At 45.3% G+C, this 143327-nt stretch overlaps 5 protein-coding genes across 7 annotated transcripts in view; 2 read left to right on the top strand and 3 right to left on the bottom strand.

Moving 5' to 3' along the window:
- FIBCD1 (fibrinogen C domain containing 1) overlaps positions 1–7315 on the top strand; it is a 67395-nt gene extending 60080 nt beyond the window's left edge. Inside the window, exon 7 of the mRNA XM_072984872.2 lies at positions 1–7315. This exon is cut by the window's left edge and continues 1270 nt beyond it. The gene's annotated coding sequence lies outside the window, so the exon portion shown is untranslated.
- Positions 7316–9822: 2507 nt separating this feature from the next.
- Positions 9823–14129, top strand: QRFP (pyroglutamylated RFamide peptide). The gene has a single exon (XM_078382746.1). It carries the CDS (start codon positions 12692–12694, stop codon positions 13127–13129), a length of 438 nt encoding a protein of 145 aa, XP_078238872.1. The 5' UTR covers positions 9823–12691; the 3' UTR covers positions 13130–14129.
- A 9729-nt stretch (positions 14130–23858) lies between these two features.
- On the bottom strand, positions 23859–113446 carry ABL1 (ABL proto-oncogene 1, non-receptor tyrosine kinase). 2 transcript variants are annotated; one of them, XM_072984870.2, is made up of 11 exons: positions 110013–113446; positions 57650–57823; positions 55650–55945; positions 53459–53731; positions 42359–42443; positions 41803–41980; positions 35945–36129; positions 32038–32190; positions 31282–31371; positions 29641–29805; positions 23859–27714 (listed from the first exon to the last, which is right to left on the bottom strand). In XM_072984870.2, the coding sequence occupies exons 1-11, from the start codon at positions 110146–110148 to the stop codon at positions 26021–26023; spliced, it is 3429 nt and encodes a 1142-aa protein (XP_072840971.2). In that variant the 5' UTR covers positions 110149–113446; the 3' UTR covers positions 23859–26020. The 2 variants fall into 2 exon arrangements, with proteins under 2 accessions (XP_072840971.2, XP_072840972.2); XM_072984871.2 differs by lacking the exon at positions 110013–113446 and adding an exon at positions 70166–71946.
- A 3390-nt stretch (positions 113447–116836) lies between these two features.
- On the bottom strand, positions 116837–124229 carry EXOSC2 (exosome component 2). The gene is made up of 9 exons (XM_020794960.3): positions 124047–124229; positions 122992–123093; positions 122416–122461; positions 121908–121997; positions 121339–121404; positions 120711–120779; positions 118999–119175; positions 118341–118469; positions 116837–117524 (listed from the first exon to the last, which is right to left on the bottom strand). Exons 1-9 carry the CDS (start codon positions 124193–124195, stop codon positions 117444–117446), a joined length of 909 nt encoding a protein of 302 aa, XP_020650619.2. The 5' UTR covers positions 124196–124229; the 3' UTR covers positions 116837–117443.
- A 1583-nt stretch (positions 124230–125812) lies between these two features.
- PRDM12 (PR/SET domain 12) lies at positions 125813–139421 on the bottom strand. 2 transcript variants are annotated; one of them, XM_078382744.1, is made up of 6 exons: positions 139098–139421; positions 133178–133368; positions 131260–131415; positions 129737–129848; positions 128973–129035; positions 125813–128091 (listed from the first exon to the last, which is right to left on the bottom strand). In XM_078382744.1, the coding sequence occupies exons 1-6, from the start codon at positions 139393–139395 to the stop codon at positions 127709–127711; spliced, it is 1203 nt and encodes a 400-aa protein (XP_078238870.1). In that variant the 5' UTR covers positions 139396–139421; the 3' UTR covers positions 125813–127708. The 2 variants fall into 2 exon arrangements, with proteins under 2 accessions (XP_078238870.1, XP_078238871.1); XM_078382745.1 differs by lacking the exon at positions 128973–129035.
- Positions 139422–143327: the final 3906 nt, after the last annotated feature.

Below are 143327 nucleotides of genomic sequence, written 5' to 3'. Positions count from 1 at the left end.
GTAAAATCCCAAACCTACTTCCCTTTCAAACAAAATCCCCCTACTATCTCACATTTCCACAGCTAGTTCAGCCATGATGAAAATCCACCTCTGCTCCAGCGGTTGACTCCTGTAATGCCAAATAGTCTCCACTGGGCAACTAGAATTTTCGACCATTAGGGCTTTGCCTTCTTGCTTTGATGTAAGTGGCCTCCGCTGGATTGATATACATGGCTTGTGTGCCCTGTTTTAATGGATCAGGACTTTCTGCCCGATGCAGGTTCACACACACAGCTTACACAAGAAATGGAGAAAGCGAACAGCATGTACCCATGGCAAGCTAAACATGGATTCCTGCTGTGTGGAAGAGCACATGCCTTACACACTTAATCTCACAGTCACTAGCAGGCATGGGGATTCAAGTCCCTAAAAACAGGGACTTGGGAGCAAAGACTCGAGACTCGGACCCAAAAGATTTGCCAGCATCCCTGGCTGTTACTAGCAGAACAAGAGAAAATGCTTTTCTCCCACAATTTTTTTGAAAAAAAAAAACAGTTGTCCATATAAGTAGATCAGATTTGGCCAGATGCAGTGGAGTCCGCCTTATTAGACAAAATGGGTTGTTGCCATCCTTCACAGCGGTGGCAGCTGACTCCCATTCCAGGGGAACTGGGGATCCATTCTAAGCCTTGTCCGTATGTTACAGGAGCCATCCACAGTGCTGAAGCCTCTCCCTCCAATATTCTGGATCCCTCACATAAAAGTACAGAGTAAAATCTGAACTGGATTCTCAGAAGCCCTGAAATGGGAGTGAACTCCACACCTGTGGCTAAAGAGGGCGGTGGCGGTGGAGGTCCCATTTTGCTCCCTAGTGATACAACCAGAAATAATAATGGAAAAAGCTCTCCTGAAGCAATGAAAGAGACTGTTTTTTTCCCCCCAATACAGACAGATGTTTTCAAAGTAGCAGCTATGCTGGTCTATTTCAGCAGGTAATAGCTGAAATAAACCAATGTGGGAGGAAAAAAGACAAGTGTAGGAATCCCATAAAGACTAACAACTTTATTACAGTGTCAGCTTTCATGGATTTTGCTGATGTGTCTAAGCAAATTGATTATAATCTACAGCAACTCATGCGGAAATAAAGCTGTTAGTCTTTAAGGGGCCACAATATTTGTGCATTTACTATTTTTTTGTTTTCATTGTGCATCTTAAATGCTAAACATCAAGAAGGGCAGTGCTGTCTTACCGCATAGGGCAATCCAAAAAAAACCAAAACCAGAGTCAATTGGCTTCATTCATGATGGACTCTGGCTTTCCTTTCCAAACCAAGTTGAGTCCTTTTAAAGGAGAAAGGCGGGACAGAAATATTTTAAATAAATAAATATCTATGGGTCATCCTGCCTGATCCATTCCAACAGGCAACCTCCAGAAGTTTGAGGACCACATAACTGGACGCCAGAGGACCACGCTGATCCTGCCTTTTGGGCACTCCCAACTTTTTTTTAAAAGAGTTATCCCAGCTTTTAAAAGGTCCCTCGTGCCTCCTGGTGGCCAAAGTGTTTGTTTTTTTAAAAAATTATCAACCTAGAGTTGAGGTGCCTAGGATCCGGACAAGTTGGAAGCATGGCAATATGGCTTCTCACACCCTCCAGAGAGCACAAGGGGAATCGTTGAAGTCAAAACAGGAAGACATTTGGGGGGATGTGGAGGGATCTGGAGACCCATTGGGGACCCCAGAAGGCCATAGGTAGCTGACCGACCACACCTGATGCAACCTTGTGCCTCAGTCTAATCATAGGCAGCTTTGTCTGTCATAAATGTGAACAAACTGTGCCTCTGGGAAATTTGGCACATCCGAAGCAGTTCTAAGCTGCTAACTCTGGTTAGTATCTTCTTCCTGAAGCCCCAGATTCAGTCACGATGGAGCTCTGAAGAGATTTACCAGGGGCACTGGAAGTTAACACATCCACTTTCTTTTTCCTGCACAGAAGATGCATTGGCTGTCAAGCCAACTCACTGCTCTGGAATTTGTGTTTTCCTCTTTGCCATTTCCAGCTGTGTTGAGACCACACTGCCTTCTGAGAACACACTGCACTTGGGACTTTTCCCTAGCCAATCCCCCCCCCCCAAGGAATACTAGGGTTGCCACAACATTTGGGGGAATGACCTTAAACACCGTGAAGACTCTGCAATGTTCCAGAAAGTGCCCCTGCTTCTAGGAGGCCGCTTTGTGACGAGGCACAGATGGCTTCTCCAACCTTCGCCAAGGAATAATGGAAGATTTCAGACCCATGAGATGGAGCACCCGCCTGTGGCCAGTTTGGGTGATTTCACCACGATTGCAAAGTCGTCGGAGCAAGAGAAAGCTCACAACTCTTAGGAGCCAACCGAGAGGGGCTGATTTTTAGTATTTTCCAGGCAAACAAAGAATAAAGGCACCGAGGCTACCATTTTGTTAATCTGGTTAGAGAAAGAGTGGCGTCTTTTAGCTGCGACCTTCTCCGAAGGCTCTCTTCTTCCAAGGATGTCTATCCGTTTGCCATGAAGTCATTTCCAGCACAAAGGAGCCGGGCACCTTAAAAAAAAACCTCTTTGAGCCGCTTCGTTCTCCGACTCGCACGAAGGCCTCGCAGAAGCAATCAGACGGGACTTCTTATTTCGGGGCCACCGTGATCACTTCAAGAATTGTCCCTTCTTGTTTGTGCAGATGCTGCGGCACGCAGGCCTGAAAGGGTGGCAGAGCAGAGAGCAGCTTTGAGGATCTGCCTTCTCGCGCTCGCTCTCTCAGGACCCACTTGGGCTGCTGCAGGCGGAGAACAGGGTTGCCAAAGAGACTTTCAGCAAATGCCGCTCCCCGCCTCCAATCTGTGGTGCTCAAAGTGACTGCAGGTTCTCCTGTCTCTCTGCCAGAGAGCCAGTTAGCAGACCAAGCTGTTCTCCGTCAAGCCCAGATGTTCAGAAATGGGAGGTTTGCCCAGGATGGATGCGACCAAGTTCCTCCTGATGCTTAGGGGGAAAATCTGGCTTTGATTTGGTGGGGAAAATTTTGGCACGTAAATGCCAGGGGGAATTGCAGAGGGGGGGGGAGTCATATAGTTGCTACAAGCCTAATTATTTTTTATTTATAACATTTCATGTGCCCATGCATACAAAAGACGAATGGGGTGGCCGTGTCTTGAGGAGAGAGGGATTCAAGTTGTTTGCAGCGAAGAACTGTCCATAACACTTGCAAGTTTCAAACAGTTCTCCTTGCTAACGGTTTAAAAGTATATCTTTGACAGGCAACAGAGAATTAGTAATCCTATCACAATAGCGGTGACTGGGGTCTTACTGGATGACAAAGATTCAGATGGTTAGATCATTAGATCGATAATGGCAGAGGAAAGTATTGTCTTTGTTTAAGCCTACAGAGTGTGTCCTGAACTTCCTGATATATTCCTACTCAGCCGCTGCCTTTTGGAATCTGACCCTGAATCTTTTTTTTTTTTCAAGTACTGCGACTCTCGAGTGCTCAAGCTCACCAACCAAACAAGCGTCAGCACCAGTCTACCCATGTTCACCCTTGTGTCACACTAGGGATGGATGCTTGGATAGTCTATCCTTTCCCCCACCAATTGAAGAACATTGGCCAAAAATTCATTTTTTGCCTCCACGGAGAGTTCAAGCTTGATCTAGGACCCACTTGTTCGTCTTTCTAGCAGTCCAGGATATCTGCAAAGGTCTCCTCCAGCACCACATTTCAAACATATTTTTTCCCCTGTCAGTGTGCTTAACTGCCCAGCTTTCACACTCATACATGGTGACTGGAAATACAAGAGTATACAAGAGGCATTTGTGGGTGAACCCCAAATCACATGACTATGTGACACCACGCAGCTCTATTTACTCCTTAACTAGCAGCAATTCATTTCCAGGATTCACGTTGCCATCTGTACACCAGTGGGCATAAATAATGAGACTTTGGACCTACAGCTTGATACTGGATAGCTCAGTAGTTTAAGCCTACAGAGCCAGAGGTTGGGAGCTCAATTCTCCCACGGTGCTTCCTTGACAGGGGCTGGACTTTATGATCTATGGGATCCCTTCCAGCTCTACAGTTCTAAGATTATGATTATTATATTATTATTTCATGAAAGGTTATCTGGCAAAATCCCTGGAACTGTTCTTCCCACACCAAAAACATGCTGTCACATAAATATGCTGTTTCCCCTTCTACTAAGTCTGCTTGAAAAATGTCTTGATATTTTGAACTGAACTTAAAATACTTTATTTTAATCTTTATGCGTGCATCCTCTTTAGCACCTTTTCCTCCTGAAGTGATGAGATACGGAGGAGGTCACATGGGATGATGGAGTTGAAAGAAAATAATTATGTTTCCATGTTGTACTTCAGACAGACACTGGACTGGCCCTACTCTTCCCTTGCCATGACGGAGGGTTCAGCTGCTGGTCGGGAGGAAGAGAAGGGACCACTTTTTCCTCAGACGGCAAAAAGTCTTAAAAGGCATTGGAGGGCCGTCATGGCACAAGGTATTCCTCTCCTCCCATCAGAAGAAAAGAAACGCACCTAGCCAGGAAGGCGACGTATTTGGAAACAAAAGAAAGAGGAAAGAAAATAAAGGTGGTGGTTTATCTTCATTTCCCAGCTGGGGAACACAGAGGATTGGATCGAAGCATTCCTCAAATCCCAACCTTCTTTCATCTCCTTTAATTAACCAATTTGACTCAACACTCGCGCTCAAAACAGTGCAATCATCGGAAGGCAGAAGACGTCCACCTTCTGTCTTGGAAATCCAGGTTTTTCTTATTGTACAGGTGCCGCTGCTGAAGGATCTCAGCTTTTCTGATCCCGAACTGGTGCCAGATCTTGCAGCACATGCTTTTCCCCCAAAGAGAGATGGTTGATGGAGACTAAAACTCCCAAGAATAATTAGAATATTAGTGTTTCGTTATGTTATATATCCTATTATGCAGTGTTTGCCTTTGTGATGGAAAAAGAACTCAGGGCAAGTCTATTTAGCTGGGACAACAGAAGTGTCTTATAGCAGTTGAGAAGGTTATATGGTTGTTTCTACATTTTCTTTCTTTACTCTCTTTTTTTGCTCTTTGAGTAGCTTCCTTTCTCTCTTTCCATGAATCTCAGATTCCTTTGGTAGGTACCTAACAAAAGCAGAAGACAATGTGGTGCTGGAGGAGACTCTTGAGAGTCCCCTGGAGAACAAACCTATCTGTTCCGAAGGAAATCAACCCTGAGTGCTCACTGGAAGGACAGATCCTGAAGCTGAGGCTCCAATCCTTTGGCCATCTCATGAGAAGAGAAGACTCCCTGGAAAAAAAAACCCTGATGTTGGGAAAGTGTGAAGGCAAGAGGAGAAGGGAACGACAGAGGACGAGATGGCTGGACAGGGTCATCGAAGCGACCAACATGAGTTTGACCCAACTCCAAGAGGCAGTGGAAGACAGGAGAGCCTGGCGTGCTCTGGGTCCATGGGGTCACGAAGAATCGGACACGACTTAATGACTAAACAACAACTGATTCCTTTCTTCCTCCATCAGGTCAAACAAACAGGAAGGAAGACAATGAGATGGTTAACCACGAAACTTTGGTTTCCTCACTTCATCCTGGAAGGCTTAACTTAATGTGGCTAAAGAATAGTTCCCCACAGGTTGCTGGATTCCAGCTCCTAGCAGCCCCACCTATCGTGGTCAGCATCCGGCGTTAATGGGAACTGTACTCCAACAGCATCAGGAGGAATTAATTCCATGAAATGGGGGAACAAGCAAGTCCAGGCATGCAGGGTGTGGAAAGAAGCACCTCCAAGACAGCTTGTGCTCTTTCCTGACGAAAACTTGTCTGGTACAATACAGAGATATGCAAGATGTGGCAGAAGTTTCTTTGAAAAGAGTAGGAGAGATGCAGAACAAAAGCGACCCATTTAAGATGGCGCAGAAGAGAACATGCAAGGTGGTTGCATAATGGAACGCATCAGAAAGATTTTCCAGTCCAGGGAAACTTGATGATGTTAAAGCTCCAGTGAAATCAAAGGGAGCTATTACTTGAAATTAACGAAAGTTCTGTCTCTTGTAATGGGACTTAAGAGCAGCTAATTTTCTCTCCAATCAGACCTTTTGGTAATTTCCTCCCTTTAGTGATTTTCAAGGCAAGGTTCGGCAGAGTCCTGCGAGCCGTGCTTTAAGTCAGGGAGAAGCAGCCATGACGTTTCCGACGGGACTGGAAGGCTACTTGCATTTTTCCAGAGAAAATAGTTTGGGGATCAAAATAAGACAGAGCGTGTTTGGTCTGGTCATGAATCGTGCCCCCCTGAGGAGTTTCAGATGAGCAATTCTGTGTTGTTGTTTTCACAGAGGGACTTGGGGGAGTCAGAGGAGGTTGACTACAGCATTCAAGAATGGGAGAGGATTTTCTGAGAGACACAACCTGTGCAGTGCCTACATGAGAGAGAGACCACCAGTCCCATAGCCCCTTTCAGCTCCCATGCACCTTAACCTCTCTGAGCCACTTCCTTTTTATTCATGGCCAATAAGGGAGGTTGATAAGGAGGCTCTCCAACACCTTCACCTGTGAGTAATTGAAAACATCTGAGGAAATGAGTTCCTATCTCCCATTCTGGTCAGAGGGGAGGTTTCTGGTGAATTTTGGGGGGGGGGGGGTTTACAGTGCAAAAAGAAAATAATTCCGTGTCTAGTGTAGAGAGAACGAATGACAGTACTCACTATCGGCTGAGGTGGCTGCTTCTTAGACAGACCGTTCTGGATTTTCTAAGGATAGAAAGAACCAGATGTTCTCTCTTGAGTGACAAAGGCGTCCAGGATGCCTTGACATATGAACAGACAGCCTGTTAAATTGGCTCCCCCCCCTTTAAGAAGCTAAGAGGTGCTCAACATGGATGTTTTTCATTAGATGGTGTTCCAAACGGATTCATCAAGAGAGGTCACCCTGACCTTTCTGGAAACCCCGTCATTTTCCTTTCTGGTACTAAGAGACAAGTAATGAACCCCAGAATGGGTGTGAGTGTGGGCAGTACTTCATTCTGCATTTCACTGATCTGACTGTTGCAAGAGGAATACAGAAAGGGGGGATGAGAGAATAATCTCTATTCTATTTAACACTGGTCAGTAAACAGCACTCGGAAGGTCACCAAGGAGCTAGATTCGGACCCTGACCATTCGTGTCTGAACGACGACGCAGGTTGCGTGGGGGGGGTGGGGTCTGCTAGTCCAGTGACGTAGATCTAGCGTGTGATTGGTGTCCAATGCTGTAATTGTGGACTTACTCAAAAACTCCTTAATAAAAAGGAACTCATTATTACCTACCCTGTTGGTTTTGTATCCCATTCTTCATCCCCTTTAGAAGCTCAAATCAGTCATCATCAAGATATACATGAGTTACTCCACTTTGTCCTAGACTCCACTTTTCCACCAATGGGGGGGGGGATGATGATGACATTCCTAATCCTTCAGAGAGGCAACCTTATCATCCTCTCCCCTGAGGGCCCCGGAGTTTCCTGCTGCAGTGGTCTGCTCTAGCATGGCCTCGAGCCCAGGAAACTTTAGATCTTCCTCTGAAGAGAAACCCTCCAGGAAAGAAATTTCCTTCTCTCTCTTTCCTACACTCAGGCTAAGTTTCCATTATAGGTTGCCTTCCTAATGGCTTCTACTTTATTCCCCTTTGCCGTCTCTCCTGACACCAACTTAAAGAGGGCATAACAAGACATTCTTGTAGCTACCTTGAGTTTTTCTTCTTCTTTCCCCATTCCAAACATCGTCAAAGAATTAAACTCCAGTGAAACACCGAGGGGGGGGGGCTAATCAAGCCCGTTCCTCTGTCCTGTTGTGGAAATTCAGACAATTGAGATCCGTATTTTCTTCCTCCTCCACCCCAACCCTGGCAACCACAGTGACTTCCTAGCCCCTGGAATGCACGGCGGGAAGCTCATTGTCCTGGAGGGAAAGGTGAGAGTTAATGAGGGGTCTTATTTAATGATGGGGGGTACACAAGAGCCCTTGCCAGCATCCACACTCAGCCAAACGAACGGAGGAGCCAAACCGTAAGTACTCAATCATTTAAGCTTTACTTCGACTGAGTAATATGGGCGGTTTATCCATTTTTCATCTATCCAATACATTCTCCTCCTGAATGTTCCATCTTGGAAGAGAACCCCACCTGGTTTTGAAATATCTGCATTCAGAATTAATTTCATCTAAGCCACCTTTAACCTGTCATTCAGTAGCTTCAGATCTGCCCCTTCTAGTTTCACCTGTATTCAGACTGGTGTGTGTGTGTGTGTGTGTGTGTGTGTGTGTTTTTAAGCAAAGTGGTCTGCTTATACATCTCTCTATATATTTTAGACAAAACATGAGTCCTTACCATCTCAAACAGGAAGAAATCTGCCAGTCTGGGTATGTTCTTCCAATACGAACTGCAAGAATATTCTCCCCCGTTTGCGCCCTCCGAATCAACAGTCACAGTTGTTTTCGGTACCAGAGAATCGTGTCAAAGCTGCCTGAAATGTAGGTGTTAAAATTGAGGCATTGCCCAGAAGAAAGAAGTGACCACCCTAATCTAGCATGGACGTGGTTGATGCCAGGGCTTGAGACATTACTGTTTTAGATGACAACTCCTGGGCAGATCTGGACAGGGACTCTGGATGTTGTTGTTCAAAAGAACCAACATTGTCAAACTCAGGTTGATACGCACCCGTTCAAATCTCCATTTTTGTTCCAAACCTCCATTTCAAAGGCAAATTGGTTACTGTGGGTTTCTCTCATAGTCCTGTTTTTTTTTTCCTTTAAAGCACAAGGTTTCCCGCACTCCCTTTCTGAAGACGACAAAATGTGCAAATGTTGGTACCAAACGGTGGTAGATTTTTTTAAAAAATAAATACAACACATTAAAAAGAAAGCCTGATTCCTCAGCCCCCAGAATAACGGCTGGATGGCTGAATGGTTTAGAGGTCGAGAGTTTGATTCCCCTCTGGGTCTCCTTGACAGGGGCCAGACTTGATGACCTACAGGGTCCCTTCCAGCTCTGCAGTTCGATGATGATGATGATGATGATGAAATGCCTCTAGGGTTGAACCCACAAAAGTAGTTTGGGATTTCCGCCTTCTTCAGCCAATGGTAAAATTGTGGAAAAACCTCCACTGACCCGCCTTTGACCATACACGGAGCAGGATAACAATAGCACATTAAGAGCTGTTCAGGAGACAACGTCCTTGTTTTAAATGTTAATTTCAATAATGGAACTACCCTGCTGATGTGTCCCTGGGCACCATTCCTAACACTGGACAGATCCTCCATTTCACCTAGCATTGAAAATGCAAATTAATCCATCAAGCAGCAGCTGCTTCTTTCCCTCCCTCTCCTATGCCACATGTCCAGCATTTATTACGCTGATGCTATTTAAACATTTTTTGCCATCTCACTTTACCTGAGGTTTGCTCCATCCCCAAGAAATGGTTGGAAGGCTTATACATTTCACCCAACGCTTTTGATTTTGATTTTCTTTCTAAATGTGATTTCATAATTACACAAAGAGAACTGAATTGCTGAAGAGTTCAGTGGTTTAGGTGTCCGGCTGAGGAGCCAGAGTTTGGGAGTTCGATCCCCCCGCCCCCCAGGTCTCCTTGACAGGGGCTGGACTCCATGATCTTACAGGGCCCCTTTCAGCTCTACAATTCTAAGAGGATGATGATGAAGAAGAAGGAAACAAAAAAAAAAGAGGAAAAGAACGAGAAGAGTCCATGCCTAACCTGTTATTGTCACAAGGAGGCTGGCTACTTCAATGTCATCAGGAAGGTTTATCCACTCTGGTTTTGAGTCCGAAATTTAAACAAACTATCCCTGGTACTAAACTTACTTTGGGGTTTATTCCGAACATTAGAGGAGTCATCTAAACTAAAGTGCTGAACCTAGTTGGGGGCTAGGGATCAGTATCTTGGACAGCTCCTGTAAAGTTCAAACCAAAACCCAAAGGGGATTGATCCTCCCTGTAAAAACCTTCATCTAAATTAATATAAACTAATCATATATTCCTTCCTGCCCAATACCGACTCTCAGCCAGCAGATTTGCAATATTTCTTTTGCACAGTAAATGTTTGTCTTTACTATTCTCAGAGGAAAAAATCTTTCTCTCTCTCTTTTTGCAAGAGAGAAAGGCCATGCAAAAATCACACCCGTGCTGCCGATTAAATTCCAGGCCTCACGAATAAAGTATAAAAGTACACATCGGTCTGCAAGCATGTTTTCAAAATACTTTGTATCTCTACCTAGCTTTTATAAACCTTAGGAAACACCCAGCCAGACAAAGATGAGGTTCTACACTCTGGTTAGTTCAGACTAAAAGCCGGAGTCAAATCACTGCCCCTGTGCCATCAAAGGCAACAGAGGTAGAGCAGATTATCTGTGGGCGCCTCTCACTATTGGTGGAACTAAATTAACCGACTCACACTCACCCTTGATGGGAGTGAAACTTGCAACAAGAAGTCTGACCGGCGATCGGAGACGGCTGCACAGAACAAGGAGCAAAGTGAGAAAGCAAAGCGTGGCAAGCTGCAAAAGAGCACAGATTTAAAAGGCTTTCAGTGGGACCCCCGTATCTGCAGGAGTCCGTTCCAAGCCCCCTCCCTGCCGATGTTGAAAAACGCGGATTATAGCAAACACTATACACAGTGTGGTCTCTGGCTCTCTCTGGTGGGCAATTCTGGTAACTTCACCTTGAGAAATATTTATTTCCGGGAAGTTTTCTTTTAATACAGTATTTTCAGACTGCAGGTAAGTGAATCAGAGGATACTGATCCCATGAATATGGAGGCCCTTGGTAGTTGCAACAGATCTGCATGAGACTGGTGGGGAGTCCAGCCATCAGCCAGCCAGACTGCTGATCAATATATATTGCGATGCCCCGTTCCGGAAAAACGTTAAGAGGGCAGAAAGCAAGTTCAGGCCTTAGGAGGGCCACTGACACATCAACAAAAACACAGGCAAGAGGACACCGGTTTCCATAAAATTATATGGCTTGTTACTCAACAAAATAAATAGCTACCCCACAATAACATTCATTGTAATTACTAAACTGTGGGTGGCCGTCCTTCCCAGTCCTATTTAATGAAGCTGGGAATTGAACTTGTGACTTTTTACCTGCAAAACGCTCTGCCAGTGAGTGATTAATACACCTTGCCCAAGGCAACTGATATACAAAATCTGAGAGCGAGATGGAGCAATAAAACCCAGGACTCCGTATCTATTTCTTGCAGCTTGGAAACATTTTCCTTTGCCTGATGAGAGAAGCTGGGGGCACACATTACCCACCTGCTACACCTCGAATCTTTGATTAAAAATTGGCAGGAGCGCAGTTAAAATGGCCCGCGGGCCTGATCCGGAAGGGGAACCTAGCTGCATGTCATTGGAGTAAAGCAAGGCACCCCCCATGCCTTTGACAGCACGGGGAGCCTCCCCTCCCCACCAGCCTCCTAAAACGGAGGGGAGGTTCAGGAAAACAAATTAATCATCATGGAGAGCGAGCTAGTGAGAAAGGGCTTCATTTGGCAAGCCAGGTAAAGAGCGGTCCATTCCTGGCACAAATGGATGGCGCTATTCCATGGTTCGAAGATTTCCATGTGTGTGTGTGTGTGTGTGTGTGTTGTTTTTTGGCGGGAGGGTGAGGGTCTCCTTTTTGAGTCAAGCCCCTCATCTAATACACAGGATTTTTCAAATCGGCAATATCTTTTGCTCTCCTGCTGTAAAATTAATTCCCCTCTTTCGAACGGCAAAATTTGATCACCTCTTAAAATTCCGTTTATTTTCATCTCCCGGGATGACAGAGAGTGTAAGTGACATATTTATGGATCGCCGGGCGAAGCTTTCCTGCTGGCGATGCTCCACTGGGTAGCTTTTAAAAATATAAGCAACCTGTTAATAAATTACAATCATAATAAAGAGCATCACGGAAGAAGGTAAGCCGCCTGTGGCCCATGAAAAGCTTACCAACTACAGTTTCCATCACCTTTCGGAGCCCGCCCTGCTGACTAGGGGCTGATAGGTACTGCAGTCCAAGAAAAGTTACTTTCTCCTGTGCTGCACAAGAGGAACGTGTCCCGCTTTCATAGCAAAACCCAGTATTTTCCAGATTTCCTGATGTCCGGATCCTTTCGGTTTGCTATCCAGCTGCTCCTCGCCGTAGATGACAGCCATCTTCGCGATCCCAGATCTTGTTCCTCGTGGTTTGTTACTGGTTAGACCAGACTCCGACAGGGCAGTCCATGTCAAAGAGGTCTGCCTTCTCTCAACCCTTCGAATGGAGAATTCTGCCTCCCAGAGGAACAGGGTGGCTCAGGCGTTTAAGGCATCCGGCTGTGGACCCAGAGGTTGGGAGTCCGATTCCCCCCACAGGGCCTCCTTGGCTGGGGATGGACTGGATGATCTATAGGGTCCCTTCCAGCTCTGCAGCTCTAAGAGGATGATGCGAAAACATCCAAATTAGGGTTCAGTAATTTAGCTGGCTGGATTAGCTCAGTAGTGGTTTAGGCATCCGGCTGTGGACCCAGAGGTTGGGAGTTCGATTCCCCCCACAGGGCCTCCTTGACTGGGGGATGGACCAGATTATCTTATAGGGTCCCTTTTTCCAGTTCTGCAGTGCTAAGGTTATTATTATCATTATAAAATAACTTTTATTTCTTTTCTCCCTCTAGATGAAGGTTTCCTGCCCCTTCTCCTGTGTCCTCTTGCTGAGCTTTGGGGTCTGCTTCCCTCCGGAGCATGGAAAAGAGCTAAGCTCTCCCGGAGGAAAGTCTGGAGTGGCCCAAGAGCAGCCCAGCCTGTTCCAGGCTAGCGAGACGCCCAAGGGATGGCGTCGCCTGCAAGACCTTTGCTCGCTCTTTCCCGTTGCCAAAAGGCCACCCAGCCTCGGGAAGGAGAAGGCGGCCCTCCGATCCCATTTCAGGAGGCAGCAAGGGGGGCAGGACCCTAAGAGCGAGGCCATCAACTACCTGCCGGAGGAGGAAGAGGAGGGGGAGAAGCGAGCGGGGTCCCTGGGCAGCCTGGCGGAAGAGCTGAACGGCTACAACAGGAAGAAGGGTGGCTTCAGCTTTCGGTTTGGAAGGAGGAAGAAAACAGATGTTTGCTCCTGAAGACCTCTCTGGACCGATGGGAGGAACTGAGGTCCTTGGTTTGAATTGTATTCTGGGCCACATCCCCAGGAAATCCAGTCGTCCCACCTTGATTTCTTCCTCCACCTTCGGTGTTTCCAGCTGGCCTCTTCTCTCTGTCTTTCTCTTTCTCTCTTCTTTGAATCCATCCCCATTCCCCAAATGGCCCAGTCTCTCCATCACTAAAAAGGGCCAAATGTGTGCTGCTCTCTGGGCAGTTTACAATTTCATTATGCAGGCTACCCCTATAATGCTTTCCCTCGGCAGAAATCGCTTGAGTGCCTCATGACACAAAATCAGTGGGTTCTATATATATACACACACACACACACACACACACACACACACACACACACACACATATTTTCTGAGCACAGCGGGACCCCCGTCTCTGCAAGAGATTGGTTCCAAGCCCTCCGCAGATACTGAAAACCGCAGATAACAGCAAACACTATAAATTACATGGTAAAAGGGGGGATCCAGAAAAAATATATTTTTCACCATGTAAGAACTGGCTCCCTCTAGTGGCCCATTCTGTGAAATAAATAATGAAAAAATATATTTCTAAGTGTTTTTTTCCTAATATTTTCACACTGCGGATAAGTTAAACTGCATATACCAATTCCACAGATATAGGGGTCCTATTGTATGGAGAACCTCAGTATTCTGGGGATGCAGGGGTCCTCAATGCAAAAAAAATTCACACACTTTTCCTATTGTGCAAAGTTTTTTGCAAGAGCCCACCCACTACTTTGTACGCTTTCCCTAAAGATGTTTTCTGTGCCAATTGAAAAAAAAAAATTGCATTTTTGCAGCCCCCCCTCTTTTCTTTTTTTTTGAGATTGCAAGATTCTGAAAAGGGTAGATTTTGGTACATAATGGTTTTCTGGTTCAGGCCCAATAATGAGTTCATAAGAAAACACTGGATCTAACAAAATTTCTCCCACATATTTCTGTGAAAAATGAAAAATGTGACCTTAAAGCACCGGTTCTTTGTGTTTTCATTTCCACCTTGATGTCCATGAATGAAAGCAGAAGCATTATGTAGGGAGCAGGGACATTATTCTTCTGTATGTCCTACAGAGAGCAGCCTTCTCCTTGAAAGGGTGTCTCATCCATATGTGGTTTCCTAAGAAAAAAAGATCAGGGGCCTTGAACTTGACCAGCCGCAATTAACACAGAGCTGCAGGTCCCGATCTCACCTGGTCTCTCTGGGCAAAACTTTGTTTTGTTTCCCAATTATAACCATAAACTCTGTTACAAGACAGAACCAAGGCAAGCCGCAAAGGAGTTGAATGGAAGGACAGGTAGAGAGCTCGCCCAATTGCGGTTTCCCCCCTTTTTCTTTTCAAGATCTACTTACAGACTTCTAGTCTTAGGCTCCCTTCCTTCATGCTCAAGCTTCCTCCCTGCTTTGTCTCGTTCCTCCATTTTGATTGGAAAGAAGCAGACCTGTAGACGTGGAAGCCAGCTCTAGGGATTTTTGTAAACAGGAGTCCCGTCCTCACGCATGAAGCTGAATTTTCTGAGCTAACGGCAAATGACATCCTATCCTAACATCTCACCATTTCCTCCTTATTACCAAGCCTCCAGACTGGAGTGTTTCCACTCTATCATTAAAAGCCCTGCTCAAGATTATAGTACCCTATTGGGCATACACACCAAAGAGGCCTATTTGCCCTCTTCGGCAGGAAAAGCTGGTTGAAACGGGCACTCGCCCATCTGCTCCCTGGGCGTTCCAAGCCCTTAAAAGCAAGGCTGGGGTGGGGAGTGGTCAGCCCAGGATTCCCATAGTTCGTGGGAACCATTCTGAGTAACTCCTCTGCCATCATGATGGGGATGGGGAAGAGTGGGCGAAGGCCATCCTCCTCCTCCTCCTCCCTCGGGAGCAGAAGGCGGGCAGGCAGAACCATCCTCAAAGCGTCGCCCATCACAACGAGACCTGGCAGCTCGCAGACTCTGGAAAGTTGTGGGTCCTTCTGGATCCCTCCTGGATGCCATCCCCCATGTTCCGACGGAACACTCCAAAGGACCGGAGAAGGGAGCGAGATCAGAGAGGCAGGCTTTCCGGAACGAAGGATGCTGACTTTTATTAAGTAAAATGAATTTTGAAGTCAATTTAAAATTTCAAAACCTTGGAGCTGCCATCGTCCTCTTTCCCTGCCCCCCACCAAGTAACTTGCCAAAGATATGGGTGCTTCAGATTTCCAGATGGTGGAAAGAAGGTCATCCTCGGTACAACTTAAGAGCAAGGATAGATCTTTCCACATGTCACTGGGTTTCAAGTCCCAGTCTGTCTCACCTTACAGAAACATCTGGACAGTGGCACTTTGCCCACCCCTTGCCTTACATCAGTGTCAACCAAAATATGCAGTTTGCACGTCTCTCTCTCCCCCCCTCCCCAGCTTAAAAAGAAGCAAACCTTCCGCCTGCGGGCAGAATCCAGCCTTCAAACGGCCTGAAATCTGGCTACAGAGGGTCTAGAAAAGTTGGGTTTTTTCCCCCTGTTGGAACTGAAGGAATTCTAAAAGATGTCAGGGAATGAACTGTATCAAGGAACAAAAGTCTAAGCAAAGAAATTGCCTAGAACAAGACAGCGGCAGTCTGTGAACGAAGATCTAAGCAGAATAGTCTGAGACACTTTAGCTTCTCTCAAAAACCTTGTTAGGGAGAGTTTTCTCTCTCTTACACACACACACATATGCAAACCAACGCACGCATCCTTGCTCAAACACAGCTGACTGAGCCACAGATCTCGCAAACTCAGCAGCTCCCGTAGATTGCAAGACGGGCTCTGGGATCTAATTAAGGAGAGAGGGCCTTTTATTAAATGTTATTAAATTTCTCACAAGCACTAAAGCGACTGACAATTTTGCCGTGCATCCCGCACCCATTGTGCCGTGCTGTCGGGTTGCATCTCCTTTTCAAACACAAAAGGGGATTCAAGGCTAGCCTTCATATCCTTTCAGGTTTAAGGAAACCCACTGCAACGGTTTGATGTGTGGAAGGAAGGAGTTGATGATGGATAAGAGGAAGGAAGGAAGGAGCTGACGATGGATAAGAGGAAGGAAGTCCATGTGCACATTGTGTGTGTAAGGGTTCCGATTGGTTCAGTGCTACAACTCCCAGAATCCCTCTGCCATCATCTAGGGGATTTGGGAAAGTTTAATTAAAAGCTGGCTGGATAGCTCAATGGTTTAGATTGTGGAGCCAGAGGTTGGGAGTTTGATTCCCCCACTGGGCCTCCAAGGGAGAAGAGCCAGCCTGGGTAGCCTTGGGCAAGCTGTACAGTCCCAAGGATGCCCCCCAGAGGAAAAAAAATGGTCAACCACTTCTGAGTCTTCTCTTCCTAGGAAACCCTGGAAAATGTTGGCATAAGTCAGAGTTGATGGTGGAACGCTGTTATTATTATTATTATTTAAAAGAAAGTATGTCTGATTATGCTGACATGTGACGTGTCTGTGTTTAGGTATGCAAATCTCTCCAATAAAACTGAAGCTGTCATAGTTTGGGAACATCATGAGAAGACAAGAGTAGCTGGAAAAGGCAATATTGCTAAGAAAACTTGGAAGGCAGCAGGAAAAGAGGACGGCCAAATACGAGAGGCATTCGTTCCCTGAAGGAAGCCTTGAGTTTGAAAGAGTTGAGCAGGGCTGTCGATGAGAGGGCATATTCATTCATAAGTCGGAAGCCACTCGACAGCACATGCCATCACCCCCATCTCTCCTTGTCACTATCTCCAAATTGTAACTTGCAGCAAAACCTTCACCTTTCTCGAGAGGGCACCGCTTCTCTGGTGGAGATTCAGGTTGTTTCAGATCTGAAGCCCGGAAACAAATTCAAGGCTTTGGACCACTCCGCCTACTATGCAACCCAACTGTAACGCTTTTCAAAATGGTGCAAAACCTGCCGGTTGCACATCACGCTTCTGCCAGGTTCGGATGCCTTCCCTGAGCCAGTCTTGAAGGATTCAGACACCCTACAACATTCCTAGAAGGACATACTGTATATATATTCCCCCAAAGACCCAGCCGTAGAATTGCACAGCACCTACACAGATTTGAATTTATATACTGTACTTCCCATTGACTTTGGAGGCCCGAGCTTTAACTGCCTGACTTCACGTGGTTCCATAAAACAAAGATAATTAATAAAATTATGGTGTTTCCTCTCGCGGGGCTGTCCTCCCTATGGGTTTGCTGATTGCGCCAAATCAAGACCTTGTGCTGCAAGATGAGAGGCGATCCACTTACATCTCTTTATGTCTTTTTAAAGCTCTCCTTTTTCATTACTGCCGGTCTTGTCATCGTGTCATTACTGTATTCTGCGGGCAGACAGCAAGACAGACAGATATTAAGGTGTCTAAAGCAAAGCATCAACGTCTTTAAAAGAATTTGGTTTAAACCCTGCATGTCTCAGACATGTTGTCTTCCCCCTCAGCATTTAAATTTATGCAACCTCCCTGGTTCGTCTCTCTCACTCCCACTTGTTATCCTGGCAGTAGTCTTTTCAAGAACTGCACGTACAGAATCAGTGGGCTGTGGGATGCATATGGATCAACAGGGTCTTATCCTGTATCCGTATCAGAGCCCAGTAGTGTCAGAGTACGTACTCCCCCAGGTTGGCATCCGCAACTGTTTGGCACTGCCCAGCCCTTACACCTACCCTGCCACCGCCTTTGATAAGAACGTTTCTATTGGACTCGTCCGACTTCTGGCGGAACTCAATAGGCTTTGCAGGCGTAATTCACAAAACCTGCCAAACCTATTTGACCGGAGGGCCGAATGGAACAAAATAAGCGTTCCCTTCTCTTAGGTTCAGGGCTGGATCTATATGAAAGGTAAACAAGCTCCAGCTTCTGTCATTTGTGGTCTATATCCCTCATTTTATAAAAATAATAATAATGCTGTTTAAAACTTCACGTAGCTTAAGGCCTCAGCATACCTGGGACAAATGAAATCTCTCTTTCATTGACATTCTCAAATACTTCCACTTGGCTCTGGTGTTATATTATTCTGCAGTTAAAAGAAGATCAGAGCGTCAACCTCGAAATTCTATTCTCTATTTTTTTTTTAAAAAAAAAATCTTTACGGTACTTACTGTTATCAATTGAAGTTAAGTGTATCTGGGGAATGCCATCAGACACCTCTCTAGAGAGATCAAAACTGCTTTGATAATAGAACTGGGGAGGATTTGGGGGGGGGAATGATGGCTAGAATACTAATAAAAAGAGTTTTTTTTTAAATTAACAAAGCGAGAGTCAGAGAAAGACAGATAAAACCATCCTAGTCACTGCAAACAGGCCATACCACATACTACAATAGTATGCATAAAAAACGTCAAGTAAAAGATGTTAGAGGAGAATTCTGTCAGTTTCAACAGTAGGGTTTTTTTTTCACTGCAAAAATCTATCTGTTGCAAGGAAAAAAAACTGTGCCTTGCCAGGAGAATTCACACTTTTTCAAGGTTTATGGAGCATTCTGAAGAACAAGGTGTGTGCAGTCTAAAGTGCAAATGGCTAAAATATGTATAAGTGTGCAGAACTATATTTACTCCATGGGAGAAAATGACTGGAAATGTGGAAATAAATGTGTATGACAGGTAGAACATGTATGTAACTGTGCACACTAAGAAAATGTAATAAATATGTGCAAATCTGAAATGCAGGAATTAAAAACAAGCGCACAGCCTACTGGGAAATAAGGGCAGAAAGCAGACATGGGTGCAACCTAGGAAAACGCAGATACCCAGATTACGTTCAGCCAGGGGGGAAATGCACCCCACGATCCCCCTCATTTAATAGATTTCAACCCACACCCACCCATTCGGACAACAGCTCTTCTGAAAAAAAAAAAAACAAATGGAACTTAACATTTTGATGGCTTGCACAATTTTGGAAAAATGATGTGCGGGGCACAGAGGTGTTTGAGGGAAGAGAACAATGGGGCAGACCTGGCTGCCGATGAACGTTCTCCGTCTGCCCCATCATCCCCCTCCGAGAGGCAAGCAAGCCTCAAACCACCCTTCATGACAGCTGGGAATGAGGGGCAGCATTTTCGGTTTGGTGGTGTTAAAAAGATGTGATGCCTAGGCTGAATCTCCGTCTCATCGTGCCAGTTCAAGACAGGCCATGGGTTTAAGACTCCAGTCCTGGATGGTAAGAGAAGCCGCTCTGGGTTTGAGTCCCAATCTTGAAGGAGCCGCCCCAGGCGCTGAACCTGTTCCAGGGGACAGAGTTTTAGTATTTTGGACAGATCCTGCCCAAGCCTGAACTAAAACCCTAAGCAGAGCCACCAGCCTGCAAAATCAGACTCGGCAGGTTATCAGAGTCACCCAAAGGCCTTCGTCCTCTTGATAACTTCCAGGAGGGTGAAAGAAAGAAAGAAAACATGTTTTCTCTGCCTGCTTTTTTTGCAAAGCAGACCCGCTTCCAAGAAGGGGCCCTTGGGCCAAAGGCAGGTGGATTCCCAGAACGCCGAGGCCAGGCCATTGGGATCTTGTTCAAATCTGCTCTTCACTTCTGGTTGCGTTCCATTCCGCCGAAGGCCTCCATTTTGGAGAACATCTCTGTACTTGGTTTGATTACAAGGCGAAGCTGCCGAGAGCCTTTATTGACGTTACTATGGAAACAGATCTCTCCTTTCATCCCACCGCCCTGCCCTTAAGTGTTCAAATCCTTAATAAATATTCACCCTGCCAATTTTCCATCGAGCGGCCGTGAATGGACAATGTTTGCAAACTGCAAGGGGATTGAAGCTGGGCCCACTAATTGGAGGACTTGGAAAGCGATGCTGATTTCTCTTAACTAAGAGAGAGAGAGAAATCACAAAGCAAACTGGTTCCGATCATTCTTCTCAGTGCCGTAATACCCAATTAGGAGGACCTGGGAGTGGGGATTCTCCGAAATAGATGCAAAAACCTCCAGATTAGTTTGGATCCATGATTTCCCAACCAGTAAACAGATTTTGATGGCTGCCACAGTTACTGTTCCTAAGTTTCCTAAAATTCAGGTCCTGAGTTAGGTATCTAAGAGGCACACCAAGCAAGCCACTGAGAACACAAGTTGTTGTTATTTGGAAGCCTGCTCAATGAACTCACAGTTATTGCAAAATTATTGCCCTTTTTGGGAAGCTTTCCCCATTTTTTCACTTCCTTTATAATACAAGAAGAACCTTGCTGAGTAAGTCCGGAGAGGTCTCTGGTCTAATGTGTTCTGTTCACGCAGTCGCCCAACCACTTGCTGACGGAGAGCCGCCCGTTGGGAATGTCACGGTTGCCGCACCAACCAGCAGGTAAAGCCATACTGCGTCTAATACTAGAGATGACACTCGGGCAACGCGAACAAGTGGCCACTATCAGCCCTGGTTCCTTTTCTAAAACTGCTGAGCTGGGCAACTGTCATGACCTCTTGAGGCAAGTGAATTCCAGGGGTTAGCCAAGAGACACGTTTTCAGTCTGGGATTCCGCAACAGACCACAATGTCTCCTCGCTCAAAATGCTGCAAGGTGTTCCGGATGCCATAAGCAGGAGGGCCGTCCTCAATTCATTTCAGGGTCACTTCTGGTAGAAGTAGGGTGCTTCGCTTCTTTTTTTAAAATCTCACATGACGTTCCTTGGATACTTCTTGTTCTCTCCGCACTCAAATGCGATGCCTATCATTCTCCTTCACTTTTCTTTCTTCCCATCCCTTCCTTGGCCATGTGATCTTCCTCCCTTGCCCTCTGAGGCACCTGTTTTATCCTATCTTTTTTTTTAAAAAAAGCCGCATGGTGGTATAGCGCTAATCAGACAATAAGCTTTTGGCTGGGCTACTCTCAGGGCTGATATCACTGCATACAGAAAGCACTAGAGCGCTAAATCCCACTCTGACCAGTGCAAAATGGTTCGAATTTTTTAGAAACTTGGTTTTGAGACTGATGGAAAGATGTGCGAACTCAAGAAAAGAAACCAATTGAGAAAAATGTTGGGAATGTCGAGAAAATGTCTGTGAAGGTAAGTAAGTGCATAACTCAGTCCTGAAGGTGAAAAAAAATGTTGTCTGGAAGAGCCCTATGTAGATGTGTTTGCATGCTACTCTTGTTTGCATTTATAGCTAATGGCATTTTGGACATATAAAACCCACACAAAAACACACATCTGTGAGACTCATAGATGCATTTCTGAGGGTAATGTATATAGTGTGCTTTGTTCTCAGGACAAGCTGGGAGACTACAAAATGAGCAATTTCAGTGGGAATCCCAAACCTACACAAAACTCCCTTCTGCTCTCCTGCCCACACATATTAAATGACCGTGTGTGTGTTTCCAATGTGGAAACTTAATTTTTTAAAAAAATTTAACCTATATTTCATAGGACTTCATAATTTTAAATTGTGCAACTCTGCGATACAGGTTAAGAAAGAATGTTTTCCAGCAAAGAGCTGCAGGTATTTCCTCTCTCAAGCTGCATCTAAAGGGCAGGCTGGCATTAAAGACTGGCCTGACCAGTAAACATCACCATTTCACCCATCACGCAGCTAAACAAAAAACATCTACGTACTTCTCTTGCCCGTCCTCGGGCTCCTGCATGTTCAGGATCAACTACTCTGAAAATTGGAGCAATCAAACTGTGAAAAGCAGTGATCTGTTAAATCAATTCCCACTATATTAAGCTAGGTTTAGTCTTCCACCCAGCCGCCCTGGGCTGGATCTCCACCATGCCCTTACTGCCATTGGGGCCCATTCGATTAGCTATGCGGACTTGTGTCCTGATGAAAGATGTAACGAACACTCACGATGTTCCGCGCTCTCCTGAGACATCGTTGGAAAAATGGGAAACTGCTCTGAGATTTTGTTTCCTGTCCTACAAAAGAGTGAAAAGGCTTAGCACATTTTTTTTTCAACTAGGAAAAAAGGCTTGCAAGAACCCCACCCCGCTTCCTGTTCAAAACATCTTGCATTTTTGCATTAAACCTTCTGTGTTGTGTGTGAGAACTCAAGGTTCCTGTGCCAAAATGCAGAAATGGCACAGAAAGCTTTTGAAATTTCAGCCAAGAAAAAACAACTTTTGTCGTTTTTCACTGTCGCCCGCAAGGACAAAACAAAGATCCCTGACTCAGTCCAGCCAAAGGGAGAAAAAAATCCCAGACCGCTCAGCGTTCCATGCAAGGCTAAGGACTGCACTGCACATGGAAATCTCAAACCATCTCACAGAGAAACAGATGCTGCTCAGAAAAATCCCCACCTTGCCTGCCTGCCAGAGGAAACAAAAGCAAGGCTTGCTGTCAGCTGTTTACAAGCCTTTTATTCCTGAGACTGAACGCTTAAATCATTTCCAGCACGTGAGCTCTCAAAAGGGGCAACGGCACCAAGCAGGCGGCTACGTTCTCTTGATTTAGCAGGGCAGACAGGAGGGAACCCTCAAAGACAGAACTTTTTTTTTCAGAAAGGCAGACGTAGAACATAATAACCTGAGGATGGTAATGCTGGAAAGGAGCCTATAAGATCTTTGAAACCATCAAGGAGGGCCAGTGGGGAACTGAACCCCCAACCTCTGGCTCTGTAGCCAGAGACCTACACCCACGGAGCTCTCCATGACTTAACCATGACATAAACCTCCACATCCTAGCTGTGGGATGGCCAGTCTCCTTCCTCTAATTAAGGAAACAAGCAATTTAATGGTGCTTGTTCACTGGGTGTGCTCCGAGCTTATTACAATCTGTCTCAGGGTAGGAACGTAGGAAGGTACCTTATTCCGATTCCAGCAGTGGTCTGTGTAAGCCACTATCACCTGATTGACACAAGATTTCATAAAGGGCATCTTATTAATTAGAAATGCCGAGGCGTGTGGTCTGCCACTGAGCTACACCAACTGCCCTTAAACTTATTTTGTTGCCTAACTTAGGGCATCAAAGGAGGTCATTCCCCCAAACCAGCTGGCTTTTGGGCCCTTTTTGGGGGCTGCACTCTTGGAAAGGAATGGGCTCACCTTGACCTGTCCCTCCCCCCAGCAGCACCCCCCTCAAAGCAAGATGTTTCAAATACTGGTTTGCGTGGCATTGCCGGCTTCCATTCTTTCGACATGGAATCCTAGAGTCATGGAGCTGGAAGGGGGCCTCTGAGGCCATCCAGTCCAACCCCCTGGCTCAAGGCAGGAATTCAGATCCAAGCAGATCGGGACAGACAGTGGTCTGATTTTCCCTTGAAGGCCCTCCAGCACTGGGGCACTCACCACCTCCTGTGTTCGTGGGTGCCGTTGTCGTACTGCTCTATCAGTTGAGAAGTCCCCCCCCCCCCCGCTATTCAGCCTCAATCTGGCTTCCTGTCGCTGGAGCCCATCGTCACCTGTCCTGCCCTCTGGGATGGAGCTTAAACAGCTACAGAAAAGCAACAGGGAACACTGGATGCTGCCATCCGTGTAGCAAGAAACCTAGGGGAGAACGAATGCGCTAACGAGGTCTATAAATTAGCTTTCCAAAGAACGAAGAGAAAGCAAATGTTATAATCCTTCATGTATTGTACTGTGGTCGTCTGTTTACTCCACTGTGCCGTTTCATCCCTTCTTGGCTCTGAATTCCAGATAAAAGCCGCCTCTGTGTTGTCCCTGCCTCTGGATTTGCTCCCAGTTTGGCTGCAAATCCACACATCCATCGCCATGTATACAGCTGCTGGATTCAATACTGATAATATATCGAGGTGTCTACATTGGAGAGAACATGTATTTGACAGAAATGTTCTTTTTTTTTTCCTGGGACATCAATTTATTTAAAAAACACTAAAGAGGAGAAATCTGGAATTATTTAGACAAACCAAATGAACACACAAAAGTCTGAGAGAGAGAGAGAGAGATTAAAAAGTCAAGCAGAAAGAGACAGGGGGAAGGGCGCAATTGGCCCGATCCAATAAATCACAAAGAAGGGACAGAAGACCTGCAGATATTACAAAAGTGAAAGGAGAGGCACAGCTATTTACACACCGGAAAACAAAACAAAAGGTCTACAAAAGCCATGTGTAATACTGAAATATAAATGTATACTATAGTGGCAACAATATGATGATCCACAAAATATCGGTACCCTCTGAAAACAGTACAGTCCGACGGGAGAAGGGGCTGTTTTGCTTTTTGGTGCAAAACGGGCATGTTTTCAAAAGGCAGCCTACGGTCATGCTTTTATTTGCATGTTTAACTTCTCCTAGGAGAAGTTACTGGCAGTTTGGCACAGGTGTGTGTGTGTGTGTGTGTGTGAGAGAGAGAGAGAGAGAGGGCAGGGGGAGGTAACAGGTTAGGAAGGTCATATCTGAGTTTGTCTAAGGGAGAAGTTTAATTAAAAGTGGTTAGTGGTGAAGACACACAGAAAGGATCGCCGCAATGCTCAGGTGGGAAGAGGAAGCTGATCACTCTTTAATTTTTCATGCCTGATTAGCTAGGGCAAAGGAAAGTGAACCGCACAAGTAATAAGAGACTGTAGTGTTAAGTCATTCAGGAGCTTGGTCCACTACTGCCTCGTGAACAATTCTGTTAGAAATTATTGGATAGAGGGTCAGGCCTTTTGGGGTAGTGGTTGACCCGCTAGAGAAACCGGGCAATTATTTAGTGGCCGTGACCTCCAGAGGTTGCAGGAGATCAGACCCGATCTACCCCTGCCAGTCCAGCCAAAGGGCTGGGCTGAGAGGACCGTCAGTCAGTCAACATCAGGGGGGCCACCTCCCCCCCCACACACAATCTCTTTGCTAAATGAACCGCTGCTTCTCTTTACAAGCAGCGGCTCTGAGGTTTTAATCTAAAAAAGCTGGCCGTCTTCTTTCTGAGCAGCATATTAATCCTCTCCACCTCCATAAATTTTGGGAAATCTTGACATTAATAGACAGAGTGGTTGTCTTCTTCAAGCCAAAGGAATTTATGAGGAGAGGAGGTTTTGAGCGGGGGGGGGGGGGAAGGCGAGAATAATTCTGCACCCCTTTCTAGCCATCGAAGGTATGATCGTCAAAGCTCACCAACCTCTGGCCCACTTCCAAATTTAGGACTCCGATCCTGGGGAGAGAAAAACCGAGGTTAACAGGGAGCGCATGCAACATCTGTAGAGGGGAAGGAGAACCCGTCTGGCCGACAGGAGCAGACAAAAGGAAGGAAGCCCAGGGAGTTCCCTCCCCACAGAAGTGGCCGAAACGGCTGCACCAGCTTCTCCTGGTAAAGCTCACTCCGAAAGTGACAAAACATTAATAAGATGAGAAATGAGGCAGGTTCAAGTGTTGTGAGATCACGTTTCCTCAAGGAAAGAAGCCGAAGCCCTCCACGGATTCAGAAGGTTTTGAGGATGTGCGAGGCAGGGCAGGGGAACACAGAGAAAAGGAAGATGGAGAAGGAGGAGGAGGAGGAGGCCAAACCTCTCAAGGCTTCACAAACCTCGGTGGCCTAGAGTGGAACAGCTGGGAATGTACGCACCCAACACACACACATGGGGCAACCCTGGAAAGAAGCAGCCATCTGTGGATTCTCTAAGGCCCCTGAAAGGGCAGCTCAGTGTGAAACAGGTGGAGATCTGAAAGATTGCAACGTTCCTGGTTTCCCATTTAACTGAATGGGAGACTCACTCAACGCGGCTCCTGTTTATTTCAACGGGATCTGCAATGGCACAAGGTCCCAGCAGGACACACGGCTTCGAGAAGTCACTTTTTTCGGGAATGACACCCCCCCCCCCAGATGACACAGCCAAGGTACCGGCAACTGGAACTTTTCCAAATTGTGGCAAGCCGAACCCAAGACAGGGGGGTGCGTGTTTGCTTCCGTGCCTCGGGCACTGAAATGTCTCCAGCTGACCTCGAATCCCGCATCCGTGACGAACCCTGCGGCCACAAGGCCCACCGTCTGCTGGTTCCAGACCTCGGGCGGCTTCTGCTACCTCTGGACGATGTCGCTGATCTCTTTCACAGAACTGAGCAGCTTGCTAAAGTCTTGAGTGGCGGCAGGGCCGCCGGCGGCCGTGGCCGGGCAAATCTGGAGTTCTCGGAGGTTGTTCTCCAGTTTGTTGATGGCCTCCCGGAAGGCAAATTTGTTCCGCATCTGTTGGATGGAGTCCACGTAGCTGACGCAGAAGGTGTAGAGATTCTTGCCGGCTTCCAGGACGGCGCTGTGGCTGGCCATTTGCTCCGAGTTCTTGCTGATGGCCGTCCGCAGGGCCTCGGAACTCTCCAGGACCGTCCCCTTGGTGACCGTGCCGCTGGCGATCTTCTCGGGGGGCTGGCGGGTCTTCCGGAGGGAGACGCGGGTGGAAATGAGGGGGATGAAGGCCGTGGAGACCGGCTGGTCCACATTTGGGGCGGACGAGGCGGCAGGGGCAGAAAAGGGGGAGGCAGGAGACGAGGACAGCAGTTTTGCAGAGGGTAGGGGCTTTGGCGCAGAAGAGACGGTTGGCTTTTTTCCTCCATCTATTAAGAGGACGGGCTTGGGGGTCTCGGCGCTGGCCAAGTCTGTAGCCTGAGCCGGCTGCTTTCCCTTTCCTGTGGACCCCTCGGGCCCATCATGGACGGGAGCAGCGCCCCCTTTGCTGTTTTTACTGACAGAAGAGGTCAAGGCCAGTGGAGGTGGGGGGGCTGGCTTCAGCTTGGAGAGTTTGCCTTTCTCCTTCTCTGACGTTTGCTTGTTCTTCCTCAGGCGTGGCTCTTCGCCCGAAGCCTTCCCGCCTCCCGTGAACATGCCAACGCCAGCTTTGGTGGGCGGTCCCTGTTCTGCGGCCACCCCACCTCCTAAGGCACTGGGTTTCACAGATTCCTCTTTGTGGCAGAGGCCGACAGCAGGAGAGATGAAGGGCTGTCTCCGGCCGAGTCTTGGCGTCAGGGTGGGCGGGCTGGAGCCTGGGCTAGATTCGGCGTCCTTGAACGCCTCCTCGGGTGTCTCGTCGCTCTTCTTGAGCAGACGCGGTGGCGGAGTCACCGTCCCCCTGACGACCGGGTCGGCCTTGGCCTCGTTGGCCCGCTTCCTGGGCAGAGCGGGCTTTTCGCTTCTGTGTCCGCCAAAGGTGGAGGAATCGAACTGGCGCCCCGTGGACTGGAGGTTCCGAGGGAGGGTCACCGATTTCCACTCCGTGTCCTTGGCCCCGTGAGGCATACAAGAGGCCGAGCACGACCGCAGGAAGCGCTTACTGGAGGAGCTGGAATTGCCTTCTTCTTCACTGGCTTCCATCCGGCTACTGACTGGAGGGCCAGTTTTCTTCCAGATGTGGGGGGACAGGATGCCCGAGTTCCCTGCCACTGTCCCGTTGGCTACACCCGTCTCGTTGCTGGGATTCTGGAGCCTGGCCCGGTCTTCGCAGTCCGCAGGGTGTGTGATCGTGACGCCAGCGACGCCCCCTTTTGTTTCCTCCTCGGAGCCCCCTCCCTTGCGCTCGGAATGACTGTCCACTTCCCGGAAGGAGCTGCTGCGTTTGGGTGGGGTGGGGGCCATTTTCTTCTTCTTCTTGATCAGGGCACTGAAAAGATTCGGCTTTTTGTCTTTCAGGAGCAGGCGATCGTCTTCGTTCAAGCCGCTGTCGGTGGCTACCCTTTCCTTCCTCGGCAGCAAGGGAGAAACAGCTGGCTCGTGCTCGGTGGACTCTGCAGACGGGGGGGGGGGGGGGGAGAGAGAGAGAGAGAGAGGGGGGGGACCATTTGACTGTGATTTGCTTAAACAAGAAACCAATTTGCTCACCTCAGAATCCCCATACCTGGAGATTGATTTTAAATGCGGCTCACATCACTTACACCGCTCACGCATGCTGGAATAATAAGATTTTCGTATTTATTTAGCTCCTTTTTTCAAGTGCTCACAGTGCTTCACATAAATTATGTCAGTAACCCTTATTAAGGTGTGCCAGTTTTATTATCTCCCACGCCGCAGATTTTGGTGGAGGGAAGAAGCCAAGGCTACCTGAGAGCCGAGAACAGCTTATCTTAGGGCACTGGGTGACCTGACACGCTCCGTTCGGTGCAACTGACAAAGAAATGGATTTAAAGCAGGAAATCAATCGGCGGAGGTCTATCGACGGCAGTGAGTCAGACGGTTAAGCCTCCACGTCCACAGGCAGTCTACTCTGAACTGCAGGGGCCAGGAACCAAGAGGCAGGGAAGGGCTCTTCCCATCATCTCACGCTCTTGAGGCATCTGGTCGGCCAGACCAAGCCCAACGCCTCGAGGCCCAGAAGCCGTTCCTCCAATCGCTGGGCTGGCCAGGATTTCTGGGAGTTGCGGTCCAAGAATCTCTAGGGACCCAAGGCTGAGGAATCACTGCTCTAAACTATGCTTCCTTCAGGCTGGTTACATCAATACTGAATATCTGACGGGGAACAGATCTGTACAGTTTGGGGACCGGAGTGGGTAGATTCGGCATGCCAAGAAGTTCTCTAATAATGAGCAAATGAAATTGCCAAATTATAAATCTGTAAGGGGTCCCAAGGGGTGTGCACAGCCCCTGACAAAGCAGGAAATCCCCAGCCCAAGCACCCCGAGGCACAGTCTGTGTTTAAACATCTCCAACCGACGAGAACCGGACACCTTCTAGGGTAAGTCCATTCCACTGCTTTCACTTTGACCTGACACCTGTACAGGAACAAGAGTTGTTTGGCTCGGTGACAGGAATTTTCCTGGCCTAAAGACCAGCACTGGGCCCCAAAAGCTGATGTTGCAGCCACGGAAACCTTCTGTTGCTTCCCCACCAACGTGCATCTCCAAACCCCCCTAAAATTTGTCTGCGGGGCCGCGGAGACGTGCTCTCTGCTTCGAGCCACTGATTGAAAGACTGTTTAATTTCATGGCAGATTTTTGTAAATAACCTCGCCGTGCTCCTTGTTGAAATTATATTTGGAACCTGCCAGAAGGGATACTATTTGGCGTTCACGGAACAGACTCCCGACGGGAAGGACGGGCGGCAGTGGGAAGAAGCGGGGAGGGGAAGGAGTCTGGTACCGAATCGCGCTCCGGAGGGAGAGGAACTGCTGGAAAGCTCAGGGGTTTTGCCCTCTGGCTACGGAGCCAGAGGTTGGGAGTTTGATTCCCCCCCCACTGGGCTTCCATGACGGGAGCTAGACTTGATGATCAATCGGGTCCCTTCAAAGCTCTGCCGTTCTAAGATTAGATTAGACAGAGGAGTTGGGCGGAATCCCTCTCCGCCTGATCCTGCACAAAGGAAAGTCGCTTTGATCCAACGCCCTGCAAGGGGCAAAGGAAAATCTGCCTGTCATGCAAGAGTGAGGAAGAGAGAGACTGGATACTGCACCTCCTTCTGGCTGGCTTTCCTGGGGATGCCCCTCCATCACCACCTGCAAGTGGCTGCCCACCCCAGATCCAGAGATACACACCACGGTAAAGACGGCACAAGGGCCACTTGTGAATTCCTGTAACGCCAGGGCTAGGACACAAGAGCCCTTTTTAAAAAAATTCATCCCACCTCTTTCCTGCCTGCCTGCCTTCCGCAATGCCATTAATAAAACAACGAGTGTCACAAGATACCGAGCAATCCCTTTGATTTGGTTTCGCGGGACATACCACATTCCCCTGGGCCTTTCCCGGCCGCCGTCTCCAAACTCTCGTGGACGTCTTTGCATTCAGCTGCTCTCCTGGATGTTCTTGTTTTCGTGGGGAGTTCCGGAGCCTGCAGAAAGGTGTTCACGACGCTCCGCATCCCTTTTTTCCCCAGTTCTTTTTCCACCTCTGGGAAGGAGAAGATGAAAAGCCAACTCTCAGCAGACTCTAAATCTCCCTGTGCACCATGACTCTCTCCCCCCCCCTTGCAAAAGGATGCGTGTCAGGCTCGCCGCGCAAAGAGGAAGGCGGGGTTGATCCAAAAGATGCGAACAACCTATCTAAAGCTTTTGACGTTTAGAAGTCCCCTCAATTAAGATGGCCACTATCATGGTTTTGTGAAATCTATACCAACCAACCAACCAACCAACCAACCAACCAACCAACCAACCAACCAACCAACCAACCAACCAACCAACAAAAAGCACACACTCTCACATATCCAAAAGTCTAAGGGAGACCAAGAAAAACTATCTCACCCTCTTGCAGGCAAGGCGAAAAATCTTACACCTGAGCATGAAATAAATGGGAATTTACAGCCCTAAAAGGTTCGGCGCTGTGAAGTGAGGGGGTCAATTTCTCTAAGGGCCACATTCCCTTAGGAGCTATTTGGATGGGGCCAAGGCTAGCAGTGGCACAAAACCAATTAAAGGTACCTTCCATCCCGCCTGGCTTTCAGTTCAAGAGCACTAGTCCCAAACAGAAATGTGTATCCTTAGATGACCGCTGCATCCTTCAGCAGCTTTTTTTGAAAAAAATAATAATGTAAGAGCCAAAAGAGAGACCGGGCAGGTGCCGTTCTGTTCCCGGTGTGCTCTGGTGGTTAATTCTGGGATGGTACTAATTTAGAATTAATATTAGCGCTAAACAAAAATATTGTTCAGAGGCAGAATACATGCTTGGCATGCAGAAAGCCTTGGATTCAATCCTGTAAAAAAAAAAAAACCTAAGGAACCTTATTTTGGAATCTTACAGCGCGCTACTCAATGTTGACAAGACAGACTTGGTGTCTCTGTAAGGTACGGCTTATTACCTACCCTTTCTGTGCTTCTACCCCAGTCCTGATATTCAAGCTCCCCACCTCCAAAAACGAATAAGGAAGCTGTGACGCCCATATCTCTCGTTCCCCTCCTTCTCCATCGCCCCTAACTATTTTTTTAATTAAGTCTGTCCACCACTCCAGTTATTTGAGAACTGCCTGCTCTGATTGACAGCAGCTCTTTGCAATCTGGTGTAGATCTCTGAGTTCATAAGTGAGGATAGCCATAACCAAATCTGGGTCCCTTCTGTATTCAAAGCAGTTGTCCTCCCCCCCCTTTCACCCCATGCAATCAAGCCCGAAGTGCAAGCGCAGGGCAGGAATTCATCTCAGAGGTCTCCTTCCAACGGTTACTGGGCGATGTCACTCACTGATCTCAAGATTTCAGGTTCACAGTCTTCGCCCTGGTTTATCTAAGAAAACCCCTGCCTCGACTTGCAGAAAGGAGGAGGAGGCGGTGGCGGCGAAGAGATGCGTGGGGGTTATGCAGATGGAGCCATCATGCAGAAAACAAAGCACTTATCTTGCCTCCCACAGAGGAAAGAATTATCCGTGATGGCACCTACCGTCAGAGATGCTGGATTCTTGGAACATCGTTTCAAACGCTTGGTGGATTTCAGCGAAGGAAGGCCTATCGGAAGGGCTCCACTGCCAGCCTGGAAGGAGAGCGATAGGTGAGTGCTTCAAAGCTCAGTCTTAAATGCACACATAAAGGCACAGGGTTTTTTTTTTTTTTTTTGCAGGCTGTTTCCACTCCTTGAGCAGAGACCACAGGGAGGTTATTGCACCTGGCCAGGTGGAAAGCTGAGGTTTTTCAGGAGGCCATAGCCCAATTCCTCAGAACAGTGGGAGAAGCTGGAATTCTCGCTCTGACTGAACTGGGAATCAACTGGGCGAGGGTTACTAAGGGACACCTGACTCAGGAACAACCTACACAAATAGACTAAAGAATGACTGAAACCATGATATGTTCAACAGTGCTTTCTTTTCAGCTCGGAACCATAACTGTGATGTGTTTGCACTTTCAACTACCAGCTTGCCGTGAGGATTACTAAGGGCAGCAGGCTAGGCTTCTCACTGGCTCTAGGCCAGCAGACTAACGTAACAGAGCTAATTTGGCCACAAAGTGTGAGGAAATCAATCCATTCTCGATCATACATCTTTCCTTTTCCCACTGTTTTTTGCCAAGGAAGGCACATTTCAGCTTCACGCTTTGAGTAGCTTATATCTGAGATACAAGCGGCATTTTAGCCATGGAAGGAAGGAAGGAAGGAAGGAAGGAAGGAAGGAAGGAAGGAAGGAAGGAAGGAAGGAATCCTTACAGGCTCTCATGAGCTCGTAAACTTTCTCTGGGCAGCCTTCCGGGCGTTCCATGCGATAGTCCTTCTCCAGGAGTTCGTAGACTTGTGAAAGGTCGATCCCAGGGTAAGGGGACATGCCGTACGTTGCGATTTCCCAAAGGAGGACACCGAAGGCTGCAGGGGAAAAGCGACAGCTGACAACTTTTCAAAACCCACAACTTCCAAACGGCGTGGAGGAACTGCAGCTGACAGAGGCTCTCCGGGCAGAGATGTATCAAAACTCAAACCCGGAGGCCCCGGTTAAGCGACCCACTAAGAAAAGACATAGGGAACGGCTGTAGCTCAGCTGCTGAGCACCTGTTCTGAACACAAAAGGCCACAGATTTAAACCCAGACAAAAGATGGAAAGAACCCGGCTTTAAAACTTTTGAGAACTCCCGATGAATAGAGTAAATCATGCTAATAACCATCAGGAATTCTCAACCCTTTCCAAAAGGAGTCTAAGCAGGACACACTGTCTTTACTAAAGTTCCTAAGTGTTCTCTCTCCCTTACGCCCCGTTCTTTCCCACAAGCGTGGTGCGTCATCTCCTACCAATCCACCCGCTCTATCTGGCATAGATTGGGCATCTACAATCTGCAGCCACATGAGTCACTCTGGACGTTCAAGCCCCTTTCCTGTGGTGTTTTACTGTGCATATAAGGGCAATCATGTAAGCATTTTTCACAGTTGGCAGGCCGGGTGGTGCGCGACTGGCCGCATGATAGATTTTGTGACAAGGGCACAACACGGCGCGTGATGGACAGCCCATGAAATAGTGCACACTGCTGGTACGATCGCCCTTTCCACTCCATGACTCTCACAGCAAACTGGCCTCTGCATTTCTCCTACGCTCCCATCCTCCCTGTTCTGTCAACTTACTACAGAGAATAAACACTTACTTTATTATTCAGATTTCGACTATTTATTTAGAAAGCCTGTAAACACATAAATGCCTTTAAAAAGGGTGTGTGTGTGATTTTTATTTCTCAAATTCGTCCATCTCCTTCCAAACAATTTGAATTCCAAAAGCTGGCGAGAGAGCGAGGAGAGTGTGCTCCTGCAATCTGAAGTTTAGGAAGGCGCAAACTTAGTATTTCCCTGGAGCCGTAACACATGAGCTAAGTTGCCTCCGACACTTCTTCCCTTTGGGCAGCTCCCAGGATGGCTGAAGAGAGCAACACGCCTCTTCATCAATCCAGACATGTCTCCTGAGACATGACAGGGGGAGAATTAGCCTAATTTTCAATTTACTAGCTTGTCTCCACCTTGCATGCCTCGGGTTCCTTCAAGTCCTGTTAAAGGCACAATTAAGAGACGTCACGCCAGATTAATTGAAACCTCATCGGGTGGGCTACAGCGTCCCTGTCAATGAGAGCTGCTTCATCCCTCTCCTCCCACGATGCACAGACTCACCCAAGCCTTCTGGCCTTCTCTTCCACTTCAGCTCTGCCCCCTCAAAGGGCACGCTTTCATGGGGATTGGGATCAGGGGGGGCTCCTTTACTCTCCCCAAACAGATCTCAGACCCACAACAGGGAAAACAACCAACTCACAGGTAGTCAGACAAGATCCGATGCATGTAGACAAAATGAACCACGCCCTTAAGACAGAGGCGGGAGGGACGGGCTCTACAGCCTTCTCCCCCACTCCGTAAGGCCAGCCTTCCCCAACCTGGTACACCCCCACGTGCTGAACTGTCACCCCCAGGCAACAGTTAGACGTGATGGGTCTGCAGCCAAAACAACTGGTGATGCATCTACGGCTTCATCTTCCTCTGTTTCTCTTTCTACTCATCCTTTCTCTCTCTTTTCTTTTCCTATTCTATGTCCTCCTCTGTCTCTCACCCAATGAAAACAGAAATAACAGACTTGATACCAAATGGTAGCGATACATGTCGATCAGAGACCAGTGACCTTTTCTAACCCCCTCCAGGTTCTCCAGATTCTGTGGATGAACGGTGACCTCCAGATTCCAATTTGGAAGACTCAGCACCTTGGTCAGGAGCAACTGTCTGCCACAAATCTTTAAGCCGTTTCCCTTTACACAAGTGTAAATTGGCCATAGGGTTTTTGAATCCTAAATATATTAACCATGCAATAAAAGAATGTTTTCTGGGGGAAAGCGTGCTCTTCTATCCTGGCGAGACCCAAGGTCTTGAGTAGGCAAGCAAGTGAGAGAGACACCATACACAGCGTGTGACATATTAGAGTTCATTTGCCCCATAAGTACAGGGAGGAGGAAAAGTATGTGGCACAATCAAGTCACAGCAGACATTGACTGCCCCATCCTTAGAGCTGCCTGGAGTAGGAGCTGCTTCACAGCAGGGTGGGATAGAAACATAACTAACTAACTAACTGACTAACTAACCAGCCAACCAACCAGCCAACCAACCAGTCAACCAACCAACCAACCAGCCAACCAACCAACCAGCCAGCCAACCAACCAACCAAACAGATAGATAGATAAATAGGGAGGTAGAGGAGTTACACAGCTGCAATTCTGGGTGGCAACCCCACTACCACCACCTCTTGCTCTGGGTTGGGCAAATTACAGCCTTTGGATGGACACTGGACTACAACTCCAAGGGAAAGGGTGAGGAATGCTGGAGCACGGATCCAGCAACTTTGGGAGGAGAGCCATCACCCATCTCTGTAGGAGCTCCAGCCTGAAAAGGTATCAGAAGTTGGCCAAGTCAGAGGAGGAAGAAGAGAGGGAGGAAACCCCAAGAAACCTCCTCAGAATCCAGTGAAGAAACTAAATTAATATGAGATTACGCCCCACCCCCACCCCCCACGAGGGTTAGCCTTTTGCTATCAGTTCAGCAACCTGTATGTAATTACTTCAGTCACCCGGTGCATTCTCCCTTAACGTGAAGAGAAGGCCGCTGCTGTCGCGCGTAAGCGGGAGACATCACATCCTATTACATGAGAAATCACCACCGGCCATTTCAGGCTAGCCATTTTTCCAGAACAGTCCTTTGTTAGAACTCTGTCCTCGGGCAGCCAAAAGGAGGAAATGTGTCCTTGGAGAGGGGAAAAATTAAAAAGAAAAAAGGGAAAGGAAAGAAATAATAATAGAGGAAAGCCCACATGCTCTGTTGCAGCGCCACGATCCATCCACCTGGGAAGGGCCTGCTTTTGTATGGTTATGATGGAATCTAAGCCCCCAAGGAGCAAGGTACCAGACACACGCTGCTTGGCTGGCTTCCTTAATCCCCCACTGGGATCAGAAGACGCACATGCCCGACCCATGTATGCCCTGTTTGTTACCGTTTTGAGAAGGAGGGGGACGACTAGACGGAAAAAGGAGGTTGGTCTTTCTAAAACTACAAATAACGCAGGCTAAATGGTGAGAGGAAAATCTGTTGCTTCAGAGTTCTTGGCAAAACCACCTTCTAAATGTAATTAGGAAATCTATGCACATCTGCATAAGGTGCGCACAGGTTCACCATACGACTGGACCCAGGCAGAGAGCACACTGGCTTCGCCTGCAGAGAGGCTTCGAGTTCAATCCTTGCTTAAACCATTAGGGCAGAAGGCAGGGTGAACGAATGACTGGCTGGCTGCCTCAGTCCTGGCTGAGCTGGTTTGATCTGCTCCCCAAAGACTCAGCCGCCCACTGGGCCATCTGGTCTAATACTGTCTCCTCAAACTGGGCAGTGGATCTGCTCTTAAGCAGGGTCTAATTAAGATCAGATTTAAACTGGAAATCTCAATAGCTGAATCTAGGACTTTTTATATGCGAAGTGCAAGCTCTACCATTGAACCTTTCTGTCTCCTCCTTGCAAGGCAGAACTTCAGCATACAGTTTTTAATTCCCCCCCCCCCCCCGTTCCACATTCTAAGTCATCTTTATCCAACCATTTTAAGGAAGCGCCGTGCTCTTACCCCAGACATCCGATTTGATGGAGAACTTGTTGTACGCAAGGCTTTCTGGTGCTGTCCATTTGATGGGGAACTTGGCTCCAGCATGGGCTGTGTAGGTATCGCCCGTCATCAGCCTGCTCAGTCCGAAGTCGGCCACCTTGACCAGATGGTTCTCCCCGACAAGGCAGTTTCGGGCAGCAAGATCCCTGGGAAGTGGACAGAGAAGCGACGGAGGCTGTGAAGTATCTCAGAAGACAAAACAAGACATCTGGCCCACATGAATTAAAGTGCTCTCTGTTATCTCGTTTTGTTAATAAGGGACGGTTTCACCACCTTTTCCACTGTGACACCATGTGTCAACCTCCACATACAGAACGAACGATCATTCGGACCTCAAAATAAGTTTCAACCTGAATATAGATGACTGCACACGGGCTGCTTTTCATCAGTCACTTTACACCCTTGGGTACCATTTTCTGAGGACACAAAGTAGCCATAGAATCATAGGATGATGGTGTTGGAAAGGGCCTCTAAGGTCACCATGTCCAATCCCCTGCTCAAGGCTGGAATGCAAATTAAAGGATATCTGCCAGGTAGTTGCCTAAATTTCTCTCGAAGGCCTCCAGCATTGGAGCGCTCGCCACCTCCCAAGCACATAGGTTCCGTTTGTCGTACTGCTCTAACAGTTGAGAAGTTTTTCCTGATATTCAGCCTAAACCTGGCTTCCTGTTGCTTGAGTCCATGATGATGTGTGTCCTTCACCCTGGGATGATGGAGAAGAGATCTGGCCCTTCCTCTGCAAGATCATATTGAGTGATGTGTGAACGTAGGCTCTGTATTTTGTCCATAAGCAAGGCTACCGACTCCACACAACACATCTTAAGAGAGAGAATACTGACCACGCAAGCCGCCAGGCTGACAACAGGCAGGTCAAGGCAAAGAATATGTGCAGAGAGCCAAGGAAACTGTTCGCAGAGGAATGCCCAACAAACATCCCAAGGAAGATTTGTATTTGTTTCCTAACTCATTGCAATTCTATCCCACCTTTTCTACAAATGGGCTCAAGTTAGCGTATACGTCTCCCCTCTTGAGACTGAGAGGGTGGGACTGGCCCAAGATCACGGAGAGAAATTGATATTTAAATGAGGGTTTTGAACCCGTGTCTCCCGAGTTCTAGCCCAACACTTTTAAGCACTACAGCAGGCTGACTCTCTTTACACACACACACACACACACACACAAATACTGAGGGCACAACTAGAAGGGTGTCTTTCAAATAGTGATCAGGGAAGCCTGTGTTTCCTTTCTCATTTTCTTAATGAGAAAAATCAGTCACCGCAGGCCGTTTGCCTATCCGTTTGGATTTATACCCTGCCCATCAAATTACATTATCAGGGTGGCTCACAATAAAATATTAAAACCATAATAAAATAGCTGGCAGGCTATTAAGACAAGAGTACCAAACAGCAAAGCAGCCTAAAAATAAAATACTCAAAAAGAAAATGTGTAAAACAGGCAAAGGAAACATCAAGTTAGGGGATTATTATTAGATGTTTGTGATGTACCATGGTGGATCGATATTAGTGTGAAACTCTTGTGAGACTCTCAGAGGATAGTGGCAGGCCGCCACTGAAGTGGCCCTGCTCCTTGTGAATCATTTCTAGAATCTCACACGCGAGGGCTCATCCACCTCTGCAAGACACCCTTTGAGGCAGCGAGGATCCTGATTTCGGCTGCACTCTTTCTTTCGGGGCAAGAGCAAAGAAAGGACGTGCCAAATGAGCCAGGATCCGTATACATGTTTATTTACTTGTGCATTTCTGTGACAGAAGGGTACCCGGGCAGCTTTATTGATAGCTGCCTTGACAGACTGTGACGAACCAGTTCGTGCCCATCTCTAATCACCATCTCTGCCAAGAAAGACAACTCACCACCATCTTAGAAACAGTGAGCATGGAAGGGACCCTGTGGATCATCCGGTCCAGCCCCTGTCAAGGAGGCCCAGTGGGGGAATCGAACTCCCAACCTCTGGCTCCACAGGCAGAGGCCTAAGCCATTAAGCTACTCCATTCACGGTTTGCATGAGTGACTTGTGAAGTTCATATGCTCAAGAAAAACAAGGCAGCATCAATGGGAATAAAAGGGGGTTGGGGAGAGATTGAACAACACGGACTGTGAGCCATACTATATAGATTATGAGCGAAGAAACGAAATACCGCTGACCTAAATTCATACCCAATGTTGCTTCTTTCCTTTCTTTAAATTAGATTACTATATTAATGGATATTCATGTGTATATTGTTACCACAATTTTTGTTTTTTAAAGAACAGACCATTTAGGACTGAATAGCTTGAATAGGGAACAGCACCAGACAGAAATAGATATTGAACCGTGCTTATGAATGGAGATCACACTAGTTTGATAAAGGCCCTCTCTGGCCATGATAAACCACCTTGAGGAGCTGGGTGCAGGGGAAGCAGCAGCGACAACACTGACTAATGGCCCAGGACCCATAACGTCCAGGGGAGCGGAGAGGAAAGAAATGTTTCCACACTCTGTCATGCTAAATTGGAAATTGATCCGAGGGCCATGCTCTCCTGGCATGGGAGCCGGAGATATGAATCTCCTTCTCCTCGACTCTTGATCTTTCAAAAGTCACTTGTGGAACTAGCTGCAGACTCCTTGTTCAGTAAGAGCGAGGCCCACCAAAGGGCACAACCATCCGTCATACGGCGTTCTGGCATGTCCCTTGTTCTCGACAGCAAATGGTATTATAATGCGCACATAAAGAATAGCCTCTTGTCGTTAGGTGCCAATCCCCCTCACCCGCCCCCCCGGACAACTCGATTCATCCAACGAGGTCACTGCGGTGCATCAGGAGGGAAAAACTGAGAAGGATGGCAAAAAAACTCCAAAGGGACCGGGAAGAGGGCTGTGGAGGTGGACAGTTTGTAAAAAAAGAAAAGAAGGAGGGCGCAGAGGGAAACAAGGCAGCAAGGAAGACTCATCCTGCCTGCTTTTACTCTCAAGGGTCATTGGCGGTGAAGCTGACAGCAAATGCCCAAGAGCACAGAAGGAAGGGGTGAGCTTCCACCTGCTTTTCCGCCATGCTGCAGGGTGGCACAGAGTAAACCCGGCCAGCTGGGAGACCTCGGCTCGCCGCGCCGGGGCCGGCAAAGGTGACTGGATGGGCTTTTGAGGCAGCGTAGGAAATGTTAATGCTGTGGGGTGGATGTTTAGCATTTCAAGAGGTGATCGTTATGTGCGCCGCGCAGTAAAGACTGGGACAGCCTTGGCGCTCCCGCTAATTGAGTAGAAAAGGTCAGAACGATACAACAGCGAACATCTGGACGTATTGCATGACTCACAGTGTTCCTGTGTGTCTACCCCACCCGCGTAGACACACAGAGCAAGTGTAACGACACATTCTTGGGTGATGATGGAAACCCCTCCTAGCGCCCCCTAAGAGAGGCAAGTTGAGCACATGTGGCAGAATGAAGTATTGCCCCACAGGGTGTAAGTCTGCAGGCACCCTTTTGCAAGAGAGCCTGGGTACTCCGTTTTCTGACCCCAGAAGGATGGAAGGCTGAGTCAACCTTGAGCCAGCTCCTGAGATTGAACAGAGATCACGAGCAGAGTTTCGGCTGCAGGACTGCAGCTTAAGCACTGCGCCACGAGGCTTCTCATCTCTGTGTTTTGATAATGCATTATAAGTCTCCCATTTTCTAGGCATTGATCCTCCACCCACAATGTCAGTTCTTTGGGTCCTTGGTACACCTCGGTCACTTTGTGACAGGCTCTTCACCCTTTAGCTCAAAGGAAATGTACAAAATGTCCAGATCTTTCCATTAATGACCATGTCTCCGAACTCACGCCTACCAAATTTCAGCCTTCTAAGAGGCAAAAGGAAGTATCATAACCATTTTGACACCCTTCGCGTCAGTAAGCGAGCCCGAGTTTCCTTATGGGTATGAGACACAGATAGACGATCTAAGGAAAGTTGATCAAATCTCCCAACGAGACCTTCTAATACAATTGCCCAGAAGCTATTTCCACAGACAAAGAATGCAAAGCACTAACCATAATTGCGGCGCACTTAAAGGTCAAAATCCTCCAGACAGCAACACTTGCGAAAAAGGCCTAATAGAGAAGAAGGAGAAGAGCAGAAGCCAGACAATAGCAGGAGAAAGAATCGCTAAAGTACCAGATGACAAGGACGGAAGGCATACTGAAAAGATGCTGGGAGTGGGGGTTGAGGGGGGGGAGGGAGAAAGGGAGGCAAAAAGATTTTTCTGAGAAATCTGGAAAGTGTAAAGCAGTGCCGACGACTACGACAGTTTTGGGGGGAGGGGAGAAAGGTGTCATTATGGGCGATTTGTCAGCTCTGTGGGAAGAGGAGGGATGAGCAGATCTATTTCACAAAGAGCGCTGGTGATTAGGAAGGAAGGTTTCATCACGAGCCTTATTGTAAAATCACAGAGGAATGATAAATGTTGGCTCATCTCACCTCGGCTTGGAGAAAGAAATTGCAGGTATGAGGGAGGAGAGCACCTCCGTAGTTACCGATGTGAGGTGGGTGGGAAATGCAGCTTGGCCTCCCCTGCCCATGTTCGCATCCTTCTGTGTCAGGTACAGTTAAGCCTGCCCCTGGGGGATGGTGGCTTTGATCCTGGTCTCAGTTCCTTGCCACTGACTTAAAACATTCAAGCCAGAACGCTCACGCCTACGAGCCCAGAGTCTACTTTGCCCCACATTAGAGTGCTCTGAAATATAACTCTATGGCACGTTATTGGCGTTGCTCTGTTTTCCTTGTCACCATGAGGACAGGACACAGGAGGGAGGAGGAATCTGTGGCCTTCCCCGTGTTGCTGGGCCACAGATTCCAGAGTTTCTTGACCGCTGGTGCAGCTGGGGTCTGATGGGAGTTCGAAGGCCAGTTGTTGCAGAGGGCGGGGGAAAGTGCAGAAAAGATGGCTAGGATGACCAGGTCGCTGGAGCTGTTCTCTTAAAAAGCTGAAATAAGAGAGATTTGAGCGGAAAGGAAGGTGACAAAGATGACTGCGGATAAGGGAGGAAATGACAGATGTTTACATAATGATTCATGAGGTGGACAGAGAAGAGTTACCCGATCTCGTTTGGTGCTGGCCAACAAAACCGGCAGAAGGCGAAGGACAGACAAAAGGAAGGGTTTGTGACACACAGCATTCACTGCTATAAGATACAATGATCACCGCAAGCTTAAATGGACCTAAACGTGGGCTGGCGAACCCATGGAGGGCAACGCTATCAATAGCCACTAGTCACAACTACCCCTGAGGCAGTATGCTGTCCTGAATACCAAGGGCTGTGAACGCAAACGGAAAGCATATTCTTGTCGTCTGTGCGCCCCCTGCCTGTGGGTGTCCTTTTCAGGCAGATATCTCGCAGATAGCACTGGGTGGGAAGCTTGGCTGGAGTGAGGCTGAGCTAAACCTGAAAATCTTATCATTTAGGTCTTTCCTCCTTTATATCACACTGCAGTGTTTGTCAGGTAGGAGAAAACGTGCCAGCCCTCTGTACAATCTGCTTTGATTTGGACTCCTGCCTTGAGCACAGGGTCAGGCTCAATGGCCTTAAAAGGCCCCTTCCAACTCCACTCATTTTATGATTCTAAAATGGAGAATTATGGCATTTGTGGTCCAGAAAAAAAAATCTGAAGATCCCATCCGTATTAGACGCCTCACGTTCCTTCGCCTGGAGCAAGTATACATTCCGAGAAGGTTCAACAAACATTGACATCAGGCTGCCACAACACTCTTGCCCAATGATGATGTGGAACTTGGAGGAAAAGGTTTGGGAAAGAGCACGTTGAGAGGAATGGCTTGTTTTCCTCCTTTACCTGTGGATGAAATTCTTCTTCTCCAGGTACTCCATGGCAGAGGAGATCTGGGTCGCCATGTACAGAAGGACGACGGCATTGACCTCCTGCCGGTTGCAGTCCCGCAGGTAGTCCAAGAGGTTTCCATACGTCATGAACTCAGTGATGATATAAAATGGAGGCTCCCGTGTACAGACACCTGCGGAATCATTAAAACAAATACATAGCGATGTTCAGCCGACATGTGGCTTACGGGACTCTCGTTAGCTTTCGCTCCTGACCTTACAGGAGTGATGCAGAGAGAGAGAGAGAGAGAGAGAGAGAGAGAGAGAAAGAAAGAGACAAAAAGTTTCCCCAAGAAACTGGTTAGAGATATCTTAAGCTCCAGGCCTTTCATATTCTAAATGTACGTAAGAAGAGTTCATTAAAAGCCCTGTTCTACTTTTCAGAAACCGTGGGCTCCTGCCAAAGAATGGAAAAGTCTCAGTATGGTAAGCAGCTTATCTGCTTCTTAACATCCGTATCGTCAGGCGGGGCATTAGTTCAAGTCGCCCGGCTTGGTATTTCTGTCACTTACCCAGTAATTGCACCAAGTTCGGATGCTTGATCTCCTTCATTACTGCTGCCTCTTTCAAAAATTCCTCCACCTCCATCGTGTCCTCCTGCAAGGGGAGAGAAGAGCGGGGGGGGGGGATGGGTTGAGTCAGACAGGATGATCCCCGTTTCAACAGATGGAGTGGGATGATGGCAAACCTATAAAGGTATTGAGAGACCATAGCCTCTGACTGCAACCCCAGGACCACTATAATGGCCCCCAGGACCACTATATCTTATTGATACCCATTTTGGGAACAGTCAAGACAGGGAAGTGCAAGTGTGATTTGAAAAGAAATCCACATGTGAAAGGCAGCAGGCTTTTGGTTTATCTCTTGTGTATTCCCTCATTTACTTATTTCTATGGCCGTTTACATGATTAAAGAATGCATAGTAAAATTTTGCACGAAGTTGAATCAAAGAAATCTTGCACACAGCTGCCTAAAGACAACCGTTCAGAAGCCGTGACGTATGTTCCTTGCATTCAGATGTTCCACGCACGTGTCAAAGCAGGCACTGCTGATTAGATGAGGTATGTGCATGACGGGTGTGTGTGTGTGTGACTCTTTCAAGAAGGGATCTTTCCCACATGGTTCCCCAAAGCCCTGATGTACATTATTTTTTAATCTCTTGCTCAAGAGCATCTTAGTAGCTGAAAAACCAACAAGCTGTTGAGTTAACTCACTAAACTGACTACACCTTGCTGCTCTTACTTCTTATTGAGGTTTGTGTGTGTGTCAAGTTTTCAGTCTGGAGCAGACCCAAAATGAAAAACGATTATCCTGACGCCATCCTTACTTCCCCTAGTACGTACGTTATCGTTCTTCTTTTTCACATTTTCATTTGGAGAAAGGCCAATTTGAAGGATTCAATTTTCCCACTTCAGAATCAGGTAAATTCGCATTCAAATGCAGCCTGAGCCAATCTCTCCTTCATCTCTAAAGCTCCAGATCTTTAGTGGTACAACTCACATCATCAACCATCAGCACAGAGTCCAAAGCATCTGGACAGCATGAGGCGGGGGAAAGCTGATGGCCTCACTTTCCGTCTATGAGAGAGATTGGTATTCCCAAACTGCTTCCATTCTATGGTGCTTCCAAACAGAAACCACCTAACCCTCTCAATCAAAGGTTCTCTGTGCAGCTATTCTATTTTACTAGGCTTATCACATCTCTATAGTGAGAAAAAAAAGATGGAAGCAGCTGTGGGAAAACACACGAGGGTGAAAAGTAGAAGACGACAATGTCTGTATCCTTAAAAAAAACACCTCTACAAATGAGGCACACTATTGCACAAGAAAAACGTCAGTCTCAATAAGAGAAGGAAATGCTCTGGATAAGAGAAACTGGGGAAGAAGAAAAAAGCTCTTCAACTAGGCATAATGGTTGGAATATTGGGCAGGGATGTGAGAGAACAAGGATCAAATCTCCTCCGAGCAATACAATTCCCCAGGTGGCCTTAACCAGCTATTCTTGGTCAGCCTGTCCTGCTCTCTTGTTCTGTTGTGAAGACAGAGAGGGAGAGAACCACAGGTAGCTAACTAATAAACAGAATGGCCAAAATCTTTACTGCTGGTAGAGAAATCCCTGATGGACAAGCCTATATATACACAGAGGGAACGGTCCACTGAATATTAAACACTACAGATGAGAAGAAGGGGAGGGGGGAAAAGCAAAGAAAGGCTCTGGCTTTAAGTTGTGGTTTTACCCACTTGAAGCATTTGGCTGGTCCCGACGGGAAACCACACGGCGTCTGGTACAATTCAGCAAGGGCAGGTGGTATATTTCATATTCAGAAGCTGTAATCATATTGTTATCATACACCCCAGCCACCACTTCTGCGTATAACAGGGTGCCGGGGAATGTGCACTGCCCTTAAATCAGCGATTCAAAATGGCAGTGGGTGTCTATCAAGGGCTGAAGGGTGGTTTTCTATAATTTGGGGGGGGGGGGAAGTACTCAGTATTGTAGTTTTTAATTTAGGAAATGGGGAACAAACTCCTCCAAAATAATTACACTGATGGCTTTCCTAGCGCCTTTAATATCATGCAGGTTAAATTATTGGGAAGGACACATACAATTTTTATTATATATCAAAAAAAAGAGAAGGTAGCATGCGTTGAGAAAGATCTGAGAAGTAGTGCTTTAGACGATGCGCCCTCAGTCTCACGCCAGCGTTATCGATAGTCAAGCACCATGGGAGTTGTACACTAATGACACCTGCAGGGTTCCTGGTTCTCTGCCACCTACAATCAAGAGATGCCTGCATATTTATTTCTCCTGAAGGACTATCTTCGGTCATCCACGAGGACTGTGTGTTCCTTGAAGGAACTGCAAAACCTACTTGTTAGACAGAAATTCTTATCCCATGATGAAAGAAAAGCCTCGGTTCATATCAGGACAATGTCTGCTCCCTTTCAGCTCTCTTTTGCCCCACGTAGGCTGGCAGCCAACTCATTAGTTCAATATAGGAAACTAAAGGCTGTTATATATGAAGGCTGACAAACCATAGTATGGGATCAGCTGCCAATCCAAACCCCCCTAACAATAGAGTTCACCTTCTGCTTTTCAAGACCTCCACGTTGATGGAAATAGAAATGGTGAAAGAAGGAAAGGAAAGGAAGGCTCTTAATAATCACAGAATCATAGAATAACGGAGTTGGAAGAGGCCTATAAGGCCATTGAGTCCAACCCCCTGCTCAGTGCAAGGATCCAAATCAAAACAGATCTGACAGATGTTTTGCTGACTTGCCTTAAGCTCGAATGGTAGCCAAAAATCCATATTATGGCTAGTGTAAACCACGGTTTGTTGTGATGTCTGCATTACATTACATGGAAGAGGTACTAAGAGTTATTTCGAATGGGGAAAACTCTGTACCTGTTGGCCATGGTTGATCATGAATCAGCATAAAGGAGATCAGAGTTTATCATTATTCATGTCTTGATAGCTCTGCCAAAAGCTATGCTCTTTGGAAATACCTTAACTGGAAATCCTTTAAATCCTTTTAGAAAGTCTGCTTGATATTCACAGTGGAAGCTATTCTTCCCCGCTTCATCTTTCAACATACTGTTGCATTAATTGAAAGTTTCCCATCAGGAGGCCTTCTTCGTAGAAACGGCTTCCCATTGAAACAGCCAAAGACCTGAACGCCACCCTCCCAAAATTAAAAAGAATCTCCTGGTTTTAGGAAAAGAAGACAAGAGGAGACAAAACAACAACAACAACAACAACAACAACAACAACAACAACAACAACAACAACAACAACAACAACAACAACAACAACAACAACAACAACGCGTTGAGGGGGAAAGCACTGACTACATCGCTACAAGATTTTCATCTCCTGGATGATGGGACAGAATTGAACCAAGCAGATCCTGCTCCTTTTACACCACCTTCTCTCTCCATACGGAAGATTCCCAAGTTCCACTTTGGAAAACAGTGAAAACTACATACTGACACAGGCAAACAGAACCTAGAAAAATTTTAAAAAGAAGGAAGGCAAAAACATTGCGACACTGTAAAGCCTAACTTCTCTATTTTAATGCGAGCTTTCGTGAACTGATGGACAGGTCTCAGGAGGTGGACTTGTCCGCGAAAACTCACGTTAAAAATACAAACGGTTAGTCATTAAGGTGCCATAATGTTTTTGTCTCCTTTATTTTTTTTTTAATTTTCCTTTTGTTCTTGCCTAACATGGCTACCTCTTCTATTATGGCTAATACTGACCGAGGCTTGCTCACAAACACAGCTCTGTTGGAACCAACCAAATCTGCACCTCATTCGGGATCCTGCTTTCCACAGGGGCAAAACAAGATGCCTCGTACACCCCCCCCAAAAACCCCATTAAGGTCAACATAATCTATAACTGAGGGTTATCTAGTATCTAAGTGCTCAGCAGCCTAATACCTCTGGAAATATTGGGCCTTACAGGATCAACAAGATGTCAAAGAACTTCACCACAGATTTCTTCCCCCTTAGGAATTTTCATGTAATATGATCTGGTGATGAGAAACTTCTTGCATTAGAAACATATTGCTTCTCTGTTTTCACAGCCTCTCCCCTTATTCTCCTCTCCAGTTAAGGCTGCATTCGGGCGGTCATTAGCTGAAAGCCAACCTTGCCTGGCCTGGCTCTGGAAGGAGGAAAGCACAGTTCCTGCTCAGCAGGGCGTAGGGTCCAAGATAAACACAAGCTGGGTGGCCAGAAGGTCATTTACAAAGCAGGCTGGGGAAAGGCCAGAGACTTTATAGAAATGCTGGGTTGTTGTTGTTGTTGTTTTTGCACCTAGTCTGCTTTCTGGGAACAAAACCGGCAAGGGGTTGACGCAGACCAAGACAGAAGGAATGAACTGTTGTAAAAGAGACTGGGAAAATACGCTTAAAGGCTGTGTGATAAGGAAAGCAACCCCAGGATTTCAGGCGCTGAAAAAGGTGAAACTCTCTCCATTAGCCCCCAGTATTCTGGAGTCTCACTCTACAAACACAACCACAGTGAACAGAGGCCACGCAAGGATGCCGGCTATGTGTGTGTTTGTTCATTTAAGCACTTTGCAAATCAAAAGAGCCTTCACAAAAGAGTTGACAGCGCAGGTAGTCTTCTTCACGAGGGTGAGCCACCGTGGGGCAGCGGGCCGGCCCCGAGGACCCTTGGCTGTCACCCCCAGACCTCGCTGGCATTTTGTTTTGTGGCTCCACACACTGCGCCTGCCTTCCTCCATCAGCCCCACCCTGCTTGGTATTTGCTTCCAATTAGTTTGACTGGCAGCCCGTGCACCAGCTTCGGGGGGGGGGGAGCCTCTACAACCACCGCTCTCTCTCTCCTGCCAACGGCCAGTGGGCTAATAAAAATACCCCCCCAACACTCCCTCTGATCTCTAAACAGCACAACCAGACGGGTCAAAAAAATGTGCCCCCGCTTATAATTACACAGCCGAGGAAGTCAGAAAGCAACAGCTGCAAAATCTCACTCGCTCTGGAGCAAGCTTTCCCTCCTCGAGGGTGACTTCTCTGCAAACCAGGAGGAGACTCCACGGTTCGAAGGCTGGAGCCAGCTTTGGTAAGTTCAGGTTCAAGGCCACATTAAGTCCCAAAAACAAAACGGATGACCATGGGCCAGTCATCCCGTCTCTGGGTGATCTGCCTCACAGGGTTGTTGGAAGGATCAGCATCCTTCGCCACCCGGACTGCGATGCATGGGTAGGATGGGCAGGCAGCCCCTCTTGGAAGGAGACGTTCTGTCATCTAGGGCAGAGGTCCCAAACCATTTAGAGTCGGGATGCAGCCGCTGTACACAAGAATTTATTTACAATATTTTTTTTTACAATTTTTTTTAGCCGCACCATTACCAGAATTCTCTCTTGTCACCAAAATAGCTTCCCATGTTCCTCAGCGGAACCTGGGTATCATTGAGAGGGAGGGTTTTAGGACCGAAAGGGATTCTCTCCTTTCCACTAACCTATTGTTAAAGTTATTTTTCCTACCTGTGGCTTGCTCACTCCTCCATCCTTTTTTATTTTTAATTTTTGCTTCACTTCCTTTTGTTTGCTAGTCTTTCTCCGGTCCTGATCTCTGACTATGAGGCCAGCATTGAAAAGTCTGTCTACCACATAGTTCAGATTTACCTCTCCTTGTTTTTTTATCCTTCTGACTGTAACTATAGACAGGAATTGTAAGTAAATATATCTTCTTTTCTCCTTTAAATGCTTCCAGAGTGATTTTAATATACAAAGTGCTAGTCTGCGGGGTTTTAGGGTAGTGATGAGACTGTGCTGATCTCTACACATTTCTTAATCTGCTAACTAAGAGGGAATAACCAAAAACAACTTTCCCAACAGAATTAAGACTTCACGGTTGCTGCATTGGGTCCTTCCACTGGAAACATCTTCCAGAATCTCTGTCTTAGCTCTCTGATGCCCGCTTACCACTTCTTCCCCCGGGGAGAGCAGAGGATTCAGAAGACAACAGGGGATGCTGACAGTAACAATAATTTGTTTGTGAATCTACTGGGCATGAAAAGATTTTCAAACTGACTGGTCTTTGACTTCCCGTAATACCCAAGGCTGGAAAGAGGTCCAGCCCGTGTCAGTCACAGGGCATGGCTTCCAAAAGCTGCCCAAAAGGACATCTCAATTCTGAACCCTCGAGGGGCAGGCAGGTACTTCCAGCTGCTGGATTCAATCACATCAGTCTTTTTGGCTGGAAAAAAAAGCCTAGCTGGACTACTGTATCACAGGGAGTGGGGAGGAGATGACGCTCTTGCGGAGAAGGGAGTGGGTGTGAACGGAGAAGCAAGGAAGACCACTTGGGACAAGGGCTTCGTTTCATGCAGGCAACGGAAACCTCTCAAAATGAAAGTGATTTCTGGACAAAATCAGAAGAGGCTGGCAACAGCTTTATGTGCCACTGGCAGCGAAGTCCCCTTTGCTGTTAGCTGGACAGCAATGCAGGCCGCCTCCAGCAACCGTCCCTCATAGAACGCACAGGCTGCTTTATCTTCTGACAGCAACTGACGGTGCTTCTAATTGTGCTTTAGTGGAGTTACAGTGGAAGAGACTGCGGATTATTGTGACTGAAGATCACGGGAAAAGCCCTGGTGGATCAGACCACAGGCCGGCCGAGTCCAGCATTTCCACCCAGAACGGCTTACCAGCTCTCCCAGTGGGGAACCTACAAGCAGGATCTTAACAATGTGCATAGCCTGCCAAATGAAATGAAACTACCCAGAAGAGTGCATTAAATTTATTTCTTTATTTAATTATTTAATTTATATGCCACCCACACTACCCAGAGGTCTCTGGGCGGCATATAAGTTAAATAAATAAGTAATTGGGTGGGGGTGCATGGCGTATATACAACTTCAACATGAGAGCACCGTTTCCTCTGAGTTCTCTTGCATGTCAGGGACCTACTGGGGCCAATATTGCAGGAAATTTATATCCGCCCTGCATGGCAGCCATTCACACCATTCATGAATTTGCCTCATCTCTTCCAAAGAGGTACCGAGGGGCAGGCCTTGTATTTCCTTTGACCACTACTAAATTTATCCTATTAAGAGTATGCAAAAGTAATTACGCCAGTAAAGTATTTTGTGCAGAGGTAATGATGATGAAGGGTTTTTGCACCAAATGGCCGAGCACCCATATTGTCACAAAGAGTGAGCAAAAGCCAGAAGTGCCATGGCTGTCAGTGGCTATGGGCCATGAGTAATAAAGAAGGGCAGGGCAGCGGGAGGGCTGGAATGGATGAAGGCATCTTCCACAGTTTCATGCCCCCTTTAGACTTTGGTGGGCAGGCTCTGCTGTCTTTTCCCAAACATCACTAGAATTTGGGAGGCAAACTGCTTAATTGGTCCAGGAGGAGCAAAACATTCTTTTAAATCATCAGGTCCTTCTTCGCACTACAACCAACCTGGTGACTTTGGGGGCAGCACCGGCCATTCTCCACCCGACAGGGATCATGGCATCAGCATATGGCCCCTGAACCACCACACAACTCCTAGCATGGGCCTAGAGGAAGTAAGAGCAGAACCGAAGTAATAGGCCTGGGATGGTGTAAAAGGAGAGTGGGAAGATCGAAGGTCGCCCTGTGGGTGAAGGAGAAAGAAATAAGGAGCAGGTGGGAGAGTTTGAGGTGGGAGCGAGGAAGGGATCTGGGAGGAAAGGAAGAGGGATCTGAAAGGAAATTCACACAACCAAGGACTTGCAGAGAGGAGAACGGCTGGAGTCTGCAAAGCTGATTTAAAGATTCTAGCCACCGGTTATGGGTCCCAATTAATTGCAGACAAATGAAAAATATGTGGAATGCAAGTTCGGTAGCTGGACAATTTTACAAAAGTAGACATTTTTAAAAGGGCAGCTGGTAAAGTGGCGATAAACGGAGGATTTTCCCTGGCCGTACTGAATGGGTTTCCCACGCTGCAGTGTTGGGCTCTTCAGATATTATAACAAGACCCAACGTGTTCTTGGTTTCTCTTTCTCCTTCAGCAAATGCACAGCACTAATTGAAGTCTTACTTAACAGCCTCAACAGAGCTAAAAGCTACAGAAGCCCCAAACGGGGTAGTCTGGCCCTCATTTTCCTCTCTGTTGAAACTACTTTGGTCCAGGCGGCTGGGAGCTGCTTCCAGCTATGTTGAAACAGGATAATAAATAGGTTGACATAAAAATAATTCATCAATAGCGAAAGCTGTAGGAACTACTGAGGCAGGTTTTTCCGCCCTGCCTCACTGGGGGGAAAAGGGAGGATCCGAAGCTTGGAGACATTCAAAGGGCTTTGAAAAGTACCTCCCTCTCTCGTCAAAGACAAATTACAGTTCTGAAAAGTCCCCTGCTAAGAAACCACTAAGGGCTTGTCTCCCTCTGCTGGCGTTTAAATATAGATGCGAGGGAATTTAAAACACAATACACCCCTCGACTTTCCCCACACCTTTGAAGAGAAAGCCATAATCCCGCCGTCAGAAGGATAGATGAACGGATTTAAGAGAAAGGTGGATTAGAAGGCTGCTTTCAAGTGTGCTTTATAGGCATGCATAATTCCAGACTCGTTCCTTTTTTGGGAGTTTCTTGAATTGTTCGGGATTTACTCTCCCCCTCCCTCTCCGCCGAGGGAAGGAGGGGGGGAGAGCATGCAAGAGAGCTTCTTGGCATTATTTTAGTCCTCGCTTCCAGTCATCCTTCATTAAGTATTTATCCGGCGTTTTGGAATCAGCGGTGGAGCGTGTCAAAGTACCTGCTTTCGACGCGCAAAAAGCATGGAGATTTTACGATAGAATGGCTCCTGCACCGTCTAAGAGGATGCGGCGCCTGGGAAGAGAGGCTCTGGAAGGAGGAAGGGCCCTCGCGAAGCCCTTGTGCCCTCCCCACCACCCAAATTTTTCTGATTCCCTCCTCTCTAAACTACTCACCCCTAACTTACTGAAAAGGCTGGCTTTGCTTGGTAAGGACTGGTCTTTCCCTGACACATTTACTCTAAGATAGGTTGCCCCACTGTCTTTCAAAGAGAGAAGGAGCCCAAGGGAGCGAAGGGCAGGCATGGCGTCTGTAGTTGTCTTGTGCCATCATGTCACTTCTGTCTTGGGGCAACCCTAATAGGGCAGGAAGGCGTGGGAAATCTTCAAGGGGTGCTCTATCACTGCCCTGCTCCTTAGCGCCCATAGTCAAACAAGTCAGCTCCTGGACCCTAGTCTGACTGTTTACGACAACATGTAACCTAGCGCCTCTCAGCATAAAATCTAGGTAGGGGGAAGTAAAAGAGAAAACACCGATTGGCAAAATATCCACCTACATCAAGGGCATGTGCATTTGCGTGTGTTCTTATGGGGTCCCAAATGGGAGAGGCTTTTTTTTAAAAAAAAATGTTTACGGGGGGCAGAAATTCCTCGCCTCCATATGCCCCCTGAGATGTTGTCAAGAGTGCAGGCTGGAGATCGCCCCGATGGATTCCGATGGGGCTGATACCAGTGGAAGGAGATGCTGTTCCTGGGGCTGAGCCATCCAGCATTACGGACAGGCGGCAGAATTTGCTTCTGCTGCAAAAACTCTTTGCCACAAAGTCTCTCTGGCACGCTACAGCCGGATGACGAGGCTGGGCTAGTGCTGCCTGACTTAGGTCAGCCCTTTCCAGGATTACCTGTACCTGTTCATGTCTCAATTTTTAAGAGCACCGGGTAGGCAAAAATAACTAGAAGAAGCCTTTCATTCAGGCTAAAGAACAAGCCACCTGCCTTGCACATTCAAGCCCCGAGATAATCAATTAAAAAAAAAAAAAAACCAAGCCTTTGGGCGAGTTCCCTGTTTGCAGGGGAGGCAAATTCTCAGGATCAGCTAACACTAGGTGTCACTCTCTCCATATGTGAAAAAAAGGAAGAAGTCGGTTTTCAAAACATTGGCTTTCCTTTGCTCCTCAGGGTGAAATTAAGGGTGAAAACAGGAATAGAGGAAGAAGCCCCACTATCCTAGTGGCATCTGCACGGTAATTTAAAAAGTCATCTTGGAAGCCACAAAACATTCACAGGGTGTGTGTGTGTGTGTGTGTGTGTGTGTGTGTGTGTGTGTGTGTGTGTGTGTGTGTGTGTGTGTGTGTGTGTGTGTGTGTGTGTGTGTGTGTGTGTGTGTGTGTGTGTGTGTGTGTGTGTGTGTGTGAGAGAGAGAGAGAGAGAGAGAGAGAGAGAGAGAGAGAGAGAGAGAGCGTACAATAATGATACAGAATGATGTTTGTGAACAGAAGTAACAAATACAAAAGTACAGCAAACGTAATATGGCAACTTTGTTCTTTTTCACCCGCCCAAGGAAACATTTTTGGTGGTTGAGTAAGACATTCTGTGCTGCATGTTTCTTAAAACGCTTGACATCTGTTATTGCTTCACATCGTTACAATTCCTCACCAAGTCGGTTCGGCTGATGGTGTCATCTAAGGTTGCAAATGAACATTTGAAAATCTCCTTGCAAATTGCAGGAAGATTTTTCATTCTTGTCTCAGAACAAAATGACTTCAACTTTTTTTTTTGCAGGAAAACATATTTTACATGAAAACGCCTTGTATTTTGCATGCAATACAGTAGAAGGATGGTGGGGGTTTTTTTGCACCAAATGTAAGTTTTTGTTCAGACGCTCCTGAAAGCTAACCTGAGTAATCTTTAATAATGTGAAGTCTGTTCCCTTATAATGCATGTCACCACTTCAGCGCTGCTGTTAGGGTTATTTTACAACTGGGGCTAGGACTGAGGCCTACATCCAGCATTACATACTGGTGGGACCACTGGGATTACTGGCTCCGTCCCTTCCTGGGGCAGTCCTCGGAATGACCCAAGAAACAGTTCCAGTGGCTTTGGGGTGTTCAGTGAATGGGCTGCCCCGGAGGAGGAGGAGGTCCTGCCTGTTTTCCATTCTGGACGGTGATGCGGCACGAGCAGACATCTGGCAATCACGGACACAGCTGACCAGCCACGGACACAGCTGACCAGCTCCAGCGAGCCATCCTCAGACACGCATGCAAAGCAAACAGAGACCTTTAATTCGATGTTTAAACGCTCTCGGAGAGAGGCAAGAAGTGTAGGAACAAAAGACAGGATTCCAGCACCTACCTTCAGCGTTTTCACGGCCACGGTGAGGTTATACTTCTTCCAGACGCCTTCGTACACCTCCCCGTACTGTCCCCCTCCCAGCTTGTGTTTCATTGTGATGTCCGTCCGCTCGATCTCCCATTTGTCATAGTTTGGAGACACACCGTAGATGGTGGGCTTGTTCCTCTTTGGAGCCGGGTAGTGGAGAGTGGTGATCAAGCCGTCCGCGACGGTGGAGTGGTGGTGGACCAGCTCCGCTAAAGTGTTGAAGCGGCTCTCCGAAGAGACGTACAGCTGGGGAGGCAACCACAAAGAGACAGCGGATCACTAAAACTCCCAACGACTGCTAAAAGCTCTCTTAAACCAGGTGGAGGTTTGGGACCCTTCTCGCCCACTCTGCTTGGGGGCTATCATCCTAAGAACAACAAAATGAAGTCACAGTCGGCTGGGGCCTGTAAAGATTTCAACAGCTCATAAACCTCGAGGTTTTTATCAAGGCTTTTTCTTGCTCACCCTCTTTCGCTGGCTAGGGGAAAAAAACAGGCATCAGAAACTTGATTATTTCTCTACTGAGCCTGCTATGGCTGCGGCCTTCTGGAATCTTCAGCAGAGAGCCTCCCCTCTTCACCTGCTACTCCACCTTTCCAGCTGCAGGTATCCGGGACTGAACCCAGGGTCTTCTGCAGGTGAAACCTCTGCTCCGACGCTCAGGTTACTTGCTCTCCATATGGGGCCCAGACATGATTCTTATTGAAGCATGTCATATTTAAGTTAAAAAGCCCATGTAAATCTGCATGGTCTCCACGGTCCGCCCACCGGCAGAGAAACAAAAAAAGGGCAAGAAGGGGAGGGAGGGGTGGAAATGCCTGAGAATCTCACTTCATGAGCTGTTGAACCTTGGCGGCTCTGAATCAATGGCAAGTGACATCCTCAGCCATCCATCCTTACATCTGTCCGCCTGTTTTTCCATGGGGATCTCCCTGCAGAGGGAGGGCTTTTCTGTTGGATGACTCAGGAGGAGGGCTACGCTACATCCCCCTGTGCATTCTGCGGACACGGCAGCTTCTGCAAGGACCCTCTTGAGTCACCGACTGTTGTAGGTGGTGAGCTGCTTTCGCCCCCCCCCCTTGCCACAATCTTGGGACAAATCACCCCCTCTTCCAGTTGGGTCATGATGAGCGACCACGGGCAAGAAACACTTTCCCCAGCTGCCGGGCTACACATTTCAACCAACCCTCTGTTTCCACGCCATTTTGATATGTCTCAGAAGGAGCCAATCCTCTGCGCCCCTGCCCACCCCAGCCACCAAAGCCAGTTGTCCCAATTCTAAGTCTTTGCAGACATAAAATTCCACAGCAAAAATACGGCAGTCTAGAAAAGCAGAAGGGAAGAGCCGAGCTTCTGCCGGGCCCTCCATCCCCACCCCTAAGCATGGAAATAGTTATATGGTATATTTTTTATCATTCTTATTTAATCCAAGAAGTAGGTCTGCAGAGAATCTTATCTCCCTCTGCTTCCTTCACCGTACTCGTTTATTATTACTATTATGTTAATTTTTGAAAAAAATTGGTTCTGATCATAGGCCACAGGCTGTTTGCTTTAACAAATTCTCCTTGTCGGTATCTATTCTTGACAACGCTGATTAAAACAACTCTGGGGAGAGCAAAGTTATTAACCTGCTTAACACAGATCCAAGCTGATTACTGCAGTGCGCCTTGACTGTCCCCTTAGCACAAATGCTGAGGTGGGAAATGCAACAGGGCCCCTTGTGGCAGAACTGTAACAGGCTGTTCATGGCCAGACTGCCCTGCGTTGGTGGAAGACAATTTCACAGAACCGTAGAACTATGGAGTTAGAAGGGGCCTACAAAGCCATCAAGTCCACATCAAAGCAGATCTGACAGAGGGTTGTCCAATTTTTTTTCTTGAAGGCCTCCAGCATAGGAGCACCCACCATCTCCTGAGAAGACGAGGTCCATTGTTATACTCCTCTAAGAGTGAAGAAGCTTTTCCTGATAGTCAACCAAAATTTGTCTTCCTTGAGTCCATTATGATGTGCCCTGCATTTTGGGATGATCGAGAACAGATCCTGCCTGTTCCCTTTAAAGTATCTGAAGCAATCCTATCTCCCCTCCATCTTTTTTCCCCTCAAGGCTAAGCTTGCCCAGTTAGTGAGAAAGTAAAGGTTCAGGTTACACATGGAAAGAACTCACCTTCCCATCCGATGCAGTGTTTATCCTGTAGTGGTAAACCCTTCCCTCGTATCTCAACGATATGGACCTCTGTCCTGGACTGCTCTCACTCTCGCGCACCAGAAAGCTGCCATTGATGCCACTGCTGAGCAGGTACTCGGCAGCATTCCGTGACACCGGCCCATGGTACCATGAATGCTTCTCCAAGCTGTTAACAGGGGTGATGTAGTTGCTCGGGACCCAGCCCTGCCCATTCTTGGTTTGGGCTTCGCACCATTCTCCATTATGGTTGTATCCCAAGACACGAAGCTTTTCACCTTTGTATTAAAAAAACCAACAACACACAACCCCAATCAATCCATCAGTCAATCAACCCACAATATCATTCAGTGTTTATTTTGACATATATAGGTACAAGCTGCAGGCAACAATGCAACTAGGGGGAATCAACAGCATTGACGACAACAACAACAACAACAACAAAAAGACTTAGAAGAATAGAAACAGCTTAATTTGAGAATTAGAAATGTTAATACAATGCTACAAATCACAAGCTTATTATTCTCCTGTCCATTCCTTTGCTCAATCACATTGGGAAGTTTGCGCAGGACCGGCATGGATACGGATAACCTCTTGCTTGCAGGAGTGTACACTGAAGGGGGTCCTAATTGAAGGGGCCCCACTCAAGGAATGGGTTTCAGCAGCGCAGATCAAAATGGCTTGTCTGAGCTTTCCATCTGCCCGTCACACATTTGGACACACCCAGCTGGCATACTCAGTTAATTAATTTAATTAATATCATTTATTGTCATTGTAAGTATATACATAGTATACACATTCAATGAAATTCACACAGACACCCGGAGACCAGACCCACATGCACACACATTAAAAAAAAATTCCCCAAACACTCCCCACCCACTAAAAATCCCCCACTAAAAACACAAACATCTGCACTGCAGGCTAAGTAACACTGTCCAACTGTTCACTACTGATGGTCTTTAATTTAATTATTAAGTGCAATTATAGCTCTGGGATAAAAACTACTCAGAAAACGTGTGGCCCGAGTTTTAATTGTTCTGTATCTTCTGCCAGACGGCAACAGTTCAAAGAAGTTGTGAACAGGATGGGAAAAGTCTCTAAGGATGTTGTGTGACTTTCTCAGACAGCGGGATGTGAAGATGTCACCCAGGGTTGATAGTGGGAGCCTGATGATACTCTGGGCAATTTTAATATTTCTCTGTGCAGCTTTTTTGTCCGCTACAGAGCTGTTCCCAAACCATACGAGAATGCCATAGGTTAGGACACTCTCAATGGTGCTACGATAGTAGGACAGAAGTAAATGCTGAGATAAATTTAACTTCCTGAGCATTCTCGGGAAATACAGCCTCTTCTGAGCATACTAGAGTCAGCCAGAAATTTGCAAAAACTGCTTATGTTATTTCCTTCGTGCACACACTATTTTTACATAGAATTCTGTTCAGTAATATTTAACCGTTACAGTCCACAACAATCTTTTGCAGACAGGAAAGTTTATGTCCCACTAAATTGGACCAGTTTTTCATGGTCCCATAACTGTCTTTTGCTGCAGCGACCAAATATGTTTACTCCTCTGGGAAACTAGCTGTCTGTGCCAACAAAAAGGAGTGAAGCAAAGTTCACCTGGAGTTCAGTTCTCTGAGAAGCTGCAGGCTTTCCAGTCCATGCACAAGGGAACAAGAGTAGATAGCCAATCAAAGAATAATGGAAGGGGCTTTTAAGGCCATCGAGTCCAATCTCTTGCTCAATGTGGGACTCAAAATCATGACAAACAATTGCCTAGCTTTTCTCTTGAGATCTCTTTTGAAATTTCTGGGTATGACAGTAAATGCAATACGATTTTTAGAATGAACAAAGAATGGGTAAATTTTCAGGGTGGTTCCTACTCCTGATTCCAGAGCTTCTGCCCTTCTATCTTGGTTCTCCCACAAGCTTCTCAAGACAGATGCCTAAACAGATTTAGACTTGTAGAGACTTCTTACCTTTGGTTATGCTGAGGGTGTTGTCGCCGCTCGCTACAAAATCGTAGAGGGCCACAAAAAGATTGGGGTCATTTTCACTGGGACCAGAAAGGAGATTCTCCTTGGAGTTCCACCGGGTAGCTTCGCTCAGCCCCTGGGGCTCAAATTCGGAGACTACCGGCCTCTGAAGCGCTTCTGTAAAAGAAAGTGAAAGGGAAGGGAGAGGAAAGAAAGGGTCGTTCTTAGACAGCATCGTTTAGGTCTTTCCCAGCCTTCCCATTTCTAACTCATCATGACTTTTGCACGATGCTTTACAAGATGCTTTGGCTGGAGACACGGCACTTATAAAATACACAAACAACCCCACACCAAATGATGTTTAAAATGGAGGGAGGGACCAAAAACCAAGTCCATTCAGGTGCCTATGCAACATCTGATCAGGAAACTCGTCTGTCTCATTTACAACACAATGGTTGTATAACATCAAACTCTCATGTGCTAAAAGTAAACTCAGGCCTCGCCAGACTCAAAAAACAAAGAATATCAGGGAAGCTTCATGATTGGCCTTTCCAATCCTGTCAAAGACATAAAAGAAGGCCACCACCCCCTTTTGCTTTGCACCCTCAGTCCAACATTTTAGATATCATTAGTGCTTTTATTTGACTGATGGGTTGGATTTCAATCCCACCTCTCTCCCCTCAAAACCCAGGGCAACTCAAGGCAACTCCGGGTAACGCTGAATAAAAAAAATTATGTCTAAAACACAAAACACAAATATGAAAGTGGAATTAAATGAAAGGCATGGTTTGAAATAAAGAAAAAACACACCTGCCAGGAAAACACAACACCTAACTGCTAAGAAGCTCCTTCATCACCGGCCACTCTGTTGTCAAAAGTGTTCTTGAGTATAAAGAGGATGAAAGAGAAATAAAATTACAGTGAAGAGTAAAAACCAACTATCACTCAAGGGGCTGGCACAACTCCATGCAACTCTTAAAACAAATTACGTATTCCCCACTACCATTCAAACATGGCAACAAAATCTGTTTGTTTGTTTGTTTGTTTGTTTGTTTGAGTTCTGCTACATTTCTAGTTCTTCTTTCCTCTAATAAACTCAAATGGCATATACAGGTCCTCTCCCCCTCTCATGTTATCTCCCACAAACAACCCTTTGAGGTTGGTCTTATGGAAGCTGCACACTTACCTGCATTTAATTTTTAAATGAAAACAGTTTATCTTTAACAGTTTTTTTTTAAAAAAATTAAAATAACTTCCCTTGTCAGAGTGAATGTGAATTTTTTTAAGTGTTGCTTCTGCAGGGCCTGCAGTATTTGTACATTACAATTTATATATTGTTACTTCACATAGTCAACAGACGTCCACGTAGTTTGAGTTTTGTAAGGCTCGAGGGATGATACCCAGTAAATGAAACAGGAGCTGTAGGTCAGACTGGGACAGAATGAACGGCCTAACACCACCCAAAGAGTGTCATGGCTTAGTAAGACTTGAAACTGCAATTTCGATTGTCTGTCACATGAAACACTATGCTACTCCTTCTACCGCAAGATGGACTCTCCCTTGACTTAAGCTGAGGTTGGACTATTATCCAGATCTGGAACAGGAAGCTGGTCCGCTCTGCTCTGCCAGTCTTCAGTGTAACCGTCCCTACATTAGCAATAATCAGAAGAAGAAGAGGAATGGAAGGAAATCTGTTAAGCTTTTAAACAGATTTTTTTTTTAAAAGCATATGTGAGGGAGAGAGGAGGAATAAAGATTGGGCGTGCGGAGGGAAAACCATGAAGACCTCAGATCATTATATGCAATAGATACAACATAACAGCTTGAACTTTAATCCAGTTGGGGCATCCATAGGCACATTTTGCTGAGGCACATTTTTAAGAGTTTGTTCTAGCAAAATGTTTTGGCTATAACAAGGAATTCTTGGGATAAGAACAAAAATAAATGTTAGCATACACTGCCCTCTCTTCCTCTTCTTAATACTGTATACAGGCAGGCAGGCTGACACACACACATGCATACACTATTACTGCAAAAGCCATTAACAAAATACACAGTCTCTTGAATTTGCCTTTAATTCCAAAAGAATGAGTTGCTCAAGTCTACAGAATATTACAGGATGTATCACTCTAAGGGATGAGGGAATTAACTGAACTTAAAGCTGTATTCACCTCCAAATTTATAGCACAGGGGACGCAGCTGCAGCCATTAAAGATTTTGCAAAATTTCATTTCGTTTTAAATTCTGGAGTCCTTTCTTGAGGACTACAGGCAGAGGCAGACTGTAATACATTGGACAGGGCACTGGGAATAAAATGGCAGATACAATAAGAGTAAAGTTTTATGAAAGTAACATGGATCAGGCAGTAATAGACCTCTAAGTTTCTGAGATCCTGAAGAACTCCAGTCAGAAAAAAATAAACTGGACTAGCCAAACAGAAAATCTACCGTCACGGCCAAAAATATTGGCATTCTTGCAATTCTATAAGAGGGAGTAAAATGGCATCTTATATTCCTATAATGAGAACTGTTGAAGCATCTGGTATTTCGTAGCTTCACAGGGAAAAGATTGCTAAAGATCTAGCCAGCTTCTAAATACAAGAGGTCAATTTCCTCACGTCCAGTTTGTGGGCTTTCTCCCAGGCATCAGGTCGGCCACTGTGGAAACCAGGGCATCGGACCGGAGAGGCCCTTGGCTCAATCCAGCAGGGTTTTTCTGCCTCCTGATAAAGTCCAATAGGACTGTACACGGTGTGGACGCTGAGGACCCCTTCTTCTATAAAGTCGTCCAAAATTGCACATGTTCTTCAAAGGCTCCCAAGACACTTATATGAAGGCACATTCTAGTTATTGAACTGCAAGTGGGAATCATTCTTCTTCCCTTATTTTGCCTCATCCTTCCAAGGTTTGTTTTGCCTCTAAAAATAAACATGGCAGCCCAGCCAAAACAATTCGGCTTTTAAACATATGTACCATGCACTTCAGTCTATTTCCCTCTGCTTCCTTTTCTTCCCCCCCCTCCTCACAGATTACCCGTTTTTGTCACCCCTGCTGTGCTTTAATGGCAACAATGATAGAAGAAACAGAAAAGCCACTGGGAGAAAATTAAGCTGATTAATCACTTTGCTGCAAAGAATGCTTTGATCTTTGCAAGCCCATTAAAGCTAACCTATCCAACAAGAGGCGCCATATGGACTGGACACCATCCAAAAAAAGAGAAGTCCCTGTTACATCATCAGCTGGGTAAACACCTGAAATAAACAGACAGCAAACAGCTGGAGGTTGTGGTAGAGCTGCATCCGTTTAAGAGCCTGCTGCTATGATTTAAAAAACCCAACTCTTCCTCCTTCCTTTGGTCCACCCGCAAAGCATAGGTTGTACTGTAAACTGTACGCAGTGGGATGTCCTGTAACCTTGGTCAGCAAGGAAAAAAAATGTCTCCCGCTAGAAACTGATTCAACAGGAAGACTGGAAATCATAGGCTCTCTCCCTTCCAATTACATGGAAACCAAGGACAAAGGGGGGATGGCTCGTGTCATTTCCTGAACCAAGGTCCTGGAGAGATGCCAGACCATAAACTGTGAGAGCTCTTCTCTCACTCCTAGCCTGTGCTGGGAGTCAAATGTGTCAACCCTCTGTGTGGTTCTCCAAGCATACTAAGCTACTTGCTCCCTTTCCCAGCTAGAATTTCCATAGCAAGCTTTAGAGTACCGAAATTTGAAAACTTGCAAACTCTATCACCACCCAGAATGCATCGACCTCACCAGATTCAGGAAGCTAAGCAGGGTCTGCCTGGTTCTTACTCAGATGGAAGCCCACCAGAGAACACCAGGAATCTTCAGGTAGACGGCCCTGCTTGAAACTCTGGTATTCGACTCCCAGCAGAATTCACAACACTACGCTAGACACCGACAGTCTGGTCGCAAGACAGAAATTCTCTTGCTTAGCATAATAAGTCATATCCAGAATAATCCCTCTGTTTCAATAGGGATTTGGCAAATCAACCCCTCCGTAAATTCCACCGATTCAATGGACTTACTCTAGTTGCGACTTAACTTTGCTAAGGAACAGGATTCCAGCCATTATATGGCAATTTCTAAAGAAGTACCTGTGTTCATTTTTCTCAGCCTGTTGGCAAAAATTAAAGGGGGAAAATGGGGGCGGGGGAGAGAAGGCAGGAAAATATTGGGGTATGTTAAAGATGAACAGATGTATTTTGGTATGAGTTTTTGTGGACTAAAATCTACTTTTTCAGACACCCATAACGAATTTCAACAGGACCTTCATTTTGGGTTTTTGTCACTGTTTTTCCTCTGTGGAAAGATAAACGTTCTTTGGGTTTATCTTTTATACAGTATTTGCATATTTCCAAGGTGCAGTATCAGAACTGGCCACTAGAGAGAACCAGAGAGCACATGTATATATATTTTTTCTGGCCTGCTGGTACAGACAAACAGTGCAATAACACTGCACACGCTACAAGCTAACGAGAGCCATTATAATTATAATGAGAGCAATGACAAATGTTAAGAGCAATCTTGCTGTCTAGATGCAAAAACCTCCAAGTTTGGATGTGATTTTCCACATGTATCCAGAGAGTTTCATTACTGTTCTTGAGCTCAGAGTTGAAGCCTTATCTATAACAGTCCTAGTTCACTGTCCTTGCAAAGATCGTTCTTCACTTCCATCGTGCAATTTCTCTCTGAAACTTGGAAAACAGCCTCCCTTTCTCTCTCTCTCTCTCTTTCAAACTTCACTTTTTGCCTTGATTTCCTTCCCCCAGAAGAAGCATCTGTTGCAAATGGAGAGCCAAATTCTTTAGATCACTATACGACCATCTTATTTTGTGGGAGACATATATGCACATTCCTTAAGGCTGGGATTACATTTCACTATCCTGGCGACTCTATAGCTCTGGATCAGAACCAATGCAGGCAGGTTACAGCAACATAAACCCACGACAATTCCCTTCGGCTTCCATCTGTTTAGAGCCAAAGGCTTATTCATTTGACAAAGAATATGAGCTATGATTACCATACTCTAGCCTCCCTTTTCATCTGTTCTGTTCTCTTCCAGGTAGTGTTAGCAATACGAGAAACAAAGAATCACTTCTCCACTTCCTTGCTAAGAAATATTTGAGATGCTTTCATCTGTGGCAGACTCATCTTCGGGACAGATACACACACACACACACACTAAATTGGTCCACATTCTGTGGGGTGAGTGCAGTTTTCCATGGTGGGCTCTTGTTTCAGCATACTGATCTCCTTCTTTGACATTTCTGTAAGGCGACTTCCTATCAAAAAGGCTTGAAGCATGCTGGATAAGAGACTAACCCACAAATCCCAAATTCCCATAGTTCCTTCTGGGAAAACCTCATTTTAATCATGGCTGTCTAGTTGGAACAAAGCAACAATATTGTGATATCTTGTGCATGTTCTGAGCTGTCTGAAATTATATACCCCTACTAAACAGGAGTGTTTCTTGACTACTCAGTTAAAGCAGTTTAATGCCATTTTAACTGTAACAGAGTCATCCTGGGATCTAAAGTATTTTTTTGGGGGGGGGGGAGAAATAAAACTCTGTTAGAGAACTCTGGTGTGATCCCTTGAAATAGTGATGTGCCATCATGTCATAACTAATTCATAGCGACCCTAATAGGGGTTTCAAGGTAAGTGAGATATTAAAGGAGTGTTTTTACCAGTTCCATTCCCATACTGAGTTCCATGGCCATGTGGGGATCCAAACCTTAAGTCTCCAGAGTTATAATCCATCACTCTTGCCACTTCATCGACAATTTTATGTTCCTCACTTAACTGCAGGTGCTAGGATTCTGTAGGATTCTGCCATGGCAGTTAATGCACAATCGAACAGAACCATAGATTAATTGAGCTGGAAGGGGCCTATAAGGCCATAGGGTCCAACCCCCTTACTCAGTGCAGGAATAGGTGTATATATGTAGTGTAGATATAACTGAATGGTAACAAAGGAATTACTTACCTTTTCGTAATAAATCCAGTGTACTACATACAAATAACTACCAGAGGTAATTTTTTAAAAATGTGCTCTCTCCATATTAAGATACTAAAATACTAATAAACCTGTCTTCATAGTCACCTCCAAAAACCACAAGCACAAGAACATTTGCGAAGGCCATGAAAGCCTTGGGAACACAAGGACATTCATTTCTTTTCTTTAAAAAATACACAAAAAGGTGGCTGAACGTAAGGACTTCCACCCCAGACTAAACTTTCCTCAATAATATAATGACAACACTGGGAACCGGTAATTTCTAACTTTCAAGCTGTCCCAAAGCTTAGGCTGTCCCTCCAGCCAAAAAGACAACATCTATTCTCTGTTGGCAAGAACAAACGCCACGTCCCGTGGACTTCCAGACAATACAGTCACTTCCTCGCGAAGCTCTATCTTTGTAAAAGGGAGCAGATTTCCTTCTGCATCTCGGCTATTTCCTTGGCTGCCTCTTAAAGGCTTCCTTACACACAACCTGTGATGGGTTTGCACCAGCAGCAGTTGAGGATTGGGTGTCCTGAATGTGCAACCACAAATTTAGTTCCAGATGCATCTCAACCTGAGCAGAATTTAACAATCCTATCTACCAACATGAATTTGACCCAACTCCAGGAGGCAGGGGAAGACAGGAGGCCCTGGCGTGCCCTGGTCCATGGGGTCACAAAGAGTCGGACACGACTTGACTAAACAACAACAACAATCATACTGAGATGGGGGGGGGGGAAGTGCTTCGGTTTTCACCACAAACCAACAGAATCTGGGTTTTTTTAAAAAAAAATAGAAAAAAGAAAGCTGCACAAAGAGCAGCTCTTTCCAAGAACAAGAGCAAAGAGCAATTGGTTGCTTCTTGCAACTGGCTGGGCTGGGGTTACTGTAACAAGATACTTTACCATACAAGTATGTCTGCAAAATCTAAGGGCTGGGAGTTAAAGAAACTGCTGCTCCAGTTACTTCACAAACAAAGCGCTTCCACCAGCATCCACAGAATAGGTTTGATACCTTATTCACTAGAATAAGGAAGGTGAGCTGGGAGTTTAAACTTTTCATAAAGGAAAAAAAAGAAGTTTGTAAAAACATAGATGAACACAGACACAGATATATATATAAAAGAAAGATCATTTTATACTCTCTTTGGGACATATGGATGCAGTTCATTTTCAAGACCACATCTGCAGTGAGGCCGGATTGAGACCCCCCCCTCCATCTGTTCTGTCCCTTTTCATGGTGGAATAAGTGGCCAAGGGGATAGCCAAAGGTGGGGGCAGCATCGGGGTGGGGGGGGAATGGGCTGCAGCTGCCAAACATTTGGTCCTTCCTGCCTCTTAAGATAATATTTACCAGGTGGAATCAAGTGGGAAGAAAAAGGCAGAATGTGCCTTGTGGAAGCCACAAATGAAGAGCTCAACTTAAGGCTACAATGAAGACCAAACAGATCAGCATTGCTCAAACTAGCTTTTAATCAGGCAATTAAAAAAAAAAAAAAACACCTACAAAACACATTGAATTAATACAACATCCAAAGATGTGAATATACAATATATAGATTTTCCTCGATCCTGGGTGCACAATTCAGAAATTCTGCCTTTACGCATTCTGGGTTAAAATAAAGAACAAAACAGAAAAGACCTAGCAAATGACAGGAAAAGCTGTAACTTTGAATCTGCAGATATTTTTTTAACTTAAACGCATCAGCTAAGACCATAAAAACGAGAAGAGATCCCTCCTGGATCAGACCAAAAGCTCATCTCGTCTAGCCCTGTTTCCCTAATGACCGACTATTTTTATGGGAAGCCCACAAGCAGAACGCAGGCGTAAACTTCCACATGGTCCCTAGCAACTGATATACAGAAGCAGGCTGACTCTGGTGCCAAAAGGAACATATAGCCATCAAGTCCCCATTGGTAGCCTCATCTTGTATGGATTTGATCAGTCACTTTCCAAAGCCACCCAAAATTGAAGAAAAACATATCCTGTGGCAGTGAATCCCATAGTTCAACTATGCCCTGTATGAAGAATTATTTCTTCTTTGTTTTTCTGTCTTGTATCTCACAGCACTCAACTTTAGTGAATGATGCCAGCTGATTCTAGTACTAAGATGGATACTCTTTCTGTCTGTCCATCTTCTCCATCCTGAGCATAATTTTATACACCCCTGTCGAGTACCAACTCATGTCTCCACACACCTTTTTCAGAGCATAAAAAGCCCCATACGCTGTAATCCTTGCTCATACAGGAGTTGCTTCAGCCTGCTTACTATTCTGGCTGTCTTTTTCAGCATCTGTTCCAGTTCTACAACACACTTTTTCAGGCATGATAATCAGAACTCAATTCAACATTCAAAATCTGACTGCATGAACACATCATTTTATTTTCAACTTTCTTTTCAAATTATGCCCAAGATAGAATTTAACCTCCCCAGCCCTGTACCACCAGAACTGGAGACTGCAAGAAGAAAGAATAAGAGAGATTTAATAAATAATCAAACATCTAGAGATGTTGCACAACAGAAAAGTTCATGGATACCTATCATGTACGTAGATAGCAAGGAAACTGCTGTATTATGATAACTGGGAAAGTTTTTAAAAAACACCTATTAGAATAAACAGTTCCACCAGGGAAATGCCAAGGGAACAAGTTTCTGTTTTGAGGAAGCAAACAATGATCTTAATTTAATTTAATTTATCTAATCTAACCTAATTTAAGAACTTTTATGTCACCACTTTTATAGGTAAGTGCTGGTTTAACAAGTCCCATTGATTCAGTGTGGCTACTCAAACTGGGATTATGAATTGGATTTAAAATAGTAAAATGACATCAGAAGGTGGGTACAAGTTGCACTTTACATTAAGAAGATCAGAACTGTCCAAAGCTCTACCTGGTTTCACAACCTGCCTTTTCAAAATTACTGAACAGTTGCATGAAGTATAAGCACAAAGGCAGCTATACCCCAAGAACTAGGATTCAGAGGTATCCTGTCTCTGGTAACAGAGGCTGAATTCACAGCTGCTGAAATGAGAAGGTAAACTGGCCTAGCACAACATTTGCAGGTAAGCAAAGTCAGGGTGGCATCCGAGTGAGAATGCTGGACTGGGATTCAATTCCTCTCCAGCATGAAGCTCTTTTAGTGACCTGCGGCCAGCCATGGTCTCTCAACCTGACTTACCTCAGAGAGGCACTGGGGAGAAAGACAGCCATGTATGCCATCTTGAGCTCACTAGAAAGAAAGGTAGGACAGAATGAAAACTGATGAGTAAATTAGCTGGTATCAAACATTTCTCCTCAGGTTAATTTTGATTATTTTTTTTAAACTGAAACTGACAGTGGGAACTAAAGAGAGGTAAGTCTGTCAAGATCCATTTTGCGTATTTATCTATTGTTCCCTTACAGGAAGTTTTGAATCCACTCGCCATGCTGCCATTTCCAGATGGCAATTTGGATCTCAGTCTCAACAGTTAGGCATAAACTAACAAAAGCCAAACTGTAACTGCAGAACTGAAAGCCAAGTAACACTTTGCTAAAAATGCCATCAACAGAGTGATCCCCCCCGAGCATGTAGTCTCACAGTTCCATATTAGACTGAAAAGTCTTATTAAGCACTAGAGATAGAAATAATCACTTATTTCATTCTCACAGAATGCAAAATAATAAACGTTTGCCTCCTGCTGGGTGCCATTATGAGATATTTGTGAATTTTTTGACATTTTGGGAAGTTTTTTTTAAAGAGGTATTTTGCATTGAATTTTGTGTTTTGTGCTACATACAACTTTTTAAATGCAAGTTATTTTCCTGCAGAAACATGGCTTTTTTTTTGCTGATGCTCTGCTGATAGAAAAAATGTGAACTTTTTAATTCTAACGTAGGAGCAAAAACATGCAGCAGTTAACAATTTTTCTGATGGGGTGTCTCAATGAGCCGAGGCAGCCTTTTTCATCATGGATGAGAAGACCACAAGGATTTGTCACCTCGTTATTATGCAGTTTTGCAAACTGTATCAGAGGCCTTAAAACTAAATGCAGGCCTAAACATGTTCTGATTCATATTTAAGTTGGAGAACCCTGAATTGATGAATCTCCACAGGAATGTAAATTAAAGAAATTCTGCACTATTTCCTACTTACGAACACAGGAAGCTCGCCTGCCTTCTATCATGTTACAGTCATGGCTGGCCCATCTTGTTCAGTACTATCTACAAGGGCTTCCACTAATCTGGTGCCCTGGCCAGCATAGCCTCTGACCACTGGCAGCCACATCGTTGTTATGGTCCAACAAAATCATTGATAAAATACCAAGTTGGGGAAGGCTCATCCACTGCTAGTTGCTCTGCAGGGATCCAGACACACGCTGCTGCTACCTCTATCTGGAGATGGTGCAGGATGAACCGTGGACCTTTCCCATGCAAATCTACTGACAGATAGCTCTTCCCAAAGCTTTTCAGCTGCTACTTAAGGTGGTTTATGTCAAGTGGTGACTATTCCATTAGAGCGAATGAGACCATGCTCTCTCTGTCATACGCACGGCCTGCCTCACTTGCCGTTCACACCACTTCTGCCTACGGAAGACAATGTCTTCTCACATTCATACATCACAGAATCATAGGGTTGGAAGGGACCAATAAGGCCATCAACTCCCTGCTCAGTGCAGGAATCCAAATCAAAGCAGATCTGACAGATAGTGGTCCAGTTTTCTCCAGTGTTGGAGCGCTCACCACCTCCTGAGATCATTTGTTCCATTGTTATACTGCTCTAACAATTAAGAGGTTTTTCCTGATATTCAGCCAAAATCTGACTTTCTGTAGCTTGAGCCCATTATAACATGTCCTGTACTCTTGAGATGATGGAGAACAGATCCTGACCCTCAGGGTGACTAGCTGGGTACTATCGTATCTCCCCTCAGTCTTCTTTCCTCAAGGCTAAACATGCCCAGCTCTTTCAGTAGAGAAAAAGGAAATGTCACAAAACCTAGGAACCAGATCTGAATTCCTCAGGTGCCTGGGATTCTTTTCCACTCTGCAAAGTGCCTGAAACTTTTACAAAAGTTCCATTAAGTGCAATTCTGGCAGGCAGGATTCTGAAATCCATTTTTTCCTGGTAATGAGTAGAGTCGTTATCTAGTCTCAGTCAAATGCAATGAGGTTCAACAGTGTGAAGAAATTGCCTAATACTGGAAATCCAACTCTTTAAAGTGCAATTGGACAATGTGATAGAAACTGCAAAGAAAGAAGCCATTGCTTTTGCTTTGTTACAAATGCAACAGAAAGCTGCTGGAGCCTCCAATATATCAACAAAAGGGCCGTTTCTCAACTCAGAAATATTTACAAGCAAACCACATCTTAAAGATACTTATTAGAAACTTCAGCATCCACTGTTTAAAACTTTTGTTTCTCATGAAGAATTCCTTGGCCAGTCGTCAGCATTCTAGCAACAGATGGTGCTGACTGGTTCAAGAAAACCACGTGGCCACATTTCCGCTTTCTAAACAGACGAATGAAAGTAGCCTCCAAGCACGCGTGATGTTTGCAGATGAATGGCATCCAAAATTCTTGGCCAGCCCATCGTCCAAAGCCCCAGAAACAGAAAGCCAAAGTCTGCCTGAAAAGATTGAACAATGTCCGAAAAGAAAAGACATCCCAAATGGGGAACCATATATAATGCTGTTCACTGTGGACATGGAGATATGGGACAATATGATTAAGTGACTTAGTCAAGTCCAAATGGAAATCTGTGGCAGGTTTAAAACTGAATTTTGACCCCTAGCATCCCAAACAAAGTCCATAATTAATATTACCTATCCCTCCCTCTCCTGACTTTATGTTCTCTCAGACAGACCAATCATCATCAAACACAAAAACATACCAAAAGATTTGCAAACTATGTGTAGATAAACATCTAAAGGGAACACTCAAAGGCATATATGTGCTGGAAAGGAAAGTAATCACCAAATACACACACACACATACATACACCCTATTTAGGCTACTTTTTAGATCTATTAAGGCAGTTTGCTCGTCTCCAGCAAGCCTTAGTCTATGCTGGTCTAGGCATAAAAAGAAGACCAACTGACACAAACATGGTTTTCTTTAACAGACTGTCAGTAAGCTCTGCATTTCAGCCATAAATGGAAGAGAGACAGGCACACATTCATGTTAATAAAAATCACCTGGCTTGGCAGACGCAGGGAAACTGACCTAGAGTGTGAGCTTCCTTCTTCCCGCCCTGTCCCAAACGACACAGGCAAAGGCTAGCTTTGGAGAAAGGCTGTCAAAAAAGGCTCACAAATCACCCGCCACCGCACCCCGTGTGCAGCTGCTCCTCTCTGAAGCACAATTTGCCAGAGGCCCTAACCAAAGGGATTCCAGACAGACAGAAATCCAGCTGTGGATGCTCCAAGACAAGAGAAAGGCCAGCCATCCCCAGTTCCACAGAGAAAGTGAGACAGACAGACAGACCCACGCACCCACCCACCAAGCAACCACAGTTCTGTACAGTACTTACCTTCCAAATAGCAACTGGAGGAGGAAGAGAGTCCTTTTTTCGACTTGCAACCGACTAACTTCAGGCAAATCTCCAACATTTTCATTGGTTAGAGCAAGGGCTTTGGTTTCGTTCACTTTCTCCCACCTTCCTTTTCTCTGGAAAACTTCAGACGCGCCCACAAAATGCACACACACTCACTCACACACACACAGAGTTCTGCTGGTACAAAAAGCTTATGAATCCCAAGCTCCCTAAAACCATTAACTCCGGAAGTCAGAGAAGCGGTTCATCCATTTTTGACGTGCTCCATTGTTCTTCTAACCCCCATCAGCACTAAAAAAAAAAATTTAAAAATGAAATAACTTATAGCTCTCCTTCTCTTGGTTTACATTCTTCAGCCTTTTCTGGGTAGGACAGGGAGGAGAGAATGAGAAAAAAGGAAAAGAAGAAGAAAAAAAGGGGGGGGAAGCTGGGATAAGTTAGTTCAAGCCAGATCTCCTAAAATTGGCCATTCCGCCGCCCCCCCCAGCTCACTCTGTGCGAGCTGAAGCTGCTTACGTTGAACCGCCAACAAAGGGCCCCCTTCAGGCTTTGCCTGACTGACTTTGTGACATCAGGAAAGCAGGAACGCCCACCGCCCACTTAACTCCTCACGGCTCTGCTTTCCAAGGGTGGCGGATCAATCACCGGGCTCTGCCAGAGGAATGGCCATCTGCCCGCCCATCTTTAGAAATTCTTGTATGGGGGAATCTTGGGATCTTCTGGTACAGAAGCCGCAGCAGAAAGTTTTCCAGAGTTTTGTGAAACAAGGAACTCGGAGCAATATTAATGCTAAGAACATACTGTATCTGCAGGCTGGTGGATTTATCTGACCATTTCAGAAAACGCAAGCTACTAAAGCTCGTTTCTCCTAAGCAGGCATCCTCCAGATGTTTGGATTACAACCTCCATCATCCTCTGATACAACAGATTAGGGGAACAAATATCAGGTTTCAAAAGGGGGTCCCATACAGAAAAACAGAGTCTGTACTTCTCTTGCTTTCATCATTACTCTGATTTATTTTCTGTCATAATTTATCAGAATAAAGCACAAGAGGAGAGAAAGAGAGAGGGGGGGGACTAATAGGAAATATCTTGTCTGTTCTAATGGATGTCGAGCACAAAGAAGAAAGTGTTGAAACAAATGTTTGTCAGAAGTCTACTTCAGGGAGAGGAATTCATCAAAAGCCAAGTAACAAGCAAGTTATGCAACCATACGAAAGAGGCTATATTATGACAACTGCACAATACAGGTGCTCCTAAACCTTTCATACCTCATATGCCATTTCCACAGCAAACATATTGAAACTACTTTCCAGAAATCAAACTCACATGCTTGCACCTGACAGCCATCTAAATAAGAAGCTTCAGGCATGTACTGGAAAGCACACAAACTGTGCAAAACAGCACCAATCGCCAAAGGTTCTTGAAGATAGCAAACATAAACATATACCCTGCTCAAAGCCATAGCCTATGAAGTTGACTTGTATTACTGGTGTCGTTAATCATTCTCCTCTTTAGTGAAAGTGGCACTTCTAAGGTCCCAGGTAAAGAGGAGACTTTTCTTATACCTGCCACCTGTATTTCCCTTGGTCAGAGATGGTAAACTTTTGACTCTAAAAACCAAAAGACAACCTTGTTATTCTGCTGTGATAAAACAATGAATCTTGTAGCGCCTTAAAGAGTAAAAATTTAATGTAGGATGACCTTTTCTGGGCTTAGAGTCTACTTCACTGAAGACAAAAAGTGTTACCCAGAATTTCAGACATATATTCAGTACATATACGTTAGGAATAGAACTATAGACATTAAGATCAGGAAAAAATGATATACAGACATTAAGGTCAGAAGCAAATTATATGTAGAAAATACTGGCCAGCATCTGGTGGCGCAGTGGTTAAAACGCTGTACTGCAGCTAAAACTGTGCTCACGACCTGGGGTTCAAATCCCAGGTAGCCGGCTCAAGGTTGACTCAGCCTTCCATCCTTCCGAGGTCGGTAAAATGAGTACCCAGCTCGCTGGGGGGGGCAATGTGTAGCCTGTATAATTTTAAAAATTGTAAACCGCCCGGAGAGTGCTTGTAGCGCTATGGGGCGGTATATAAGTCCAATAAATAAATAAATAAAGGGCCCAATATTTATTAATTTTCAATGTGCCACAAGACTATTGCTTTTGCAGGATCTGAGGGGACTAATAGTTTGATGGTAGAGGACATGTATTTTGTGAAAAGAACTCAGATTTGTTTCCTGGCCTTTCTGGGTTTCCTTTGGTTTTTCAAACAGCTTTTTCTTCTTCTCCTGTTGGGAGGTCAGATGTTGTGGTGCAGTCCTACGTGAAGCCTGCAAGTGTTGAGAGTCAGGAAAACGCAGGGGAAAATCCACTAGCAAGTTAAGTCATCATCCAAAATCGCAGCTGAGGAATCTTTCCAGTGAAGGTGCCCATTGGGTAAGGCATGACAAATGTCATCATGGCCACTTTGACTTTAGACGTGGCAGTTCTGAACAAGGACACTGCGTAGCACCCAAAACGGCCTCTTGTGTTCTCCAGCCAATACATTTCTCTGTTTCTTGGAATTTTTCTTCCCATTTACTTTACTCTGAAAGAGCAGCTGCAGCCATCTTTACTCCCCCCCCACCTTTATGTCGTCAAACTATCCTAGCGTTCTACACTGTATGTGTTTTATCCATTCTTGCCATTTATTCATTCACCTAAGTCTTTGTTGGTCATCCTCTTGATGCACAAAATTATTTGTATCCTATGATAAATCCACTTTTCACATGTTTCTTTTAATAAAAAAAAGAAGCCCTGATTAAAATATATGATTTCATGCAATGCAGTAGAACTCAGAATACACCACACTGCACAATGCAAACGCTCAGTCCCAGAAGAGCCAGCCTGCATGGCCATGGGCAAATTCCAGTCTCAAGATGTCCCCAGAAGGGAATGGTAAACCACTTCTGAGTATGTTCTGCCTAGAAAACCCTAAAAAGGATCACCACAAGTCAGAATTTACTGTACTTTTCGCTCCATAAGACGCACCTTTCCATAAGACGCACCAATTTTTTAGGAGAAGAAAACAGGAAAATATAACCTGTTTTCTTTGCTCCATTAGACGCACAGACTTTCCACCCCCCTGTTTTGTGGGGGGAAAGTGCGTCTTATGGTGCGAAAAATACGGTACTTGGCAACACACAATTAATATTAGGCATAGAAGGCTAATCAAAAGTCAGAGCAGGGGAAGAGATCAATAGCAAGAAAACTGAGCATTATGTAACACAGAGCTCTGTTTCAATTTTTGTCTGCCCAGATGGGAAACAGTTCTGGGAAACCGCAGCATGGTCACATTGCAGGGAGTTTCACAATCGCGTACCCTGAAAGTGAGCAATTCTGACCTCCTCTGCTTTCCATAGCATGAGGTTTTCCAGAATTGCAGCTGCAGGAATGCAAAATTCCAGAAGGATTCCAGAGGAGTTACTAAATGGGATTACTAAGACAGCCCCCGTTAAGGCTCAAGGGAGTTGGAAAAACAAAGTTAACATGCTCAGTGCCAAAAGAAGAATAAATAAGTAGTAGTTGCTTGAATGACATTCTTTTTTTTAATCCCCATTATCTCCCCGCCTTTTGAGACATGAATAAGTCAGACCAATACTAAAAGCAACCACTTAGGTTCCATGGCTTCAAAATCAAACTGCAAATAGTTTGTTTCAATTCTTTGATTCCTAAAAAGCACCTGCATTTCCATCTGGGTTCTTGAATTGTGGTGCTGGAGGAGGCTCTTGAGAGTCCCCCGGAATGCAAGGAGAACAAACCTATCCATTCTGAAGGAAATAAACCCTGAGTGCTCACTGGAAGGACAGATCCTGAAGCTGAGGCTCCAAGACTTTGGCCATCTCATGAGAAGACTCCCTGGAAAAGACCCTGATGTTGGGAAAATGTGAAGGCAAGAGGAGAAGGGGACGACCGAGGACGAGATGGTTGGACAGTGTCACCAAAGCTACGAATAAAGCTTGACCAAACTCCGGGAGGCAGTGGAAGACAGGAGAGGCTCACTGCCAGAAACAGGGCCACCAGAGGACAGATGAGCCACAGCAAGCAAGAAAGCAACCACAGAGAGGAGCAGTCATGATTTGCATCAGCAGGGAGAGAACCAGCACCAAATAACATTGTAGATCATTGTTGACAACCATTCACAAGAGTGGAAAGCGAATGGAAATCCACCCAGATGGTACCTGCCCTACTGAATTTCCACCTGAACCTGGTGCTTACATTTTTCTTCTCTATCTCTCTCCTTTTCTACATATATTTCCTGAAGAAAACAATTCATGCATGGGGTGTAGTGGACATCCTCATGGCCGTGCTCTCCGGATGTTCGATTACGATATCCACCACTCCTAACCAGCCAGGTCATCACTGCAGACTGCTTCAGGATGACACATAGCACTTTGTTGTTCCTAATTTACAAGGGAAAACAAGATGTGTTTCTAAAACACTTGTATCTGGGACCATACACATATATTTGGGATCCACCCACCTCAGGCAGATCTCAGAATAACAATGCTGTTAGAGAACTAGATAAATCTTGGCTTTAGGAAAAGTAGAGCCATGCTAAATGTTAAGGTGCTATAGAGAATACCATTTGTTGTCAAAATAAAGCAGTGACCCCTTGTATGAAAACAGGGGTATCACAAGCACACACCCCAACACAAGTGTCCCACTTTTTATCTCAAATTAGCTAGGGAAAGTGGAACTCTGTTTGCCTCTGAGCGCACAACAGCACTGTAAGAGCAAAACCCAGTACTAGGGAGAAGGAAACAGTTAATAACCAAGTCTTTCTTTGAGCAGAGGACCAGGCTTGATAGATCAAATTGCATCTGAGGATGGGGTGGAAGGAGAGAGTGGAGGCTGAAGTGGAAAGGGGGTAGATAAATATGCGGAACTGTTGCACAAACCATCAGGGATGTGGGTTGAAAAAGGAGGCGCCAATATTCCTGCAAAGTTATCTCCAGGGCAGTTGAAAGAAAGCCTGTGCGCGCACAGGCAAATACTGCCAAGCTATCTGGAACTTTGCAAATGCATTTCCACTAAAGGGCACACCATAAAATATGTACTGCTTTGCCTGTTGCGCCTGGCTCCCAAACAGTGGTTGCAAAATTATTAGGAAATCAAGTGCTTGAATGTCTTCTCCTTCCCAATCCCACATTTAATGACAAACTGCTAGTCCCAAAAGGTTACTCAAACAAACATTCAGCTGGGGAAACAGATCCAGCAGAGCGCTTTTTGCTCAAATGACTAGCTCAGTCCTACACGTATGCATGCACAGTGCAAAGCCAAACATTTGGATAAACCAACAAAACACACAACAAGACACACTAATCACCCATCTACAGAAAAAGACAAAAGCCCATCTCACAGCCATAAATACTCCACTCCCAAGCCAACTACACCAGAGCACAGAGTGCTGTCCTCTGAAGATGCCGGCCACAGAGACTGGAGAAACGTTAGGAAGAACAATCTTCAGAACACGGCCAAAGAGCCTGAAAAACCCACAACAACCATTAGATCCCGGCCGTGAAAGCCTTCATGAATACAACAAAACAAAGATACAACTTAACCCAATAAAAAGAAAGACCATGAGCATACAATCGACATGTTGGACTTGCGTGACCCAGGGAAATCTCAGCAGTTATCGAGGGAGCCTTCTTTCAAATTTTATTAACACATCCAAGCTAAGATTATGGGTCTGCTGAACCTGAAACAAAATCTGGAATCTGGAATGCACACCTTGAGACCTAGCCTCAGGAAAAAAAATTCCCCTATTTGGAATAAAGCCTTCTGGAAGTGCTTCATTCAGTCTTGTTAAATTTGTCTACACATGACATCTTGAAGGAACAGTTGCACATGTAAATGTCGATGACAATCCACACTTGAGAGACATGCTTGTAAGTATTTGAGAAAACTATTGAAGAATCAAGTATTCAGTGCATTTATTTCAAAACTCTCTATGCTTGTGAGATTTATTTGGGACTATTGATAAAAGAGTACAAGACTTGTTTTCCCCCTTAACATATCCCTCTCTTTAACAAAGGTTCCCAACCGTGGGTCCCCAGATGTTCTTCCACTAAAATTCCCAGAAGCCTTCACCACTAACTGTGTTGGCCATGATTTCTGGGAGTTGTGGTCCAAGAACGTCTGAGGACTAGAGAGGTCCCTAATCTCCTTATGATTCGGTATCTTTAAATCAAACTTGGACTGAACAGACCTTCAAAGAAATGATCCATGGAGTCCCTTCCAGCTCTGCAGTTTTAAGATTATTATTTTACGGTCTGAAGCACTCAGGGTGGCACACAAGGTCCCCACGAATTTGTAGACGTTGACCTCAGCCTCCAAACCACAGGCAGGCTTTTGCAAGGTACTCCTGGGCTTGGTTTATCCCACTGTAAAACGGGGATAATTGTTTTGGCAAGCCTGTTGTAAAGGACCCAGAGATAAAGTGTGTGAAACACGTTTAATGCTTCAATTGCATTATTTCACATTGCATGTGAAATGATATGGTTATTTATTTGAAGCATTCGCCAGTCTGCCCTGAGGGATGATTTAGAAGCATTGTGCACCACGCCTTAGTTCTTTAAAAACAATTTTGTTTCCTCTGCCAACAGGCAGCTCCGCAGTCCCTTGTTTCCCTATTTACATTCTGAGTATTTTCCAGAACAACAACAACAAAAAACCTATTCCAGTTCTAGAACTTTAGAAATTCTGAATGTTTCTGATTTGAGGATTCCTTCCGGGACTGCAAAGTAGAAGCAGGCCTAGCCTTTCCTGGGGATGGGGGTGGGGCCGAGAGTAGGGATTGCTTTGCTGTTCAAGCGGCAGTAAAGAGGGAGAAAGAACAGCAGCTCCTCAGCTAAGGACAAAGAAAAGCAGAAAAAGAAGCATAACTTCCCCACCAAGGCAGACTCAGAGTTCACAAAGTTGATGAACAGCTGCCTGCCACAGGGAAGAATAATTCAGAGATGTCTTTTTTTTTTTGGGGGGGGGGGGGAGAGAAGGAACCAAAAGGAAAAAAAATGGAAATCAATTCCACATGTTTTAAGCCCTCAAATGCAAAGCACTAGCTAAGGAAATAGGGATTTTCATTATTTTTCCTGAACAATGGAAACCTTTTTCCCCACCTACCTGTGTTTCCCCGAAAATAAGACAGGATCTTATATTAATTTTTGCTACCAAAGCAAAAACAAAACAAAACAAAAACATTAGGGCTTATTTTCAGGGGACGTTTTATTTTTTTCCCATGTACAACAATTTACATTTATTCAAATATAGTCATGTCATCTTCATCTGGCTGTTGCACAAAGGTAGAGGGCAGGGTTTCACTTAACTGGGGCTTATTTTGGGGGGGGGGTAGGGTTTATATTACGATCATCCTGAAAAATCATACTAGGGCTTATTTACTTTAGGTCTTATTTTTGGGAAAACAGGGTAGTAGCATTCTCTTCTGATTTACTTGTACCCCAAAACATAAGCTTCATGCTGCAAACAGTGAAAGACAATGATAAATGGAGGTGAAACAAAAGAGGGCAATGCCCTAATTCAACTCTCGTCAGGCATGACTACTGTTCTCCTGAGTCCTTCCGCAAGCAGGTGAAGACCTTTCTCCTCAGAAAAGCTTTCCCTGAATGACCGGCTATCAGAGTGGGCGGATGGTTGGGTTTAAATGGAAGGACAGATCCTGAAGCTGAGGCTCCAGTCCTTTGGCCATCTCATGAGAAGAGAAGACTCCCCAGAAAAGACCATGATGTTGGGAAAGAGTGAAGGCAAGAGGAGAAGCGGACGACGGAGGACAAGATGGTTGGACAGTGTTACTGAAGCAACCAACATGACTTTGACCCAACTCCGGGAAGCAGTGGAAGACAGGAGGGCTTGGCGTCCTTTGGTCCCTGGGGTCACCCGGAGCAATAGGGGACAGGACTAAACAACAACAACTGCTTTGAATGTGTATTGGTGCTGCTTTTTTTGTATGGTATTGTAAAGACACACTGAGTGTCTATAACATGCCATGCTAGTGGTAAAATCTGCTGTCCTAAACTGATTCTACATATTTGCTAACTCAATCTAGGACACTGCTTTACATAATTTTGACACTTCTTTCACACATTCTACTGCTGCGTGAAGAAGTCCCGGACTCCAAAGCTCATCAGTTTTAATACGTTAAAGGCGACCTTTTGGGTTTGTTTACTTTGAAAGAGGTTTTTTCTTTCCTTTTCCACATCCCTAGTTTCCTGTATCTCTTTCCCTTATTTCAGGAAAGGCTCTTTTGTATCCGAATAAGGACTATGTTTCCAATCATCCCAGAGTGCAGGACAGGTAATAATGGGCTCAAACTACAGGAAGCCAGATTTAGGCTGAATATCAGGAAAAACTTCTTAAATGTTAGAGCAGTACGACAATGGAACCCATGGCCTCAGGAGGTGGTGAGTGCCCCAACACTGGAGAAAATTGGACAACCATCTGTCCGATCTGCTTTGATTTGGAATCCAGCCTTGAGCAGGGGATTGGATTCAATGGCCTTCGAGGCCCCTTCCCACTCCATTATTCCATTATTATATGTTCAACTCATAGCAACCACAGAATAAGGAGTGGTAGAAAATAACAGGCATTTCACTCCCAGGTTTTACCTCTTCTCCTTCAGCCAATGCAGTTGCTGGCCACTAGAAAAGCCTCCTATTTTCAAAGGCCACACATGAGGAAATCCAGTGTTATTAAAGATCAGCTGCTCTTCTGCTAAGCCCCAAGCCAAGATTTCCTGCAACTGTTGTTTCTGCTCAGATCCTTTATTTGAAAGACTCTGAACCTGGAAGCCAGCCAAGGAGAATATTTCATGTGTGAAATACCCTAACCCCAGAACTTCTTGGAGGAGATTTATGAAGGGTGTTGGGTGATTCCACTTCAAAAACATTCCTTCTCCTCCCTGCCCCAAAAGAGGGCGGGAAAGGGGGGGAAGTAAGGCACAAGAGCACAGACTCCACAGCATGTGACACTCAAAGGGCTTTTGGGGGGGGGGAATCGGGGTTTTGCTAAGTGGAAAAATGACAAATACATTTTTAAGATACGAAGTCAAAAATGACTTCAAGCCACAGATAATATTCTACTTGTGTGCACAACTCAATGAAATCAGCAAGGGAAGCAATTCACAGAATTAAGTGTCCGCTCATTTAAAAGGTGGTAAGGTGGCTTGTGTATTATAAGGCAGCCTCATAAGAAGGTCATGACAGAATTTACCGCTATGCCCATGAATTTCAAACATTACCATGCAATACAAGGCAACAGCTCCACCAGTTGATCAGTATTTATTTTCTATTGGTTAATACTGGTTAAGACTCACCTGGGCATACAGGTAGGGGATTAACACTATAATAAAGAGAGAGAGACTGAGAGAACACTACAGTACACACATGTCATTCTCACTGTGTGCAGGTCAGAGCTCATGGGTTTTGGGGAATGTGATACTCCATGCCACTGAGCTTCAAATTACATTAAGAGGGAAGCATATCTTTGTGTTTAATGTATGTGTGTTTTAAGGTAAGTAGCATGTACAACAGTGAAGCTTTCCTCCCAATGGAAACAACACCTTCAAAACAAAGAGTTTTGTCACATCTGCAGCAGGAGAGAAAAGGGTTAGACTCCCCTCTCACTAGTTCCTCTGAACTTGATAATCACAGAATAAACTGAGTTGGAAGGATGGCCTCTAAGGCCACCCTATTCAAAGCAAGTCCAAATCAAAGCAGATCGGACACAGAGTTGTCCAATTTTCCCTTGAAGGCCTCCAGCATTGAAGTGCTTCACCACCTCCCAAGGTTCCCTGACCTACTATTTGACCATTCTGATATAACTGGCAATTGTGGATCACACTTCAAGCATCTGATGAATGGGCCCTAATCTACAAAAAACAAAAACTTGTGGCCACTTACTCTAGACCTTTCTCATCTTGAAGGTAAGAGAATGGTAAGCACAGTTATAAACATGCTACAGCTTCCATAAATCCTTTTCCAATACAAATTCCATGTGGAATTCTTTCAGAATCTCATCTCCTATTACTTCTTTATAAGCAGCAAAAACCCGTAAAAAGTGATGGTGGTATGTATGGCCCGTTTCAAAACTGCTTCCATTAACACGGTTTTGTTTAAAGAGAACACATTAAGTGAAACCAGCTGTACCGAAGAGGCTGGTGCTACTCAGTACTGGACATATCAGAATAACACTTTGGCAACAAAAGGGGTTCTATTTTACTGTTTACTATTAAAAAGTGAGGGGAGCATGAGGGCAGGCCAACAAAGAGATCAACATTCATACTAAACGTGTTCTAAATTCTGCGAATGTCTGCAAAATGGTAAAAATATCACCAGGTTTTCAAAGAGTTTAACTGCTACTGAAAACAGTTAAAAAGGCATTTCTTTCATCATCATCCCAGCACAGTTTGAGGAGGAGGAAGACGAGGAGGAGGAGGAGGAAAATGAAGCTTTGCCAAAAGCTTGTTGTCTGTGGTAAATGGATAGGCTCACAATGCCAGAAGATCAGATGATCCAAATCACATGAGACTCCCACTTTCACAAGAGCTGCTGGCAAGAAGTGGGGGGAGGCTTGCTAATTAAAAATAGACAGTCACAAATACAGAGGGAGAACAGATTCGAAACGTCGGCTATGAAACCAACCAACAGTGTGCTGAGGCCAAAGGCGGCAACAATGGAAAGAAGCAGACGAAGAGCAGAAACAAATATAAAGCCCAAAGACCTTCAGAAACCTCAGAACTTTGAAAACATCATCATCATCTTAAGAGTCACAGAGCTGGAAGAGTCCCTATGGATCATGAAGCCCAGCTCCTGTCAAGGAGGCACAGTGGGGAATCAAACTATTCAGCAGTTCTCTAATATGGTGATAGTATCTCAAAATCACTTCATATTACAGTACTTTAAAGTGGGGAGAAATCATCTCACTGGGCAACAATATGTGCCAAGAACTTGCTTATTAATAGGATGTCCAACGGCGGATTCATGTGCTTCACGTTGCATGACACAGAGTCAACCATGCCCAAATTAAGAGCAAAAACACTTCCATGTGGCTCACACAGACTTAGACAGGCGAGCACTGTGGTTGAAAAGCAAGGGACATATTCATCACTTGGAAAACCTAATGTAAGATGATGGCAGGAGTGAAAGCTGTGATTCATTTGTTTTTCCCCCCTCCAGAATCACTTGAAATACACACACACACACACACACACACACACACACACACAAATTAGCCACAATTCTTTCGTTCGCGATCTTAAAACTAGCTGTATTTTAATACATCTGGGTGTCAAATTTAACAGACTCAAACTGCATACTGATGTTGTAAGAAAACCAACTTGCTTTGTAGCCACAAGCTCTTCACAGACTGATATACAGTAGGAGAAAATAATTGGGTAAAGTTTTCTAAAGATCAGACTACAATCGTTTTTTTTTGTTTGTTTGTATATATCCCACTTTTCTCCCCTGCAGGACACCGGGAGGCTCAACTATGTGCAAATCTATGTACTTAAAGCAAAGACTGGCTTTTTTTAAAAAAAATCCCAGCAAATAACATCTTAAGCCATTTTGAGAGCAGCGAGCTGGCTGGCAGGCAGGGAGCGAGGTGATTAACGGTTTCCTAATGCAGCATGTCCCACCCCCATCATCAATCCTACACCACACTTTCCAAAGCACATTTGCCTTCAAGAAGCATGCCTTAGAAACTCCACTGTGGAGAAATGATGCTAGCAGCAGACATGGTTTGGAGAAAGAAAAGAGAGGGCAAGGAGCCATATGCATTTGGTGCCAAAGGTGTTCCTAAGCTATATGAGCTTCTAAAGTACCTATGTGATGTTTTGTTTGGAGAATTTAAGGCCTGAAGCTTTGAACAAGATCTATTCCCCCTGCTGCCCATAAAGGCATAATCTATCAAACTAGGCCTTTAATTATAAGCAAGACAACAATGTGGTAGGATCGAACTTCTTCTCTGAGGCATTAAAACCTTTCCTGTTGGACATGAGAGTCTGCCTATAAAAAAAGGAGGGTGGACCTGTTCATAGTGAAGAAAACAAGCAACGTTGTCTGAATAAAGAATTTCAAGATCACCTGCTCAGGTGGGGTAAACTTCAACACAAGCATCAGTTTCCATATAGGGAAAATTCACATGTACGTCACAGCCTGCTCATGGCCTTTCCTTTTAGCTGTCTCTTCTGGATAGACAACCAATTACAAGGTAAACACAGGATGTTCTACATTCCTGCTGATCCATTAGTATTTGCTGGCCTCTAGTATCCACTACAAAAAACAACAACACCCAAAACCAATTGCAATACTTTTCAAATTTGTTTCTAAGAATTAATAGCATTATATCTGCACTGATCTCATTTCCTCTCCCCACGCTATCCTTCATCATTTTCTATCTTTGTCCTACTGATTGCAAATAAAGTTGGCAGATATACCAAAACAACCAGGGTTGGTGTTACAGCAGATTTTCTGCATTAGCCAAAGTTGGACTAGATGACCTTTGAGGAAGTCATCAACTCTTTGATTCTATACACCGTTTAACCTTTATTTTTCTAAGCTCCAATACAGCAGATACCCTACTTACCATTCTTCAAAGAAACTCGTCTTGCAGTGCCTTTAGGAGTAAGAAATACATTTTAGGCACATCACATTAGTAAAATGAAAACAGAAGCGCCAAGCATCCCCCAAACATGAAAAGCATCTCTTGACCCCAAAACAAAACCACACACAAAAGCAGCTTTTGTTTCAGCATCAAGCACATTCACCTGTACATGGACAAATTGACACAGGTAGGGACTACACCGTTCTCTCAAACGGAAACACTCTTGTTAAAGCCATTAGCAAGTTTTAACAGCCCAAGTAGAGGGCAAGGTCTTGTTACTGCATGCACGCTCACTACCCTGTGCGTAAAATCTATTATGCAAGATCATTTGAGGCTAAGTGAAACAGTGATGAGTCAAGCTAATAAATCATGGTTTCACACAAAGGCCTTTAGTTGCCTGAAGTAAAAATTAAAGGCTACATAAACTGCACTGTTGCCACAGGCAGGCCACCCAAGTATAAACAGCCACCTTCTGGGAAGGTCAAAAGCAGTCATATGACCTCCTGGATTGCAAGGCTTGGGAATGGGGTGTTGCAAAAGAAGTCATGAAGGAAAGATGCAAGGGCTTACGGAAAACATCTGAGCCACTTGAAAATAACGGCCAATGTGCTATTAAGATGAAGCCTTTGCTACAGCTGCTTTTCCAGTTTCTTTTTTCTGTGTTATTGCTGGTTGCCATGGTGGCCACTTGAATCATCTGTACAAATTGCACACACATGTCTTGGGCCACGTTATTTCCACTCACTCCGTCCGGAGATCGGTTTTTGTTAACCTGGCAACTGCTCGGGCCAAATGACGTCGCTATTGCTCCGGGAGAATGTGGAGAAGGGTTTTCCGCAGATATTAAAACAGATTGGGGGAAGGGAACCAGCCATGCCAGATTTGAAAAGGCATTATGGTGTATATATAGTTTGACTGCAGCAGCACCCTCCAGAAACTTTGGAAATAATACAAAAACAAAAAGACCTGAAAACTGAGTCATCAAAAGTTCTGGAGGATACCATTCAAAGAGATGCAGAAAAGAAATGGAAATTAAAGCATTCACTTTTGAGATGAAGAGGTATGTACTGCTGTGCTCCCAAAGAGACAAACCACACTGCCTTAGAACTTGAATTTTTTATTGGAGATGGGGGACGAGAACGCCAAGAATCCCTCAACCAAGATGCTGAGTGAGAAGAAGCTAGCATGCTCAGTCCCCTCAGAAGCAAGGGAAACTAAAGCAGGGGCAGGGGGGAGGGAATAAGCTTGTTAAAGACCTCCCAAGGAATGAGGGAATGGTGACAATGTGGCTTAAACTAGTACCTACGTCTCCAGGCATTTCAACAGTAAAAGATTTGAAGTTCAGCCCTTGGTATTTCCCAGTTTTAAAAATGAGCAGGTAGCAGGTGATGAGAAAGGTCTTTATTTGGCCAAGGCCCAGAGACTAGGGTCAACCGGAGTAATCAACCAGAGGAAGACGGTTTGGGAGCATTCCACATTTCCTTTGCTGATGAGGCCTTGTTTCGGTGTTGGAAATGGCAAACTAAACCTGAGTTTCACACTTAAAAACCCAATTATCACCCAACTCCAATCTGGCAATCCTGGATATTATGGTAAGTTCCGACACCAAGCTGTGCCAAGTGCAGTCTCTGAATGGCATATGGCACCCCCAAGGATACTTTCATAGCCCCAGGCCTCCCTGAACCACCCCTACCCCCCAAATTTTCACTAGCACAAAAAAAGTGCCTTTGTGAGTTACAATGCACTTTTCAAAACAGGGTGTCTCCTTTTCCTGCTCCATTTAGTACTACGAAAAGGTCATTTTTTTCTTCCAATCAAAGGTGGACTTCTGCTCACCTCCAGGCTCAGATTTTCAGGAGCGGAGCAGGGCTGTTGAGGACAGGACATTTTGGAGAGTGCTCATTCAAAGGATCACCGTGAGTCAGAGGCAACTTGAGGGCACATAACAAAAACACGCTGCCCCTGACGAATTCCAGAGATATAAATTGGCCTCCAGATCTGTCAAAAGCTCCCCAGTCCTGCTCTAATGAGCAATGCACCAGCGTTACAAATAAAGCAACAAATTACTTTTAAAAACCCAGTATCATTGCCAATAACTATCTGACATTTTGCACAATGGGTGTGACAGGACAACTTTTTTAAAAAGTAGCATTCCAAAATTTGGGATAAACCCACAAAGAGAATGTTCTCTTTCTTCTTCCCACACAAGGAGAGATTTTTCTCATGCAATCCTCCACCTGTACTGTGTAGTGACACTAATATACCATAGAATATGTGGCTTTTTTTAACCTCAGGAAAGAAGCTAAACCTTCTGAGCTTGCAATGCTAAAAGGAGCCTCATTGTGCAAAAGTTACACTGCAGTACTGCAGCCAAAACTCTGCTCGCGAATCAGGTTCAATCCCAGGTAGCTGGCTCTAGGTTCACTCCGCCGTCCATCCTTCCGAGGTCAGTAAATTGAATACCCGGATTGCTGGGGCGAGGAGGCAATGTGTAGCCTGCATAATTAAATTGTAAGCTGCCCAAAGAGAGCTTTAAGCATTATAGGGTGGTATATAAGCAGTGTTTTTGGCTTTTAAATCCCGAGTACTGTATTTAAGACCAGATTTGCCACTTAAGTGAAACAATCCTGGTTTATACATAACATGAATTCAAGTAAACAGAAAATCATGCATTTATTGTTTGCCACTTCTTAAAATACTGTAACTTGTTCATCCTGTTAAGGGAGGTAACTTTGTAGCAACTTCTTTGTTAAACAAGGAATTGTTAAAATGTTTCAAAGAGCACCACCAAGTGGTGCAAACAAGAATGGGAATGTTGGGTCTGAAACCAGCAGTTCCTTGGAAGGTTTGGGGGAATTTCATATCCATTGATCAACAGACAAAATGCAAAGAATGTAAGTCATATGGGACCAGAACGGATGGATGACGAAACGGAAAGAGAAGGAGATGGGGTTACACAATTCACAAGGTAACAGCCGTTTTTGCCTGCTCCAGACTTTCCCAATCTGACACTCACCAAGTACAGTATACTGGGGAAATAACATGTGCTGGTTGAGATTATGGGAGTTGTCGTCTTGCACATTGTTGGTGACGGCCACTCCCCCAGGGAGTTTCCATAACAACAGTTATCTGCTTAATTGTTTGGATCACACAATATGAAGCAGGACTATGCTGACAGCCTTGGACAGTAGTGTATTATTTTGATTGACTGTGTTTAACCTTGTGGAGGCAACTACGCTTGCAACATTTTTGGTCATTCCTATTTTCCATTCCACTGGGATGACCTGTGCTTCCAAAACAATGAAACCGAAGACAACTTAACATGAAAATCCATAAGTCAAAACACCTTGAAATTAATTCAGTAAATCAAGTTTCCAATACATTTACTCAATCAATCAGGTCTCAGATTGACTGAAACTGATTTCCAAGGGACAATATTCCACTGCATTCTTCTTACACTTGTGCAATGCTCTGCTATTCAAGCAGATGGACAGTAACACAGCTATATAAGGAGGTATTAAGTACCTCTGTATGCAAGTAGCTCTGTTCTCGTTAGCAGGACCTTCCTACGATCTTTCTAGGGTAGCTGATAGTGTCTCTTTCCATATATAAACACTCTTGCCTCTTAGTATTCTTCACAGGGTAACTGCATGCTCTTTGCATGCCTGCTTTGGTAAACAGCTCTCTGTCTTGGTGGTGGTGGATAAGTTGAAGTGATCCCCTGTTACTGGAACAAAGCAACGTTTATAATTTAAGATCAGCCAAGCAAACGGGCAGAAAAGAAAAACCACGGAGTAAAAATAATCAAACAGAACTTCTAAAATCCAGTGGGTAATCTCCTATTGCTATTTCCAAATAAAAGCAGATCTGCTAAATCAAGCGCTGAATTGTTAGTCAACATTTATGTAATCCTACTGAATCAAACAGGGCACATATGCCATGCTTAATAATTAAAAGGAGAAATGGTCAGATGTGTTCAGTAACCTTCTTGGATGTCCTCCCTGCTCAAACCGTTTTTGGTTGTGACTAGTGAGAACCATTCAGTGACCACCTTCACAGGTGTGCTTGGTGAGGACACAAGAGAGGGCCTTCTCGGTGGCTGCTCCCAGAGACTCTGGAACTCCCTCCCACAGGAGGCCAGACTGGCCTGATCTTGGCTGTCCTTCCACAAGCAGGCAAAGACCTTTTTCATCAAGCAATCTTTCCCTGAATGATGGGCTGCCTGAGTGAGGATTTTCATAGAAAAGCGAAGTTGGAAGGAGCCTACAAAGGCCATCAAGTTCAACCCTCTGCTCAACGCAGAAATACAATCAAAGCATAATTGCCAGGTGATTATCCAAGTTTTTCTTGACTGCCTTCAGTGTTGGAGCACTCACCAACTCCTGAGGTCACTGGTTCCACTGTCGTACTGCTCTAACAGTTAGGAAGTTTTTTTTAAAAAAATGGATTGTTCTGCTTTATTGCTTTGAATGTATTCTGGTGTCGCTTATGTCTTTTCGATATGATAATTGATTATTATTATTTATTTGTTTGCTCACTATTATTAGCTTTCATATTTAATAACGTCAGCCACCCTGGGTCCTTTTTATGGAGAAAGGCAGGGTAAAAATACTTTGAATAAACAAATAAACTTTATGCATGCTCAGAAGTGTTACTCTTTGAGAGAAGTTCAAAGTCTAGCCTCACCACTGATTCTTAGAGAAAGCAGCATGCGTTTCATTGATCAGACTGTAACAGACAACCAAGAGTTATATTTTCTCTCTCTCTTAACCCTGCTTAGAAAAGACTTCTGGCTTTCAAGGACTTCCCTGCTGTTTTACGCCTTGTTCCAGCTGGGCTGAGTAAAATGTACAAAGAAGTCCAGAGACTTGCCAAAGGCCACAAGGCACTGCTAGTCTACTGTTAACTTGCACAAGGCATGGAATGACTGCTGTGAGCACGGGACTGGAGCACCTGATTTCTTCTTCAAAGGAAAATTCCCATCTCTGCACTACACTAGCAACGGGGAAAGGTGGGAGCTTTCCTTTGTTTTAGACTACTGGCTGATATATTCTGGGAGACACAGTCTTCAGAAAGGAGTCTTTCTCATCTCTTCTTCACAAAAGTCCAAGTAACAGCAAACAGAGGCACCGTCTTTTTTTTTTAAACAGAAAGATGCTTTGCCAAGCTGTGTATTACACATGTGAGAGGGAAGTAGTTGTAGAATAAAGAAACAGAAGTGCTAAAATACAAGATGGAACAGTCTACTGCCTCCAGATGTAGTCCAAGACGTTCAATAAACATATCTCTGGCAGAAATGGTCTCTTTTTCGTTTGCAACCTAATTTTTCTTTCTGCTAGGACTGTGGACCCATGTAGTTCACTGTAGCTGCCTGAGTTACTCTTATCTTAAAGTTATGAATAAGTAGGAGCAAAAGAGCGATGGAAATAGTGTAACAGAAGTGCTGCCTCCCATGATGAACACACTCAACTAACTATAATCACTAGCCACAGGTATCTTACAAGAATATGTAATCATTTTCATCAACAAGAATAAAACCAAATTCCTATAACATCTCTAAAATGCACAAAATATATGAGCTTTGCGGTTGTCTATAATCCTTCATCAGACTAGATGGCAAAAACTGAGGATGTAGCCAACTGTTGTAGGCCATGGAAAGCTGCAATAAAATTATATCTCAAGTTGTACAGGGAGACTTGGATATATCTCAAGAAAGCTATGCAAGTATCACATGACCTCTGGCATAGCCCACCCGGAAGAAAAAGATAAGATGGAGATTTCCCTTCTCTATAAACAAAAGGAAAACAGCAACTTGAACATCTGTTGCTGGCCTCAGGCAAAACATAGAAGGCCCTTTTGGAGGCAAAAAAGCCACAAGGCGGGATACTAAACTGGAGTTGCAGAACCATGCAAAAGAGTAAATTAAACTCAGATTTTTTAAAACCTGGTTTTAAATTTCACAACCTGCTTGACCAAATGTGTCAACAGAGAACAAGGTCGCCTTGCCTGCAGCATTTTTTAGGAAAGCCTCTGTTGTGGCTTTTAGGGTCTGGCTTTGGCCAGCTGTGCTAGAGATTGAATTCAAGCACCACACTTCACTGGCAGTAGGTGCTTCTTTCCCCACCAACCACTCACCCCATACACTACGACAGGCACAAAAGTAGTGGATGCATCTAACAAAGATGGCTTGAAATCTTAAATGTACAACCCCTCTCGCAGTACCCGAGGAGCTTGTACATTTGAAGGGGGCCACAGTTTGGAAATAATTCTTCACAAACCAGATCATGAGGTCCATTCTGCAACTTGTAAAATCATGATTCGGACCGCATTTCTTTCATATTGCGTCGATGGCTGTGGCCAAAAATAAAAAATAAAAAAAGGCTGAGAGTGGCTGGTTCAGAAATTTACTTAGAATGCCTTTCCAGGTACCCTGCTTCAGAAAGCAATCAGCAGTCCCCCAACCAACAAACAAAAACGTGCTTGTTCGCTTGCTCTCCCTTCCACAATGAACGCTCCATAGCTCTCAAGCATGAACAAGCCACGCATGAACTGGCTGCAAATGAACAGGCCAGAGGAGGAGGAGGGAAGGCAGAGCAAAGTTACGTCTCGAATTAGCCCGTGGTATGCAGAGGGTCACACTTCTGAGTGGGTATCATCACATGCCGCAAGTTCTGCCACTGGCTTTTTGAATTTCCTGGATGGATACTGCTCTGAAACCCTGGGAAACTCTATGTAGGCAATGACCTGTGCCCACTTTGCCTTCATTCTGCTTGGCACCCACTCGCTGCATTCAAAAACCCTCTACTGGGCTGCCAGCTTTCTCCTTCCAAGGAATATTCTGCAGCTGGCAAAATCCAATGTGACTGGCATCGAATGTAGGTATACTCTGTGATACTGATCTCCAGCCCGGTCCACCCCTTCGGCAACATTCCACCATCTGTGCAGAGCTCAGAAAAAATGGCATAACCACCCCCCCCAAACACCACCTGCCAGCAGGGCCCTGTCAAACACCATCAGATGTTGCTTCTCCTTAACAACCATATCATCATTTTTTGCAGGGGCTGAAGAGAGAGAGACCCTCAAATGACTTCCTTAACTTTTTGCAAGAAAGTAGATCTGCCATTTCCTACATGCACAAACGCACAATGCTGGCTTGTGTGAGAGTAAAACAGACAGCTGGAAACCTAACAGGAAAAAAGACACCTGGCTTCTGGGAAAAGCCCACTGGAGAATCAGCCTCAACGAAAACAGTATTGTTTAAAAACAACAGGCATCGATGAAAGCAAAGCTTTGTTATTGACAGTGTCATACTGAAGGTGGTGTTCAGCTGCTCGATTAAATGTCCCTTGGTATTTGTTAAATACTAATCAAATACAATGATGAAGAAAACCCAATTACTGTATGTATTTTGCTGGCATTGTGTATTTTAGGAAATGATATGCTCTTATGTTTACATGTTATTTTAAAACATTCTATTGTAAACCATGTAGCTCGAAATGTAGCATATATAAATAAATAAATTAAACAGTTAAAATGACCAGGTGCCACAATTTTCTTTCCTTCCCACATATATTCTTTTATATTTAAGACATCCAAGTTGCTGGAAAAAAACACTTGAAAGGATAAGGTTGGTCTGTGTCATTTGGGTACATTAGACATCTAAAGTCACTCTAAAGTCTAACTTCATTTATGTCTGCTACAGAGAAGGGGAAAATTCTACAGAAGCATCTCTCAGACAACTGAGCAAGTTAGTTTTGAATACATTACATTTGTGTTCAAGAGCAAAACAATTTTCATATATTAAGTACTTTAACATAGCACACAATGTTAAAAAGGCTACACACAAAAGCTGAAGTTAGAGGAAACAGTGCATGCTGGAGAAAAGTGGTAAAGTGAATGATAATAATAATTTAAAAAGTATTCCCCAGTGCAGAGGCTTTCAGCCCCAAACTTGATTTTCATTATCTTTCATCTGTCAAAAAAACAAATTAAAATATCAATCAAACACAGTGACCCGGGTAGAAACTTTAAAACTGCAAATCTCACTCAATCGCACCAATTATTGTGTCATTGTTCTCAGGTCGGTGAGCACCTCAAATGAAGCCAGAAATTACTGCAGCAGTGAAAACAAAATTTCGTCACCAACAAAAATCTAATCTTTGAGAGGAAGAGCGATTTTTTTGAATTGAGATGCATGGAACCCTAAGACAGGAAGCAGCGGAAGGAAATTGAGGCTGTCAGTATGAAACACTAGCCATAAAAACTATCGTTGAAAAGCTCTGGGGTTCTCTTTGTACTTGTGTTTTGTTTTTCCAAATCCATAAAAAGTAATGGCTAGAAGAAAACAGAGCAGAAGAAAGATTTTCCTTGAAGATACACTGCAGAGTTTGAACTTTGCTCATCAGAGGAACACTGGATTCTTAAGAAATCCAGCTTATGTTGATCCATTTAGAAATCCATTTGAGTATGACCACTGGAAGTGCCAGTGTCCAAAGGAATTTCCCAGTTACATTTGCTATTCAACCCACAGAAGATTTACCCAAACTGTGGATTTCAAACTACAATTCCGTTACAGAGCCCTTCCAGATCCATTATTGTGTGATTCTATCATATTATTATTATATTATATTATTTCCCCTGTGCAATGCTTTCTGGGAGCAGACCAGGTGGTTGTTCCAGGCTTATAAGAACGATGGACTCCTTTTCCTGCAAGAAAAAAAAAATGAATAAACAAACTCAAAGACCCTACTATTTTAACCTCCAGTCCTTAAAGATTACATCTGAAACTTCTTATTTTTCTAAAGCCCAGAAAATATTTTACACTCAAGCCAAACTTTTAGAAATGTGCTCATCAGTCACCTTTGGCAAAGGAGAATCATCTACATCTGTTCAGCTGATAAATGAACCAACACAAACCACCGAACCAGCAGTTCATGCCAATTTATAGTGGGAACAGCCGCATCCAGTGAATTTGGCCAATGCAGTTGAGGAATAATTTCATTTCTATTTATTTCTGCCTGATCCATATAATCTTAGAACTGCAGAGCTGGAAGGGACCCTACGGATCCTAAACTCCATTCTCTGTCAAAGAAACACAGGGGGAAATTTAACTCACAATCTCTGGCTCTGCAGCTAGAGACCTAAACCACTGAGCAGATTCCAAAACAGAAAAAAACTTGCATGTTTTAAAGAACAGAGATGTGAGAGAAGGTGAAATTGGAAAAAAAAACCTCTTTGGTTCTTAGTTTCTAAGAGGGATGGGTGATGGAATTATTGCTACCTCTGAGTAGGCACCTCCTGGAGCAGGCGGGAACTGGGATGAATTGCTGACCCAGCAGTTCATGTCCATGTCTAGCCCATTTGAAGTTCCAAACCAGAGTGGAGCCTTACTGGGAACAGGTTAGAATCACAAAATTGTAGAGCTGGAAGGGAACTCCAGGGACATCAATTCCCTGCCACTGCAGGAAATCCACAGCTAAAGCATCCTTGCCAGATAGATAGATCAAAGATTGGGAATCTATCGGTGAAGGAGAGTCCACCGCCTTCTACTGCTGAACAGCTCCCATTGCTAGCGCGTTCTTCCAAATTCCTAATCAAATCAATTTTTCTGGGCACAACTCTACCACATACTGTTCAGTTGGGTCTTGGGTCCCTGAACACCTCCCGTGAAAGTTCTCCGTTACAAGAACCTTCCAAATAAAGAGAATCATGGGCATTAAATTAACTATTAGTCAACCAAACCATGTACCATGGAGGTTAATGATTGTAAAGATTCTACTCTACTGTAGTTTTCTTCCTATTCAACTGCTCTTAACCAATTCATTTCCTCCATTTAGCTGTTTCCTCTGTGTTTTGCTTTTTCCAATTTTAAGCCTAAGTATGCTCAAAGGCTCTTAAGCCTAAGTGTTTGTTCATGACTGACAAGACACACTTCCCTAGTTAGCTGCAAATCCATGAAATAAATACCCCAGCAGAAGCACTGTTTATTCTGCACCTGTTTCCCAGTCTATGAGGAAATCTTACCTCAAAAGAAGTTAGCTAACTAAATCAAAAAGGCAAGGTGACCACTGAATAGTCTTCATCAGCCCTATTACCATCTAGCTTATTTTCTTGGATGAGAGAGGAATCTCACTAACGCCTCCTCTTGCTGCTATTCCCACAAGACTAAGCAATTTTCATCATAGTGACAGTCTCAGTTATGAGCCAAAGGACCAGGTCCTGAACGTGCTTCCGGAAATCGAAGCCCACAGCATGGATAAAACATGTCTTCAGAGGGAGACTGGCAAATCCTGGTCTGGGCTTTGGTTCATGAATGTGTTTTGACAACAGTCAATGCCTGTCTTCAAGGACTGTCAATCTAGCTCTTTTCATAAGTATTAAATCCATGTAAATCAGTCATTTTTTAAAAAAAGAAGAAGCAAATTAGTTGTGCATAATTCCATGAAGTTATTTCATTTGTTTTTGCTCCTGTTCATTTATTCCAATCTGCTGCACCTTCCTGCAGCAAGGTTATTAGCTCTCTGCTAACGGCTGCCAGCACTAGTTTAATTCTTCTTAATGAATGTATGAGTGCTCGGCGGAAGCTATTATGTAGGGCTTAATAAAGGGCGGGAATGAATTTCCTAAAATTTATTGCTACAGGCTGCTGCTTGAAGATAAAATAAATGGTAATTGCCTGGAACAGGAAGGAAGATGATAAAATATCCCTAAACGGGAGGTACCCCAAACACCAGTCATCAGGAACCTAACTCTCATAGCCCAAAGGGGAAAGATTTAAGATGGCTTTTTCTCCCATTGTTTTTTCCTCTGGGATGGAAAAGCTGTAATTTATCCTCTGGATCTTTGGTCTAGATGGGCGGGGTAGACGTCTAATAAATAAATAAATAAATATCTCAGCTGAAGTGGGGATTATTTTGGTCTACATAAAAGGGGATGGTGGACTCTTCTTCACTGGACACCAGATGGTCACCTATCAGGAACGCTTTAGCTATAGATTTCACGCTTTTGGCAGGGAGCTGAATTGGTAACCCCCAGGTTGCCTTCTATCTCAACAATTCTATGAAAAAGGTCTGTACAACTTCAGGTTGGAGGCAGGGGATTGCATGATTGAATGCTTCGTGTGTACCCACAAACGATTCTTACAGAAAAGACTACCACGCTACAGGAAAGACGTAAGCTTTCCCTCTAAAATCTTCTATATAAGGGACCATTTAACCATGTGATCCTTCCACTGGGATCAGAAATCATTTTGTGACTTAATTTGCTTTTGTGTCAGACTAATATCTTATAATGCATAACGGAGAGCTCTAAAACAAGATAAAAAGGCTGAAACAAAATCCTGTGGCATCTTATCAACACTGATCAAGCACATGGGTTTTAAATTATGGAACAAGTCTTGCTGAAAATTAATCAGTATGGTATCTGTAAAAGTAAGCTCTGCCTCACAAAGCATTCAGAGTTCACTGGAAGTGTTAGCAAAGCATGTCAGCAAAGGTGATTTATTAAATATATGCCAAGAACTTCAAATTTGTTTTGACAAAAACACATCACCAAAGACAGATAAACAGGCCTAGACAGCATGAGATAGGGGAAAAAATCCTCCTATAAACTGGAATCAGCTAAGAAAGAGGAAACAGAAAGCAGGAATAAGGACAGTTCTCACAGTAGAGGAATGTGACAAGCAAGGTTCCTTCTGCTTCTTCTGTGAGCAGCGTATGTAATAACGGGCTTAAGCTACAGGAACACTGAGTTAGGCTAAATATCGGACAAAACTTCTTAACTCTTACAGCAGTCCAACAATGGAACCCATGCTGTTTTCATCCACTTTTGCTTAGTGTGGCATACATTCAGTGCTGGACCTGTAGCAGGAAGTTAATAATAGTTCCATTTAGTCTATTAGGACCCTCATGGCACAGTGGTGAAACTGCAGTAAAAACTCTGCTCATGACCAGCTTGACGTTAACTCAACCCTTCATCTTTCCGAGGTCGATAAACTGAGTAACCTAGTTTATGGGGGCGGTGGAAAAACAAAATGGAAATCAAAGTCATCTGGAATAGTGTCATAGAAATCTAAACGAAAAGCGCAGGTTTTTAAAACGAGGCTTTTTTTACAGCAAAGCACAAAATTTATTTCTTTATTTTGCAGCTCATCTTATTTGCTCTTTGAACTTTACTGAGAAAATACAATCCAGCCATACAGATGAGTCAGAGATACAAGTTTGGTCAATATCTCAGAGCCAAAAAAGGACAACTTCAGCACTGATTGCAAGTACTTTACCATTTCCTTCTTGCACACTAAGTAGGAAGATGTACTTCACTTGCCCGTGCACGTTCAGAAAGAAGTCAGCCTACGGGGAGTTATAGTATATAGACAGAATAAGGCAGCCCACCCCAAACTGATGCCCTCCAAATGTGGTAGATTACGACTCCCATTGCTTCTAGCCGCTTCAATACATCTGGAAGCTACCTAGTACGAGAAGGCTGGAATAAAGGAGGTGTGACTTCTAAAGAAGCTGTTTTCCAGAGGGTCTCACCCTTGGCCTTTCTAGTTCTGCACTGCTTCTAGTACTCTGATCAACAGAGGCTCTCCATAGTTTCAGACAATGTTAAGTTTATTCTCTTTCCAGCTCTGTCTAGAGAGTCTTCAGAGGTTAAGCTAGAACTTTGGACAGATGATACATGTGTCCTATGACTGGGGTGGGATGTAAAAATCACTGATCTTCTAAAAATCAAATTGATTTAAATCACATTTTAAATTTACAAACTGTTCTTTAATTTAAATCAAGATATAAATCAATTTTACTTATATCACATCTACCTTGTTCACCCCTAATCTGAAAATACATTTTTACCAAAATCATCATGATGGACTTTGGCAATAACTTAAAAACTATATAGACAGTAGCCAATTTCCTTTTGTGACTACACACTACCATTCTTAAATCCATCAGGAAGTCAACAAGGCTGAGAAAAAGTAGTCATAAGTGAGGGGAAAAAAATTCACTACTTCTATCGAGGAAAAGTCTACCTCAGCATGTGCCTATTTCACTTAATCATATCAGTAAAATTCTTTGTAACTCTTCTGTGTTTCTGTACCCATTCTGTCCATGTTTTGTTCCCTACCATAAAGAGAGAGAGAGAGAGAAAGGAAAAAAAAATCAGTGCCCTCTAATTATTAATGGCAGGACCCCTTCAGCTTGAAGGATCTCATCACCCCCTTTCTCTCTGCAACTGTGTTCCCCTCCCGCTCATCTGCCCCCCTACATACCAGTACTTTAAAACATACAATACAACAAAATTAAGTGGTACTTGATTAACAGCAGAGAACTCTAATCACATAATGCACTTTAAATGGAAAGAACATTAAGTGTAACTTAAGAAGATCAACTATTGATAGAAGATTTGAATGGGCAGCACTGGTTTTAAAACTGGAGATGGTTTACTTAAAGCACTTTCCTTCAATCGCATCTCTGCAGAGGCATCACTAACATTGCTTCAACTGCAAGGGTGGGTAACGTGTCACTGTTCAGATTCCCTGAACTGAAGTGCCCAACATTCATTAGAGCTGAATAAAGGTGTGTCTACACTTCACAGTGATAGCAGTTTGATTCTGCTTCAACAGCCCTCGCTCCATCCTATGGAATCCTATGATTAGAAGTTTTGCAAGGAATTTACAGTTCTCTGCTGGAGAACTTAAGTGTCTACCATTGAACAGCAGCAGACTTCTATTACCCCTCTCACAGCAAATCCCCCCCACACACACACAGAGTAATGAACAGGTAAGAGCGAGGCAACCATGGTAAAAGCTAACCACGGATCCATCATAACTGAGAACTTGGAATTACTGTTTTGAAGTGCATTTGCAAACCACAGCTATGGGGGAATCTTGTTAACATTGACCATATTAAAACAGCAAACTTCCAAACGCGCATGCATGCATGCGTGGATGGATGGATGGATCGATGGATGGATGGATGGATGGATGGATGGATGGATGGATTAGGTTCTTCACTGTCACCTCTAAAATATTTGCATATGCATCCAGAGGACTACCAGTTCTCCTTGGCCAAATTGATTCTGGAGCGTTTATTCCAGATATGGCTTTCCTTGCTGCCACTGTAACATTAAAAGCTATGTGGGCAGCAACAGGAAGGGTGGTAGTCAGAAAGGAAGACTAAGGCAGCTTGCATAAATATGCTGTAAAAAGCCCTTTCAGAGTGATGATCACCCAACACAAGCTCTGCTTCTTTTTGCACAACTTTTTTTTAAATTGAAGTGAAGTATTTAAAGAAGGACATTTTTAGGGGTGTGTGTGAATGTAGACCTGCAACTTAAGAGTCGTAAAAAATGGATCATATTAATAATTTAGATTTTAAAATGCTTGCTTGACTGGCTTTGCTCCTTAGCAACATCTTGCCCAGTAAAGGTTGTTTTTTGCCTAGGGGGAACATTTTGTAGCTCCGCTTTTAGAAACAGCTTAGATACCAGGTTTGACTAATAAACGCCTTAAAGTACCAAGGACACTGGCAGGAGTCATCTTGCTGATTTGGGGAGTGGGGGGAGAGAGACTTCTTATTGGCACTTTAGCAGATTAATTATAAGCACCAGCTCTCCTGGACAGTTCCACCTCTAATGAGCGCAGGAACCACCATGCCCCTAGCCACCAGCAGCTAATACCAGCAAGTAAGTGGAAGAAAAGGTTAGAAGCCAACAGGAGAAGAGGCCACAGTGATGAAGCATACTGTATATTTTGCATGCAGAAAGTTAAAGGTTCAATATCTGGCATCTCTTAGTAGAGTTAGGAAGAATCTTGCTTGGAAAACTCAAGAACTCTTGCCAGTCAGGGTTGACAACAGATAGTATTTGTAAACTATGACTGGCAATAGCTTCCTAGTATTTTCAACAGGGTTCTCTAACCCTAGGTGGTGATACAGGATTTGAACTTGAAACTTTCTACATGTAAGGTATAAACTCTTAATAACCACTGAGTTATTCCTCTATAAAGGTTTTCCTTTTGGATTTACAAATGTGGGAAGGATTCTCTCCTTCAAGGTCAGAAACTCAACTACTAAGTATGCCTGCAATTCACATCATGAACTCATCACATCATGAACTCCGCTGGTGGTCAACCCATCGCAGCTCCAACCCTCAAGCACAATGGCTGAAGTTCTTTTGACTGCCCCTTTGGTCTCATCCCGAATCAAAGTTCCTTTCAGCCACAAACCATCATGCTCAGTCTTGCTTTTCTTTGAGTAACAAAAAAAGAAAGGAAGGAAGAAAGAAAAAGGGTGCCCAAAATACAGCATACCGCAGTTTGACTCAGAGGCAGGGCAGAACAGTGACACATACGGATAGCAAAGTGATTCAAAAAAATCAACAAGCAGCTTGAAAGATGCGTCATTCCACGACCTACAGATCGTCCAAGTTGCTAAGGTCAATTAAAAGTACTACCAAGCTCTCTTAGCTGAAGTCCATCTACAGGCACACGTTCTCCTACTCTTAAATGCAATCAGGCCTGAGGAACCATTGTTATTTCAAAGTTGTCATCCTGAGATTTTTTTTCTTAAAAAAAATACATCTCCACAGAAAGTGAATTCCAGGACCTTTCTTTCAGTCATCCTCTCTTGACTGAGTGGGAAAGGAGAGACATACAATGGGATGCGAAATGACCTACAATATAAAGTAGTACTTAAATGGCACTTTCCACAGATTACATACATTCTCTCCATAACCTTTACAACAGGCATGGCAAAAGGAGGGGGGGCAGGGCCACACGCAGCACACCAATGCTGTTTTTGCAATCTCTAGATAATAACCTCTGTGTCAGAAAAAGGAATGGGGGCGGGGAGTCATTTTCCACTCCTGGAAGCTTTTTGGAGTGGTGGTTTTGCAATAAAACAGGAGCAGAAGCTTCCAACCTTGTGACTGAACCCCAAACCCTCTAAAATAAAACCAGTTGTGGTCTTCTAGCAATGTTTGGTTTTGATTTTTCATACTTTTTCCTCATTTTCAGGGCGGCACTGGTTTAGACAGAGAAAACTGGCCTCAGGACTTCCAAAGCCGCTCACTCCTACCTTACCACAGATCTCTATGATGGGGGACAGACCGCAGCTGTGATATCTTAGATCTGAAAAATCAATTTTAAAACATTCCAGTCCCCTAAGGATGATGAAAGTGGTCTTGAGGCTACATGCAACCTGTGGACAGCATGCTGTCCCCATTCCACCCTGAGTTAAAAAATCACATAGTAGATAATGGGAAAGAGAGCAACAGAGAGTAATATGAAACAGAAATAGTCTTCTCTGGAGCAAGGGAGCTTCCCTGCCCAACAGAATACAGTCAGGTTCATTTTTCATCCCTTTATTCTTCCATACAACTATAAGCTGACCATGACATTCCAAAATAAGTACCAAAAGGGAGTGAAATGTACTAAAACTGTTAAAACTATAAGAATTTGTTCTTGTATTTAACTTGGTTATAAAACGAGGGAACAGGTTAATTATTTTCTTAAACTGACCTGAAATTTGTTAATGGTAATGCCTTCCTGTTCTAATAACAGGTTGGGTTTATTTTTTTTTTAAAAAACTGACCATTATTTGACAAGATTTGAACTAATCTTTTCTGCTCATCAAATCTTACACATTACATTCATGTTTATATTGCATTCAAATTCATTTTATTATTCCCTGCCTTTCTCCAAATAAAGTGACACAAAGTTGCTTACAAAATATTGGAAAGACAGAATTTCTCCTTTTTTTAACCCTGGCTCCCTAACACACAATAATTTTGCTAGTGTTTTAAGTGTGCTAAAATGAGCCTAATTGTGACAAGGCTTAAAGAGGCTGGGTATCATATATTTATATGACAGCCAAAACAATATGTTCCCTTTTAAGACAGTAAAGAGGAAAAAAAAGAATGGGACAGAATTCTTTGCAACAAATGCCAGGATTTTTTTACGATGTTGGGGGTTGATGCTGTTTTAACTTGAGAAAGTTGTACTATAATTGATGCACTGGGAGAAAGGATGTTACCTGCCAGCCTAAGAGGCAGAAGTTCAATCACTAAAAGCAGGTAGTGTCAAAAGAGATATCCATCACCAGGAAAACATTTCAGAAACTGAAAAAGAGCTTAAAGACAGGAGATTGCCTATTTTGGGGGCTAGAGAAAACTTTTTTTTTTTAAATGCCCAAATCTTTTCTGTTTCTATTTTACACTGCACGCTGGACTTTTACTCTCTGCTGCAATAAATTATTGTCATTTTTATGACATTTATTGTCTATACTATCACACTCTATATACATCCCAGTGGTAAGGCTCAAGAGCAGCTAATAATCATCATAATAAATAAATGCATGGAACTGTGTAGTTTCATGTGAAGAAAGAATAGTAGCAGTTCAGACCCAGAGGCAAGGAGGGGAACAGAAGGCCCCACTTACTCTGGGTTGCTGTTGTTTTTTAAGTCAGGGCATCAGCAGTTGTCACCTTAACCAGTGGGTTGCCACTGGCTAAGCCGCACCACCGCTACCCTGTACGTGTGCAAAGCATGAATTCCCCCCACACACACACACTCCCAAGTGTTGAGTTTACTTTTTTTCCCAGAGCATCTTCCCCTCCCTCTCCTGATGCAGCATGATCTTCCAATGAAATATTCTAGCCCGAAAAAGGATAGAAAAAGGGCAGAGCGTAGCCCACGTCCTTCATATAAAGAGCCACTGAAGACATCTAGTGGCTAAGAAACATACCTGCAGATATTCAGGTTGGCTGGTTTGTTTTCCTTTTAAAAAATAGGTAAACAAAACTATCAACAAAACAAACAAAAGGAACATCTGCAGCTGCCTGTACTATGCTGTGTCCTCAGTGACAGGTTGTAGCTGTTTCAAGAGAAGCTAATGAAATCAGGAACTGCACATTACTGGCTCATTAAGCACGTCGCTGTCAGCACAGATGGCTTCTGGAAAGCGCGCCACTTTCGCCAGCGTAAAGGGGAAATTCTTCCTGGAAACTTGAACTGCCTCCAAAAATGAAGCCATTGTCCTCTCCTCCTTGCCTGTTAATCTCAAATATTTCACAAGGTAGGGGAAAAAGCAGCAATGGTTTCAGGGACAATGAACTGCCAAGCCTCGCACAAAAGCTAGCAACGTTACAACACTCTCAGTCACTCCTTTGAATGGCACAGACTGAAAGGTGGTTGTATTCAGTTTTAAAAAATTGACAAGCCAAAAGTCTTTGCTATTAGTGTCTCAGACATGATGTTTCAAACTCCATATAGAATCCCCTTGAAAATGTTTCTTCCTTTCATCAGGCTGAAGCAGCTTCCTGCAGTCTCCACAAAACAAACAAGAAGATACTGTAACATTGCTGAATATACATTTTACTGCTACCACGGACAATAAATTACAGGCAGCCATTATGAAAACCCTGCACTTCACCCACACTACTTTTGCATTTCACAGCAAGTATATATATAGAATGCAGCGGTCAGACTCCTTACTGGAGTGAGAAAACACCAACATATTTCTCCTGTTCTGGCCAAGCTGCACTGGCTGCCCATCCGTTTCCGCATTGAATTCAAAGTTCTAATGCTTACCTATAAACAGTTTAGGACCTCGATACTTGGCGGAGCGCCTGCTCCCACCAAGATCTACTCATATCACCTGCACGAATCAGGAGGTGAGGCTGAGGAGCCTGACGCCAAGGGAGGCCCAGAGGGTAAAAACTCAAAGCCGGGCCTTTTCGGCGGTGGCTCCTCGCCTTTGGAACAACCTTCCTCCGGAGATTCGCGAGGCCCCTGCGCTGGGTACTTTCAAATGTCAGCTGAAAACATGGATGTACATCCAGGCCTTCCCTCCTGTCAACTACTGGTTTCTTTTGCTTTGCTATTTATTATTTATTTATTCCTGCACTATTTGTTATTGTTGTATCCTAATGTTTTTACGTTTTGAATTGTTTTGATATTCTGTAAGCCGCCCAGAGTGGTGGAATATACCAGATGGGCAGGATATAAATCGAACAAATAAATAAATCGTACACACCACCAACGGTTGAGAATTACCAGAGCAGATGATCAGCAGGTAAGTTCAAAGTCCATTCATGCAGCACAGTGACCAGCTTTAGTGCAGAACTTCACAACTGCCCAGTGTGAACAAGAGTGGGGCATTGTTGATACCCAACTCTTCTCGATAGTGTACACTCCTGGAGTGGCTGGCATGGGGTAAGAGGCAGGCAAGCTTGTTTTCTCTTATTTATCTTCTCACTGAAGAACCCCAGATAAACTTCCAACAAACCCTAAGCATTCCAGGAATGCATTTTGAAAAGCACTGCATGAAAACCGTTGCTGAATAACATGATTTATGCCATCAAATATTTAAAGGTGAGGAAGTACTCACACTTCAGCTTATGATCTTCCTAGCTTTCACAAGGGTTTCCCACCACCGAGGAATGTGCATATGATGACGGCCTGCATACTGAGCCTCAGCTGATGGGAGGGCTGGGAAGGGACGTGTAGGAGGTCATGAGGGGGAAGAGCAGAAGCAGGAGAGAGGGGACTCTGCCACAAGCTGGCTGGACAGATGTGGCACAGGATTTTTGACCATCATTTCCACACTAACTTTGCCAAATGAACCCCTGAGCAAAACCAGCTGCTGGATAATGCCAACTGGCCAGAATCCCACTCTCTTACATGAAGGGCAACCGCACAGGTGTTTCGCCCCCTTTTGATGCATTTTTTCCCTTCACATCTGGCAGAGAGATCAGATGGAGAAGCCAGGCACTCAGCTAGTCATGCAAAGAATAATCATTGAGAAGACGGAAAATGCTGCCCCATTACTCATGCAACGTGGAGATTTCTCAACCGGATTTTGGTCATTATAATAAAACGAAATATCTCACCCTGCAATGGTTCTCATCATCATCATAATCATCATCATCTAAAGCGTATTAGGCCCTGTGAATTTTCTCAGGTCACACCTTCCATTCACATACTATACAGCCTCTTCCTGCCCCCCTGTGGTCAAATCACAAATGATTCCTGTTACAAAGAATTGTAGATACGAAATGCAATGGCCCACAAGCAGGTTCTTTTCGCACAAGCCACACAACAACAGCCACCTCCCCATTAATTCTTAAACTGCTTGGTCAGGGTTCAAACTCTGGCTTGGCTTATAAACTAGCCCTAATTTGTAGCTGCCACGGACTTCTTCATCCTTTATGTCAATATGCAAGTTTCCCACACGGTGCTGAGCTAAAAGCCCAATGCTAGTAGGGAAACTCTGGGTCCCCAGATGTCCTTAGACTCTCAGAAATCCTGGCCTGCCAGTTAATTGAGTACCCAGCTAGTGAGGGGTGGGAGCATTATTAGCCTGCATAATTAAATTATAAACCACCCAGAAAGTGATTTAAGCACTATGGGATGGTATATGAGTAGGGCACTTTGTGACCTCCATTATGTCATCTAACCATTGGAAAATAACTTGCAGTCAACCCTGCTATAAGCAGTCCAAAATGTGATCTCCCTCTGATCACACCCAGTAGTCTGATTATGACCCCAGTCACCTATCCACAACTCCCTAGAGTTGAGGACGGAGCTGAATACGCACGCCGGGGATAAAGGATGGCCCCATGTTGTGCTTTCACAAGGGGCATCTCCCAATTCTGTACTCTGGGTGCACTTATATCTATTTTCACACTCACATGTTGTCTTTCACTTATGATTTTAAGAACGGCAACAGCTGCAAGACAACCTCCAGCTCTTTTGTTTTCGTGTTACTAATGAATTCCGCCTCCATCCACTTTGTGCCACATACTTGTACAAGCCTCTTAGGAGGAGTTGTTCATTCCTTTCAGTAAAGATAGCCATGGATCCACAGACTATGGGGCAGGGACCTTGAATTCTGTCTTCAGCTACAACAAACATATGAGCTCAGCACTTCCTAGAAGAAGCAGGGGAGGGGAGAAAAAAATGAAAACAAAACAACTCGTTGTTGCCCACATCCTGTTCTGGTCAGAAACTGAGCTGAATTTCTCAGGTGACAGTTAAGATGTCTAGGAGTTACTTACCTACTTAAACATCTAGGTGTTCATTTGGTTATTTTTAGGATTGACAATGCATTATAAGTTTTTCCCCTTAAAAAAAAAAGCAGATGCCTCTCCCCCTCCCAGTGGCTCTTAGGGTGGGCAGAATGTAGGCATGAAACTGCAGAAAGATATTCCTAGCTAAATCCAGTCTTACCCTCCCACAGGGTAAAATGATAACATTAAGATCTTCCACTTCTGCTAGACGTTTAATGTTTAACTGGTTGTTGTGTGGTATATAAATCAGACAAATAAACCAGCAAAACTTTACTAATTCAACCCAAATGGAGACACAGAATTCATACTTGTTTCCTTAAGCACAAACTCCAATTCCAGCACTGGTACATTTCTTGAATCCGGGCACAAAATCAAAATGACAAGGGTATATTTTCTCTTCTCCTACCAGCTCTGCCCCAAGCGTGAGAAGCTATGATATAAAGACACGAAGATTTAGACAAATCTCCCATGGGGCAGCCCTGTCCTTCTCTCTTTAGGCTCACCTCTGGCTCCCTGGCAATGATGCCTGACAGACAGATCAACTCTTCAGCAACTTCAGTCTCCAGCTTCCCCTTACTGTCTTAAGTATCTACAGGTACTGCCCTGAGTTTTATGATGGAGGAAAGGTGGCCAACAAATATACTTACTAAATATATAATGACCCCTGGGAACTGCAGAGGATTCAGAGAACGTGTCAAGCTAAAATGTGGAGCACAGAGAGAAAAATCCACTTCCCATATCCTTTTGATACTAGAGTAATGGTTCTCACATGCCTCACCAGTGACAGAAACAGGCTGCCAGGGGTGTGCGGTTTTTCATAACCATTACCAAAAATTCTATCATAGCAAGGAGACATATTCCAAGTAGTAGGTAGCACAACAATTTGTATTGCTTATGTTTTACCGTTACAATAAAATTCACTGCAGTAAAATGTATAATATTTTTATTTTGAACAAATGGAATTGTTTATTTCCATCTCTTTGTGCCTGCTTGCAATGATACTGCTACCATTTTTAATGTCGTTAAATTATACCATAAATGAGAAGTACAATAATGGGATGTCTGTAAACCTAAAAATGTCCCTTTCAGGGAAAAAAAAGTGTATCTTTTGTTTCTGTAATGATGGGACCCCATTTCTTTGATAAAGTGGGTGGTGGGGAATGAGATACCAAATGTTGAGAGCTTTTGTGACTGGATAGGTCAGTGGTTCAGATACCTGGCTGCACAGCCAGTGATTGTCAGGTCAATTGCTCATTGTGTCTCCTGTGAGTAGAGCCAGCCTGGGTGCCCTTGGGCAAGCTACACAGTTCCAGAGCTCCCCACACACACACCCAGAAACATGGGCAAGAGAGCAACAGACCAGGTATTTGGGGGGCGGGGAAAATGAACAGCAGTATGACCATGTATGGTTCAATTCATAGCTGGCGAAACAAATCATGTCTTGCCATAATATGCAAACGTGCCCACTGTTTCAAATGCAACTCTGTTTTTTTAATTATAGGGAGCTGAGAGATAGAAGAAACAAGCAACAAAGCTCAAACTTGTATTTGCAAAAAAAAAAAAAAAGGAAGACAATAACCGATATGTTGTCTGAGAGGGAAAACACTCTCTCCAAGAATTCATAAATACAGTCTGCCCATTCTCAAGTTCTAATAACTGTTCTCAGGATAAGATTCCAAAGGTCAAACTTTCTCTGTACATTTCTGTTTACAGCATAAACCACCACGAAACAAGGTAGGATGGGAAGCGGCTACCCAATTTTAGCTGTCAAGCTGCATTTGAAACAATTAAAAGGCAGATTGTTTTCCCTGTGTGGCTGAGAGGGAATGAACTGTTGATATTCCATAAGCAGATGCATTAGACTTCTCTTTCAAGTTGTATTCTCTCTTTTCTTTTCAGTTCAGGCATGCAGAGATGCTGGAACCATATGGAGCGAAGACACAACAGAAGCTCCTTTCTACCGTAAACATATTGGACTTTCCTGATCTAATGCTATCACACAGCATAAAAAATATTTTAAAACTGTGTATACTAGTTAGATGATCATGACCACATCTTTGATCAAGCTGTTGAAGCCTGCTGGCTCCAATTTTTCCACTCCAAAGCATTCTAAAACCCAATCCATTTCGATCTCTTCTAAGACAGGAGGCATGCTGTCTACAGTTCAGCTTCATCTGGAAGGCTGTGCATTCCTTACCCTCAAATTTGTAATACCCCATCCTCTTAAGGAGACCCACATGCAGTGGGAGGTTTTGCACTCTGTACAGATCTCTCAAATGCTACTTGCTTAGATTAGTTCCAAAGGTATGTCTTTTCAGCCTGTGATGAATCTGCACACACAGGGAGCTGATGCACATAGTCGCACTCGTCTCAGAAACAAAACAATTTTGTTTACGCCATGAGCATCTATCTCCAGGATAACTACTGCTGTTACAAAACTATCATGCTTTGTAAGGTAATATGATTTGCTGTGTGAGTAATAAAGTTGTTTTCAGCAGCTAAAGATTCTGAGTGAGGCAATCATGAGCCAGATCTGACTCAGCGCCAAACGAGTCATTCTTGTTAAATGCAGGCATTTTTAACTCTTCCCTCCACGACTGATCTTGAAGAAAACATCTCCTCTGAAGGAGCACTACAAGAAAATCCGCTCCCTCCCATGACAGTAAACCAAACACCAAATGCTCCCCCCACCAGAAAAAAGACAGCTTCAAAAAAGCGATTTTCCTCAAAGCCACAGAAGGGGAGGAAAGGATTAAATTCTCTATTCATTCCTTCTTCATCTTTAATCTCACTAATTATCACTGTATCTATCATTGCTGTTGTTTAGTCATTAAGTCCTGTCCGACTCTTTGTGACCCCATGGACCAGAGCAGGCCAGGCCCTCCTGTCTTCCACTGCCTCCCGGAGTTTGGTCAAAGTCATGTTGGTAGCTTTGATGAAACTGTCCAGCCATCTCATCCTCTGTCATCCCCTTTTCCTCTTGCCTTCACATTTCCCCAACATCAGGGTCTTTTCCAGGGAGTCTTCTCATACAGTACATATACAGTGATAATTACAGAGGTGAAAATATAGTGAATATATGTATATTTGCTGCTAAATTCCATTGTTTTTCATACTGCCATGTGGTGTGGCATATAGGACAGGATTCCTCACCCCAGTGACCTCTAGATGTTCTGGACTACAACGCTGGCTGGGTATTATGGGAGCTGTCATACTAGCTACTTTCATGACCATCACACAGAAAATGGATCAAGCAAGTTTGCTGATGTTTTACAGTGTATGTGCAAGTTTAAGGATATTTTGACTACACATTAAAAGGAACCTCCCTACCTTATGGTAAAAGCAACTAAACAGCAGCATGGACTACCTCAGAATGGTAGGAGATTCTCTTTTACTGAAGGTTTCTAAACACAAGTTGGATGGCCATCTATAAAAGATGCTTTAGTAGAGCTGAACTACATGAGTCCTCCAACTTTACAACCTTAACAATTTTCTGATCCAAGAAATCTGGAGGGCACCTTGCTATAGAAGGTTATGGCTGAAGGAAAGGTACTTTTATTCTAGTTGTACCTGCTCTAGCAATTCAACAAGCCCAGGCTCAAGAAAGTGCTTCCAGTACTGCACATTTCAGACTGTTCTGTTTCAGCTGGCTTTCTTGGATTCTGCTTCTAAAATATAACTTGGATGCTGCTGTGTTTTATTCTTTCAACATCATGATTTTACGAGCTTGTTCAGATTAATTTCAAAGGAATATCTTTTCAAATTATTGTTTAGTGTGTCTATGTTATTATTTGCTAACCATCTCGGATTGTTATATAAAGTACATTATTGTATAAAGGAGATAAACCCTAGAAACAAGATTGCTGCCCAAAGATGGCAAACATTTGCGAATTAAATCCATTAATTTGTCAGGCTGCTACATCCAAGCTCTTCTGTCTTAGCCCTGCACTCTCAGCTGCCGTATGAGCACCCTTATCTACCTCTGCAGGGCTGTTGTAAGGAATGTGTGCAAGCACGTTGTGAGAATATATCAGAGACATCCTGAACACCAATGACCATCAAATAAATGCTAAATGTTCTTATTACCATTCAGTAACAGCTGGAGGACACTAAGGGAGAAAAACTCCTGAAAAATAACAGAATTACAAATGAACATGCAGCAAAGAAAAAGTTAATATCTCCCTCTTCAATGGCAAACCACGCCAAAATTGCAGGCTGCAAGTAAAATGAGGGTGGGGACAAAGCCTCCCACTGCCTTCAACAGGGGGTCATATTTAAGTCAAGGTCAGTCATCAAGACCTTAAGGACCACATCTGGTCTATTTGCTCCCAATTTCCCCACTCCAGATCTTTTTAAAATCACTATCAAGATACCCATTTGGTAAGATTCCAGAGGCCAAGGGGGCATCTTAAGTTACAGGCACTTATCCATAATAAACAAACTCAAAAGTGATTCTAGGAATCAGACCCATGTTTCAGAAATATGAATCTTTGTGGTTCTTATTTCAAGAGGCTAAAAATCCTGATCCATTTAAAAATAATATGTACATTCAAGTTTTATAGTTACTGTCACCATTGGCCCCCAGGAACACGAGAACATTGGCAGGGTGAGATTCCCGCAGGAGAGAAAGTTCTCAGCAAGGGCTGAGTTGGGCAGAAATACTAGAGGCAAAGCGCAAGGTCACTGCCGGGAAATGAGTGAGGAGGGTGTACTGGGCAGGCAAACAGGAAAGATGATCCAGGCTGAGAGTTAAAGAAAAGCCAAAGTCAAAAGTTTAATCCACTGGGAGACCGCAAGGCGAAGGTTTCGTTGGAGGAAAGGCGCAACTGAACTGTGCCGAACAAGGGCAGAAAAAAACCCCAAAAGAACTAGCAAGATGAGGAAAACGCTGTATGTATAAGTCAAGTGTGCCAATAAGTTGACCCAGAAGTAAATCTGGCTAGTCTGTACCATGACAAGAAAATGCCAGACTTTAAAATAAGGCTTTATATCAGAAGGAACGGAGCTGTCATGTGAAGCCGTATGGCAAGAGCAGAGCAACATAAGCTGAAGCACCTCTGTAAGATAGCGTGAACCCCTCAATTCATATACGTTCCTAATTCTGATTCACCACAATTGCTTCCCAGCTTCAACCATCAGGCATGGCCATAAAAGATCGTCATGGCTGTAGGTTTAATGTGTATAGTCACCAAGTCCACTTACCAGATGTCTCCCAGGAAGGCAAAGGACCAAGATACAGAGAAGTACAGAAACAGCTCTGTAGCTTTCTTTCCCTGCAGTTAAGCCTGGGAAAAGCCTCCCACTGGCTGCGGCTGAAGGATAAACCGCAACGTTCTAACACAATTGTTCCAGTACAACAACATTTGTGGCCTTCTATATGCTATTGGACTGTCACTCCTAGCTCATGCAGCTAATGCGAAGGAATATCTAGAAGGCCAGAGTTGGGTAGGAAGGGATCTGATGAAGTCTGGTTCCCACTACAAGCAACAGAGAGACAGCCAGGAAGGAAGCACAATGGAAATGAAATGAAAAGAGTACTGATATCCTAAGGATAGACAGTTTTATTTCAGAGTGAACTTTTGAAGATCATCCTTCCTTTTGCAAACACAAGCGTTCCCGGTCTCTGAGGAATCAGATTACAGTATCATCCATGGAAGTGCACACTAAAATAAACAAACTTAGGTCTTTAAAGCAGCACAACTGTTTTGTTTGTATCACTGGCTGACGTGCTGTAAAACAGACAAACACAACTTACCTCTTTGAAAAAACGGCAACAACAACGGGGTGCACCCTTTTCAGCCAATTTGGAACAGAGGCCTTCATCCAGGAATATATGGAACATCATTTCAACAGAACTTCCACAAGAACTAAAACCTCAAATGTTACTTAAATTGAAATAATGTAGTCCACTTCTGGTCTCTATATTTTTTAAAAGCCACACCAATTTATACAAACGTCTGGTTATCTGAGTTCAAACTGTCTCGCACTTCAGGGCATGAGACCTTTTGCAGTTTCTAGCACTTTAAAGTTTAAAAAGCTAAGCGACTGCTCATTGTGTGGGAAAAGACATAAAATTAAGAGACTTCCTACCATGTTCCAAGAAGACATTGCAGGGGGCTCCCCCATGCCTCGAGGTTTCCTTCTTTCCTGCTCCTTTGATAAAGGGCAGGGCAGGCAGACTCGGTCTTCGTTGGTCTCCAAGCACTTTTCCAGGCTGCTGACCCATAAAGTATGGAAAGGCAGGCTTTTCCCACGTGAGAAAAGGCCGACCTTCCAGATTGGCACCGCGATCCACGAGAGGTGTACAGCCGAGTTCTGTGCTTCCAGATGCCAGCTCCCTTGAAGGCACACGGTTCAAATCCAGAGGCGCAGGGCTTTTTCCGCAAGAAAGTTCATTTGGCAGCACACTTCGTTAGAAGTCCCTCTTAGCAGCTGCAGAGACCCCACCCCACCCCCCAAATATATATATTTTTAAAGTTTAAAATGTTTTTGCCCCTGATCTTCCAAGGGCTGAACAAGGACCACTTAGCAAGAGGGAACTAGTTACACCTAGAAACCATTCACGTAAAAGTTACTAAGAGGCCATGACAGGCCGTCTCCTTCCTACAAACCAAGATCCAAACTCTTTCTGTTTTCTTTTGCATAGCATTCCCTGGTCACATGGCCAAAATGGCAAGCATTTGGCTTCAAGTATCATTCAAAGGTGAGTCAAAGGTGTACGACAGAGTCATTCTCTCCACTGAAAAAAAAAACGAAAACAAAACTTGTCCGTGTAAGCAAAGGCCATAAACAGTTCAAGATTTCTGAGGCTTCCTACCAGGACTTGGTAGCTGTCAGTAAGGCCCCAGTGGAATTCACAATTTTCACCCAAACTCAGCCTGACTCATAGCCAAGTCTCCTCTCCCTGGGACCACTGCCACATCTCTGACCCACCAGAGAAAGCGAAATCAGGAGTCAACCTGGGAGTCATTTTGGAGGAGAAAGAAAAACATTCAGGGCCATCAACATTCAGGGTCTCAAAAGCCCAGCTCGTGGGCACTAGCAGGTGGATTCAAGGGACCCCTGACCTATTTATTTATCCCATGGAGACAGATATCACCTGACGCAGGATCCTCAAAACCTCTGGCCAGAAGGGGTTGTGTAGTCCAAATGCAATTTCCAGGAGGAAGATTTTCAGACAACAGCCAGAAGCAATCCAGGTGGGGCAACCAAGCTGGCCTCATCCCCGTTCAAGGGTAGCCAAATGGATTTTGAGGGGGGCAATTCCTGGAAGGCAGTGTTTTTTTTTGGGGGGGGGAAGAATTACTCCTGGCAAAACGGAGGAAGGGGGATCTCTAATGCTGGGACACTCCAGAGCACCAAAATTATCTTGTGAAGGGAAATGGCGTACCATCAACGGTGGTGGTGGGCAAAACCCCAACTGTCCTAGTCTCAGCCCTTTAAGAAAAAGGAGAAAGACAGAAAAAGGGAGAAAGGACTAAGTTACCTGACACAGTATTCAAGGATAAAGAAGAGAACGGTTAGGAAAAGAGGGGAGGAGGAAATAGCTGGGAAAAGAAAAATACCTGGACTAGAGAATAAGACCTGTCCGCTGGTTGAACAGAGAAGATGCAAACAGGTAAATCCTTAAAGAGTATGAACAACTGCCCTATAGAAGAAGATGGGGTGGAGAGTTATGAAAACTTCTCTAGTTGGGCCTCTAAGCCCTAAAACTGGAAGGTAGAGGAGGGAGAAATGGGTCCCTCTGACCCCACAGTTTAAAAACCAAGTGTAAAAAAAAGAGGAGTAAAGGGTAAGGAAAATTCAAGTCCTCTTGAGCAGGGAGGGGGTATTTAAAGGGCTTAATGGAAGTGAAGAACGAAGGAGATGAAAAAGGGATAAAGAAGGGGTGCAAACCATCCTTAATGAAGGGGGTGAGCCAGACAGAGGGGGGTCTCCCCCCCAAAAAAAGAGCAAATGTGAGGGAGAAAAAAGGGGGCCCCACGTTGTGAAGGAGACAGAAGGGGGTGGGAACAAGGGGTCTCCCTTTTATCCCGTCAGAGAAGATAAAGAAAAAGAGTGAAAAATCTCCTAAGATACGGGGAGAACAAGAGACACAGATGGGGGTCTTCTTCCCCCTAAAAAATAGCGAGGAAGAAAAAAGGGGGTCCCAGGTTAAAAGAAAGAGAGAAGGGGTCCCCCCTTTTTCCTGTCAGAGAAGATAAAGAAAAGAGATGCAAGCTATCCTAAAAAGGGGGGAAGAGGGAAAGGAACAGAGATGGGGTCTTCCCCCTAAAAAAAAGCAAGTGTGAGGGAGAAAAAAGGGGGTCCCAGGTTAAGTGAAAGAGAGAAGGGGTCCCCCCCTTTTCCTGTCAGAGAAGATAAATGGGTGCAAAATATCCTAAAAAGGGGGAAAGAGCAAGAGAAACAGATGGGGGGTTCTTCCCTCAGAAGAGCAAGTGTGAGGAAAGAAAAAAAGGGGATCCCAAACAAAGGAAAAGGTCCCCTTTTTTCCTGTCAGAGAAGAAAAAGAAAAAGGGAGCAAACTATCCTTTAAAAGGAGGGGAAAGCGAGAGAAACAGATGAGGTTCTTCCCTCAGAAAAGCAGGTGTGAGGGAGAAAAAGGGGGGTCCCGGGTTAAGTGAAAGAGAGAAGGGTTCTCCCCTTTTTTCCTGTCAGAGAAGGGGTGCAAAATATCTTAAAAAGGGGGGAAGAGCAAGAGAAACAGAGATGAGGAGGTTCTTCCCTCAGAAAAGCAAGTGTGAGGGAGAAAAAAGGAGGGCCTGAAGCGAAGGAGAAGGAGGGTGTCCCCACTTTTTTTTTCCTGTCAGAGAAGATAAAGAAAAGGGGTGCAAACTATCCTTAAAAAGGGGGGGAAGAGCGAGAGAAACAAATGGGGGTTTCTTCCCTCAGAAAAGCAAGTGTGAGGGGAAAAAAGGGGGTCCCAGTTTAAGTGAAAGAGAGGAGGGCTCCCCCCTTTTTTCCTGTCAGAGAAGATAAAGAAAAGGGGTGCAAACTATCCTAAAAAGGGGGGCAGAGCGAGAGAAACAGATGGGGGCGTTCTTCCCCCTCAAAAAAAAAGCAAGTGTGAGGGACGAAAAAAGGGGGTCCCAAGCGAAGGAGAAGGTCCCCCCTTTTTTTTCCTGTCAGGAAGTAAAGAACGGGGAGGACCAGGACCGAAGAGACGGCCACCCACCCACCCCCTACCCACCCCGGCCGGCCGGCTTCTCCTCCTCCTCCTCGCCGGCTCGCCCTCTTTTTTTCCGGGCTGCTGCCTGAGCGCCTCAAATACGATATAATTCCACCCACCCCTTTTCTCTCTCTCTCTTTCTGGGCTGAAGCGGGGTTTGGGGTTTGGCGGGCTGTCACCCCCTCAGAGACACACAACGCGACCCCCTCAGAGCGGCAGCGGCGACGCTGGCGAAAGCGGCCGCCGGGCGGCCATCTTGGGAAGGGAAAAGGCCTACTCCTGGTAGCAGCGGCGGCGGCGGGAGTTAGGAGTAGGAGTGGCGAAGGCCTCGCCTCCTTCCCCGGCCAGGGGCGGAGCACGCAGAAGGGGGGGGGGAATGGCGGAGAAGGGCGAGGCGGGAAAAACCGCTCGGGAGAGCTTCTCCTCAGAAAACGCGCCCTTTGCAGGGGGGTTCGGCCTACAACTCCCAGCATGCCGCTCGGGAGCTTCGCCTCAGAAAGCGCGTCCCTTTGGGGAGGGGCATTCTGGGAATTGTAGGCCAAAAGCAAACCCCAAAAAGGGCGGGCTCCCAAGTTCTGGAGGGACTGAGTTTGTGGGTTGAGAGTCATTATTTTCTCCCTCAGCCCCTGGACCTTTTTCACACACACACACCCTTGTGAGGCTACATAGTTCGTCAATTGGGACCATTCATGATGTCCCAATAATTATAATAATGTTTTATTGACCAGCCAAAGAATATTATTTAAATTAGGAAACATAACATCAATCTAAAATTCATCTAAATATTCATACATCTTATTAGATATCACTCCATTGTGCTTTTTATTCTGGCATGCGAGAAGTCCTTGTTAACCCTTACAATAATTGCTTAATTATTTGTGCTTAATTATCGTCATCATCCTTATCCTTGCCCCTTAGTGGCGATTCTGTCAGTACAGTAATCTATACATGCATATCCATACATACGTACCTACCTACCCATGTGTATGTATACACACATAAACACATGTGTATGTATATTTACACAAACATATGTGTATATGTATACACACACATACCTATATATCGATATATCACTATAGATACACACACAGATATGTATACACACATATGTACATGGGCACACACATTATTCTATTCTATTCTAATGAATAATCCCAACTGACAAACTCTGGTTAGGGTTATTCTAATCCCAATTGACAAACTCTGGTTAGGGTTATTCTAATCCCAATGAAACTCCCATGGAAGCAACATGGAACAGGTGGCCTCAGACCTTATAAAGCCACCATCTTCTATCATCTCAGACCACGGGTCTATTTTCGATTAGCACAATATTATCCATGCTTGGCAATGCTTCCCAAATGTTCAAGTGGGCTCCTTACCTAGAGCTGCAGAGAATTGAACCCTGGATGCTCGGCATGCACAACCTGTTCTCGGCAAATCAGCTACGGCTCGGTGAGCGATGATGCCCTTTCTCAAATTTTATGAGGAGCTAGCCGCCCTGCTGCTATCGCTTCGCCTTCCAGGTAATGGCACCTTTAAATAAGTAATGTGGCTTAGAAACAGCTGCTCTGAAGCAAAGAACAGAAGGGGGAAAAGTGGAAGGAAGAGAAGCAGAAGGTGAGGTTTCTCGCTCCACCCCAGTCTTTCTGCAAGGTCCAAGCAATTTGTGCAGTGCAGTGTGACTCATTCTGTGATTTGTCTCCACACAACACTCCCAGGAGATCTTAAGAAGCTCCATCAGACTTCATCCAGAGACCTGGAAACCCTAGCGACAGGAGGGTCTCCCATCAGATCGACAACAAGGATAATGATAATCTGGCTGCTGAGAAAACGAAAAGTAGCACATCAAGAATGCTCCCAAGCTCCAGGGAAAACAGCAGCACAAATAGCAGCTTCAGGAGATTCTCACATCTTGATAGCGTCCCTCCTTCCCCTCCAAATAATTATGCCACACAGGGAAGCACATACGTCTGGTTTATTTTTTGTTTGAAGAGACTGGTTCTTCCAAAACCCAACCGGAACAAGATTTTTTTTTGCAACTATGGAAGAGATTCTGTCTTTATTAGCAGAGACAAGCAGCACACATAACTGGACACTAAAGCAGCCCCAGAGGCCTGATAAATGTGCCAATAAAAGGCACGCTTGCTGATTTACCGGACTTCTCACACGGCCACCACGGCTTCGACGGACAGATCCCCCGTAGCATCCTGCATAACCAAATGCTCTTTCGTGCTTCAACGGTGCAGTAAACAGAGCAGTAATCCCCTCTCTTTCCACACGGATGCTCCATAAATTTATTTTCCCTGACATCCATATGGCGTTGGGGACAATTCCTTTCATCAGTTCTTCTTCATTTTTAATGGCTAAACGAGGACACCGCGAGATATATGACTGCAAAAAGGCAGGAAAGGGGAGAGCCAGAACCCTTCAGAGGAGACCATTAGTACCCATCTTACCAGCCATTTCATCCCTCTTCCAGAATCATGCCGTGCTGGGGTGACAACTCTTCCTTATTTAGGACTGTCATCACCGGGTTTGGTCACTGCGAGGTCCACACTTTGGAAAAACACACCATTTATCTTCCTGCATATGAACCGTCAAGCTTAAGCATTTACCCGTGTTAGCAAGGCACCAAGAGGAAAAATAATGTCATCATTTAGAGACGGCAGAACACAAGATGCTGATGCTGAAAATCTACATGTTGAAGCTGCCTTTAAAAAAAAAAAAAGAAATGGAGCATAAATTGCAGCTGGTCTGTAAATGGCACTATGTTGGTGCCCTGGCTTCTGGTCTGTTTCAGGGCCCCGTTTTGAAGAGGGGCTGCTTTTCACCACATGCTTGAGCAATTCAAGTGCTGGAATGGAATTTGGAAGATCAAACTACTCTACAGAGCCATGAAACCGGCAATGTGACCTTGAGCCAGCCAGCCAGCCAGCCAGCAGCCTTTCCTACCTCACAGGGCTGTTGTGAAGTAAGTGAGGAGAACAATGCGCTCGTTAGAGAAGAAGCAGGACACAAATGTGAAAAACAAGACGACTGCAAGATCCACGAACAAAGGTTTTTAAGCCCACCATCCCCGTGGATGCCAAAAAATGAGGAAGCATGTATACGTACACATGGCATGGTCTCTGGCTCCTCTAGTGGTCAGTTCTGGCATATACATCGTTAAAAAACACTCTAGACAAAGAACCCAATCACAATCCGGTTCCACGGATCCATCAGTGCAACTGGAGTGTAATGTCGCTGACAGCACCAAACTGCCACTAATTAAAGCATTCCCAGAGTGGTGGTATAGAGGATAGAGTGATGGACTCTGGAGAACAGGGTTCAAATCTCCACTCAGCCATGGTAACTCACTGAGGGAAGTAGAACTGGTAAAACCACTCCTTAAATATCTCGCCCTGAAAGCCCTTGTTAGGTTTACTACTTACAACTCTGTTCTGGCTTGACAGCCCAAAAACACATTCCTGTTCAGGTTGTATGCAGCTCCATCTCATTGCACACAAGTCATGCACAACCCAAAATCGAAGCACAAACTCTTTAGCGAGTGGGAATCTGCTGATTTCTCCCCTACTGTCATCAGAACTATGGACTAGATTCATGGTCACGGTTTGGAAACGTTACTTTTTGGAATCATTTATTCCCCTCGTCCTTCAGCCGTCAAAGCCTGGGACAGACTGTGTCCTATTCAAAACCTATCATTCGGATCTTTTCTGTCCATCAAAAACACCACACAAAACAGTTACAGTACTTAAATGGAAACATTTACTGCTTCATAGGTAATGGTGTCGAGTACAAAAATAGCAAAGTTCCTCGCAGTCGGAGAACCTTGTAGAAAAGCTGCCAAACAAAACCACTTATATATATATATGTAGAAAGAGAGACATACATCTAGAATTCACATCATCATAGGAGCACTCAACTCTGCTGGCTAGAGGTCAGGAATGTGAACGCCACCTTTGGCTAAGGAGGAAGGTACCCTGCTTGGAAAACGGATCCCCCACTGCCCCAAACCAGCATATGTTGAGTTGGGCTTCACAGGGAGGTCCAGAGAAGCTGAAACAATCTGCAGGGCAAGTGGAAAGATGTCCTTAACAAAAAGAAATGGACCAGAAGGAGAAACGTGACAGGTTCCTTCTCCCCCCCCTTCCCAAACCCTGGATATTTTTCTCTAATCTTTGCGACGAGTGTCCCTCACTTCTGACGTTCTTTCATGTGCAGGACCGATAAGAAATTTCGTTCTCCAGAAATTCTGTCCTCAGAAATAAACCTTACAAAAGCTGGATTGCTCAAAGAAAAGGGATGAACCCACACTTTGTTCAGCTGATGTTTGCCCCTCTCTTCCACATTTATCCTTCTAGCTCCAGCAGTCTCTGCCGCGTCTCCAGCACAATCTCCTCCATCACCTCGGGCTTGAGAAGATCTTTGATCTGTAAACAGTACACAGGTAATTACAAGCAGGGTTTTCCATGGGATCCCCAATTCGGTTTAGAGGCCAAGTTAGAGCTTCAGAATGTATCCAGAGCAACTGGTTCCAGATCTCACATCCCAGAGTACAGGACACATCATAATGGGCTCCAGCAAGAGGAAGCCAGATTTAGGCTGAATATTGGGGGAAACGTCTTAACTGTTAGAGCAGTACGACAACAGAACCCATGCTCTCGGGAAATGGTGAGCGCTCCAATGCTGGAGGCCTTCAAGAGAAAGTGGGAACACCATTTATCAGATCTGCTTTGAAACACCCAATTGAGCACTGGCCAATTGAAACACCCCAGTTTCACCCCATGTGCTGTAACTCCCGTACACCACACGGTTAACCCTCCCACCAGATGCAAGCAAACTCAAGCAGTTTTACAACTGTGTTGGAAGCATCTCTTAAAGTGGTTGCATGAACTTGTGAGATCCCAAACTAGGCAGCACATTAGAACCCACGGGCTTTTTATCTGCTGATTCAATTACCCACAGACTGAAAAATATTCAAAATCTAAAAATTAAAATCCTAGAAACATATGCTTCTAAAAATGAAGTTAGCCCTGAGAGGGGCCCATAGACCATGCTATGTATAGCGCTCACTAGAAAAATACATTTCCACGACATCAGGTTGACTATTACAACAGGGTTTGCTGGAATTCCGTGTCTTTCAGCATCCACAGGGGGGAAGCTTAGAACGGATCTCCTGCAGATACAGGCGTCCTACTGTAAGGCCTCCCACGACACCACAGGAAAGAAAGAGAATAACCAATTACCTGGTGAGGAAGAGAAGCTTCGTAACAGTAGAGGATGCTGGTGTCGTAGAGCATCAGTTTCTGAGTCGCCAGAGCTGTGATGCAGTTTCGGAGGCGAGAGATGACTTCACGGTCTGGCAGGGGAACAGGCTGGATAAGGAGGCAAGGAAACCCAACAAGTGAAGAAAGAAGCTGAGTGCCTTTCTGAACGAGCCATCGCCCAAGTCAAGAGACGGAAGAACCACTTCCATCCTGCAAAACCTTTCCCCTAATTTACTGCTCCACAGAAAACGTCCCATTTCCATAAACCCAGCCATGAATATAACAAAAGGTTGCCACAAAGGTGGAATTCAGGAATTGGTCCGGATAAAATGCAAGTGCAATAGCAAGCAAATCTCATTCATTCATTCATTCAATTTGTATTTTGCCCCATTATGCAGGTAAAGCTACTCTGGGTGGTTTAGGGTCAACTGAAAAGCAATACATGTAATTCAAAGTAAAGCAGAAAATAACATCTAAACAGCGCATCAAGAAGCCGAAGCATTAGAATAAAACGGGGCATATGAACATATAGGATAGTAGAAAACACCTCAAACAAGGTTGCCCAAAAAGGACTTTTCTGTAAAGCAATGTTTGACAGCTCTTTTTCACTCACATTCCAGGATCACCACCAACTCACCTCCATGTTGGTGACGAAGCCTCCGGCCTCTTCGTCCTTCTGCTCCGGAGTCGGATAGATCCAGATAAACCCGTTGTTGCCGAGGATAAGGGAGGCCCCACACGGCAAGTCGTGGAAGTGGGTCTTTTGCCGTTTCACCAGAGAAGGGGAGACCTGAACCAACACCCCTTGGCCGAGCTGGCGGGAAGAAACAAGAGGGGAACATCGATCAGTATAAAACCACCCCATGCAATGGACACGGGGCGGCCAACATTCAACACACACAAACTGCATGCAACCCCCCCCCCCAGAGGCCGTGTTGCAGCCACCTGCCCGGAAATAAAAATGAAAAATTCAAAAAAATAAATGCTTGGTGACCAAGAAAGCTGTTTAATCAGATATGGGAGTTTGCAAGTTACAATCAGAAACAGTCTCAGGATGTCTGGAGCTTAGCTTCGGAGCCGATACAGACCAGAGAAATATAAAGATTTTGCTTCTGATAAAGGCCCTGCCGAAACGTGTTAAGCAAGGAAATTTTTAACGCTTTCCACCACTTAATAAAGACACAACATATTGTTCTCTACCCAAGACATCGTGAGACTGTTTCTCCCTGTATCCTTTGGTTTTTATTGGATGTGCTGGTTCCCTACAATTCGTTTAGAGGCAGAAAACACTCACACCTTACTTGTGAACACTGAGAAGGTGGAGAATGCTACTGCACTTAGCAAAAACATTAATTATATCTTGTTTCTGCACAGAAAAACCTTTGTTCCCCCCCCCTCCCCAGGTCTGTGGAGGATCAAGCAGTTCGCTTCAGCAAATGCCTCCCACTTTTAATCCCACTGTTGTCCTTTCACCCTTGATTCCATAATCACACTCCGCTTTCATCTTTTAAGTCGCCGCTAAGACTCCGGGAACAGGATAATCCCTCCCGCAGCAACCTACGCTCCAAAGAGTCAAGAGAGACTCTTCCTACCTTTTATCAAACACGGGGATATCGAAATATAAGAACTCTCCCACTGCACAAAGCTGCAGAGTCGCGTCTCGACAAAGAGGAGGAAAAAAGAGAATAAAGGAAAGCCAAAGACTCTTTTTTGAAATGCAACCCTTGCTTACAGTGAGCTGGTGTCATCGTTTCTCCAGTAGCCCCCAAAAGTTTTAGGATCTCCGAACAGCACCACAAAGATCAAATCCAAAACCAAAAGCCCAGGGCAGGGGAGGTAGGCCAATGATTTCTGTTTCATGCATCATCCTTGGATTGGCTATTCTGCTAGCCACGGTGTGATTTGGCCAGAATATTGACGAATGAAATCAAAAGATAGAAAGTTCTTGCCATTTTTGAGGCTGAAGCTTCTAGGATAGGGTAAGATTTTTCCAGAGGATTTATTTTGAGGTCTCCGAGACCTCAAAATGCGGCCAAAGGAACGAATCAGCTTCAAAACCACCTGTATAGTAGGTGTCCGCGGGAGATCGCTTCCAAGCCACCCCGCGGTTACTGAAAACGCAGATTATAGCAAACTCTCATTATGGGATCCCATGTTACACATAGCGTGGTCTCTAGCTCCTTGCAATTGCCAGTTCTGGTAACTTCGTGGAGTCCAGAAATCTGCACGTTGCCCTCCCAGAAGCTCCTGGGGGAGAAATCCAGCAGCTGCAAGTGGGCGTCCCTTCCCTTTGGCAAAAAAGGAACAGAGAGAAAAACAGAAGCCACTGCCATGAGCAATGAAACACACCTTTCCATACTTCAGACTCCGCGTGTGGAGAGATACCGCCCCATCCGAAAAGACCGCCTGGACCTCTGCCTGGAAGGAGGACTTAAGGAAATGAGACGACACCCTGAGACGGTCCAAATCACGAACACCGTACAGTATTTGCAGGAATCCACGACACAGCACAAACTCGCCTTAGGCTGGCCAAAGCTTCCCCAAACAAGCTACCACCCATCAAGGGCCCAAGGGGTTAAATCCTGTAGGCAGACTGGTCGCCTAAGGTGATCCACTGCCCTTTCCAGCAAGCCAGAGAAAAAAGCTTAATTTATAGGAATGCCTTGTTTTGCCTTACTTTTTTTCCCTTTGAGGTCTTTAACATAACTATGTAGGGGCAAAACCAGGTACAGAATGCAGTTATCATGTTTTAACCACTGAGCTATCCGAAGTTCCTGCTGAATATTCTTACAGCCGGAAGGGCTCCTGGTTTTTCTGCTATGTCAAAATTATGCCAATCTGAGTTTTTGAACTACAACCTGTTTCTTGGGGCAGCGTGACCACTGAATCCTGGGAGTTGTAGTCCAAGAACACAAAACCACACCTTTGCACAGCCCTGTGTCTCTACCTACACCAGGCTGAAGAAAATCAAGGATACGCTAATAAGATCTCCTTCCTGCAGATAATCCCTCATGGCCAGCTCATCTTCGGCTGATCTTCGTCTCTGCAAGAAAACATACATACACAAGCGTGCCAAAATTAGCAGACTGGCCATTCCGCGGATTCAGCCTTTGGGGAAATCAAAGTTGAATGAGTTTTTAAAAACCAACTGCCTAGCTATAATAATAGATCAAGGGAGAATCTCTGTCCTGTGTGAGAAATCTAACGCTGCTTTTTAAATATCTCATAAAATATAAAAAGACACAGGGTTTATTAGATAACACAACATGGGTAAGAAAAATGAAAACTGTAGTAACAGAGTAATGTTCTTTCCTTGTCTTTACTGGGTTGTGTTAATAGAACCAATATCCTTTTACTCAGAAATACAATACCAAAAGGATTTTAATCTGATGCCCCCAATTTAAGATTGAAAAGAAGGTTTAGAAGGACATTTTTAAAAAGCATTAGAAACAGCGATAAGAAACCTGATGCAGTCACAAATGAACTACCACGTCTTCTTTTGCCAGCTGGACTCCGTTCCTTCTTGCGTCGTCTTGGGCTACTCACCAGCTCCCCTCCGGGAAGATTCATAGACGAAAGCAGGAGGACAGAATCCAACCTGGAATTGGTCTCGACTTTCCATCGCTTCTGCTGAACCTTAAAAAACACATTTATTATTTATTTATTACTTTGATTTATATACCGGCCCATTCGTGCCGAAGCACTACGCTGAGCTGTTTACAAGCAGCTAAAACAAAATATATCGAAGTAAATGCAACATAAACATCATAGAGATGTCGTGTTTTTTTTAAAAAAAAGTTTACAGATTATTATCCCATATTTCACTCTTCTAGCGCACTTGAGCAGCGTTCTGAGCCGCCATCTCAAAAAGAACATGATTAAAATATATATACAACCTGGTCAAAAGAAAAAAGACGCAGAAAAGTTTAAGACTATACCTAGTATTCAGCATCCCCTAAGGAAAATAAATAGATGGCACCAATAGAATTGATTATTTTAAAATATGAAAACCAGATTATACGGGATTTAAAGGGGGGGAGAATAATCTCAATACCTCTGTAATTCGCCCAACTACAATGTCTCCAACTTCACCATTATACCTGCAAACAAAACAAAAGAAAAATATCTCTCAAATTAAGCTCTTTTTGAGCCAGTAACTTCCCACATCTTTTCAAAGTGGACGCAACTCAGTCAGGAAGACTACAGAGAAAAAATCACCACAAATCTTTGGCCAGAAACCATTAATAATGTGCTGAGCAAAAAAATCTGACATTAGCAAGTTTGAATATATCCTTAGAGGACTTAACTGGGATCTGAGGTCTTTTTTTTTTAACCTCTCAGTTTGGCAAAACTAGGAAGACCAGCAATGACACAACTACAACTGTCATGAAATTATCATTTATGTTGCACGCTTTTCAAGACAATTTCCAGTTAGATTTGGAAACCTTTGAACCCTGGTGTCTAAAATTTGTCCGGACACACATGTTACGTCTGTCTATGGAACGGTGATCCCTAAATTGATTGGGACGAGCTAGTTTGGCAACACAAACTTAATTATTTCAGCATTTAGAGTCTCTTATTGCTCCTGGGTGCAACAGGTTTCCCTTCCGGGGTTTGAACCCGCTCTTACCTGGTTTTCAGCGCCTTCACACAGACCAGCTTGTTCACCCTGTCCACGACGCCGGCCACCGAGGCGATAAGCTTCTCATCTCCTAGGTAGGTCCCGTGGCCCCTGAACCAAGAAAAGAACGGAGGGGAAAAAACGACTCTAAACAAAACCTTAATGCAACACAACACAAGCGTTCATTTCTAATACTGCAGACGATTATCCCGATCATTTTTTTTTGTTTTGGGAAAAAAAAGCAGCTAAAACAGATTGCAACAAGTCAGAGAGTACTAGACCAGGGTTTAAACCCCATTCTGCCATGAAACACCTGGGCGTTTGCTCTTATCCACGTTTTTCCACATCCACGGGAAGGGGGCTTGGAACTGATCCCCCCCCACCGCAGATATGGGGTCCTCGTGTATATCTCCAAGACGATTCAACGAAGGCACTTCTGAGGAAGGAAGCAAGGCATAAAAACTCGGCCATTTGCAACGCGACGATTGGTAAAAGTCATGCTAGCCCTACTTCCCACGCGGCACCGAAGCTGAGCTTTCCCGTTGCCTCATTCCGCCCATGCTCAGAGGCACCCTTGGCCTTAACCTGAGGGTGGTTTACTGTCAAGTGTAGAGAAATGTTGTGGCCCCAACTGAAGGGAGGAAATATTTATATTCTAACCATATAATATGTTTTATGTACACCTTTTTAAAATTGCATTTTTGTGTATTTTAACCACACAATATGTTTTATGAACTGATTTTTTACATTTTTAAAACTGCGTTTTGTCTATTTTAACCACATAATATGTTTTACGAATGGGTTGCACATTTCATAAACTGCATTTTGTACATTTTTAGCCATAAATACGCTTTACGAGCTGCTCCCCCCACCGTAATCAATAAAATCAATTCATTCATTCACTCTTGGCTTAAGCCTCCAGAAGAAGGCGAGCAGGGGCAAACCCCTTCCAGATGCCCCGGACAACCACAACGCCCATCAGCAGCGGGAGGATGGGCTTTGTAGTGCCAGAGGGACCCAGCAGGCGCCGGATTCTGCAGGGGGAGGCCGGGGTTCCTCCTCACCTCATGTACCCGGGGTCCGTGGTGATGGTGTCCCCGGGGGCCACCAGGTCCCGGTCGCCGGATCCCCCCGTGGGCAAGCTGGGCGCCATCCGCGGGCGAGCCGCGGGCATCCGGACCTCCATGGCCGCCGCCATCTTGGCTGCTGGCATCCGGGCAGGACGCGCCTTTGCTCGCCCCGGCGGGTGACGCCGCTTCCGCTATATAAACTCCTGGCGCCGGGCCCCGCCTCCTTTAGGCACGTCATGAAGGTTCTGCGGGGAGACAAAGAGAAAAGGAGTGGGGGAAATTATACCACACGTCCGGTTCCCATTCCAACACCCCCTCCTTCTTTGGCTGGGATCCCTGTTTTCGACCATTAAATAAAACGCATTTTAAATTAAACTCAAATGCAATCGCTTTTTTTTTCTTCTTTGTTTTTTTTTGGAGGAAGGCGTTGTGGCATTGTCCTTTGAATTGCATACTTGGCCATAAACCGGCAAAATAAACTGCTTTTTGGCAAATCACCCACTTCTCAACTCCTTCGATTGGAAGCCGGAAGTACATGTCTCTCTCTTTCATTGTGGAGAATCGTAATCCCTTTGGTAGCAGCCTCAGGTGGTCTCTGCTATTGAATGGGCCACTTAGCCGCCATCTTTAAGTCGGGCGGAAGTGCCTCATAGCCCACCTACTGTATAGAATAATATGGAAAATCTGGCCAGCATGAAGTGAGCCTGGATTTTTTTAAATGCAGTCCTGTGCTGCCCCCCATTGTTGATTTGTGGAACTGACAAAACTGATTTAATTTCTTTGATCTCTTTTTTTAATCCCTTGTATTGCATGTCAGGGCCATGATGTTTAAAAATCATTCGCAGACACATTACATACATGCACAGAGGGTATTTTTTTTTAATTTATGTGCATTTCTACCAGCAGCAGTGTGATGTAGCTGATAATAGACTGTCAGGCTAGGATCCAAAAGTCCTGAGTTCAAATCCACACTCAGCTATATAGAAACTCACAAGTTGTGAGGGGGACGGTAGGGGTAAACTATTCCTAGGTTATCTCCCCATGCCTCAAAAAAACTTCATTTGGGGTGCCCTAAGCTGAAAGCTTATGAGAAGAACAAGAATATGGATTCACACCCGGTTGCAGCCGAAGCGCTTGGCTGTAGGGTGAGGGGCCAGATAGTCTCATTCACGCCATGTCTCACAGAAGAGGGGACAATTTTTATTTTTATTTATTCTATTTAAACCCCGCCTATCTGGTCATTCTGACCCCTCATTCCGACAACCGGTCACCCAAAGCGTGTGTGGCTAGCTATCCTTCTGCCTGTGTGTTCCTTTGGTCAAGCCGCACCGTGCTCCTATAGGGACTCAGACTTGGGACTTGGCATGAAAGAGTCAGACTTGGGAGTTGAGCACCAAGATTTGCCAATATCCGCGCAATATCCCCTAACCAGAGGCATAATTCTTCCAGATTTCAGGGTTTCGTATCCTGGAGCTCCTTTAGATTTTGTGTGGCTAGGAGAGATTTCAAGGAAGAGAGAGAGAGAGAGAGAGAGAGAGAAATCTGTGCTCCACCCCCTTTCGTTTTTGCCTAGGGTCCAACGCAATTCGCAAATTGGCTTCGCTCCACTCAAAAAAAAAAAACAGATCAGATCCTTCCGCTTCCATCTGGACCCGATACAAATCAACCCAAAATCACGCTGATTTGGTCCGTAATTCAGGATTTGTCCAACCCCAGCGCCCAACCAAAGAAAAAGGTCAGCCTCTCATATTAAATCGAGGTGGTTTTTTTAAAATCTTTTTAATTATTATTTAGAATACAAGAGAGCAAGAGAAGTACAAAGATATATACAGCGGTGGTATATCAGACCCATCAAATATTATATAATATCAAAGTTTTTGTAAATACTGTTTTACACGAATTATTTACACAGTTAAAGTGACGATAATTTTTTTTTTCCTGGAAGCAGAACGCTATCTTTGTCAACACTATAACATCTCATCCTCACAATAGGAATGGATATTCTCATGATCAGCATAGGTATTTTCCATTCATTTATTTAAAACAAAAAACCTTGTTTGTATATCTTACAAAAGATTCTCTCCCCCCCCCATCTCTTTTTTTAAACTGCATCTCGGGTTTCCAGGAAAAGGAGGAGTGGCAGTGAACAGGAAAACTGAGATGGCCCGCTCTGCAGGCAGGAAAATACCAAGAGATGAGGAAGGCAGACTATTAGGAACGGCAGAATAGCCCAATGGTTTTGGCAGAGGCTGGCAGTTCGATTCCCCACCCCACCCGGGTCTCCTTGACAAGGGCTGGACTGGATGATCCAGAGGGTCCCTTCCAGCTCTGCAGATCTAAGATGATTATTCTCTGCGGGAAAACCGGGAGATCCCTCGCGGGCTGAGCGTACTCTCTTTCCCCAGCCCCAGCGCTTTCCAGAGGTGACAAACAACAACAACCACACCACACCTAATCATCAGCCTAGCACAGGGGTCTCAAACATGCGGCCCGGGGGCCATTTGCGGCCCGCCGGATGATAGTTTGTGGCCCCTGTCTTGCATGCCCCCCCCAAAGCCTCGCCTTGCTCGCCGGCTCTCTCCCAAGACAGCGCCTCTTGCACCCTCCATCCGGAACTGCAGCCTGCCAGCCAGCCCGCCTCTCTACCGGCTAAGGAAACTCCTGGGCGGCTTCCTTGGGCTCTTGCTCCACTTGATGGAAAATCTGATGCTGCCCAGCCTCACCCAGACTCTGCCTCCAGCGGCCCCCAGGTAAATTGAGTTTGAGACCCCTGGCTTAGCATGACCCCCTTGGCCCAACTGCCTAGGAAAGCCTGGCAGGCGTATAAACCCCCCAAACGTTCAAAACGTCCGTAGCTAAGTGCAAAGCCTTCTTTCCTGCTGCCTCCGAGGTTGCAAAACGACACTCCAGTTCTAAAGGAAAAGCAACGGAACAGAAATTTTGAAAGACTTTTCGGGATTACTGCCCCCTTCCTACATCTTCCCATGAAAACAGCAAAGCCTCGGTCCAAATCAGAATAGCTCCTGGGGCCCTCTCGCTGTCTTGCAAGAACTGCCCTTCTGGTTCCGACCTGGATTTCTGCTGGAGTTTTTGCAACCTTGCATGTAGATTTGGCTGGGAGAGTCCTTTCCGGTACCGGCTGATCGTTCCTTCCCTGCCTCTGAATTCAAAGACAGCCCTGCCTCTCTGCTCAGTCTCTCTTTCCCCCTCTTTAGTCTACCGGAAGAGGTCAGTCAGTCTATCGAAGTCTGTGGTTGAAAGCCGTCACGTTCGTCACCTCGATGTTCGATCGGTTCGATTGTAAGTAATGAAACCTTTTATTCTTTCTCCTACCCATGTCTCAAAGTCAGCTATTGAAACTGTAAGTGCCAACTGAAGAGAAAAGAGGTGGACTACTCTGGGATACTTGAAGCTTTTCTGCTCTGCGAATCCCTGAACTCCTGCAGCACAGCTATAGGGATTTAATGGAAACTGAAGATGCTGCAACAGTTTTACATACAACCCAGTGTTCTTTTTCCATCCACAGAGAGCCCAAAGTCTTAGAGAGACCTCCCAGACGTTATCCGGGCGAGCCGCTGTTGACTTGAGCCACCTGTTTCGAACCCCCGTTTCCTCCCTCCCGGTGCCCACGGCCAGGGGCCCCTCGGACGATGTCCTCACAGCACCATGGTGGGGATGTGGTGGGCCAAAGAGGTGGGGTGCGCCACAGGCAAGGCGGGCGAGTGCGACGGCAGGGTCCCGTTGGGGGGCCGGTGGCGGGCGCTTTTCTGATGAGCCCGGAGGCCGGCCAGCTGGGAGTAGGCGCTCTGGCAAACCTGGCACTTGTACGGCCGCTCGCCGGTGTGCAGCCGGACGTGGTTGCGCAGGGTGGAGGACTGGCTGAAGCGCCGGTTGCAGAAGCGGCAGACGAACGGTTTGTCCAGGGTGTGGATCCTCATGTGGGAGCGCAGGTTGCTGCGGGAGTTGAAGCCGCGGTGGCAAATGACGCAGCGCATGCGCCCGGTTGAGCTGGCGCCCGCCTCGGAGCCGTGGAAGTCCTCTGGAGGAGGAAAAGGAAAAAGAGAACGGGGTACATCAGTTGATGAGGATAATTCTTAAAAGGCCGATCCTTTTTTTTTTACCTTGAGAAATGATAACTGTCATTATAATCCAATGCACAGTAGGACCCCCTTATCTGCGGGATCAGTATCCACTGATTCACTTATCCACTGTCTGAAAATATTAAAACTATTAAAATAAAAGTCCTAAATATATATATTTCTAAAGATGAAATTATCAAAACTGGTCACTAGGGGGAGCCAGAGACCATGCTCTGTACAACATTGGCTCATCTTCAGTATAATCCATGTTTTTCAGCATTCCCGAAGAGGGAGCTTGGAACAAATCCCCTGCAGATATGGGGTTTCTACTGTACTGTATTTTAAATTAGGGCTGCAACACACATCTTTTTGATCATATCAGGGTTCCGTCAATCATTCTTAGGAGTTACATTATTTTTAAGCTGTGCATGCAAATCTGCATAAATGCTTTTTTTTTCGAGCAAGAAAACATTTTTGTTGCTAAATTGTGCACACATTTTGGGTAAACGGCAATATTGCTCGGGAGATGAATTTGCCAGGAGTGTGTGTCTGTTTAACAGAGGAAGAAAAGAGGGGAGTCCATATCTGAAAACAGTGCTCGCTGTCTGCGCAATGGGGCTTGATAAGATCCGGAGCGCCGAAGGATCAGGTGTTACAGCCCTAATTTGAGCAAAGCTTCTAGAAAAAAAATTAGGGCATGATCCATCCCCACCGGGGCAGCCTCGTGTGTCCCCCCCCCCGTTCCCCCCTCTGGCATTTGGGTCCAACCCTGCATGCAGCACCTTTCCGTATGCCAGGGCCGTCCAGCCAACCCCGCCCCTACTTCTCTGGAGAACCCTACCTTGAAAGCTACTCATGCCTGGAACAGTTGCGTCCACAGAAGGGGACGGATCAAGCCCATTTTCTATATATATGTTGTTAATGAGATAAATAATGTTGTTAATATATTTGCACACATGCACACACACACACATATCTTACACCCGCAATTGGATCCCTTCAACTTTATAATTCTGCAAAATCTATTAATATATATATATATAATGGTAAATCACTTCGGGCACAATTATGCCCTATAGTATCACAGTAGAACCCACCCACCCTGATCTGCGGGATCAGTTTTCGCTGATTCATTTATCCACGGCTTAAAAATATTAAAAGAAAATTCAAAAAAAATGTATACGTATATTTCATGATGAAGTTACTAGAACTGGCCACTGGAGGGAGACAGAGGCCATGCTATGTACACCATTTGCTTTTATAATCACATTTGCTAGGATCCCCATTTTTCAGCATTTGAGAGGGGGCTTGGCAGCAATCCCCCACAGAGGTCCTGATGCAATTGTATAATATTTATTAACCCTCTTTGCAAATGATGAGAGTCGTGGCAAAGTCAGCAAGAAGCATCCCACTATAGGATCATTGGGGGGGGGGAACTCTTAGGGGAAACCTTGTCATATACCAAATTTTGGAATGACCTCCCAAATATTCCCCTGAGACCCTTCTACCCTAGATGAGGAAGTGATACCAAGGAAAATATCCTTATCCTTCCGTGGCCATTTGGGTCGGTGGTCAGTACACTCGGATGTCAATCCTCTCCCTTACCGTGCTTGTTCTTTTTCTGTTCGTCTTCAAGACCTATGACCCCGGGGATGCCCAGAAATGTGTTGTGAGAATTTCCGTACCAAACGAGCAGTTCTTGATCTGGAGGGATCATCTAGACGGGAAAGAAAAGAAAGAAAGAAGGGAAGATATTTTGCTGTTACAGTAGGACACATCACGGAAAGAGAAAAGACTGTCTGGAAGAGACAATAATGCTTGGAAAAGTTGAAGGGAGCAGGAAAAGAGGAAAATGGGAACTATGACGGACTGACTCAATAAGGAAGCTAGTGGGTTCTGAGCAGAGCTAGTAATGTAGTGTCAGGACCTGGAGATCACTAATTCAGCAGGTCACTAAACGTTTGAGGCAACTTGACTGTATATTAGGTGAAAGCTGAACCAAGGACAAGATGAAGGGATGGTAATTAACCTAATGAGTTCATGCTGGGTCATCAGCGGTTTAGGGCTCTGCCAGAGGTTGGGAGCTCGATTTTCGCCCCGCCCCCCACTGCGTCTCCTTGACAAGGGCTGGACTGGATGATCTTATAGGGTCCCTCCAAGCTCTGCACTTCTAAGATGATTATTATGACCAGAGAGCAGAGGTTCATGCAACTGGCCATCCCAAAACAAAGCCTCACGTCGACCCAACTCTGATAGCACTCAGGCGCCCAGTTTGCGAGAATTTAGAGGGTCAACGTCTCCTTAGAAGAAAGTAGCTATTTGTGCATTTTTCTTTCTCGTCACACACGACCCCTTTAGCAGCTATTTTCCTTTTGAAAGAAAAAAAAGAAAATAGCGGATCGTTGGCTGAAAGGTATTGAAAGGGGAGGGAAAAATATCTCTCTCTCTCCCTCCCTCGAGCAGCCCTTGCTGAAATCTTAAGTATTATTTTCCCATTAGGAGGCAAAAGCAGAGATAAGAGAGATGGCACATGATCATAGTACTTAGTGCTGGCATGCCGCAAAAAGCACGGCCGGGCGTAGACGGCGCTGGAGCGAGAAGACGTCGCTCGGGTGAAGGGACCGCCTTCGACCACAGAGAACGCATTCTGCAAACAGAGACAAGGGCCTACTGTGTGGGTCACCCAGGTATCCAGGTTTGAACTCCCCCCCCCCGAGGTGGATGATCCACTCCTAAATTAATAATCACCCTTACCATCACAGAATGGCAGAGCTGGAAGGGACCCCATCCACTACAACACACTGGCTTTCTCATTCGGGGAAAAAGGATACTGTCTACAACATTTACGACTGCCAGGGTGCTGTAGACTAAGGTGGAGTCAACCTCAACAGCCATCGTTCCTAATATCAGAAGAATAATAACTAAGAACAGATTATTTCCCAGAATAAGGGAAAAGGGACGTAGGATGAAATTACCTAAGGGGTAACCGTGGGCCGAGGGCCACTGAGAGAAAATCGAGAGAAACCAAGAAGTCCGATCCACACCTGGCCATTGATCCTCTCCCAAGGATTACTTTAAAGACGACTATTTATGTCATCACTACATCTCCTTGCCCACGTCTTCCTTACCTCGATGGCCTTGTAGAAGATGCTGTTGCCAATCTGGACCACTTCTAGGTTCTGTTCTTGCTCGTTCCTGGCGCACTTGATGTACGTCATCCAGCTGCGGTGGTCTTCTTGGCTAGCGTCAATGAAGTAACGGACCGTCCCGTCTTCATTGAAGACCTGAAGGATACAAAGCGGAAGTGCAGATGTAAATAATGCTAATCTACTTAATCCCTTGAGGCAGCCTGGAACGGATGAAAACACGGATGATAAGGAACATTTAAGACTCCTTTCCTCCAAGGAGAGGAGGATAAGATGCACCCTGTGTTGTTGTTTTTTTTCTCATCAGGGTCAAACTGTTCTGCTTCTGTTCAAAACTAGTGTTGTTTCCCTTTGAGAAGAGAAAACATAAGCACACTTACACAGCAAACACGGAACGACTGGCTGATGGGTTAAAAAGATACAAACAACCCATCTGAATATGAAGTTTGTAAATACGCTGCCTTCGAGACGGATCTGTTGTGTGACTCCGTACATGTTTTTAAGAAATTTTTGAAAAGGAGATTATAAAGATGCCTCTCCATCTCTAGCGCTCTCTCTCGTAGCCAAATATAAATAAGTAAAACCAAAAAAACGCCAGCCCCTAAAGACACATTTTCAGTCTATTCTATTCAAAGGATGACTGTTCATCAGCTTCTATTTGGTTTAGTGCTTTGCCCCCGGAACCCCTTGCCACTTGATGAACAGGGCAGGAATTAACCAGGCAGTTTCTACATAATTTACCACACGTGGTGGCGCCTGCTTATTTTGGAGTTTTTTGAGTTTAAAACATCAGAGGACGTAGTTTATGCGCAGGATGTGGTTCACACATTGTTAAATTGCCATTTAGACTGGTAAGATAATAGAAACGGCAAGGCATCCTCTCAGAATCCGTGCATGGGAACAACGCGGTTCATAATGACTTTAATACTTCATTGTCCAAAGATCTCATTTCATTTCAGCCCAACAGCATTTAAAATATTCTTCAATGTAGAAGACAATGCATGAATGCATTTATAGATGTCACAAAGACTGGCTGCCTTCTGTTGTTTGTAAATGGCATTGTATGACTACTGCCCTCCACGCTAAGTGGGGCTGACCTTGAAGACAAAAACGAGGCTACAGGAAGTGCTCAACGGCTGGCAGGAATCACGTACGGAAAGCCCATGGAGTTAGTTTAAAAAGAACCACACTAGGCACACAATTGATGCCAGTCTGAATCCATAGTGCCAGAAAAGATGTTTAGAACAGTTTGAGGCCAGTGGCTCCAATTTGGCAAAGATGGAGAATCCGTGCCGGCTTTTGAGTCTGAAATTTACGGGAATTCTCCAAGGTGCAGAATCTTGATCCCTTTAATCGCTTCCTCAGTATTGGACAGCTCCATTAAAGTTCGGAGTAAAACTGTGTAAGCTGTTGTTGTTCTGTTGCCATATCCTCCTGAAATCTTTGGGTGAAGGGCAGGAGTTTTCATAAATATTTAAATAAAATGGAGGAACAGACCAACAGGGCATTTATCATTCCCAGCAAAGTACGTGAGATTGTTGAAGAGCATGCACCTGGGTTGCCCATGTGCCGGAGCGGGCAAGTGTCCAAACACAGACAAACCCCTGCCAATGAAGACTAGCGATTCTGATTGTAAGGAGCGGTGAATCCGCACTGGGTTTTAGCTGGAACTTTACTAGATTTCTCTGACGTGCTGGACCTATGTCAGGGATGGGTTTCAGAACCTTAGACAGCTCCTGCAAAGTTCAACCTGAAACAGAGCTAATGTCCTGAGCCTACCTAGTACCTCCAATAGCTTCTGTAAAGTTCGTGCTAAAACTCGGAGCAGATTGTCCACCCAAGATCTGGCCCACCAACCACCACTGATCCACACACACATCACTCAATGTCCTGCTTTTACCTCCCACATCAAGTTGTTGTTTTTGCAAAGGTCAACGTGTTCCGGCGAGATGATCCGGCCTGTGAAGGGTCCCATTTCGGTGCCGGCTTTGATCCATGTTTTCGAAAAGATGCCCAGCCCTTCTCCAGGGATGGAGCTCTGGGCGATGATGACCTCCGAAGGCAGGACCAGGCTGGATAGCTTCTGCACCTCTGCGGAGGAGAAGGAAAGAGAGAAGGGAGAAAGATGGGAATTAAACACAGCATGGATGGGGATCCAGACTTTAACATAGGGTCATGATTAAGCATACCTATTTTGAAAAACTGGAGGGGAGAACGGAGCTTAATCTGGACTGGTGGATCAAGTCACTTGAAAGAATTAAAATCACTCGCCACCTGAATTGGGCTTAATTATGTGAGCATCACATTCGTTCCTTACAGAGAGAGGGGAAAGCAAATTAATGTGTTTTGCCCAAACTCATAGGCGACTCTAATAAGAATGTAAACGTATCTGTCTAATCTTTTATTGGCATCAATGTGCAATGTATCCCTTGCATCTTATGCGTCTGGATCCCATACAGAGTTTTAATGACCCAAAACAGATGCCAGAAACTGGTGTAGGAGAACTATCAGAGAAAATGATCCATAGATTTGGGAGAATTCATCTTTTCTTTTTTGCAAACGGTCTGCATGACAGAGATAAAACTTATTTTGCTGCCTGTGTATTTCTACTGCCTTCTTGCTAAATTTACACATTGAAAGGAAAAAGAGGATAAACAGAGGCCCTTAGAGCACTTTGGGAACACAAGACTTACACAACCTGACGTGTGGACCATTTAAGGAGAAACATTTGTGCATTTGTTTTTTCCCTCTAATTCAGTCCCCATAGAAGAAGTAGAGCAAATTAAGCTGGTTTATATATAAACCATTTTATTTTAGCTATGGGAGTTGTCTGAAGGATTAACTGTACATTTTAGGAAGTGATCATGTATAGGTGTTGGAGTCGCGTAGGAAACACATCCTTTAATTTATTTATGTAACTACTTTCCACCTCTTCAAAACAGAAAGAAAATGAAGCAACGTGGGGAAAGATATGAGCGTTTTCACAAAGTTGCAGGAGGCACAAGTAACCGAATTGCTTAGACGGAAGAGCTACTGGCTGAGACTGATTTCACAGGGGTGGTGGAACTGCTCCTGATTTTAGCCTGAACGTTGCGGGACCTCCTCAAGGTAGTGAACCCTACCATCCCAAATAGTTCCCTTAAAGTTTGGACCACATTTCGGAGCTGCTTCTCCATCTCACTGGCATGAGAACCAGCAGCTTCCATAGCATCTATACTAGAGACTTCTGGATGTATCGTCAGAATCTTTATCTATTGTCTCCTTTCCATTCCAAGGTACAATATAATTGTATTTTTTTACTTCACACCCACATCCTCCTCTGCGTGCCTCTCTCCCACAGTTTTCTCCTCACCTGGATGAACTCTGGACCCAACCTCTTTGGGAGAGAAGGTGTTAATGTTACAAAATAGGAATTCTGTGGTTTGTGCCATTATAAAAGGATCATTTGTCCTGTACATCAGAAGTGTAGAAATAGCAACCATATCCAGATGGAGATTCTCTCAATCTATTGGCGAAGCAAGGTATGAAATCGCTGTGATGAACATTCATCCTGTAATTTCACTTTATATCTACCTATGTTGACAAAGTGTCACCCGTAATAAGACTCATTCTCTGCTCCATTGCTGATGAAGGGTTGTGTATATACTTTTCCTGCATCTCATTGATTCCAACCTATAGACAATCTGATGTGACACAAACATGGAAGAGCCTATCTCAGATCTAAGAAATGTTATATTTCTTGACTACAACTCCCAGAATCCCCAACCAAGCACGACCTCCACACTCCCCACACCCTAACCTCTGTCTTTTTTTTCGCACTCCATCAAGTTATGAGATCTTCCTAACACGCCGAGTTGTGCGGTATATCTCTGCAGCGCTCCATGCTCAATTGGGTTAATTAGACTGGATTTAATTCCTCTGTATGTTACTCAGTCCAGGAGATAAATTGCTAATAGAAACGTTACCCAAATTGTCCATTGAGGGGAGAGAGAGAAAAAAGACACAGCTGTTCTCCAGTTAAGACAGGAAACATCAATTTAAAAAAGAAATTGAAAGGGGCTGAAAAGGGACACCCTAATGAAGTGGAATAGCTGTGAAATGCTATTTACCGAAAATATTGGGGAAAGTAAAATGTCGGGGAAGATGGGACCTAGGATTCCTGAAAACAGCTGGAATTAGAAAGCTAACGGTCACCCTTCATACCACGACACCTATGAGAAGCTCCTCACATTCTGCAATATTCTATTGCCCTTCCCACCTGAAGATAGTGGTTTAGTTTTCATTACATGCAGTAACACCCTGCTGTATCGAAAGATATGCTGCGTATAGGAATGTACACAGTGTCACACTACACACTTCATCAAGGCCATCAAGGAGCACACACCTGTAGGTTGCTGAAAGGTGACTAAATTGAATTTCCCCGCGGGGAAATCTGTGCATTATTGTTGTTGCGATGTGCTGTCAAGTCACCTCCGACTTATGGCAACCCTATAAATGAGCCCTCTTCAAAATATCCGGTCCTCAAAAGCCCTGTTCAGATCTCGTAGACTCAGATCTGTGGCTTCTTTTAGAGAGTCCATCCATCTCGTATTCGATCTTCCTCTTTTCCTGCGGCCTTCCACCTCTCCCTGCATGATGGTCTTGATCTGATGGATGCTAGTCCCTTTATACTACTATCCTGCCTTCTCAGGAGGTGCTCAAAAGCCTCATTATCATCGTATTTGCCTCCAGAGAGAGAGAGTTCAGGCTTGATTTGATCTAGGACCCACTTGTTCATCTTTCAGCCCATCCGTCGCATCCCCAAAGCTCTCCTCCGGCACCACCTTTCATACAAATCAACCTTCTTTCCCTGTTGGCTTTTTTAACTGCCCAGCCTTCACACGCTCCTGCACGCAGCGACGCCCTGCAGCATGTTATAATCTAGTGAATAAATCCAGCCTATTATTTATCCCCGAACACTTTACCAACACTAACCTTTTTTGAAAGGTCCCTCTCCATCCTAAAAAAATTATAATAAATAAACTGCATGCTCCGAACAAGCAAAACCACATGCCCGGTTTATGCTCTTTGGCTGTCCTCGGTTTGAAGCAGGAGATTGGGGCCGGTGGGCAGTTCCGAAGCATGAAACCGATGGATCTTGTGAGTAACCTCACAACACATTCATCCCCTCTTCGGCTTCCCTGTATATACAGCCCCAATGCCAGGATGGAAGCTGGCTGGAGGACTCCGTGGGTTGAGATCTCTGGCTGCGGTTGGGAGTTTGAATCCTTCCCCCCACTGGGCCTCCCGGGGGGGGGGGGAAGAAGAGAAGAGCCAGCCTGGGTAGCCTTGGGCCGGCTGCACCATCCCGGGGATCCATCCGAGAAAAAAGGAATGGGAAACCCCTCTCTGTGTATTCTCTACCTTGATTTTGTTGGCTGTGACCATTTCAGCAACGTGGAGAGGGGGGATTTGCCGCTTGGGTAACAGCCTATCCTCCATGTTCCTTTACCCAGGCTTCATGCTCTGGAGAGGACACTTCTCAATACAGAGCATGTTACCATAGTCTCTCGAGACTGAAGGATGCCTATGTCTGCGCCCTGTTGATTCGTATTTAGCCAGTGGAACTCATGCCCGATGCCATGTCTCCATCCTCTTTCTGCACACCAACTTTCTGCAATCGATGGCATTTTTGTAGTGGGGGGGTGAGGAAAGAGACGGGGGGTGTTTCCCTTTCTCCCAATTTTGCCTCTGTCCAGAAGGACGTCTCCCTGGGTTGGGGCACCTTTCACACACACCCCCAATGTGTAGAGAACAGAAGCCTTCCCCCCCCCCCAAAGCTCCCTTTCCCGAAGGCAGGCAGAGAAAAGGAGACCTGGGAAAAATACCCCACAGAGCCGGGACAGCCACCCCGAGGGCCAGGGCCGAGAGAAAAGAGGTTAAATGTGTCCATCCCAGTCCATAAAGCAATTTGTCACGCTGTTTAAAGAGATCCGCATTCATTCAAGTCACTTGGAAGGGAAACGGCTAATTCTAAATTCATTAGCCTTTGGAGAATGTTGTTGCCATACATTGGGGGGGGGGGGACGGAGGGGAGGGAGGGCGAAGAATGGCCGAGGATGCTTGTTTTAAAAGGAGAAGGAATTTCTGGTTACAAAATGGGAAAGATTAGCTGGTTGACATCCTCTGAAAGGCCCGAGAAAAGAGTTTTCATGGTACATTAATGAACGAAACCGTAATCTTTGAGAGGGTGGGGGGGGGTTGAAGCCGGGTGAGCCACCGAGATGCCAGAGGCCGAGAGAAAAAGAGACGGTCCTGGTGCTTGATGAATGAGGAATAATCTCACCAAAATTATCCCCTTTTGCTTCCCGGCTCCCACCCTCCTCCATCTCTCCCCCCCCCCCAAATTCCTGGCCCTTTCTGCCTTCTTCTAAGTGGGAAGGGTCCCCCTCCTCCTCTTCCAGGGCCCAGCCCAAGTTAACTAAATGAATTTAAAACCTCTTCTTTATCAGTCAACAGCTATTACACGCCTAATAAGACTTTAAATGCCAGGCCCTTCAGAAGCTGGAGGGGGGGGGTTCGGTGGGGCCGGGAGGGGGGGGAGCCCTGAGTGGCAAAGTCAGAAAAGGGGGGATTATTCACAATGAAGGCCGAAAAGAGAGAGAAATGTAAAACTTTGTGAGAAGCTAGGATGGAAAAAGAGGCCAAGGCTGTCAACTTTGGAGGAGGCATTTCAGGGAGACATAAGAAGGCTGAGAATGTCGTGCTGAGGACCAAAAGCAAGGATCCCCATGGAAAAAGGGGGGGGGGAGGCCTGGCCATTAGGGTCACAGGGACAGATAGTCTCTCCCAGGGATGATGATAATGATGATGCCCTTTTCTCTCGCCCCTGGAGTTTCACCTTCAGCCAAGACAGGGAGGCTGGTTTGTCCGATCCGAGAATCTGATGCTCCCACCCTAAAGATTTCGGGGGAAAAGACTCATAAAGTTTCTGGTCTTGGTGGGAAAAAAAGCTAATTTTCCCATCTCTGAGCAACCCCCCCTCTCTTTCTTCAACTCTGCTTTTCAGGCTTAAAAGGAGAAATGGGGGTTTTCCTTCTCTGTGAAAAAGAAATATCCTCTGGTGGTCCTAGAGAGAGTCTTGTCTGCCTGGGGAAAGCTTAGGAGGGCAACACGGGCAAAGAGACACGTCTGGAAGCGGGCGTAACCAGAGGAGAGGGCGGACGGGTGGATAAAGAGGGACAGGCAGCCCACGAGAGAGAGAGAGAGATGGTGAGAGACCGCTTGGAAGATGATGGAAAGAGAGACAGGTGATGGGAAAGAGGGAGCCCGGGATGAAGGGCAGGCACCGTTACCGCCGGTAACGCAGGAAGACGCCGCTACCAAGATTCAAGGAATAAAGCGTTCAATGGAACGGGATGGGCTGAAGAGAAGGAACGCGGATGTAACGCGATGAAGAAAGGCGCCTCTGGAACGCCTTGGGGGGGGTCCTCCGTTTCCCCCGGCCGGCTTGCTCTCTTTCTCGCCCGCGCACCCGCAGAAGGGGCCCGATCCTCGCCCGAGGAAGGTCTGGCCAGTAACTCCCCTCCTCCCCGTGGAGGTTTAAGAGGGGACCCCAAGACCAGCTTGGAAAGGCCGGCTGGATGGTGGGTGTCCCCCCACCCCCAGGGCAGATCGGGGAGGCCGGGCCCCGAGAGAGGCTGATCCCTGGAGCCTCTGCCCCTTCACACGTGCGTGCACACCCAGACACGCGAAAGCAAGAGAAGTGTCTCTCTCTTCCCCCCCCCGCCTTCCCGCGATGCCACCCGCAAGCAGGAGGTTTGGGGGGGGGGGAGACTCACCTCCCGAGAAGGACTGTGCCAGGACCTCGGCGGTGAAGGCGGTTTTGGGGTTGCCGGGCCCCCCTCCCGCGCTGCTGCTTCCTCCTCCTCCTCCTCCTCCTCCTCCTCCTCCGCCTCCCCCGGGGGCGCCCAGGCCGGCCTTCTCCTCGAACAGCTGCTCCCCCAGGACGTTCCTCCATCGGCCGTAGAGGAAGCTGTGCAGGATGTCCGACGTGATCACCTCGGCCAGGGAGAGGCTGGGCGCCTTGAGTCCGCCCTTGAGCACCAGGGCTTCCGCCGGGAGCACCGAGCCCATCATAGGGGGAGCCTCAGGCGGCAGCCCGGGGGGGGCGGCAGCTGCGGGGGGGGGGGAGAGAAGCGGTGCTGGTCGGGGGGGGGAGAAAGAGACAGACAGACAGAATCTGGTGATGGATAGAAGGAAGGAAGGAAGGAAGGAGAGGTGGGATAAGGGGGAGGAATGAAGGTGATGAGGGACCGGAGGAAAGAAGGAAGGAAAGGGGCAGAAATCGGGGCTCAGAGTTTTTTTTTTCCGGGGGGGTGCGGATAAACAGAGCTAAGAAAAGGGGGTGCCTTAGGTTGGCATTAAGGCAAGCCCCCCACCCTCCCGTCCCGTCCCAACGGAGGCCGGATCCTGGCTGTCTCAGCAACTGGGCAGCGAGTCCACCGGCTGGGTTTGGGAGCTGGTCTATATATGGGCTCCGGTGACCTTTCTAATTGGTTATTAATGACCCTTCCTCCTCCTCCTTCTCCTCCTCCTCCTCCTCCCCCCCCCCCCTTGACGTGGCAAGAAAGACTCGTCCGACCAGAATGAGCCAAGCCCAGAGAGAGAGAGAGAGAGAGAGAGAGAGGGTGGGTGGGTGGAAGAGAGTCCCCCCTCCTCCTCCTTAAAAGAGGGTGGGGGAAACTTATACAGAGAAAAGGACTGGGGGGGGGGAGGCAGAGGGGCCACCAATGGAGAGGGACGGGGGGGAAGATCAGAGGGGGGGGGGCTGCGCGCATCGACCGCACCTGCGATTTCTCCCAGGTTTTTCCGCACCTCGCGGGGGACAAACCTCTCTCTCTCTCTCTCTCTCTCTGAACCGACAAGAAAGCCAGGGAGAGACGGAGGCGGGAGATGAAAAGGGCAGCATCCTCCGTGTGGCGGGCGGGCACGTCCCGACGGCGCCAGCGGGGGTCCCCTCCAGGTGCCCCTTCGGGGCCCGATCCTCTTTGGGTCCGGGCAGGTTTCAAGACGGGCGGAGGCGTGCGGGAGTTGCGCGGAGTTTTATTTTATTTTTTAAAAGCGGTTTGGAAGCGCGTCCAAGGATGGTTTGGAGCACTGCCGTCCTCCTGAGTCCCGGCAACGAGGAAGAAGTGCCGGAGAGCCCCGGGGGTTGAGGTCTCTGGCTGCGGAGCCAGATTTTGGGGGTTCGATTCCCCCCTCCCGGGCTTCCTTAACAAGGCTGGACTCGATGACCTTAGAGGGCCCCTTCTGGTTCTAAGAGGAGGAGGATGTGAAACATCCAAATTGGGGTTCAGGAATTCAGCTGGCTGGATAGCTCCGGGGTTGAGGTCTCTGGTGGAGCCAGAGGTTGGGAGTTCGATTCCCCCCCCCCCCCACTGGGGCTCCTTGACTGAGGTTGGTCCCTTCCACCTGTAGCCGTTCTAAAAGGATGATGATGGCGAAAGCTTGCGGAGTTGTAGGAGGAAGAACATCTAGGAGAGGGGTCCCAGATCTTAAATTATGTTACACACCTACCTCTTTCTCTCTGACACCCCCCCGACCCCCGACACGTGTCTAGCGACAAGACCCGACCACCGTTAGCCAGCGCTGCTGGGGCTGCGAAAAAGTTTGACTCAGGTTCGGATGCGGGACCCCCTTGCTTCGTGTCCTGGAAGGAGAACCACCACGGATCAGACCCGGGTGTGTGTGACGCCTTCCCTCGCCCCCTCTCTTCCCTTTCCGCTCCCCACACCGCGCCGTTTCCCTTCCAGCGATGTCTCCATCTTCGTTTGCTCGCCGTGTCTGAAAGGGTACTGTATTCTGGATCAGGAGACACGCGTGTCTGCCCCTTCAAAAAGGAACGAAGAGAAGGAACTAAAGGGTGTGTGTGTGTGTGTGTTTTTCGGTCTCCCGTTCAATTGGGCATCTCTCTCTCACACACACACACACACGCACAGGACATCCAACGTTTGCGCAAAAAGCGCAAGCCAAAATGATAGATTTTTTTCCCCGTACTGTCTTTGCGCGCTGCAGTTGCACGGGGGAATTCACCCTAGGGTGCTGAAATAGACCTAGGCAGAAAAGCGGGTTCGCTTCTATTCCTAAACGCTGAACACCGTTTGCTGATCTCAAAGAGAAGAAAGAAACCAAAGAGAACAGTTTTAGTGAGAAACGAAGGCAGAAAAACCCCCACGGAAAAAGAAAGAGCGGGTCAGAGAAGGCCAGCGCACGCCGACGTGTTTTTTTCCCCTCTCCCCCCCCCTTTCTGGAAAAGGACAAAAATAAAATTAAATTAAACTGCTAACGGGTAAAATAATCAGAAACGAGATCCAAAGGATTTCTCTTTTAAACGAGGGCAAAGCGGAGTCTGGCGAGCCGTCAGCTCCCGGCCACACAGCGCGTCTCCGAAAGAAATCGCCCTGGAACCGGATTGCAAAAAGAGAAAGCGAAGCGGAGTGAAAACTTGGTTGGGTTTCACCCAGACACGCGCTAAATCAGTTTCTTATAGAAATCACCCCATTGCCTGTGAGGAGGAGGATGATGGTGGCCTCGTTTCCCCCCACCCCACCTCGCCGCCTCGCCAGCCCTTTCCAAACTGGTTTCGCTCTACCGCAACCGTTTTTAATCCGTTTCACAAAACGGAGTGGCCAGCTTCTTAGTTTTTTAAAATATATATATTTAAAAGTGAAGACGCTTTCCGCTTGGAAGGCACTGCCTGCAAATCTTTCCTAGAATTGCAGGCGATGGACTTCAATGCCAAAAGAGGTGTTTTAAATTTTTCATCTCCGAAAGGAGCCTTTGAATGAGTGGCAAGAGGGGGGGGGGACTTTTTAACCCATTAACCGAAGCTGGTTGGAGGGCCAGGGCGATTTCTCATTTTCTCTGTAGCTAAGCGTGGGTCTTTCGCTTTCTCCCACCGATCCACAGCCAGCGCCAGGCTCCGTTTACTCGGGAGTCAGACCCACTGAATCTTTTTAAAAAAGAGATTTATTCCCGAAGCCAAGCAGAGCTTCGTATCTTTACCGCTCAATTATTTGGGTTTGGAAAGGAAGTGACGGTCAATCCGAGAAGGCTGAGATCAGAGGGGGAAAAACACCCGCAAGGCTTTGCAGGACTGGGGGGAAAAATGCAGGATTTGCATGACGGGGGGGGGGGATGTCAAAAAACAAAAATTTAGATGTAAAGGAAAACAGGTCGAAGGTCCGTCCGGACTAAACAGGAGAATAGCCAGATGCGTTAAAAAAAGGTATAGATAGGAGGAGGGGGGGATCAGATTTTAAACTACTTAATCCAGGCGGTGGGACTGGCATTCAACTCCATAAGGCATGGTATGGCTCTTAAAATAAATCAATTATTTTTTAACCCTTTCTTTTCATGGATGCTTACAGGAGGCTGAAAGGGGTGTCTTTCCCTTCCGGCGGAATCTAAAATTTGGGTATTCTTTATGGATGGAAAGGCGCACCGAGGGGACCCGTGCGTGGCTGCGATGCGGGCTCAAGGCGGGCGAGTCAGGGGAATAAAACCATCATCTACAAAGCCGAGATAGAAATAAAAATAAATAAATAATTAAACAGCCTTCATGCCACGGGGACGCCACCTTTTCTCCAAAATGCCAGGTCACCCGTGATTTGACAGGACCATCCGTCCGAATTTTGCGGGTGGAGAGCAAAGAGATCAAACGGGGGAAATCTGGTCTCCTGGCCTCGAAGGAAATGACTCGTGTCTTGAGAATACGGAGCCTAGGAGGAGGGCGGACACGCGTGTTTCAAAGAAATAGCTATAAGTTTACACCCGAATCTCATTGGATCTAATTTTTCGATGAGAAAGAAAGGGATTAGCTGCAGCTTTTTACTATATTATTTTTTAGACACGTCTGTTCTTTCTTGGTCCTTTGTACGACCACCTGAGTCCCGTTCACACGTGTTCCCCACATCGTATTAGGATCTGACCCGCTCTGACACCCAGAGGTCCTGAAATAAAACAGGCTTCGAAGCGCGTGTCGGTTTCTGTCTCTCTGTTTATGGATC

The sequence above is a fragment of the Pogona vitticeps genome, chromosome ZW-PAR, assembly GCF_051106095.1.
Source record: "Pogona vitticeps strain Pit_001003342236 chromosome ZW-PAR, PviZW2.1, whole genome shotgun sequence".
NCBI lineage: Eukaryota > Metazoa > Chordata > Lepidosauria > Squamata > Agamidae > Pogona > Pogona vitticeps.
The sequence above is the reverse complement of the archived record's forward strand: the minus strand, read 5'-3'. Positions and strand labels throughout refer to the sequence as shown.

What these genes read in the sequence shown, in the direction of transcription:
- QRFP (XM_078382746.1), top strand. Translation starts at nt 12,692, where the DNA reads ATGAAGGTTTCCTGCCCCTTCTCCTGTGTCCTCTTGCTGAGCTTTGGG.
- ABL1 (XM_072984870.2), bottom strand. Translation starts at nt 110,148, where the DNA reads ATGGGTCAGCAGCCTGGAAAAGTGCTTGGAGACCAACGAAGACCGAGT. An exon ending in CAATGTCTTCTTGGAACATG is followed by an intron (nt 57,824 to 110,012) that starts GTAGGAAGTCTC and finishes TTTCTTTTACAG; the next exon opens with AAGCGCTTCAGAGGCCGGTA. An exon ending in AGAATCCAGCATCTCTGACG is followed by an intron (nt 29,806 to 31,281) that starts GTAGGTGCCATC and finishes TCTCCTTCCCAG; the next exon opens with AGGTGGAAAAAGAACTGGGG.
- EXOSC2 (XM_020794960.3), bottom strand. Translation starts at nt 124,195, where the DNA reads ATGCCAGCAGCCAAGATGGCGGCGGCCATGGAGGTCCGGATGCCCGCG. An exon ending in GGAGTCTGAAGTATGGAAAG is followed by an intron (nt 119,176 to 120,710) that starts GTGTGTTTCATT and finishes TCTTCCCGCCAG; the next exon opens with CTCGGCCAAGGGGTGTTGGT. An exon ending in AAGCTTCTCTTCCTCACCAG is followed by an intron (nt 117,525 to 118,340) that starts GTAATTGGTTAT and finishes TACTGTTTACAG; the next exon opens with ATCAAAGATCTTCTCAAGCC.
- PRDM12 (XM_078382744.1), bottom strand. Translation starts at nt 139,395, where the DNA reads ATGATGGGCTCGGTGCTCCCGGCGGAAGCCCTGGTGCTCAAGGGCGGA. An exon ending in ACAGAAAAAGAACAAGCACG is followed by an intron (nt 129,036 to 129,736) that starts GTAAGGGAGAGG and finishes ACATATATATAG; the next exon opens with AAAATGGGCTTGATCCGTCC. An exon ending in AGGCATGAGTAGCTTTCAAG is followed by an intron (nt 128,092 to 128,972) that starts GTAGGGTTCTCC and finishes TTCCTCCTCCAG; the next exon opens with AGGACTTCCACGGCTCCGAG.